The 102,783-nt window shown below is 42.4% G+C and overlaps 1 protein-coding gene across 1 annotated transcript; it reads right to left on the bottom strand.

The window, feature by feature from the left end:
- Positions 1-4,646: 4,646 nt before the first annotated feature.
- PRKG2 (protein kinase cGMP-dependent 2) lies at positions 4,647-81,771 on the bottom strand (the record flags this gene model as incomplete). Its single annotated transcript, XM_083367142.1, has 18 exons — positions 4,647-5,085; positions 6,057-6,123; positions 8,080-8,142; positions 10,160-10,282; positions 13,641-13,804; positions 14,698-14,839; positions 17,495-17,584; positions 19,106-19,242; positions 23,557-23,698; positions 28,597-28,695; positions 33,315-33,383; positions 35,949-36,043; positions 46,559-46,636; positions 54,729-54,792; positions 56,958-57,063; positions 58,775-58,888; positions 61,378-61,544; positions 81,254-81,771. 18 exons carry the CDS (start codon positions 81,769-81,771, stop codon positions 4,990-4,992), a joined length of 2,334 nt encoding a protein of 777 aa, XP_083223268.1. The 3' UTR covers positions 4,647-4,989.
- Between the last annotated feature and the right edge of the window lie 21,012 nt (positions 81,772-102,783).

Below are 102,783 nucleotides of genomic sequence, written 5' to 3'. Positions count from 1 at the left end.
TCTAATATACAGTATCTTGTCAATAGTTGTGGCTATTTTATTGCATTAAAAGATGAAGAATCGTTGTTAAACTGGAGCTAAAAAAAAGAAACATAGCTTCTCTTAGGTTAACATGGCGCATCTTTTGCACTTGTCTCAAAGGTGCTTTTTCAAAAGGCAACTGGACTTTGTTTTTTTCCTTGAAGATGTTTCGTTTCAAATCCAAGAAGCTTCATCGGTTCTGGCAGGAATGCGGGGAGGATGGAAGGATCATTGTTCTTTGCAGTCATCTGGTCGTTAGCACTGTCTCTGAGAGCCGTTGAAGCCCCTTGGGGCTTTGTCTTGTGCCCTCAGGGTCACCTGAATCAGTGAAAATGGGTGTGAAACTTTCTTGGAACTGCTGAAAGAAGGTCCCACACCCATTTGCACTATTCTGGTGACCCCGAGGGCATAGATCAGGGGTCTTCAAACTTGGCCCTTTTATGACTTGTGGACTTCAACTCCCAGAATTCCTCAGCCAGGCATGCTGGCTGAGGAATTCTGGGAGTTGAAGTCCACAAGTCATAAAAGGGCCAAGTTTGAAGACCCCTGGCATAGATGAACCTCCAGGTGGCCTCAACGACTTTCAGAGAGAGTACCAGATGACTGCAAGGAATATATATCCTTCCATTCTCCACTATTCAGCCAGAAGTGAAGAAGCTTCTCGGATGAGAAGAGAAACGTTTTCAAGGAAAGAAACCAAGACAGGCCAGTTGCCTTTCGAAAAAGCACCTTTGGGACAACCAGGACCTGGATGACCAAGAATCTCCCTAGACATCTTTAGCACTTCTAATCTAGAGAATGCAGAAATGTCTACGAGGAAGGTTCAAAATCTGCAAGAAGTCAGGTGAAAGTGCCCTGAACGTCTGCCCTTTTCATATATGCATGCAACATTGATACATACATACACATACATATATACATACATACATACATACATACATACATACATACATACAAGGAATGGACCTTGGATCACAATGCTGCACTTTTCATCTTGCAGATTTTGATACACACCTCCTCTGAACAGCACTGCTACAATGCGTTACAAAACTGTTACAAGGCACACGCACAGATAAGTCTTCAACGTACAACTGGTGGCTTAGTGATTGTTCGAAGTTACGACAGACCTCCCAAGGTCTACCTACAACCTGGAATCGAATTTCTCATGGCGGGCCACCCTTATCATCACGTGATTGCATTTTGGCTGCTCAGCAGCTGGCCAGCATTCATATCCTGTGGCCCTGTGATCGTGATTTGTGACATTTGCCTTAATAAGCAGGCATATATATAGAATGAAGGCTATTGCTAAGCACATTGATTTGTGCTTTAGATTGTAAGCCGCCCTGAGTCTTTGGAGAAGGGCGGGATATAAATGGGATTTTTAAAAAAAAAGAAACTAATGTCTGATTTCCAGTTTCCACAAAAAACCCGCCCATTACAGACAACGAACATATGCATGGGAAATTTGACTGGATTCCTGTCATTTGGTCACCACGATGTAAAAAAAGATGTTGAGACTCTAGAAAGAGTACAGAGAAAAGCAACAGAGATAATTAGGGGACTGGAGGCTAAAACTTATAAGGAACGGTTGCTGGAATTGGGTATGTCTAGTTTAAGGAAGAGAAGGACGAGGGGGGACATGACAGCAGCGTTCCAATCTCTCAGGGGTTGCCACAAAAAAGAAGGAGTCAAGCTGTTCTTCAAACCACCTGAAAGCAGGACAAGAAGCAATGGATGGAAGCTAATGAAAAAGATGTTGAGAGTTTGGAGAAAATTCAGAGAAGAGCAAGTAAGATGATCAAAGGCCTGGAGACTAAAACATATGAAGAACGGCTGTGGGGCTTGGGTTTGGCTAGTCTAAAGAAAAGAAATAGGGGAGACATGATAGCAGTATTCCAGTATCTGAGGGGCTGCCACAAAGAAGAGGGGGTCAATGTTATTCACCAGAGCACTGGAGGGAAGGACGAGAAACAATGGTTGGAAACTGATCAAAGAGAGAAGCAACCTGGAATTAAGGAGAAACTTCCTAACAGTGAGGACAATCAATCAGTGGAACGACTTGCCTCCAGAAGCGATGAATGCTCCAACACTGGAAGTTTTTAAGAAGAGACTGGACAGCCATTTGTCTGAAATGGTATAGGATTTCCTGCCTGAGCAGGGGGTTGGACTAGATGACCTCCAAGGTCCCTTCTATTATTATTATTATTATTATTATTATTATTATTATTATTATTATTATTATTATTATTATCTTTTATTCATTAAACATGAACCTCAGTCAACTGAACATTCAAATTGACTGGTTTTGATGGTTGACACGGGTTGCTGTCAGCAATAACAACAACTGTTATTGTTATTATTTTGTGAAAGGCTGTTTACCCATTTTCGGTCCTGGTTTTCACAACCCATCATTTGCGTTAATTTGCAGAAAAGTCCCTTCTGAACTCCCATTTCTGGAAAAGACAGCAGTGTGCCAGAAGCCAAAGTTGACTTACCCCTTATGACAACATGGAAAAATACAACCCAATGAAATGCAAGATGTTGTAGAACAGATTTATTTATGCACACAAAGAAATCAATGCATTTGACAGATATTAAAAAGGACAAGGGCTGTCTCTTGCTCTCTGCACTGTGCAATAAAATGTGCCTTCCTGTGCTCATTAAAAATATTCTCAAACGTATATGCATTTATATACAAATAAATAGAGGGAAAGCACTTTGTTGTTTTTTAAAAAAAAATATTTTACAGCCTTTACATTTTGAAAAGTTCCAAAACAGGGCAAAAATTACAGATGTCTTGGTGACAATGCGCAGTCTTTGGTATAACTAATGGGTACCAGTTGGCATCTAGGGAATTCCTTTAAATCAAAGTAAGACTTCTGTAGCTTTGCAAACTGCTAAGTTTGTAAAGCCGCCCTGAGTCTTCGGAGAAGGGCGGGATATAAATGGAATTAAAAAAAATAAATTTCCATCAGGCCAAGCCAGTACGACAAATGGTCATTTGGGAAAACCATCCCTGTTTGAGAGAATCTAAATAAAAATGAATTACATTGGATGGAAATACTGTTACATTCAACTAGCAGAGATGCTTTGCAGCCCAAACTCCTGAGATCATTTAACTATTTCTGTAAAAGTGCAGAATTCCCACCCACCCCTTATTTTGCAGAACCACTATTAGAATGGATCAAGAAGGATCCATTTCAGCACGCATAGAGCATTCACTAGGCATACAAAAGATCCAAGCTTCATTTCCTTAGCATATTCCACAAAAGTTCGGTCTAGATCCCGATGGATCCCTTGTCAACTACATTATGCTAATGGCCAGGATGCAGACTCAGGATTCGCCCAATGATCCTATACCCCTACATTCAAGCCACTGCTCTATCACAAAATAAAATCTTTGATTACTAATTTTGATTGGTTTATTTTTAAAACTGGAAGACAGAACTTTTTTTTTAAAAAAAAACCAAAACAGACAGGATCTCTGTCTTTATAAATAGCCTCTCATGTGGCTAGTGTGCTTGAATTCCAAATAATCCATTGTCTGAGTGAGTTACCTACTATAAATCATCCCCACAAAGAATACTTAAAGCTCTGAAAAGAGATCACCCCTCAGGCCAATAAGATAATGATTATCATTATCAAGAAAAGCAGCCTCAGGTTCAAAGATGTCTGCGGGGTATGGTCAAAATTGTCAAAATAATGCTCTGCCTGTTTGCAGTGTGTGTTGCTTTTGTGATTCACCTAAAAAAGCAGGTGGAGCTTGGATTGCACTGTCATATCCAATCCATCTTGATTTTTTTGACCATAGCCCTGTTTAGGTACATGCAGTTGGTAGATCAGACATGGGCAGATCTAGAAAAAAAGGGAGCAAGCATTAAGAAAAGATTTTAAAATACTACGGAGTTCAGAAAAGATTCCTGCACAAGGGGACTCGGCAAAGTCTAACCTTTTAAAAAACATATTTCTATTACAGTGCATACCTACGGCGCTCCATTTTTTTTAAACATTATGTCCAAAAACTAGCTATAAACATAAATCTCCGTTCATATCTTTACAGAATTAAGTGAAACATACAGAAATGACTACTTATGGAAATAATTTTTCAGTAACGATTGAATTGAGTCTAACTGGTCATCAAATGCTTCGTTACAACTGCATTGATCCATTTCCTCCCTGAAAGAATAGAAACTAGAATACAAATAACAGAAACAGAAATTTTCTGTGAAAATGTGAATGTGTTTGTGTGTGTCTATAGGAGATAAGACACACACTTCATCTATGGAAAATAAACCAAATACACGTGTGTGTCTATGCATGTACTGTACATCTAGTTTTTACTACTTCCCCCCCCCCTCTTGTGGCATTGGTTTATTTTTCTTTCCTGCATTTTTACATCTATGTGTTTTTGCTTTTGTAAGAGCAACATGCCTTAATTTTAAGATTTGTTTTTTAAGGGAAAAGATTTCAGAGGCACGTTTTTAGTTTTCAGGAATCATCCACTGTTAAGAATGGGTTTCATTTGACCAGGAAGGTCTGGCACTGAGACCTTCACAAAGCTATTTAAATGCTACTCTCTTTCCAGCATTCCCCACACGCTCCTTTGTTCCTCGTCTGATCCAGGATTGCTCACCGAGGCATTTTATGCAAAGCACATTACAGCATAGATGCTGATGTCATAAATGGGCCACGCACACTTCCGAAGGAGACGATTGTGGAATTTAAATTGTAATTTGGCAGGGCGTTAAACTGCTGGTCACGGCTCCTTTTCGTTCTGCTGCTCGGAAGGCACAGCTTCCCAATGCAATACTTTGGGTTGGGAATTTACAGAGAAAATCAGAGAGCGATCCGTGGTCCTTTGAATTTTAAATGCAATTTCAGTGCATCTCGGCTGTGCCCTGAACAAGTACGTGTACCATCGCTGCAGACAACCTGTGAATGAGAACAATTACATCGCTAGCCTTCTTCTTAGAAATCTTTATCCCAGCCTGAAAGTTCATCGGGTGGAACTCCCTGTTCAGGTGGATATCTGTCAAAGTGGCTGTAGTCCATCGGACCTGAAAGCTATAAAAGAGTTATGGTATAAGCACACATTTGAAGTAAAAGGTTGAAGGTTTCCCTGTCCAGGTGTGTCCAACTCTAAGGTGTTCATCTCCATTTCACTGTTACCTTTCCACCAAAGTGGTACCTATTTATCTACTCGCATTTGCATGCTTTCAAACTGTTAAGAATGGGTTTCATTTGACCAGGAAGGTCTGGCACTGAGACCTTCACAAAGCTTTCCAGCTGACACATTTAGCGTCTTTAAACTGCTGAGCCATCAGCCCCCTTTTAAGCATACTTGAACAAAACCTTACAAGAGATAATTTTGCTACCAGATCCCATCAGATCTAATCTACAACACAAACTGTATTATGCCTTATGTTGGGCTTCACACGCGACAATCACAATAAAGCCCATGCCCACCTATCCCTTTGGATCCAATTTCTGCCATTTCTGCCTGATATCCCATCAGGCCTTGCATGGGAAGGTCTTGGCAAGACTTCATTTCATTACAAGCCTCTTTCCCATTGGCTGACTAGGCAACCATGGGTATGGATTGGGGATTACAGCCAATCTGTGTTCGGAGATGTGTTGTATAATGCCAGGCTTTGCCAGTGAGGTCTGTAACAGAAAGGCTTCCTCTTCTGGACATTCCAGATTTTTCTTGGAGGATTAGATGGTCAAAAGAAATTAATTTGTATAGGTGCCCCTACAACATAACTGACTAGGTTGTGTTATTTCAACTATGTCATAATTAGGTATATTTGGAGTTATAAGGGATGAAATGAGCCAACCAACTCATTGTTGATATGTCCACAATATAATAACTCTGTCCCCATTGACCCACATTAGCGTGGAGGGAACAGTACCTCTGTGGCATCTTCATAACACATATCTTAAAGGGGAACTCCAGTAATACTGTTCCTTATAAAAATGAGACACTGGCTTGTGCATGTAGCTGATCATTAATTTAAAAGGGACTGGTTGAGTACCTCTCTTTTGAGGGGTGATGACAACTTCATTGCTTTGAGTCCTTCCCAATTAAAACCATTCAGCCACCTAGAATGGAAGGTTAAACAGCAAGACAGTTATTTAACTGGTGTCACACTTAGAGTCCCAAACAAACCTGCCACTGCATCTTACTGTTAAAGTAGGGATGGATATTGGAGAATATTTTTTTCTGTTCAAGGGCTGCAGTGTTCTGTCAACTGTCAAAGGTCCATAATAAATACGTCCATAATAAATCCTCCCTGTTACACACCCAAATCTGTCTGCCCTATGTTTTCTACCAGTGGACTGTTATAATGGTACATGGGGATGATTGTGAGAAACAGCAGAAGCGATCCTATCTAGGGATTGATTAGATAAGAGACGGTGAAACCTGCAGCTGCATACCGGGTGGAGAAAGAAGCTCTTATCAGGGCTAAAAGCAATGGTGGGAGATTTGTATCTTTAGTCTTGCAAGATGGATACCAGCTTTTCTAGCTAGTCCTGAGGGGAAACATGACTTGATGAGCTAATTCTACCTTATTCTAAGGCTACATTAACAGAGAATTTTGCAAAACCCCAAAATATAGGTTGACTTATGACCACAATTGAGCACAAAATTTCTGTTGCTAACTAAGACAGTTGATAAAAGTGAATTTTGCAACATTTTATGATCTTTCTTGCCACAGTTGTTAAGTGAATCATAACAATGAACTGTCAGTTAGTAACATGGCTGTTAAGTGAATCTGGCTTCCACATTGACTTTGCTTCTCAGGTCACAAAAAAAGATCACATGACCCCGGGACACCACAACCGTCATAAATACGAGCCGGTTGACAAGTGTCTGAATTGTGATAGGTGACCATGGGGATGCTACAAAGTCATAAATCACCTTTTCTCAGTGTCATTGTAACTTCGAATGGTGACTAAACTAATGGTTGAGGACTACCTGTATTTCTCCCTTCCTCCCCTTTTACTCTCTGAAAAATAGCAGAGGGGGGGACGGGGAGAAATTTCCTTCTGAAATGTTTCCTATGCTCTTCCTCCTTCTGTGGGCCAAGAAACCTTTTGCATGCCAGTTGTCCTGTTTGTATCTCTTCGTCATATCTTCCAAGGTCATTCCCACATGCCACTGTACTACCAGAGTTTAGGGTTACCTGCCTTTCTGTTAATGCCAGGATATGTTTAGCCTTTTTGCAGTTACTGAGTGCAGTTATGCAGCTTCTCTATTGGGGACCATCTGCCATAAAAGGTAAAGGTAAAGGTTCCCCCGCACAAGCGTGCTAGTCGTTTCCGACTCTAGGGGCCGGTGCTCATCTCCGTTTCAAAGCCGAAGAGCCAGCGCTTGTCCAAGGACGTCTCCATGGTCATGTGTCCGGCATGACTAGACGCCAAAGGCGCACGGAGCACTGTTACCTTCCCACCGTAGTGGTCCCTATTTTTCTACTTGCATTTTTACATGCTTTCGAACTGCTAGGTTGGCAGAAGCTGGGACGAGTAACAGGTGCTCACTCTGCTACGCGGCACTTGGGATTCGACCCGCCAAACTGCCGACCTTCTGATCGACAAGCTCAGCGTCCTAACCCACTGAGCCACCGCGTCCCTCCATCTGCCATACTCAGGTCAAACAAGCAATTGGGGTCTACAGCCAAAATGTGGGGGCAGCTTTCCATACTGTTATCTCTTCTTCCTGCTCCTGATAGTATCTTCTCTTTGTTGAAAGCTTCAGACACTAACTAGTGATCTTCACTGGTCTCCTGCATTTGGGATCTGAACTGAGGCCAAGATATACTGTACAATTGTACATGAAATCAGCCTGACTGTTAATTGGGCCTGAGGGCCACAGTTACAAACTCTTCTCTTAAGCATTAAAAGCAATGGCAGCAGTAAAATAAGAGAACTTATGTACAAACTCTTCATTGATTACCACCCAAATCTTTAAACCTTTACCCTGTGGTAGGATGGGCAGCCAATAAATTTAATAAACATATAAATTAACATATAAATTAACAAACAAATAAAATTTACCTGTGCCGCTTAATGTCATGGATTCCATTCTTCAGATTTCCTAATCGCTCTGTAGGACTTTGTCTAGCATACATTTGTGGGTAAGAGACAGAGAGAGAGGAAGAGGATGAGTACACACACTTTATAATTTAGAAAATATCTACACAACTTCATCATCAATTTCCTGGCGCACCTCAGAGACTTGAGTATCCCCCGTTTGATTTGCAGGATAAAGGTGGTTGGGAGTGAATCAGTTTATTATTACCATGGTTATTATTATTATTTATATTCTTTCTTTGGGAGCTGAAGGGGAGTGTACAGGGATGTCTTCTTATTTTTTCTTATCCAGTAACTTGAGGTGGGCTGAGCTCAAAACAAAGAGAAACCTGGTGACAGGGCTGACCTGGTAACACACCAAATTGTGTATCTTCCCAGGTTTAACACTTTACTATACATTGTACTATCCACGGATAACCTGTGGGGCAGCTGAAGGATCTCCAATCCTTCTGGCTGGTGTGCATATATGATTGTTTGAGCAGATATTTTAGATGCCATGTCTGCTATGGGAAAGGAGCATGGAACTTGAAGACAAAGAAATCTACAAGTTCACTGAGGTTGTTGGTATATATGGGTGACCAGAAAATTGGCATAGAGCTTTGCCCATTAATAGCCTTATTCTCCAGGAATTGATCCCAAAGATGTTGAAGAAGCTTCTTGGATGAAAAGCGAAACATCTTCAAAGAAAAACAAGAAAGTCCAGTTGCCTTCTGAAAAAGGCAATGTATGTATGTGTGCATATACATACACACACATAAACACACACAGACACACAGACACACACACACACATCCAAGCTTGGTGTCATTTGAAAAAAATGCAAATCTCTCATCAGAGGATTAAAACGAATGACTTATCTGTTAGGACAATTACAGTATATATCAATGGGTCTGAAGCAGTTCCCATATAGGCCCTCAAATAATCAGATATTAATTTGTAACAGCCAAAAGTGATCCACAAGATTGATTTACAGCTTCCTTGCACATTAGTGGTTTGACAGCCCAAGGCCCAAGTCTTCCCATGATATATATAAAGGTAAAGGTTCCCCTGCACATGCGTGCTAGCCGTTTCCAACTCTAGGGGCCGGTGCTCATCTCCGTTTCAAAGCCAAAGAGCCAGCGCTTGTCCGAGGACGTCTCCGTGGTCATGTGGCCGGCATGACTAGACGCCAAAGGCTCATGGAACGCTGTTACCTTCCCACTGTAGTGGTCCCTATTTTTCTACTTTCATTTTTACGTGCTTTTGAACTGCTAGGTTGGCAGAAGCTGGGATGAGTAACAGAGGCTCACTCTGCTACGCGGCACTCGGGATTCGACCCGCCAAACTGCCGACCTTCTGATCGACAAGCTCAGCGTCCTAACCCACTGAGGCACCGCATCCCTATATATATAATTGAAATTGCTGTGGGTTAATTAAAAGCAAGAGACTAAGAGTATGATTATGTGAAACATCATTCAGGGCACAGAAATGAAGATTTATGGTGTGCAATCTGTTTGAAAAATGGGAACAGAACAGCAATAAATTCTGCTGAAGCTATTATACAGGTAGTCCTTGAGTAATGACTGGGTCACTTAATGAGTGTTTACATTTATTATGGCCACCAAAGAGGTCCTTTACGGCCTGTAAAGCACCTCCGAGCGATTGTAAATAGTTATATCACTTATCCACCTCTGTGGTCACGTGACTACGATCTGCAACATTTTTTGCTAGTTGTTAACAAAAAACAGCTTTCGACTGAGTGGATTCCCTTAATGACTGCTACATTTGCTTAATGACTGCTGCGTTAGCTTAACGCCATGATGAAAAATGTCAGAAACACTTCACTTCATGTGGGAATACTGAGAATTGAAGTCCACCCATCCTCAAGTTGCCACCGTTGAGAAACACTGGTCTAAATAGATCTGTATGGAGTTACACTGTTGAATAACACCAATGAACATAAGATTTTAGATTAAAATCTGGCTGGATATTGGGTGTTAAAGAAAATACAACCCCGCTCAATTATTCTCCTCACACCTCTGCAACACAATTGCTCTTCCCTCACCTGCAAAGCCGTCGAATCAAATCCTCGGGGCGCTTGGATACTATTCTGGGGAAATCCAGTCTCTCAACGCCTTTTAAAATCAAATTGTAGGTCATCATTTGATCAACTCCAGTAAAGGGAGGACTTCAGTAGGTGTCATTTCAAAATTGAGGGAAGGGGAGGAAGAGAAAATACACGGTTATGGAAAAAAGAAATTGTGTGTTGAACCCAGGCATTTTTTCCTCACATGCTAGGCCAGGGGTAGGCAACCTTGGCTCTTTTATGACTCGAGGACTTCAACTCCCAGAATTCCTGAGCCAGCCATGCTGAGGGGAAAGGGAGAGTTTCCAAGCTGAGCCATGCTGGCTCAGGAATTCTGGGAGTTGAAGTCCACGAGTCATAAAAGAGCCAAGGTTGCCTACCCCTGGCTGTTCCTCTAAACAAAGACAGGATTCAGATTAATCGCAAACTGGTTTTCTCATAAGGTGTGTTTTGTGTTTCAGAGAATTTTTAGGGGGGATTCATAGGTAGTCCTCAACTTACAGCCAAAATTGAGCCCAAAATTTATGCCACTAAGCAAGACAGTTGTAAAGTTAGTTTTGCACCATTTTGCAACCTTTTTTGCCACGGTTGTTACACAGTGAATCACTGCAGATATTAAGTTAGTAGCATGACTGTAAAGTGAATCTGGCTTCCCCAGTGACTTTGCTTGTCAGAAGGTTGTAAAAGGTGATCACATGATCCCGGGACATCATAAATATGAATCAGTTGTCAGGCGTCTCAGTTTTGATCACCCTGACAATGGGGAATGCTGCCATGATCGTTAAGTGTGAAAAATGGTCATAAATCGCTTTTTTCAGTGCTGTTGTAACTTCAAACAGTAACTAAATGAATGGTTGTAAGTAAAGGACTACCTGTAGTTAGGTTGAACCAAAATTTGAGGATTGATATTTATACTCAGGAAGTGTCAAGGCTGAGTACAGCCTAATACCAGGATCTCTGAATCAAGACTGTTTTTTTTTGTTTTGTTGTTGTTAGTTGGGAAGTCGTGTCTGACCCGTCGCGACCCCATGGACAACATTCCTCCAGGCCTTCCTGTCCTCTACCATCTTCTGGAGTCCATTTAGGCTCACGCCTACTGCTTCAGTGACTCCATCCAGCCACCTCATTCTCTGTCGTCCCCTTCTTCTACTGCCCTCAATCTTTCCCAGCATTAGGCTCTTCTCCAGTGAGTCCTTCCTTCTCATCAGGTGGCCAAAGGATTTGAGTTTTAGCTTCAGGATCTGGCCTTCTAAAGAGCAGTCAGGGTTGATCTCCTCTAGGACTGACCGGTTTGATCGCCTTGCAGTCCAAGGGACTCGCAGGAGTCTTCTCCAGCACCATAGTTCAAAGGCCTCAATTCTTTGGCGCTCGGCCTTTTTTATGGTCCAACTTTCACTGCCATACATTGCAACTGGGAAGACCATAGCCTTGACTATTCACACTTTTGTTGACAGGGTGATGTCTCTGCTTTTTAGTGTGCTGTCTAGATTTGCCATGGCTTTCCTCCCCAGGAGCAAGCGTCTTTTAATTTCTTGGCTACAGTCCCCATCTGCAGTGATCTTGGAGCCCAGGAAAATAAAATCTGTCACAACCTCCATTTCTTCCCCATCTATTTGCCAGGAATTGAGAGGGCCAGACGCCATGATCTTGGTTTTCTTAATGTTTAGTTTCAATCAAGACTGTTAGTTGCCCCAAGGGTGCTTTTTCAAGAGGAAACTGTACTTTCTTGTTTTTCTTTGAAGATGTTTCGCTTTTCATCCAAGAAGTTTCTTCAGAGCTGAAGAAGCTTCTTGGATGAGAAGCAAAACGTCTTCAAAAACAAAAACAAAAAAACCCCGAAGTCCAGTTGCCTCTTGAAAAATTACCTTCTGGACAACCAAGATCTGGATGACTGAGAATCTCCATAGACATAAGACTATTAGTTCTTTCTGGCCCAGGATTATCTGCCTACAATAGCCTGTAACTTGGGAAGACACCTTCCCAGCTACACACTTTTAGTCTTGCAGTTATAAGGACAGCCTAATTGCAGATACTCCCATAGCATTTATTCCCCCTCCTTGTAAAACAGAGAAATGTCACTTCCATTAGCTAAAGGAAGTACAAAATAAATCCTGGATGAGAATTTATGAGCATATCAGGAGTACACTTCAAAACTGAGTGGAGACAAGCTATACTGTAGGACAAGGGGTTCCCAACTGGGGGTGCGAGACGATATTCCAGGGGGTGCGAAAACTTGGGTTTTCAAAATTATAGCGTATATGCATAATTTGTTGCTGTTATTTCGAACTTTTGTAAGGGGTGCGAGAATATATCAGAAGCGTTCTAGGGGTGCAGGGTATAGAAAAGTTTGGGAACCATTGTTGTAGGAGATGACCAGGCTGAGCCCACGGAAAGGGGTCAAGCACGTCATCAGTCTCCAGTTCCTTCACACCACAGGAGATCTAAGTCCATCCCACCTTGAATTCTGTTGACTCACATCTACTATCTATTTGCTTTGACCATTAGTAGTTCAGATTTTTGTAGAGCATTAGCATACAATAAAGCTATATTCTTTTTGAATTGCCTGGACTCTTCATTTCCTGCACATGACATATATTTTGGGAGTGGGTTTAGAGATTTTAAAGACTAATGTTTTATTTATTTATCTGTATCCCATCTTTATTATTTTTAAACTTGAGGCACCGAACGTAACAAACACACCTTGCTCCTTCTACGCCCACAACAATCCTGTGAGGGGCTGAGAAAGAGATGGCTCAAAGTCACCCAGCTGGCTTTCATAGCTAAGGCGGGACTAGAACTCACAGTCTCCTGCTTTTTAGCCTGGTGCCTTAGCCACTAGACCAGGCATGTCAAACTCTCGATGTCATGTGACATCGCACGACGTATTGCAACTTTTTCCCCATTGCCGGCAATGGGGTGGGCGCAGTTTTAGTATGATGCATCCAGCCCGCGGGCCGGCAGTTTGACATGCCTGCACTAGACCAAAGTGGCTTTCTATAGATTCTTTAAGTCTTCTGCAAGGCTTACAGTATACACTGGCTCCTTCAAATGTCCCAATGTAAAGAAAAAAAATCCATATTTTTAGCTCTATCCCTTCAAAGGAGGGCACAAATATAAGACTGATGAGCTACAATTTTGGCAGCCTTGCCATGAAACACAGCTGAATTAGTTGCCATACAAAGGGCACCTCACATCTTGAGAAAAACAATCAGCAATTGCAACTGATGGTGAGCAGAGTGTGGTTCATGTACCATCCCTTTTTGCTATCTGGGCTGTTCTACTCCAATCCTTCTCTGTTTCTTGCATACCCAAAGATGAAGTGGAAACAATTCTCAGATGTAGGACAAGAGTTGTGTACAACCCTTGAGTCATGGGCCCCTCTCTCATTTTATAAGCATACACCTTATGAACCCAATATGACCCTCAATCTAAGTCAGAAGAATCCACTCCTGGGACATACTTTCCTGTAAGCAGTTCATACACAAGGATTCCGAGGGACCAAAAATCCACACTGAAATCATGGCCTTTATTCAAAATGACTTCAGGTGCGACATATTCAGGAGTCCCACAGAAGGTCCAGGTCTTCTGCCCTGCCCTGATCTTCTTAGCAAACCCGAAGTCAACCTTGTGGGTCAAAGAAGAGGAGAAGAGTCTGTTACTGGACAGTTTTACCTCAGGTTGTCCTTGTTTCTATCTGTTATAAGAACCTCTACTGAGACGGATTCAATATTCTTCCTCATACAATGGCTACCAGATGCATCTTGGGAAGAGTATAACCAAAAGAGTAGCAAGCTATCTGTTTCTATTAGTCCTCAGTAATTGGAATTTGACTGCAAGAGTCAGTAAATGGAATTTGACTGCAAGCACTGTCTTATGCCTAAAGACATTTATCAATGTAGTAGGGCTGTATTGCTATTATCCTTCTCATCTTTCTCATTTTCTCATCTTTCCTACTACCTTCTCCTATTGGTGTCTCATGAATTGTCATTTGTCTGTATCTTATGATTTTACTATTGTATCTTATGATTCATAATCTATGACTTACCACTTTGTTGTTTGTATGTATACTGAGAGCTTATGCACAGGAGACCAATTCCTTGTGTGTCCAATCACTTGGCCAATAAAGAATATTCCTATTCCACATCTGAAATCCCCAATATATACCCTTCTCACTGTATAGTTTTGATCAAACGTGAACACTGCAGGAACTTGTTAGTGCATGGAAAATTGACAGGAAAATATATTACCAGTTTAACAAATAAAGAGTCAGGATTGTCTCTAATGAGAAATAATATATGCTGTAAATGCACTTGTGTTAGCATGTAAGTAGAAATCAATATATGTCTTTCCACAATGATATTTCCTCCTAACATTCAAGATAAAATAATCTTATTTCCAGTAGCATAAATGTGTCAAGATATAAGCACTCTTAAACTTTCCTTTGAATGGCTGCATACCAAATGCAAAACAAACTTTTCTTAACAATGCCCCTATATTTCTTTTTTTAAAAAACTTACCAACTTTATATAACCCTGGGCATCCAAAATTAAATTTTCTGGTTTCAAATCCCTGTAGATTATACTCATAGAATGCAAATATTCAATAGCTTCTGTCACACACCCAACACAGAACTTTGTAGTGGTTTCATCAAAACTACCCCTGGAAAAAGAAAGAAAGAAAGAAAGAAAGAAAGAAAGAAAGAAAGAAAGAAAGAAAGAAAGAAAGGAAGGAAGGAAGGAAGGAAGGAAGGAAGGAAGGAAGGAAGGAAGGAAGGAAGGAAGGAAGGAAGAAAGAAAGAAAGAAAGAAAGAAAGAAAGAAAGAAAGAAAGAAAGAAAGAAAGAAAGAAAGAAAAAAAGAATGAAAATGAATTAAGGGTGGAAGGAATGAAGGAAGGAGAGAGAGAAAGAAAGAAGGAAAGAGAGGAGAAAAAGAGAAAGAGAAAGAAGGAAGGAAGGAGGGATGGAGGATAGAAGGAATGAAAGAAGGAGAGAAAAAGAAAGAGAAAGGAAGATTGCTTTCATTGTCAAATTATTTTCAGTCTTTCCTCTTCCAGTCTTAGTAGACTCTGAAGAGATACAGTAAAAATCATGAACATTATAAAAATACAAGAAATCATCAATAAAGTAATTCAGCGTATACCCAAAATCATCAGTTCTGTTGAAGTAAAATTATCCTCACAGCATACAGAGGTACGGGGGTCAACATCCAGGAGAAGTATGTTGAAAGAGGGAAAATACGGTACTGCTTGGAAAGTTACTTATTTCCATCTTAGGCTGATGACACTAATCTAAGAGACATTTAACCTTTTCCTCTTCCCTGAGGCCCCTCAGCAGATGATATTCAACGGGCCTCCGTGATTCTTCAGTTGCTATTAAGCATTCAAGTCTAGTAGACAGCGATAATCCATTTCCCCATTAATTTCTTCAGGCCCTGTTTAAATTAGAGGCTATCACAACATCTGATGGAAGCAAATCCTGTCATTTAATTATGCCCTTCCTTTGATCATTCCCCTACATTTAGTTTTAATTTAGCTTTAATGAATGAACACGGTGAGGAAGAAAAACCGATCTACATTTTTATATATCATGGCTAATTTTTAATACCTGTATCATAACTTCCTTAACTCCCTATCAAAAGCCCAGACACTCTAGACTTTGTTAGTCCATAATAATTCTGCATGGCCTTTTTTCAGTGTTATATGATTGCTTTTCTGGTCTGCTAATCAATACCAATTGTGGTCTCACCATAGATTTATACAAGAATATTACTGGATTATTGTTGTTTTTTTTTAAATTTCTTTCCTAATAATTTCAAGCATGGAATTGGCCTTTTTTAACAGCAATCAGACTTGAATTGTTATTTTAACAGAATATCAGAGTTGAAGGGGACCTTGGAGTCTGACCCCTGCTCAGGCCGGAAGCCCTATACCAGGGGTCCTCAAACTTGGCCCTTTTATGACTTGTGGACTTCAACTTCCAGAATTCCTCAGCCAGCATGCCTGGCTGAGGAATTCTGGGAGTTGAAGTCCACAAGTCATAAAAGGGCCAGGTTTGAAGACCCCTGCCCTATACCATTTAATAATAATAATAATAATAATAATAATAATAATAATAATAATAATGATGATGATGATGATGATGATGATGATGATGATGATGATGTTGGAAGGGACCTTGGAGGTCATCTAGTCCAACCCCCTGCTCAGGCAGGAAACCCTATACCATTTCAGGCTGTCCAGTCTGGGACACTGCAACCATCGTAAGTACATGTCAGTTGCCAAGCCTCTGAATTTTGATCATGTGACCACGGGGATGCTGCAGTGGTCATAAGTGTGAAAAAGAGTCATCAGGCCTGCTCAGTGTTGTTATAACTTTGAACAGTCACTAAACAAATTGTTGCAAGTCGAGGACTACCTGCAATCAAACAAAGCCACACTTAAGAAAAATTTGTTATGTAAAGGACCACTGTTTGAAAAACCTCATTTGATCCATTTAGATCAGGGGTGTCAAACTGCCGGCCCACGGGCCGGATGCATCACATGGAAGCCACGCCCACCCCATTGCCAGCAACCGCAAAGCCATCCCAATACGTTGCGCAACGTCACGTGACATCACGAGTTTGACATGTCTGATTTAGATCATCCGATATTAACTCTTTCAACTTGTCGATTTTTTTTTCCAGTCACAACTTTGTACCACATCATCCAGCTGATGGAAGGTAGCCCAACTCTTTCAAAGTTGGTTTAATTATAATCTAAATTTCCAGCCTGCTAATTATATACAATTGTATGGCTTGCACATTTTTATATCCTTTACAGATAGTCCTCAACTTACAATGGTTTGTTTAGTGACCAAAGTTACAACAGCACTGAAAAAAGGGACTTATGACCGTTTTTCACACTTATAACTACTGCAGCATCCACGTGGTCATGTGATCAAAATTGGGATGCTTGACAACTAGCTCGTATTTATGACGGGTTGCAACGTCCCAGGATCATGTGATCATCTTTTGGGACCTTCTGACAAGCAAAGCCAATGGGGAAGCCAGACTCACTTAACAACTGTGTATTTAATTTAACAACTGCAGAGATTCATTTGAGAACTATGGCAAGAAAAGTCGTAAACATGGGACAATACTCACTAAATAAATGTCTTGCTTAGCAACAGAAATTTGGGGCTCAGTTGTGGTCGTAAGTTGAGGACTACTTGTATAATGCCATTAATAAAAATGTAAAAATGGGCAAATAATAATAATAATAATAATAATAATAATAATAATAATAATAATAATAATAATAATAATAATAATAATACCTGTCCCTGAGGATGCTCCATAGTTCACCTCCAAGACAGGCTTCTAAGAGCATATAAACGTATTTGTTGTCTTTGAAGGTACGATACAACCTGAAGCACGTTAAAAAAAAAAGCAGAGAAAGAAACAATAGGCAAACAATTCTAGTTGAAGATAAAATGCATCTAAAATAACAATAATCACATTTCTGTAGCACTGCGTGCCTGTAGGAACAATTCTTTTGCCCCACCAAAATCTGGACTCTCTGGGTAAAATGGGAATACAAAGAATATTGATCAACCCAACCAAGGGGGACATTCATGAACAATCACCTAGAATTAAAAACTTGGTGGAAGAAGGTTTTTTTGTAGAGGAGAAAATGTGTCCTTTTCATAAAGTTTGTTATAAAAATCAATTCAGATTCAAATCACCCATCGACAGTTGAGGATAGTAGTGGGCAACTGAGTGAAATACGACACTGTTCTAAAGGTTTGAGAACCTAGAAAAATCAGAAATATAAAGCAGAGGTCCCCAACCTATGGTCTGTGGCCCACTGCCAGGCTGTGGCTGTGGCCTACTGGCTGGCCAGTGCAAGCACACATGTAAGACTGGCTGGCCAGTGCATGCACACATGCGTGCACTTACCCCCACTCACGTGCATATGTGCCTGCAGACCTTTTGGCACATGTGCACGGGACTAGCTGTGGTGGGGCCAGAGCCTGTGCAAACAAGGCCACTAGCGTCATGTGGGCTGCATGGCCTGTTTGCGCATGCACACGGGGCTAGCAGCAGCAGGGCTAGTGCCTGTGCGCATATGGGGTGTGCATGGCCCTGTTCACTTGTGGCCCTGTTTGTTGTGCGTGCGGTGTGTGTAGCTGCTCCCTGTCCCTCTGGGCCGCCAGCTTGAAAAGGTTGGTGACCTCTGATCTAAAGTACAGGTAGTCCTCTACTTACAGCCACAATTGAGCCCAAAATTTATCTTGCTAAGTGAAACATTTGTTAAGTGACTTTTGCCCCATTTTATGACTTTTCTGTTGTTAAGTGAATCACTGCAATTGTTAAGTTAGTAACACGATTGTTAAGTGAATCCGGCTTCCCCATTGACTTTGCTTGTCAGCAGGTCGCAAATAACCCCAGGACACAGCAACTGTCATAGATATGAACCAGTTGCCAAGCAACTTGAATTCTGACCATGTGACCATGGGGAACGCTGCAACGGTCGTATGAAAAATGGTCATAAGTCACTTTGTAACTTTGTATGTTGTAACTTTGAATGCTCACTAAATGAACTGTTGTAAGTCGAGGACTACTTGTATACAAGAGTTCCATGGAAAGTTCTCCACTAAACGCAACTACTCACTACATACGATGAATGATGCAAGGACAATGAATCCAGTACCCTCAACTTTTCTTGTTAAGCAAAAACATATTGTCACAACTTCCCAACTACAGAAAAACAGCCAAAAAGGGAATTGCAGGGGATAACAACGTGTTGCAGAATGGAGAGTGAGAATGAGATTCATGGTTTCTGGAAGAGTGTGAAGAAACAGTGATGCCCTATCCAGACCGTGTCATTTTTTGAAAGAGATTTTTTTTTAAGAAATAGGTTTATATAAATAATTTTTAAAAATTACTTCACAATGAATGGCGAACAGGCCTCTTCTAGAATTTTCTTTTCGGAATGAATATGTTCCTGTTGCTTGGTATCCACTACGTGCTTCTTCTTAATGCACTTCATGGCAAATGCTATGTTCTCATTCTTAACTTTCACCTGAAGTCACCAGAAAAGAAAATATAATGTCAGAATCATTCTCTCCCTTTTTCAAATTCTTCAGAATAACAGCAGAATAGAATTATAAATCCAAGATGTGATGCATCCTCCCTCAGTTGGCACCTTCTAGATCAGGGCTGTTAAAACTCGCAACGTCACGTGACGTTTCATGACATTTCACAACTTTTTTCCCCATTGCTGGCAATGGGGTGGGTGCGGTTTCGGTGTGACGCACCTGGCCTGCGGCCGGCAGTTTGACACCTCTGTTCTAGATCAAGGGTCTCCAAACTTGGCAATTTTATGACTTGTGGACTTCAACTCCCAGAATTCTCCAGCAAGCATGAGGAATTCTGGGAATTGAGGTCCACAAGTCATAAAGTTGCCAAGTTTAGAGACCCCTGTTCTAAATATTTGGACTTCAATTCCCAGAATTCTCAGCAGTGACCCTGCTTTTTGGAGAATTAATTCTTGGAGATGAAGTCAATGCATTTCAAGGATTCCCAAGTTTAGAAACAAGTTCTTGGCATGTGTTTCAAACCCCAATAACCAAGAATGTAAGCAGAGGATCACTTCCAATAAGACAATTTTGTCAAGCGTATTAGATCTGCCATTCAGCAAAACACCAAAACATGCCCAAACTATTTTCACCAAGAACAGTGGACTTTAGCATATGTATAGATTTTTTTAGAGCATAGATAGATGATCTTTTGGTCATCCTTTTCTGGGATGGGGAAGCAAAGACTGATCTGAAAATTGATTTAAAAATGACAGGCTGCAAGAATAATATAGTAAGATGCTACACTGGATATATCAAAGAAACCAACACAGCCTTGAGTTTGTGAAAATAATAAAGATGGGAGATTGATGATGATGATGATAGATAGATAGATAGATAGATAGATAGATAGATAGATAGATAGATAGCGGGCTTTTTTTCTCATAGAACGCTCAGCGCTCAGAATGGAGTTCCGGCACCTTTTTTGGATGGAACCTTGTAGGGTAGGCAAGGCAGGTTGTATGACATGTGTGAGTTCCGGCACCTTTTTCTTTTACAAAAAATGCACTGGATAGATAGATAGATAGATAGATAGATAGATAGATAGATAGATAGATAGATAGATAGATGGCGGGCTTTTTTTCTCATAGAACGCTCAGTGCTCAGAATGGAGTTCCGGCACCTTTTTTGGATGGAACCTTGTAGGGTAGGCAAGGCAGGTTGTATGACATGTGTGAGTTCCGGCACCTTTTTCTTTTACAAAAAATGCACTGGATAGATAGATAGATAGATAGATAGATAGATAGATAGATAGATAGATAGATAGATAGATAGATATTTTATTTATTTATTTTATTACATTTATATACCGTCCTTTCCCTGAGGACTCAGGGCGGTTTACAGGGAATTAAAAGTCAAAACATACAAAAGTTAAAAACCCGTTAAAAAATATTAAATTCACCCTGTACACTTAAAAACCCCAGTTAAAATTTTCTCCTCAGCCTGGGCCCGGGAGCTCAAAGAGCCAGGTCTTCAGGCCCCGGCGGAATGATCAGAGGTCAGGGGCAGTCCTCAGCTCCACCGGCAGCTGGTTCCAGAGGGCAGGCGCCCCCACTGAGAAGGCCCTATCCCTGGGTGTCACCCGCCGGCAATCTCTCACCGGTGGAACCCTGAGCAGACCCTCCCTGTGGGAGCGCACTGGGCGAAGAGCGTTTGATGCCGGCAGCAGGTGTTCCCTCAAATATCCCGGACCCAGGCCATGTAGGGCTTTATAGGTGATAACCAGCACCTTGAATTTTACCCGGAGGGCAACCGGAAGCCAATGCAGCTCGCGGAGTAGAGGTGTTACATGGGAGTATCGGGAAACCCCCATTACAACTCGCGCGGCCGCATTCTGCACCAGTTGAAGCCTCCGAGTGGTCTTCAAGGGCAGCCCCATGTAGAGAGCGTTACAGTAGTCCAAACGGGAGGTCACAAGCGCATGAGTGACTGTGCGTAGGGCGTCTCGGTCCAGATAGGGACGCAACTGGCGCACCAGGCGAACCTGTGCAAAAGCCCCCCTGGTCACGGCTCCTATGTGATCTTCAAAATTGAGCCGTGAATCCAGGAGGACGCCCAAGTTGCGAGCCCTATCGACGGGGGGTAACACCTCACCCCCCATCATTAGAGGTGGAATAACATGGTTAACCCGAGACGCCGATATGCACAGCCACTCAGTCTTGGCGGGATTGAGACGAAGCCTGTTTCTCCCCATCCAGACCTGAACCGCCTCCAGGCACCGGGACATCACGGAGAGGGCATCACTGGGTTGGTTCGGGGTGGAAAGAAAGAGTTGGGTATCATCAGCGTACTGGTGATACCCCACCCCAAAACCACGAATGATCTCGCCCAGCGGCTTCATGTAGATGTTGAACAGGAGAGGTGAGAGAACCGACCCCTGAGGAACTCCACAAATGAGAGACCTCGGGGCGGATCTCTGCCCTCCTGTCAACACCGACTGCGAGCGGCCCCGGAGGTAGGAGGAGAACCACCGTAGAACGGTGCCTCCCACTCCCAACCCCCTGAGACACCGCAGCAGGATACCATGGTCGATGGTATCGAAAGCCGCTGAGAGATCTAATAGGACCAGGACAGAGGAGCAACCCCTGTCCCTAGCCCTCCAGAGATCATTCATCAGTGCGACCAATGCCGTCTCTGTGCTGTGTCCGGGCCTGAAGCCCAATTGGTACGGGTCCAGATAATCAGTTTCCTCCAGGAACAGAGGGAGCTGATGCGCCACCACACTCTCAACAACCTTTGCCAGAAAGCGAAGGTTGGAGACTGGACGATAGTTGTTTAAAACAGCCGGGTCCAAAGCAGGCTTCTTGAGGAGGGGTCTCACCACCGCCTCCTTCAAGACGGCAGGGAAGACACCCTCCTTCAAAGAAGCAGTTATTACTGCATGGAACCAGCCTCGTGTTCCCTCCCGAGCCGCATAAGCTAGCCAGGAGGGGCACGGATCCAACAAACAGGTGGTGGAGCTCAGTCTCCCCATGATCCTGTCCACATCATCAGGGGAAACAGGGTCGAACTCAGTCCAGATAACATGCTCAAGACCGCCTGATTCCTCCACATCAGACTCTGCCCAGTCAGAGTCCAAGCCGGTCCGGATCCGAGCGATTTTGTCCGCCAGATGATGACTAAACTCCTCGGCTCGTCCCTGCAAGGGATCCTCTCTCACCTCCTGGTTAAGGAGGGAGCGAGTCACCCTAAACAGGGCGGCCGGGCGATTATCTGTGGATGCGATAAGGGCGGCAAAGTAGTTAGACTTCGCCGTCCTTATCGCCGCAAGATAAGACCTTATAAAGGTTCTTAACTGCGATCGGTCGGATTCGGATCGGCTGGATCTCCAACCGCTCTCTAGACCTCGTCTCCGACGCTTCATCTCCCGGAGCTCCAAAGAGAACCATGGGGCCCAACGGGATCTGCGCCGAGTCAGAGGTCGCATGGGTACAACGCAGTCGAGTGCCCTGGTGGCAGCCGTTTCCCAGGCCTCCACCAGAGCATCGACTGGGCTGTGGGTAAGGGTGATAGGTATCGGCCCAAGCGCCCTCTGGAACCGGTCCGGGTCCATTAGGCGCCTGGGGCGGAACCACCTGGTCGGTTCCGCCGCCCAGCGGCGGGGGATGGCATGACGGAAAACCAGCCTCAGGAGGTGATGATCTGACCATGACAGAGGGGTGATGGACGGAGAACCCCCTCCCAGATCATCCAACCACTGTCCAGACAGGAACACCAGGTCGAGAGTATGATCCCCCTCGTGAGTAGGGCCCTCAATAACCTGGGTCATGCCCATGGATAGATAGATAGATAGATAGATAGATAGATAGATAGATAGATAGATAGATAGATAGATAGATAGATGACAGCTAGCTAGCTGGCTGGCTAGCTGAATTGGATTGGATTGGATTGGATTGGAGTGGAGTGGAGTGGAGTGGGTGGGTGTATGGATGGATAGATAGATAGACAGACAGACAGACAGAAGATATAGATGGATTGGATGGATGGATGGATGGATGGATGAATACATAGATGACAGACAGACAGACAAGATAGATAATTTTAACAACTAAAAGAGATACAAATAACAAACCAAAAGAGAGAGCTGGGTACTTTTCTTATATTAAATGTACAAAAGATGCTCGTTAAAGCTTTGAAGAATTTTGTGAGAAGGGACAAAGAAAAAAATGAAACATCATAAGAAATTAAGTCTTAGACACCCGAAGCAAAAATTGGTATCAATCACTCTCCCAATCCCAACTCAGACGCTAAATTCTTACAAGCTCAACTCTTCCAAATCCACCAACACCCAAAGTTGCAACAATTTCCAGGTGCTGAAAAGGGCAGGAGGCAGGAAACTGGGTAACTTTTTCTTTCAACTGAATTATCTCCAGAGAGATGTCACGAGGGAGTCGCTCCACTCTGCATTAAAAAAAAAGACCTATCAGGATGTTCAGTCTGATTCAGCCTGCACTCTTTCTAGAACCTCAACATCTTTTTTACATCGTGGTGACCAAAACTGAATGCAGTATTCCAAGTGTGCTCTTACTAAGGCATTGTAAAGTGGTATTAACACGTTCACGTGATCTGTTTGTTTTAGCCTCCAGTCCCCTAATCCAGGGCTTTTCAACCAGTGGTACGGGTACCACCTGTGGTACATTGGCACCTGGCAGGTGGTACACAACCATCCTACAGAAGTGGTAGCAGGGGAGGGGAATGAGCTGAACCGGAGGCAGCACCGCACAAGCCCGAGCGAGAGACAGCTGGAGCTGCAGGGCTGTCGGGGCTCAGCGGAAGCGCCAGGATCAGCGCCAGGATCAAGCTGGAAATCAGCGCTGATCCCAGCACTTCTGCTGAGCCCAGAAGAAGCGCCATGATCAGCTGGAATGTTGCAGCATCTCCAGGGTCTTGTGATTTACATTCAGATGGTTGGCAACTGATTCATATTTATGACAATCACAGTGTCCCAAACCTGCTGCAACCACCCAGCAGAGGTGGGGGGGGATAAAAACCAAACACCCCCACCCCACCTCCGCTGCGAATCCTCAACAGAAATCTTCACAACAATGAGAACCTCGGGCAGGAGGAAGAGCACCACCAGGAGGGCAGGCAGTTGTCTTGCTCGGTTGTGCCTCGGGGGGCACTTTTTCCAGTGCCATTGTGTTACTCTGAACAGTCACTAAGAGAACTGTTGTAAGTCAAGGACTACCTGCACTTCATCACTTTTTTCCTTTTTTTTGGTCATCAAGTTTTTGACACCTTGCTTGCTAGGCGACTGGTGGTACTCGGATGTTGCCATATCCTAAAAGTGGTACATTGGGTGAAAAGGTTGAAAAGCCCTGCCCTAATCTTCTTTGTTGCTCTTCTCTGCAGTTGCAGCCTGGTCTAGTGGACAGCAGGGTTAATTAGAACTTAAAAGTGGAGGCCTTCTTCAGAAATACTATAGAATCACTACTGGGCTTTAGCGCCAATATCTTTGTTTTTTGAGTTCTAGTGTCAACGCTGCGACAAACCGAACTGAAGCCATTTTCATTTTGTCTCCGTTGCCACATATGAGTTTAGAGACTTTAGATGAAGGAGGGCATGTGTGTGTAGTTCTGTTAGCCAAAACAATTCATATGTGTGAGAACCCAGGTCATTGCTGACAACATTTTGGCGGGTTGGTGAGCTGGGAGGAGAGCCCGCTTTTTGCAACAATCGGTGTATGTGATTTATGACAGCAAATTGGGGTGGGAATTGCAACTTGTAACTTTTGTAACCAGAGGGAGGGAACTTTAGTCTTGGGTTCACCTTTGTACGTGCCCATATCTTGTTTCCAAAATTAAATGTCCTTTAAGGAAGACACCCTTGCCTTGAAGTTCTTTTAAACGGTTCCATCTATCGGAATCGTGACATTTAGCAGCAACGGTGGTAAATCTTAGATCTCCTGACGTTCGTGATGAATTTATTATTTTGACTTACAGCCTGTCTTTCTGTGCATATATATAGCTGGGAGGAAGGAGAGGGTTCAGTCAGAGTCTGGAAAGCCACTGGAACCAGATTGTTGGGGGCAATTAAGCTGACTTTGTAATAATGCTGCTTGGGGTGTGTGTGAAAGCCCTAATAAGCAGACATATACATAGAATGAAGGCTACTGCTAAGCTTGTAAGCCGCCCTGAGTCTTCGGAGAAGGGCGGGATATAAATGGAATTTTTAAAAAAAATCAGTTCAGGTAGTCCTCGACTTAAGACCATCTGAGCCCAAAATTTATGCTGCTAAGCGAAGCATTGGTTAAGTGAGTTTCCCCCCATTTTACAGCCTTTCTTGCCACAGTTGCTAAGTGAATCACTGCAGCTGTTAAGTTAGTAACCCAATTGCTAAGTGGCTTCCCTCCTTGACTTTGCTTGTCAGAAAGCCGCAAAAGGTGACCACGCGACACTGCAACCGTCATAAATATGAGCCAGTTGTCATAAGTCCTTTTTTTTCTCCCCCAATGCTGTTGTAACTTTGAACAGTCACTAAATCAACTGTTGTAAGTCGAGGACTACCTGTACTGGCCCGGGGGAAAATAATGAGAAAACTTTAGGAGAACTAACTGGGAAAAGGGAGTTTTAAATCTTCCACTGAAGGAAAATCTGATGGAAGCAAAAGTGGAGCAGTCCAAAGAAATTTGCAAGATCTCCTTCCCCCTTCAGATGTCAAAAAAAACATGCAAATGAACCCCAGGCATCGCCCACAGTGCTATTTAAAGTCCTGATAAAATAGCAACATTTCATGAGACGTTAAATATCAATTGCATTCTCTCTGTGTGTGTATATATCCGTAGCCTGAAATAGTAATTTGTTCAATAAACAGTCATCCGACTTGATTATAGCTCTCAGGGCCTTTTGTGAGTTTACAGTAATAAAGCAAGGAATAAAAGCATTGGAAAAATCAATTTTTATTTCTTTTTTCCCGAGCGCTCGTTCCTGTTTTTATTTCAGACCAGTAGAACACAAGTAGCCCTTGACCTACAACCACAATTGAGCCCAAAATTTATGTTGCTAAGCAAAACATTTGTTTAAATGAGTTCTGTCCCATTTTGAGGCCTTTCTTGCCACAGTTGTTAAGTGAATCACTGCATTTGTTAAGGTAGTGGGTGACATGATAGCAGTATTCCAGTATTTGAGGGGCTGCCGCCAAAAAGATGGCATCAAACTATTCTCCAAAGCACCAGAGGGCAGGACGAGAAACAATGGTTTGGAACTCACCAAAGAGAGAAGCAACCTGGAATTAAGAAGAAACTTCCTGACAGTGAAGGCAATTAACCAGTGGAACAGCTTGCCTCCAGAAGTTGTAGGTCAGGGGTCTTCAAACCTGACCCTTTTATGACTTGTGGACTTCAACTCCCAAAATTCCTCAGCCAGGCACGCTGGCTGAGGAATTCTGGGAGTTGGAGTCCACAAGTCATAAAAGGGCCAAGTTTGAAGACCCCTGTTGTAGGTACTTCATCACTGGAGATTTTTAAAAAGAGACTAGACATTCACCTGCCTGAGACGGTATAGGTTCTCCCACTTGAGCAGGGGGCTGGACTAGAAGACCTCCAAGGTCCCTTCCAGCTCTATTCTATTCTATTCTATTCTATTCTATTCTATTCTATTCTATTCTATTCTATTCTATTCTATTCTATTCTATTCTATTCTAGTCTAGTCTAGTCTAGTCTAGTCTAGTCTAATCTAGTTTCATGGTTGTTAAGTGAATAAGGCTTCTCCATTGAATTTGCTCATTAGAAGGTCACTAAAGGTGATCACATAAGCCCGGGACACTGCAACCGTCATAGATATGAGCCAGTTGGCAAGCATCCAAAGTTTAAGATCACGTGACCATGGGGATGCTAGAATGGTCGTAAGTCTGAAAAATGGTCACAAGTCACATTTTCCAGTGCCATTGTGACTTCAAACAGTCATTAAATGAATGGTTGTAAGTTGAGGACTACCTGTAATCTCTTAAAATCAGAAGGACTGAAACAAGAACAAGACTGATGGGGCACTTGGCTATTTCAAGCTTTTGCCCTCCAAATCTGTGACAAGTACAGTGTGGGAAGTAGAGTAGCAAACCCCACTCCTTACTGATGATGTTGCCTAGTTTGGGTAATGAAACGTCTGCAAGAAAACAAGCAAACTCAGAGAGCATCAAGAACCCCACATTTCCACCCTCCTTTATTGGGAAGTATAATTCCCAGAATTGCCACCCAGCGAGGTCAAAGGTGAGCATCACGTTGAGAACTCAAACTGAGGACCCGCCCACCATCTCTAATTGCTGTGAAGAATGGCCGCATCTGCACGGCTTCAAGCAGCATCTCCAATAGTGATGGTGCTGGCAGACAGCAGTAAATGATCTTGATTAGCTTTTTTTTCTGGGAATATACATGTTCTGTCCTTGCTAAGAATAAAAGTACTGTATTTATAAAATAACCCATAATGTGGGAGTCTTAAAAAGAAACTGTGGATCCCTTACTAGAATTAAAACCAAATTGTAGAAGCCTCTGTAGGAGATAAGCAGGCTGAGCCAGAGGGAGGGGTTAAGCACGTCATTAGTCTCAAGTCCCTTCGTGCCCACAGGAGATCTAAGTCCAACTCACCTCGAATTCCGCTGACTCTTACCTACTGCCAATTTGCTTTGACTGTTAGTAGTTCACATTCTTGTAGAGAGCTTAAGCTTACAGCAAGTCCTTTACATTGATTTAAACTGGCTTAGCACTGGGAGATGGCGCAAATTACTGGTCTTGGGTGAGTTTGGTTTTAGGGGACACGACTGGCAGGATGCTGAACTTAAGACTGCAAGCAAGACCTCAGAGAACATTTCAGACCTGCATGCTTAAGAGTTTCCTATCATCTTGTACGGGGAATCCAAATTGAACATTTGTATGTAAAGAGCAGAAGGTGAAACGAGGACGCTGAATTATGGAAAAGATGTCGGAAGCTTGAAAAATTGCCAAGTAATTGTCACTTACACGCACTATGGAAACACGGGCCCAGATATGAAATAGCAGCTGGTTTAGAATGTGTCATTGCTGAACAGTTCTAGCAGAAAACATTTGGAAGCAAAGGGCAGCATCTCATATTCATTAAAGCAAAGTCTTGTATTTTTATTATTCTTAACTGTTTGCTAAAATAAAAAAGTCCATGGCTGTTGATTTTCTTAAGCTTCAAAGTGTTGACCAAAATGTTTACCAAACTAGCAACACCAGAGGCGGTAGAATTTTTTGTGAATATTTTAGAAGCCCGCTGTTCCAATTTTATCTAATTTGACACAACATTGGTGAGATTACCTTCCTTACAGAAACCAATTGCAAGACTTACTGAGCGTGCCTTTTTTCATCATCTCGAGCCAAAGTTGCTACATAACCCACAAGGTATGCTTGCAGTTCTTCGAATGTTCCAACTGTTTGATTAAAAGTTCTGCAAATACAACAGAAGTCAGAGTCAAAACATATCCTTTTGCTAGAAAAATAAAATATTGCAGCAGCCTTCTGTGGAGATAAGAGCTATTTTAAATCTCATAAACTATAGCCAGCCCAAAGGTGCTTTTCAAAAGGCAACTAGACTTTCTTGGTTTTTTTCCCCTTGAAAAAAAACGTTTCACTTCTCATCCAAGAAGCTTCTTCAGTTCTGGGGAAAAAAAAATAAGAAAGTCCAGTTGCCTTTTAAAAACCACCTTTGGGACAATCATAACCTGGATGACTGAGAATCTCCATAGACATATAGCCAGCCCAGCCATTTGATAGTCAGGATGTGAGTGATAGGGGTTGATGATCTACATTCTACCTGCTAGTACAGGGCTTTTCAACCAGTGGTACGGGTACCACCTGTGGTACATTGGCACCTGACAGCTGGTACATGACCATCCTAGAAAAGGGGTAGTGGGGGAGGGGAATGAGCTGAACCGGTGGCAGCACTGCACAAGCCTGAGGAAGAGATGGCTGGAGCTGCAGGGCTGTCGGGGCTCAGCGGAAGCATCAGGATCAGCGCTTTCGGGGCCACCAGGGCTCAGTGGAAGCACTGGGATCAGCACAAGGATCCAGCTGGAGCTTGGCGCTGATTCAGGTGCTTCTGCTGAGCCCAGAAGAAGTGCCGATCAGCTGGAATGTTGCAGCATCTCCAGGGTCTTGTGATTTACATTCAGATGCTTGGCAACTGATTCATATTTATGACGGTCACAGTGACCCAGGGTCATGTGAAGTGATCAAAACCTGCTGCAATGACCCAGCGGGGGGGAATAAAAACCAAACACCCCCCACCCCATCCCCACTGCCAATCCTCAACAGAAATGCTCACAATGAAAACCTCAGACAGGAGGAAGAGCGCGGCCGGGCGGGCAGGCAGGTGTCTTGCTCGGCTGTGGCTTGGGGGGCACTTTTTCAGTGCCATGGTAACTTCGAACAGTCACTAAGCGAACTGTTGTAAGTCAAGGACTACCTGTACTTCATCACTTTTTTCCTTTTATTTTTTTTTGGTCATCAAATTTTTGACACCTTGCTAGGCGACTGGTGGTACTCGGATGTTGCCATATCCTAAAAGTGGTACAATGGCTGAAAAGGTTGAAAAGCCCTGTGCTTTTACATTTTTTTCCAGTTCAGTACAGAGATAGGAGTGATATAACCTGTGGCCTTCCAGATGTTAAATGTCCTAACTATCCTGGAAATTAGTGAAGGGGGCTGAACAACAGTCTAACAACATCTGGAAAGACCTTCTCATCTGCTTTTACATGTGTGAACCTCTATTTTCATATTAGTTAGCCATGTTTTGAGAGCCTTGATGTTGCAGTGATTAAAGTACAGCATTGCAGGCAAATTCTCCGACAGCCTGGAGTTTGATCCTGACGAGGGTCAAGGTTGACTCAGCCTTCTATCCTTCTGAGGTCAGTGCAATGAGGACCCAGATTCTTGGGGGCAATATGCAAATAATGCTTCAATGTTGTAAACTGCCCGGAGAGTGCTATAAAGCTTTATGGGGCGATATATAAGTCTAAATGCTATTGTTATTTTCTTTTTGTATCCAACCTTTTTATAACATACGACCTAAGGACTTCCGCGATATGATATCCAGAATTCCCAATCAATAAGGCAAAGCGTAGTCCAACACATCTCACTGAGGTTAAAGCTGGGTTAATGCATCACCAAGACATGGTTTGCTTAACTATACTTACTTGACTAAGGCCCAACAGCTGTTCAGCAACACAATCAGTCAAAGCCAAACACACTTAGCATGATTTGTGAACCCAGCCACAATTATAACAACAATCGTAGTGTGACAGAAGCATCAGCAGCTGCTACTGTATAGTGCAATGGATAAATAGAAAAATATCCAGAGGTCTGACCTTTCTGATGACATGATTAAAAAGAAAATCACCCACAGCAGTCACTGCACATTGCTGCCGCAAACTAATTCTCTAAAGTAACAATCCAACTGCACTTTTCAAAGGTGAGAAAGATGGCAGGCAATTATCACACTATTACAGACCCAACAAACTTGGGATCTAAAAAATTAAACCCAGATCATCAGCTGTATAATGCAGGGTACCAGGAACCTGATAAAAGTCATCATTTTCTCTTTGCCTAGACTAAAAAAATCAAAGGCGCCTCAGAAAGACTAAATGGCCAACATTAAAGTTATTTTAGATTATTTTTTTTCGCAGTTGCACTTGAAATACAAGATTCCCTGGAAGATATACAATCAACAGAAACATTAAATTTAAAACCATATACATGCTAACAAAGATCAAAGAACAGAAACCGCAAACATGGTAAAATCCACACTGTCCAATTAAATACCAAAATACCATTCAGCTCATAACAGAGGTAACATCTGCTGAAATGCTTAAGTACTGTTTTAAAATACTGTTTGAAACAATGCTAGGGTTACAATTCAATTCAAAATTCACACTGTTTTTCATTTTCATCCTGTGGCTGGAGGCTCACTGGAGTATAACTTAGATATTTATACATTTCCTGTTATGTCAGTCTAGTCAATATATCTGTATACCCTATGCAGGAGTCACTATATGCAGGAGTCACTATATTAAAAAACCAATTAAAATATAAAAGTTAGAGATGATAAAGACAATCATCTAGCTCAGACATGTCAAACACAAGGCCCGGGGGCCAGATCCGGCCCGCGAAGTGGTTTCATGCGGCCCGCGAAGCCATCCTGGAAACAGTGAGGGAACGGCCCCCACTGCCTTGGCCCTGGCCCAGAGACCCTCCTCCTGCCAGAGACCCTCAGATCTGTCCCACTCCTGCCCAGGCCCCCATAGGCACCCTTGATGCGAACGATGTAGAGCTGGCCATGCCCACCCAGTAGGCCTTACGCACTTTAGCCATGCCCACCCAGTAGGCCACGCCCACCCAGGCCACACCCACCCGGCCCCCTGAGGGCAACCATAATGCTGATGCAGCCCTCAATGAAATTGAGTTTGACACCCCTGATCTAGCTGAACAGCGATTCAGCGAACACGAACCATTCCAGTCCTGTTGTAGCCACAGTCGTGCAAAATAACTAAGCCTGTTTTTCCTCCTCACCCCCCACCCTCTTTTTGTACCTTCAAGTCAGTTTGACTCCTGGTGACTGCATGGAAAAGCACCAGCAGTTTTCTTAGCCAGGTTTCCAAAAGTGATTTGCCTTTGCATTCTTTCTAGTCCTAAAAAAAAGTTGACTGACCTGAAACCACACAGCTGGTTTTATGCTTAAGGCAGGACTAGAACTCACAGTCTCCTGATTTTATCTTGCTACCTTAACCACTACACCTGTTCTGTACCAGCCTACTACCGGCCCTGCAGAAAAGGCAGGGACAACCCCTTTACAAAACGGCAAGAGGCTAGAACTAAGCCTGCCAAATTTATTAACATAAAACAGAGCAAACAGAGCAAACACGAACCATGAAACAGGAGCTATTCAAACGGTTGCCTTCAGCAAACCAGCCCTCCCACACATTCCCCTTTTAAACAGTTTCAAGGCGTGGCTTCTCTCTGCCTCCTTCCAAGGTGCCCCATTGCCTTCCTCTGTTTACTCCTGATTGACTGCCTCCTGCGTCAGGCGTCCTTGAACAGGGCCAGCTGTGGGTCATCTTCATCCACACTGTCAGGCTCACACAGCTGGGTCTGCGTAGTAACCAGATGGGAGGGGCCTGGCTGAGAGCTCCGCGAAGCCTCAGAACTGTCCTCTGCAGGCTCTCCGAACCCCTCCTCCTCCTCCTCCTCCTCTGAATCGTCCGACCCAACTGCCGAACCCACAGGCTGACCCTGAATCACAACAACACCAAACTGCCTTTCTTTTCCCTTTTATGCTTTACTAGAAATATTTCAATGTTTGCTACTGTGGAGATTTTCCACATTTTCTTTATTTACTAATTAAGCAGCCAGAGCATACCACTCTGCAGTAATTAAAATCTTTGATGATCCAAATGGGAACTGCATGTTCTTAAGTTTTTTTTTAAAAAAAAACAAACAAAAACAAATCTATGAAGTATCCCCGCGGTACATCTCTGAGGTTAGAAGAGATAGCACTATCAATCATGAGCTTAATTATATCATTTTCCCACTTCCTGCATATCTTGATAACATAATTGCACAATGCCCACCGCATGCTTTTTGCAGACAAAACCAAGTATCGTAAACACAAATAACTTCAGGATCTTGCAATGTTACAGTGCAGAGCAGAGTGGTGATTCCTGATCTGTTGAGAGGATCTTGAGAGGAGCTTCATTGTTGTTGTTGTTTTTTTACAGATGTTTCATTACCCAAACAAGGTAATCTAGGACTAGCAGTGATGATGTTACCCAGTTTGGTAATGAAATGTCTGCAAGAAATCAACCAAGCTCAGAGAGCAGCAAAAACCCTGAGCTACGAATATTCTCCTCTTAAGGGTCAGTCTGCCTGTTTTGCTACCTTCCCCTTAATGTCCACCTCTTCCAAATTTGGGCAAGGAAAAAGAAGTGAAGAGAACAAATTTTTGATGTAACATATCGGTGAATAGGAAAAGCTGCTTGAAAGAGGTCAGCAGTGCAGGAAGGGAATACTTACTCTCTGTCAATAACAAGGCACTCCACATCGTTTTCATCTGCAATTATATTAGCAGACCTAACATCATCACTGTGAACAGAAACATACCAGTTGATTTTAGGTAAATAATAAGAATAAGTAACAGGTCAGATTTATGCTATAATCCCGTACAGATAGTCCTGGACTTACGGCCACAACTGAGTCCAAAATTTCCATTGCTGAGCAAGGCAGTTGTTAAGTGAATTTTGCTCCATTTTACAACCTTTTCTTGCCACAGTTGTTAAGTGAATCACTGCAGTTGTTGAGTTAGCAACATGGTTGTTAAGTGAATTAGCAACATGGTTGTTAAGTGAATCTGGCTTCCCCATTGACTGTGCTTATCAGAAGGTCGCAAAAGGGGATCGCGTGACCCCGGGACACAGCAACCATCATGTTGCACAGTTGCCAAGTGTCCAAATTTTGAACACATGATCATGGGGGTGCTGCAATGGTGTGAAAAACGGTCAGAAATTACATTTTTCAGCGCTGTTGTACCTTTGTAACAGTCACAAAACTGTTGTAAGTCAAGGATTATCTGTATACACTTATTAACAGTCTGTTTCCCTCGAGCATAAAAGTTACTTCTAAAACTATACCTAGAGAGGATCACATTGATTTATGACAAGCAACTAGATACTAAATAGAATAGAATAGAATAGAATAGAATAGAATAGGAATAGAATAGAATAGAATAGAATAGAACAGAACAGAACAGAACAGAACAGAACGGAATAGGAATAGAATAGAATAGAATAGAATAGAATAGAATAGAATAGAATAGAATAGAATAGAATAGAATAGAATAGAATAGAATAGAATAGAATAGAACAGAACAGAACAGAACAGAACAGAATAGGAATAGAATAGAATAGAATAGAATAGAATAGAATAGAATAGAATAGAATAGAATAGAACAGAACAGAACAGAACAGAACAGAATAGAATAGAATAGAATAGAGCTGGAAGGGACCTTGGAGGTCTTCTAGTCCAGCCCCCTGCTCAAGCAGAACAACCTTTACTATCTCAGACAGGTGATTGTCCAAATGCCTGTGCGTAACCTCGGTTTTCTATTATATCTTTGCAAATCTCTTTAACAATGATTTTACAGAACAAAAATGGATGAAACATGCAAGCTAATTTGTTACCTAAGTAGGCATTATCTATTTGTCCAAATGCCACTTCAAAGTTTAAATCCTCCCATTATTACTATCCCTGCTGTTTCCTCTGTTCAAAGGACTGTTGATACCTAACAACCAATTCATCATCTCTGCAGGTTCTCTACATCTGTGCTGCTAAATGTTCCTGAGATGGATAATTTTAACACAAGCTCGTGATGCTTTTTTTATTTCACTTCAGCGGTGTTGCTCAAACAAAATAATAATATCGACCCAGCATTGTCCTGTATGCATTTGTGCAGCAGTGAAATGGATTTAGTGAGAGTTTTTGTTGGTTTTAGAGCAATGCTTCTCAATTTTTAATTATTTTTTTTTAAAGCCAGTGGTTAGGTGGCTGACCTGGAAACTAGAAGAAAGTAAATTCTAGTTCTGCTTTAGATATGCAAGGCAGTTGAGTAATTTTAGGCCAATCACCATGAAACTATGAATTCTAGTTCTGTCTTAGAAATGAAAGCCAGTTGAATGGCCCTGTGCCAATCACCAGGAGATGGTGACTTCTAGTCTTGCCTTAGGTATGAAAGTCAGCTGGGTGAATTTGAGGAAATCACCATGAGACTCTGAATTCTAGTCCCATCTTAGATATGAAAGCCAGCTGAGTGACTTTGGGCCAATCACCAGGAGAGGGTGAGTTCTAGTCCTGCTTTAGGCATGAAAGTCAGCTGGGTGACTTTGAGGCAATCACCGTGAATTCTAGTCCCATCTCAGATATGAAAGCCAGCTGAATGACTCTGTGCCAATCACCAGGAGACAGTGAATTCTAGTCCCATCTTAGGCATGGAAGCCACCTGGAGGAATATGGGGCAGTCACTACTTCTTATCTCAACTCATCTCACAGGGTTGTTGTGGGGAAAATAGAAGGCAGGAATATTATGTATGTTCACCATCGCGAGTTACTTATATACTAAATGAATAAAGGCAGGATAAAAATCAAGTGACTAACAAATAAATCAACAAAAATCTCATAAATTCATTTCATTGCTGCACAAATGCACACTCTGGACTATGGTTTCATTAATAGTTCCAGAATTGGCTTGTGCCCAGGCATCAGAGCGTCTGCTTCAAAAAATCCATCAATTGCAACTACAAGATGCACAAAAAAATCAGCATACAGTAACCAAGATAGACAATTTGGATGGAAGAGAGTGTGGGGAAAAAATGGTAGAACGAATGCATGCCCACTCTTTCAATCATCTATGAATTATAGTACTAGTTTATTCAGGGATATTACACCTTGGCAACTTTAAGGCCTGTGGACTTCAACTCCCAGGGAGCTGAAGTCCACAGGCCTTAAAGTTGCCAAGGTTGGACCCCCCTGAGTTAATTTCTTGAAAATAAAATTATGTCCTTACCTTGTCTGCTCAGTCCCTGTTCCATTTTGAACTCCTCAAATTTTTAAGTAACAATGGAAGTGTTTCCAAATGGGAAATAATTTTAAACAAACCTGATCAAGGCCTTTTCTCCAAAATAATCTCCTTTCTGCAAAGTTTTAATCAACTGAGGCTGGGTTTGCCCTTCTGGGGTCTGGGTAACCTTAACCTAGGAAATGAAGACCCACTAAATTACTTGTCAAAAATAAATACAATATGCTTAATAGACATACTTCATCCTTAATGTTCACCGTAACGATTCATTAAGATAAATGACCTTCATCGAAACGATCCATTAATGATCCATCCGGAGAGCCAGTTTAGTCTAGTAGTGAAGGCACCGGCTTAGAAAGCAAGAGACCATGAGTTCAAGTCCTACCTTAGCCATTTGGGCCTCTCATTCTCTTTCGGCCCAACCCACCTCACAAGGTTGTTGTTGTGAGGAAAATAGAGGACCCAAAAGGTGGGATACGTATGCCACCTTGAGTTGTTTGTAAAAATAATAAATATGAGATATAAATAAATAAATAACACTTTTTAAAAAATTAAGGGATATAACCAGAAAATTGAGTATTTTTGTCATGGCAGGTTCCAATGGGATTTTATAGCTCAAGGCTGGACTTTGAAAAGCAGAGACAAGGATCTGAATCACAGATTGTAAATATTGGCTACAGCTGAATGTAATCCCTTGTGATCGTCTCTTTTTAGTGATCGACAGCGAACAATTCTCTTAAAGTCTCTTTGTTGAGACTTTCTGGAACACTTTTGGCACTAGAGTCAGAGCGTGCCAGAGCTAATATCAAACAAAGAACGAGGGATAATAATTGGATGTGGCATGGGTTCCAAGCTAGTATAATTAGAATTGAATCAATTGTTCTCTGAAGCTCACAGATTATTGAGTTAATATCAGTTCCAATTATAGAAAACCTTCATGATGGCCGGGTTTTTGCAAAGAGATTTTGTCCTTGTGGCTCTCTAGATTGAACCAGCAAAACAGGACGTCCTAAGCTGTTTTGTTTCATAATGATATTTGGCACTTTCACATTGCTCTCCTTCTAAAGTCATCCCAATGTTATCAAGAGGTGTCACAAAGACTTTTTTGTTTACAGTCCAAACCGAGACACATATATAGAGCCAGCCAAATACTGTATTTACCTGCCCAGTTGATCAGATAAAGAAAAATATAAAGACATATCTTCCCTAATTTCTTTTAAATGTAAAAAATGAGGTGGATTTTACTATTTCAGGCAGAGACTTCAATACACACTTATGTCAGTGAAAGTATAAAAAAACAACACAACTATTTTTTTATGTTTTGGGATGGTTTTTTTTCCCTTTACCCATTGTAACGATATCGTTCCTTTCCTACCTTGTCGTCTTCTCACCACCACCACCACCCCTCCACTCCACCATTAAGAGATTTTAAATTTTGGCTTTATTTCCAAAGCTGCCAGTTGCTACTTGGAATGGTATGCGGTTTCCTGCTTGAGCAGGGGGTTGGACTAGAAGACCTCGAAGGGCCCTTCCAACTCTATGATTTCTATGTTCTAATTCCTATGTGTTGGCTGGGACTTTACAACTTAAGGCTGGACATTATCCATTTCCCAAAAAGAGAGACAGTTTGATCTAGTGGTTAAGACACCAGGCTACAAAGTGGGAGATTGTGAGTTCAAGTCCTGCCTTAGCCATGAAAGCCAGCTGGGTGACTTTGGCCCAATCACCAGGAGACTGTGAATTCAAGTCCCGCCTTAGGCATGATGGGCTGGGTGACTTTGAGCCAGTCACTCTCTCTCAACCCAACTCATCTCACAGGGTTGCTGTTGTGTGAAAAATAGGAGGTGGAACCTTAAGTTGTTTGTAAAAATAATAATGGTGAGACACAAACAAATAAAATAAAAACAGAAAAAGTCTGCAGAGACTCCAGCATACTGAGACTGCAATGTGGTGAAATCATATTCTTATACATGTGAATCTTTGCCAAAGAGCATGGATAAAGAGCAGGGCAGCAGGAATCAAGTGATGAAAGACTGCATATCCCAGGTAGCTATTGTGATGGTTAAGAGTGTAAATCTTGCTTGATCTTCCGAGTTTGCAAAAATGATGCGAAGTAATACAAAGAAACGCCCCGCATCAATTTGAAGGTAAGGGAACAGCTCATTTAAAATAATCCCTTGCAAGTAAAAAGCTTATACTTCAAGGGAAAATGTTCCCATTATTTTTTTGTGAAGTGAGGTTTTTTTACATGGAGATTCCCCCCCCTTTTTTAAAAAATGTAGGACCGAGTGAAACTTAATATACAAACTCACTCCAGTAGATTTTTCCGAAAGAAAGATAGCACAAAAGAGGGCAGTTTGTAGTTTATATGCCCAGGTGAGAGCATGCTTAAATGTGCCCATCTCTGCAGTTACTCATTCTGAAATAGTGATGTCTCTATGTTTAATACACTTTACATGTAGTCCTTGAGTTATGACCACAATTGAGCCCAACATTTCCGTTGGCTAAGTGAGAGATTTGTTAAGTGTGCTTTGCTCCATTTTACGACCTTTCTTGGCACTGTTGTTAAGTGAACCGCTGCAGCTGTTAGTGACAAGTTTGTTAAGTGAATCTGGTTTTCCCACTGACTTTGCTCGTCAGAAGGTCGCAAAAGGGGATCACATGACCCTGAAACACTGCAACCGTCATAAGTACATGCCAGTTTCCAAGCATCTGCATTTTGATCACGTGACCGTGGGGAGGCGGCAACAGTCATGAAGTGTGACAAACGGTCATAGGTCATTTTTTTCAGTAACGTCAAATGGTCACTAAATGAATGGTTGTAAGCCGAGGACTACCTGTACAGATTCTCCTAATATTATCACCGAACAGAAGAAATGCAAGAAAATTTTAAACAATTGGGTTCTATTGTAGATTTCCTTAAAAAAAAAAGACGACAGTGTTTCAGACCTTAAAGTGATTGACAGGCTGATTGTGAAGGAGAATAACACATCTCAAACTTAATGTATTTATTATTGTTCCCTATATCCTATCATTAAAAAAGAATCCTCTTTGTAGTATAAATGGTAAGAAAAAATTGGAAAGGGAGTAATTTTTTCCCTTTGAACTTGGATTCATCCAGGGGAAGGAAAACCAAGTCTTCTATCAAGCTATGAGATGTGGATAAAGGTCACTTTTCTGCATAGTTTTAAATAAAATGAAGACTTCAATTAATGATGGACAAGGCTATTGACGCTAGCGCTATAATCCTGGATACCTTGGCTCTAGGATTAGAGGTGAGGTGCCTTTGAGTGCAATAGATGGGAAGGTCTATGAAAATTCTCAGTCATCCAGATCATGGTTGTCCCAGAGTTGCTTTTTCAAGAGGCAACTGCACTTTCCTGTTTTTCTTTGAAGATGTTTAACTTCTCATCCAAGTCAAGAGTTGAAGAACTTCTTGGATGAGAAACGAAACGTCTTCAAAGAAAAACAAGAAAGTCCAGTTGCCTCCTGAAAAAGCATCTTTGGGACAATTGATGGGAAGTTATCCATTCTTTCTGGCAATATTTCTACCCATGCTTCTCAAAAAATAAGACTGGGTCTTATATTAATTTTTGCTCCAGAAGACTCATTAGGGCTTATTTTCCTGTTACGGCTTAGTTTCAGGAAAATACGGTAATAAATGCATCTGTCTGGCTGATTATCTTAACTGGGGCTTATTTTTGGGGTAGGGCTTATATTACAAGCATCCTGAAAAATCATGGTAGGGTTTATTTTCCGGTTAGGTCTTATTTTCAGGGAAACAGGGTATATGTTTGGTCATTCTGGAAAACCAGATATTGAATCAGATGGGCTTTTGATTTTTTTTTTCCAGCTGGACTCTTCTTATATTCTTAGCTAGGATAACTACATGGGCCCACCATGATGAGAGATTGCCGGCGGGTGACACCCAGGGATAGGGCCTTCTCAGTGGGGGCGCCTGCCCTCTGGAACCAGCTGCCGGTGGAGCTGAGGACTGCCCCCGACCTCCGATCATTCCGCCGGGGCCTGAAGACCTGGCTCTTTGAGCTCTCAGGCCCAGGCTGAGGAGAAATTTTTAACTGGGGTTTTAAGTATACAGGGTCAATTTAATATTTTTTAATTTGGTTTTTTAACTTTTGTATGGTGGATTTTTTAATTCCCTGTAAACCGCCCTGAGTCCTCAGGGAATAGGGCGGTATATAAATGTAACTAAATAAATAAAAATAAATAAAATGATCAGGGACAATGTATGTTGGTTATAGAATAAATAGACAAAAGCAGTTGCCTTCCTTTCCCTCTCTTAAGAGATTCCTGGAGGCACCTCGATGGAGATTAAAACTTGATAGAGTGTCAGACTCCATTTATATCACATTCATAAATGTATGTTTAAAACATTATCCCGCCCCCTGGATTCTGCCATCTCCCGAGGAAGGAGGATGTGGATTCAGCCTGCCTTAGGTTATTTCAAAGACCAAGGGAAACCTTTTGAACTGGGGGAACAAAAGGGAGGGTTAGGGAAGAAGGCATCTGGCCTGTGTCTCCATTTGAATCTGTAAAGGAAGAAGGCAATAACCGTAAAGAACTGAAGTTCCCACGAAAGGGATGACATGAAGTAAATGATGGGGGGCTGACCAAATGGGGTTGAGGGAAGGGGGGGTGTTGAACCGGGAACTCTTTATAAAGTTTCAATCTGTAAAACAATACCAGGTCCTGTCTTGTATTTCCACAACCAAACATGTCCTAGTAAAAATTCCTTTTGGACTAGAACTGACTCCAAGAGTTTTTGTTTTCCTAAGACGTGGATTGGGGTGGATCCTGACATAGAGCTTTGATTAGATTCAGCAGAGGTTACTGTTGGGGATGGAAGTAGAGACATGAGGGCAGGTTGAAGGAAGTTGAGATGTTCAGTCTGGAAAAAGAAGACTGAAGAGAGCCCTAAAAGAGGAGCTATAGAGAAGACCATAGAAAATAGACCACAGAGACTAGGATATCAATTGCAGCTACTTAGCTTTCATTGAAATAGAGTGAAAAACCTCCTGAGGGTAAAGTTTGTACAACAGTGAAATGAAATGGTCTGTTATATATGTTATGGGTTCTCTATCCATGGAGCTGTTTAAGAAGGAAAACAGCCACTTCTCATAGATTGTTAATTGGCTTTCCTGAACATCACAGGTGGTTAAACCGGATCCTTAAGGTTTCTTTTAATTCTAAAGTTCTATGATTCTATAACAAATGAACTTCAAAATCCCATGTGTCTCCAAATGGTACTTCTAAATTATCATCGTAGGAAAAATATATTAAATATGTTAAGGAGTTATATTATTTTTCACTAAAATAGCATGTCAATGATATTCTGGTTTACAGACTTATTTATTTTGCTTTATGGAGTGAGTCCTACCACAGCAATAATGTTTATGTTAATACTTATAATAATAGGCGCAACTGTTGCATGTTTCTAGCTTTAAACAAATCTGATTCCAATTCTCACTCCCGGGTTTAAATGTCTTACAAATATTAGCGCAGATCCAGCTTGCAGCAACCCAGATAATCACTAGATGGCAGCAAAGAGACTTTTCAATGCCAATTTTTTCTTGTTAGCTACTCTGGGTTTTGGCAGCCCAAATATATATAGTAACAAATATCCATCTTATCTTCTTGGTTTCCAGATTCTGCAAATATTGTTTAGCAGAAACCAAGAAGAACTGATCCTTGCAAGTGGCCAACATCAGTGTTTATATCTAGAGCTTGCCAACTTGGTTACACACCATCTGTCTCTTTTCATGCATGATGTGTTTGTTCTCCAATAGTTAATGTATAAATGTTTTTTCATTAATTCTCTCTCCCCTTCCCCACCCCACCCCCTTGCATAAGAAAGAGGAATGATTTCTTTCTGGGGGGTTTTCAACTGCAGCTTTTGAAGGCTTTGGCTGAGATCCAAAGACTATTTTAGTCATATTTAAAGTCAGGGAATATCCAATTGAATTTTGACCATTATTTTGAAGAGCAAACTTACCCTCCTCCATCATATTTCTACCGCAGACGTCTTTTTAAAAAGTCTTAGATGCTTCATGATTTGTATTAAATCACATTTGCTTTCAGCTATCTAGCACAAGTTTGTCTAAACAAATATCTTAAATAATTACATCTTTCATACTGTATATGCACCAATGACTTTGCTTCCAGATTTTGCAGAACACCTGTCATTTGCTGTGGAGCTACCCTACATTTCTGTGGCTTTATCCTAGGCATGCTTTGGACCTAATATCCATTTAGGCAGGGTGATTTTAGAAACACTGCTCTTTAACAGAATAACAGAGTTGGAAAGGGACCTTGGAGATATTCTATCTAGTCCAACCCTCTGCTCAAGCAGGAAACCCTGTATCATTTCAGACAAGCGATTGTACAATCTCTTCGTAAACACCTGAAGTGATGGAGCACCCACAACTTCTGGATGCAAGCCGCTCCACTGATTAATTGTTCTCGCTGTCAGGGAATTTCCCCTTATTTCTAGGCTGGTTCTCTCCTTGATTAGCTTCCATCCATTGCTTCTTGTCCTGCCTTCAGGTGCTTTGGAGAATAGGTTGACCCCTCTTCTATGTGGAAGCCTCTTAGATATTGGGACATTGCTATCATATCATCCACAGTCCTTCTTTTCATTAAACTAGACATCCCCAATTCCAGCAGCCGTTCCTTATATGTTTTAGCCTCCAGTCCCCTAATCATCTTTGTTGCTCTTCTCTGCACTCTTTCTAGAGTCTCAACTTCTTTTTATCTTTTTTGCGGTGAGCAAAACTGGATGCAGTACTCCAATATTCTATAAAGAACCATGTGTCCTTTCCTTGAAGCTTCTGTTTTGGGGTGCAGTGGGGAAAGGGTGACCAAAAGAGGAAAAAGAAGATATTAGGGAAAAACAGAGAAGAGAGATCCTACGTTCTTTGGTTATAATCTCAGACTATGTGACTCTCAACAGACTCTTGAGAAAATACAGCCCTCAGCCAAAAGAAAGAAAGAAAGAAAGAAAGAAAGAAAGAAAGAAAGAAAGAAAGAAAGAAAGAAAGAAAGAAAGAAAGAAAGAAAGAAAGAAAAGTATCATCTACCCTTACTTTTACTGGGACATCACTTAAAATTCAATCTAGCGGAAGGGGTTCCAACTTGATAACCGTCCAATTTTCTTCTGCGTTTATATTTTGGGGATATTCGAAAGATCCATGAGTTAAGATCCCCATGAAAAGCTCTTGTACAAGCCTTCTCATCTTCAAACAAGGCTGATGAAAAGGAAAAAGGTCTTTCCCACGGTTGGTTCTCCATCACTGACTCTCCCTTCTTTATCATTCTACTTGATGCTTAATGTTAGTAGGGCTGTGCAAACCTTGAAGAGTACTTCACTTTGATGATACTTTGAGTGAAGCATCCCTTTGAACAGAGGTCTTCAGACTTGGTCCTTTTATGACTCATGGACTTCAACTCCCAGAATTCCTCACCCAGGCACATTGGCTGAGGAATTCTGGAAGTTGAAGTCCATGAGTCATAAAAGGGCCGAGTTGGAAGACCCCTCCTGCCTTTGAAGATGCTCCATGAAGCAACACAGACCTGGTGCATTGCTATTTTTCTAAGCCAGGAAAGTAACTTGCAGCCCATTGTTTAACTATAACTCTTAGCCAGCACTGCCAAGTGAGAATAGATTGCTGAGAATTACACCTCAGTGAGAATCAGAAGTTATATGCTCCTTCCCTCATATTATGACCCAATCTATGTGCATACTACTGCAATACACAGTTATTATTTTCTCTACTGTAATGCTTTTGTGAGATATAAATGATCCTATTAAGGTCCAGCAGGTCAGAATTGAAAAGTGTTGTATAATCACTGTTAGTTACCATGTTAGTAGTAACCAGATTGACAATAGCCCAGTGCTAGAAATCAAATACTCCCCCTTCACTTGACATATGGTGTGCTTTTGAATATGCAGTGCTTTTTTTTGTAAGAAAAAAGGCGCCAGAACTCACATCTTGTTAATCTTTTATTTAAAAATATATATATTCAATTCTTAGCAGGACCGGTGGCTGAGAAGTAATTAGTAATTTTCTTTCAGTTTTGAATTCAGGTTCACACTTTTAAAGTAAAAATTTAAAAAATATTTTCAGTTCACCAACAATTTTTTAAAATAAAGAAATTATTTACCTTTCGCACATAGTCAATCACTGTACACACACCCACACGTCAGTTGTGTAATGAAACGTAACGGTCGCCGCCTGTAGTAAGCACTCAGCACGCAACCACACGACCAATCACAAGCCGAGCAGTGCCACAAGCCGAGCAGTGCCATCGCAACCAGCGTGGACGAAGTACGCATGCATCGGAATCGACACACAAGCAGCCCACATGCACAGTTTTAATGATTTTGCCGCCAACCTGCTACGGTCGACAGGGCGATTCAAGTCCACGTGGATCAAACATCAAATTTTCAAAAGTTACTTTTAAAACTTGGAAAATCTGTCAAAAAAAGGTGCCAGAACTCTGTTCCAGTGCGTTCTATGACAAAAAAAGCACTGTTTCTATGGAAAAATCCAACACATGCAATAAGATGCGTTAAAGGATATGCATAACCCAAAGACTTTTATGATATGCATCAGTTTAGAAAAGAATGTTGATCTTTATTAGTAAATATGATCCCCAAAGGGATCCTCAGGTGTATAAAATATCCTAGTCAAATATAATCTAATAATGTTATATATTATTATGTTTATTAATTATCTCTTATTACTTGCTTTATTGCTTTTTTAACAGGAAAAAAATCTTCATATATTTTGATGTCTCTACTGTGTTTGTTGGTTATCTTTCGTTGCCTGACTAGTTTAATTGCCTAGTTTTCTTACAATATTTTATCAGGTTGACTTGGATCAAACATTCATCATTAGCTTTTTACCTCCTTCTGCATTATATTATAGTGCTTTTGGTGCTTGTTTTTTAACACTGTTTTACACTATTATGTAAGGTAAAGGTAAAGGTTCCCCCGCACATGCGTGCTAGTCGTTTCCGACTCTAGGGGCCGGTGCTCATCTCCGTTTCAAAGCCGAAGAGCCAGCGCTTGTCCGAGAACGTCTCCGTGGTCATGTGGCCGGCATGACTAGACGCCAAAGGCGCACGGAACGCTGTTACCTTCCCACCGTGGTGGTCTCTATTTTTCTACTTGCATTTTTATGTGCTTTCGAACTGCTAGGTTGGCAGAAGCTGGGACGAGTAACAGGCGCTCACTCTGTTACGCGGCACTCGGGATTCGACCCACCAAACTGCCAACCATCTGATCGACAAGCTCAGCGTCCTAACCCACTGAGCCACCGCTATTACACTAAAGTTACACTATTATGTAACTTTATATAATACCTCAAGAATCTGAGAACGAACAGAGAGAGAGAGAGAGACAGAGGGAGACGGAGGGAGGAAGGAAGGAGGGGAGGGGAGGGGAGGGAAGGGGAGAAAATTTTGTTTTAGCTTGAATTCAAAAGGTATAGTTGGTGGATTTAAAATGGCTAATGCCACATTCCAGAAAAGGGACATCAGGAAAAAAAATCAGTTTAAGTCTTTTTGCCCACATTAGTTGCTCCATACTGAAAAGCTAAGGCCAACTCTAGGTCACTAGAGTTCCTAGAGTTTCCTTCCTTGTTCCAGGCCAGGTAGTGCATTTCCTAAATGTTCTTGAGTGCTACTGAGATATTCCTTTATTCAGGATTGATGCTGCTTAATTTAATATCATCATTATCACTCTCCTGAAACATGTGCAGATTTTAGCAAAGGATAAAAAGGTGGAGGACAAACAGCTAAAACAAGAATAACTGTGGAAAGGCATGCATATGACCGGGCAACTAATTCAAATGTTGACCGCCAGCTTAGAGACCCAGATATTCACTAGCCAGTTAATTCCTAATGATCTCACATCTCATTATGCTCTGTCACTTTTGGATAGCACTTTGCCTTGAAGAGGTGGATCAGCACCCTATTTGGGTGGCTTTCCTAGGCTTAATGGAATGTCCTTTATCTTTCAGGAAACAAATGGGTGAAAATGCAGCTTCCCATAAGGTTCATTGGCCAAGTAAGAGTTGCACATCTATGGTATGTTAAGATATCTAAATTTAGTAGCTGGAGCAGTGGGGGTTTTGTGCAGTGAGGGAGAATACGGAATTAGTTTTGATTGGTTGACTGCTGGCTCCTGCATGAGGCATTCTGCCCTAGGATTGGTTGCTGTGGGTGTGGAGGGGGAGTTTTCTTTTTCCCCGCCTTTTTCTTCTGTGTGCTCTGTGATTTACCTCACGATGCTCCTGTTTGCCTGACTATCTTGTTTGCTGTTTATGTAGATATAAAATATATTTATTTATACAATACTTGTGCAGTGAGGGAAAACAAGCAATTATGTTTGATTGGTTGCCTGCTGGCTCCTGTGTTAGGCAATCTACACTCTGATTGGTTGCTGTGGGTGTGGAGGAGGAGTTTTCTTCTCCCCCCGCCTTTTTCTTCTGTGTGCTCTGTGATTTACCTCACGATGCTCCTGTTTGCCTGACTATCTTGTTTGCTGTATATATAGATGTAAAATATATTTATTTATATAATACTACAAGTTTGTGTCAGCATCTCTGACTTCATTTGGACACCTGCTGGGCAATTCCCCGACAATATATTTGCAAGGGTACCTTACCTTTCCCTTGGATATAACGAAGAAAGTACTTCCTTCCTCTCCTTCCCGGATAACGTAATCACCTTTGTCATAGTATTCCTGAGGAACAAAGAAAAGGCACACAATGATAAGCTATAAGTCCTTGACTTACAACAGTTTATTTAGTGACCATTTGAACTTACAACAGCACTGAAAAAAGTGACTGATGGCCATTTTTCACACTTTTGACCATTGCAGCGTCCCTACAGTCAAGGGATCAAAATTCAGACGCTTGTCAATTGACTCATATTTATGACGGTTGCAGTGTCACGGGGTCATGTAATCATCCTGACAAGCAAAGTCATGAGGATGCCAGATTCACTTAACAACTAGGTTACTGACTTAACACCTGCAGGGATTAGCAACTGTGGAAGAAAGGTCGTAAAATGGGGCACTTAATAAATGTCTCACTTAGCAACAGAAATTTGGGGCTCAATTGTAGTTGTAAGTCAAGGACTACCGGTATTTAGATCTTCCCAAGACACTAGCTAAAGACCACTGGCATCTTCTAGAGAAAATTATTTAACTTCCTACCAAACGTACAGTCAAGACTTAAATATGAATATTATATTAATCAATTTGCTTAAAGTGCGCTGAAGTTTTGGCCTTCAAGCAAGGGTGATATTAATATTACATAACAATCATTGTATTTGCAGGCTTTCTATATGGGGAGAACAGAATCTTTCTATGCCAGAAAAATAATGCAAATTCTATAAAATTCTAAAAAGCCACATTCAAAAAAGCTACAGCAGCTTTTGGGAAGAAGAAACAAAAGCCAATTTTTTTTGGCTCAACTGCCTGCATTTTCCCTGTGGAAGTTTGTCTTCTTCTGCATAAGTTATAAACGCATTGAACAATTAAATATGAATGTCTTTTTAAATGACTGAAAGGGATTTAGAGCTAATTGATAATCCAAATAAATCTATTAAAGAATGTGGCATGACTAATTGCACAAAGTAATTCCATAGTCTTTTGCTTCCTTTGATCAACTGTTCAGATTTAGTCAGTGTAAACTCTGAAATCAATGGATCATTAATATGGGCCAATAAACCTAAAGGTATTGATTATTCAGGCTTCAAACATACATACATAATATATACGTACATATATACATACATTATTTTTAAATGACACAAAACCCAGAAGCCATGAAGGTGAACTGGAAGTGATTCCTTAACTCTATGAGATGCAGGAAACACTTGAGAGAACAATCAAACGTGATTGGTTTCTATGAATTGGGCCTTATAAATATGATCTAAGTCTCTGGCCCTTAAATATGAGGCTTTCTAAGTGGGAATTGTAGATGTATAAGACTATCACATAGACAGCACCAAGTTTGGAAAGATTTCTATAGATACAATGCTAATAATTCTGATATAATACAATTAAGAATGCCAGGGGTTGCAAACATGCTCAGGTTCTAGGACAGTACAGCTGCTTATCATAAAATTGAAGAATTATAAATGCATGACATGACCTCTTCAGGAAGAAAACCTAGGTAACGGTAGTAAAGACATACAAATTAGTTCATGGGGACAAGTATGCTGGATTTTCAAAGAGGAATTTAACAGAATAACAGAGTAATAGAATAACAGAGTTGGAAGGGTCCTTGGAGGTCTTCTAGTTCAACCCTCTGCTCAAGCAGGAAATCCTATACCATTTTAGATAAATGATTGTCCAATCTCTTCTTAAAAACCTCCAGTAGTTGGAGCACCTACAACTTCTGGAGGCAAATCGTTCCACTGATTAATTGCTCTTTGTTCTAACTGTTAGGAAATGTCTCCTTAATTCTAGATTAGTTCCTTCCTTGATTAGTTTCCATTGTCTCACAATGCAATTTTTATGCTGGCAAACTATTCATCCCCATTCCTCCTACACAGAGACAATAAACATGCTGGATTATTTGAGGACATGGAACATCTCAGTTGATGTGCAACCCAAATAACTGGGTCAAAAAAGTCAGTATGGAGGTACCAGCAGTTCCATAGAATACCCACCATTTTTTTGGATCTGCATTGATAATGCACATATATACAAGGGGGCAGAGTTCCACCTGCCTTGCCATGACCGTCATCTTGATTTTCTTTGACACTTTGATACTATTAATCCAAATTACTTAAGAATCCAAACAATATTTTCTTTTCTTTAAAGAGATGGAATCAGCAGGAAGGACCACATGCTAATGTTTTGTTTTGTTTCACTGACTTTTAGTTGCCTTAAAGTATTTCCAAGGGAGAAAAATGGGACTACCGTATTTTCCGGCGTATAAGACGACTGGGCGTATAAGACGACCCCCTACATTTCCTGTTAAATTATAGGGTTTGGGCTATACTCGCCATATAAGACTACCCCTCTTCCAACGCACACCAAATAAAAATTAAAAAACATCAGATTTGATTTTAATATGGTAATTTTAATTCAAATGCTTATGACATGCAGGTACTTAGTAGGAAAACTCACTTATAAACATAAGGCTGTTTGTCATCAAACATGTAAACATAAAACAGTGCAAGTGGATTAAACTTTTCCTAATTCACTCTAAAGCTTTCCCTGTGCAGACCAAATGGGGGATCCGCTCCAGGTTTTCCAGCCAGCCCGCCCAGTTCCTGAGTCAAATGTGTCCTTAGAGCTAAGCAGCTGCTCTGGCTGCTGCATTCCCCACCTGCCTTTCAAGTTGGGATAGACTGCAGCTGCTTTTCAACTTTAGAAGGAAAGCCGCCCAGACCCCAGCCTGTAAAAAATCACAGACTGCAGCTTCTTCTCCAATTGGTCCTGCTTTCCCTGTGCAGACCAAATGGGAGATCCGCTCCAGGTTTTCCAGCCAGCTCTGTCCCTAAAGTTTCAGCACCTGGCGTATAAAACGACCCCTGACTTTTGAGAAGATTTTCATGGGTTAAAAAGTCATCTTAATACGCCAGAAAATACGGTATCAATTTGGACATGTGCTTGTCTGGGTGGGATTTATTTATGATTTTATATAGGGCATTTAAAGACACCCCACCAGTCCTGCCTTAATGCACCTAAAATCACACCTGGAAATTCTACTGCCTCAAATGCATCCCTAGCCTCAATTTTGCAGCCTCCCTTAGCTCCACAGTTGTGCAACATTATCATTTTTAACATACAGCTGGGATTCACGTCTGAAAAACTTAGCAAATGGCTATGGCTCAGAGTGGACAACACAGGTAGTACTTGACTTACCACCACCATTGAGTCCAAAATTTCTGTTTGCTAAGCAAAAAAGTTGCTAAGCGAGTTTTGCCCCATTTTACGACCTTACAGTTGTTAAAGTCAATCACTGCAGTTGTTCAGTTAGTAAGATGGTTGATAAGTGAATCTGGCTTCCCCATTGACTTTGTTTGTCAGAAGGTCGCAAAAGGGGATCACATGACCGTCACAAACATGAGTCAGTTGCGAAGCATCTGAATTTTGATCACGTGACCAATGGGGATGCTGCAATTGTCATAAGTGTGGAAAACGGTCATAAGTCACTTTTTCCAGTGCTCCAATAACTTCAAACAGCACTAAAGAAATGGTTGTAGGTCGAGGACTATCTGTATTGAGGTAAAGACAGCCAGTGGTGTAAATCTGCTTTCAGGTAAATAAAATAAGATGCTTGAAACAAATGACTCGGGCTGTGGCTTAAGCAGTCAGGCTGGCTCTGCAAACAATTTGTGCTAGACGATGATTTCAGGGAAGGTATTCTATGGTTGCAGTTGCATAATATCGGAAACAGGCAGTAGGTCTCTTTAGATTTCCCTGCCAAATGGAAGAAGTGTGTTGCCAAAGACTTGCTCTGAAAAAATTCAGGTCACGCAGGCAACATACCAGCTTTGGGAAGGAAGGGAGGGAGGGAGGGAGGGAAGAATCTACAGACAAAAGCTGAGCCCAAATGGCATCCAAAATTAATATATCTTGGACTGTAATTCTTTATTATCATCGGATGACTCTGCAGCATTCCTGTCTACAATTATATTCCTTTTTTTTTAACCTTTGTTCTACTGGAGCATGCAAAGCGATTACGTAAGAATGGGTGCACAATAAATCAATTTGCGCAGAGTAATTTCAATTAGCCCTTCAAATATAAAACTGTTCATTTACGCTGAATAAAGCATAAACAAAAGAAAAGAGGAAAAAAAGCAGATATATTAATGATGGATTTTTTTTCCCAATTACAAATCATTATATTCCAAAAGTGTAACGAAAGAGGGCAGACAGAATATCCTGCTATATTTTTTTTTTTGAAAGCTGGCCATGACTGCTTCTATGGGTCATTAACACAGATATTTGGTGATATATGAGATAAGTATCACAGCATGTCACATTTTTACAGTTCAGTGTTATAATTCCATCAGCTATTTTAAGTGCTCTTAAATATAGATCTCCAGATTCCAAACTTAGCCAATGTTTCTTCCCTTCCCCTATGAAAGGATTACCGTATATACTTGAGTATAAGCCGAATTTTTCAGCCCACTTTTTGGGCTGAAAAATTCCACTTCGGCTTATACTCCAGTCAACAAAAAACTTACCGAGGACTTGTGCGCGGCCGAGGCTTTGGTGCTTCCGGGATCGCGCGCACCTCTCCCAAGCCACCGCCGTCCGAGACCTGCCGAAGTTTGGGGAGGTTTGGGGAGGTGCGCGCGCACCTCCCCAAACCTCCCCAAACGTCGGCAGGTCTCCGTTCCTCCGCGCCCTGCCTGCCTGCTTCTTTCCGCAGCGGAAAGAAGCAGGCAGGCAGGGCGCGGAGGAACGGAGACCTGCCGACGTTTGGGGAGGTTTGGGTGCCTCCCCAAACCTCCCCAAATATCGGCAGGTCTCTGTTCCTCCTGCCGATATTTGGGGAGGTTTGGGCGCCTCCCCAAACCTCCCCAGGTCTCCGTTCCTCCGCGCAGACCTGCCGACGTTTGGGGAGGTTTGGGCGCCTCCCCAAACCTCCCCAAACGTCGGCAGGTCTCCGTTCCTCCTGCCGACGTTTGGGGAGGTTTGGGCGCCTCCCCAAACCTCCCCAGGTCTCCGTTCCTCCGCGCAGACCTGCCGACGTTTGGGGAGGTTTGGGCGCCTCCCCAAACCTCCCCAAACGTCGGCAGGTCTCCGTTCCTCCTGCCGACGTTTGGGGAGGTTTGGGCGCCTCCCCAAACCTCCCCAGGTCTCCGTTCCTCCGCGCAGACCTGCCGACGTTTGGGGAGGTTTGGGCGCCTCCCCAAACCTCCCCAAACGTCGGCAGGTCTCCGTTCCTCCTGCCGACGTTTGGGGAGGTTTGGGCACCTCCCCAAACCTCCCCAGGTCTCCGTTCCTCCGCGCAGACCTGCCGACGTTTGGGGAGGTTTGGGCGCCTCCCCAAACCTCCCCAAACGTCGGCAGGTCTCCGTTCCTCCTGCCGACGTTTGGGGAGGTTTGGGCGCCTCCCCAAACCTCCCCAGGTCTCCGTTCCTCCGCGCAGACCTGCCGACGTTTGGGGAGGTTTGGGCGCCTCCCCAAACCTCCCCAAACGTCGGCAGGTCTCCGTTCCTCCTGCCGACGTTTGGGGAGGTTTGGGCGCCTCCCCAAACCTCCCCAGGTCTCCGTTCCTCCGCGCAGACCTGCCGACGTTTGGGGAGGTTTGGGCGCCTTCCCAAACGTCGCCGGGTCTCCGTTCCTCTGTGCCCTGCCTGCCTGCTTCTTTCCTCAAGAAGTAGGCAGGCAGGGCGCAGAGGAACGGAGACCCGGCGACGTTTGGGGAGGCACCCAAACCTCCCCAAACGTCGCCGGGTCTCCGTTCCTCTGCGCCCTGCCTGCCTGCTTCTTTCCACAGCGGAAAGAAGCAGGCAGGCAGGGCGCAGAGGAACGGAGACCCCGCGACGTTTGGGGAGGTTTGGGGAGGCGCCCAAACCTCCCCAAACGTCGGCAGGTGTCCGTTCCTCCGCACCCTGCCTGCCTGCTTCTTTCCGCTGTGGAAAGAAGCAGGCAGGCAGGGCGCAGAGGAACGGAGACCCGGCGACATTTGGGGAGGTTTGGGGAGGCGCCCAAACCTCCCCAAACGTCGGCAGGTGTCCGTTCCTCCGCGCCCTGCCTGCCTGCTTCTTTCCGCTGTGGAAAGAAGCAGGCAGGCAGGGCGCGGAGGAACGGAGACCCGGCGACGTTTGGGGAGGTTTGGGGAGGCGCCCAAACCTCCCCAAACGTCGGCAGGTGTCCGTTCCTCTGCGCCCTGCCTGCCTGCTTCTTTCCGCTGTGGAAAGAAGCAGGCAGGCGGGGCGCGGAGGAAGGAGACCCGGCGACGTTTGGGGAGGCGCCCAAACCTCCCCAAACGTCGCCGGGTCTCCGTTCCTCCGCGCCCTGCCTGCCTGCTTCTTTCCACAGCGGAAAGAAGCAGGCAGGCAGGGCGCAGAGGAACGGAGACCCCGCGACGTTTGGGGAGGTTTGGGGAGGCGCCCAAACCTCCCCAAACGTCGGCAGGTGTCCGTTCCTCCGCGCCCTGCCTGCCTGCTTATTTCCGCTGTGGAAAGAAGCAGGCAGGCAGGGCGCGGAGGAACGGAGACCCGGCGACGTTTGGGGAGGTTTGGGGAGGCGCCCAAACCTCCCCAAACGTCGGCAGGTGTCCGTTCCTCCGCGCCCTGCCTGCCTGCTTCTTTCCGCTGTGGAAAGAAGCAGGCAGGCAGGGCGCGGAGGAACGGAGACCCGGCGACGTTTGGGGAGGTTTGGGGAGGCGCCCAAACCTCCCCAAACGTCGGCAGGTGTCCGTTCCTTCGCGCCCTGCCTGCCTGCTTCTTTCCGCTGTGGAAAGAAGCAGGCAGGCAGGGCGCGGAGGAACGGAGACCCAGCGACGTTTGGGGAGGTTTGGGGAGGCGCCCAAACCTCCCCAAACGTCGGCAGGTGTCCGTTCCTCCGCGCCCTGCCTGCCTGCTTCTTTCCGCTGTGGAAAGAAGCAGGCAGGCAGGGCGCGGAGGAACGGACACCTGCCGACGTTTGGGGAGGTTTGGGGAGGCACCCAAACCTCCCCAAACGTCGGCAGGTGTCCGTTCCTCCGCGCCCTGCCTGCCTGCTTCTTTCCGCTGTGGAAAGAAGCAGGCAGGCAGGGCGCGGAGGAACGGAGACCCGGCGACGTTTGGGGAGGTTTGGGGAGGTGCGCGCGCACCTCCCCAAACCTCCCCAAACTTCGGCAGGTCTCCGGACGGCGGCGGCTTGGGAGAGGTGCGCGCGATCCTGGAAGCACCGAAGCAAGTCCTCGGTAAGCTCCGGGCGGTCACTTGCTTCGCGTCTCCTGAGGGAAGGGGGGGCGACTGGAGCGGGCGTGTTTCCTCGCCTGCTGGGCGCCGCGATTTGCCCGGGGAACGCGTGGGCCCCGAATGGCAGCGTGGAGCGAGGAAGCTGACAGCCAGGGCTTCCCCGAGAGCCGCGGCCACACAGGGTATTCCTGTGTATTCAGGCTTGCAAAATGGCGGATCGAGCCTCTGCTGGCGGCAGAGGCTTGCAGAACGGCGGATCGGCTTATACTCAAGTCAACAACTTTTTCCAGTTTTTGGGGGTGAAATTGGGGGTCTCGGCTTATACTCGAGTCGGCTTATACTCAAGTATATACGGTAAATTTACAGATTTCTGATAGAATCTAAATCTTTCTCTTCCATATCCATTTACTTCCTTCACTCCTTTGCTTTCGTTTCTTTTTCTCTCCTCTCCTTTCTTCTCCCCCCCTCCCCCCTCCCCCCCTCCCCTCTCTTCTCCTCAATTTGACTGTTTTGACATATTTGGGGACTTTTGCACAGACAGAATTTCATCTCAAGCTTTTGCAATGGGACATTATTTCCCATAAATTTCAGCCTTTTAGGCATATGATCTGGCTGTTTTATGTAAAGTACTATGATAAAACATGCTATCCACCAAAAACCACATGTTGCTAAATCAAATTTATGGGAAGCCATGCAGTTTAGAAAGTATTCTAAAGTACTCCAAAGTATTTAGAATTTCTGTATGGGTTTCAGAAAGGAAAGGTCAGTACCTTCCCCTGCACATTAAAAATGCTACTGAATAATCTTATTTACCGCGGATCAAATAACAAAGAATTTGGAGCTTAATCAGAGCAGACTGTAATATATAACTCTGTTTGACTTTACCCTAGAGTGATTTTGCTAAAGAGATAAATAAGATCAAATAATCTCATTAGGGGTCCAAGACTTACCACTTCCAAGCAGTCTATAATCTTGGTTAGTTTATCATCGGGTAAATTCTTCAGTAAAGAAACACTTTGGGGGGGAAAAAACCAAAGAAATCCATTGAATTCAATTTGTATACAACGTTTTAGCTTTCATTTTTCAATTTTAACTTTGACTTCAGCTCTTTCTTGGGGAGATATTAGGTAAAGGTAACGGTTCCCCCGCACATGTGTGCTAGTCGTTTCCGACTCTAGGGGCCGGTGCTCATCTCCGTTTCAAAGCCGAAGAGCCAGCACTTGTCCGAGGACGTCTCCATGGTCATGTGGCCGGCATGACTAGACACCAAAGGCGCACGGAACACTGTTACTTTCCCACCGGAGTGGTCCCTATTTTTCTACTTGCATTTTTACGTGCTTTCGAACTGCTAGGTTGGCAGAAGCTGGGACGAGTAACAGGCGCTCACTCTGTTACGCGGCACTCAGGATTCGACCCGCCAAACTGCCAACCTTCTGATCGACAAGCTCAGCGTCCTAACCCACTGAGCCACCGCGTCCCTCGGGGAGATATTAGATACCCCTAAAAATATTACTTATAAACAACAGTTAACGTGAATGTGGTTAATGGTAAGGTTTGGCATATAAATGGAAGTTCAGCAGTGGTACAGAATAATCACTATAATCTACAGCCCTTGCAGAAGTTTTTGCCCAAAATACATTCTTTCAGTTTGGTTTGAGTATTACTACTAGGATAATTACATAGGATTTTATATCTGAGGTCCATTTTTCTTCAAAGAACTGTGATTTGAGAACTGGCTTCTAAATGGGTGTCATTAAAAAGGACAAAGTTATCTGTGAGATTCTTGTCAACAGTATCAGTAATCAGTACTTGCTCAGTCGATACAACTGCCTTCAAACCACGATGAAAACCACCATTTTCTATCCACTTATGAAATAAATACTGATAGAATAGATACTCCCTACTGATCCTTTTTCAATCAAAATTCACAGGGTTGAATAAATCTCCAGAACAAACTGGTGGACATGGAAAATGAAAATAAAAGAGGTGATGACTCTTTGTGTAAACACTTGTATTTTGGTTTGACACTGGGTGTAAACAGTATTATTCTTCTGTTTATAATACAATAGCTATTTTCACATTGAAATGAATGAATGATCAAAGTGGAACTGCATAGCAGGGGATAGTTGTAACTCCGAGATGAACTGTGGAGTTCTTGCTGCTCTCTAAGCTTGGTTGTTTTCTTGCAGATGTTTTGTTACCAAACTAGGTAACATCTTCAGTGCTAGAAAGGAGTGCGTTTTTCAGCCATCAACAGGCACATAGGGATAAATGACATTTACGTACCATTCAAAAGAGACAATCAAAACCTAAAAAGGAAGCCGAAAGACCAAAACACCTCCTTGCCAGCGATCAACACTCAGATAAGCAGGGATTAACATCAGAATTAATACCAGGCCAACAATCAAGCAGTAAACAATAACCCAATCAAGGAACTATCAACTCAAACAAACAATGAAAGGAGTAAACAACAACCTAATCAAGAAACTACCACAAAGAAAATGTCACTCCCACCAACACTGGTAGGACAAGCCAGTATATATAAACAGAGAACAAATTCCACTTCCTTCTTGCACTGAAGATGTTATCTAGTTGGGTAATGAAACATCTGCAAGAACAGCAACCAAACTCAGAGAGCACTAAGGACTTCATAGAATTATAGAAACCTCTGTATGGAGCCCCTAATTATATGGATATTTGCAGCACAGAGCCCAAATGGAGAAATTCAGAATTCAACTCCTAGAGAATATTCAGATTTATCTGCAATGTGTTCATTCCAATATAATAACTAAAGGATAATTCTGGATCTCAGAATTGGATAATAAGATTCAATTCATCTATCTTCTAAAACAGGCACGTCAAACTGCCGGCCTGCGGGCCGGGTGAGTCACTCCAAAACCGTGCCCACCCCATTGCCGGCAATGGGGAAAAAGTTGTGATACGTCGCCTGTTTGACATGCCTGTTCTAAAAGCAGAAAGAGTGTGTGCAGGTAGCAGCAGCAACTACCAACCCAAATACTTCATTTTTCTTTCTCTTTATTTATAAAGAGAGAGAGAGAGAGAGATAATAAGGTTTTACACATAGGACCAAAATATTGCCCAGCAAATTCTTGTCTCAGAACATCCTATTTTTATCTGCTGATATTAAAAAAAAAGGAAGATGCACATGCCACGTTTACCTTCTCAGAAAGTTTCTATATTGGTCATGCCTTGCTTGAGCTGTTCTTCTCATGATATTTTGGAAAACCTCTCTGTCTAATGCCCATGTTTTCACACTGGTGACAGCTAGGGGAAAAAAATGAAAGCAAAACAGAAGAGTAGACAATTCTAGCGTACTGTCTAATACCCATATACATTCAAAACATATTTTCTCCAATAATGATGTTTACTAAAGTTCTCAGAGCATCTTCACACATTCTCTCCAAGGAGTTAACACCGAAGAGTTGCAATGAGCTTCATACCTTATTAGTCACACACACACATATATATTTTGTTTACCTTGTTCACCACTTCTATCAATTGGAAGATGACCTACAAACGTTTTAGACAAATAAATGTAGTTGCCCAAAGCATTTCAGAATAATGATTCAACTGTTTTATAATATCTCCCAAAGTTATCTATAAATCAAATAGTGTAAGAAGCTAATTTTGAATGAAGACATCCTCTATACTTCCATATTCGCTAGGGGGAAAAAAAAATTCTGAATACATTGCGTATTCTGCCACATTATGTTGGAATGCATGAGGATGTCCAGATTAAAGGTCCTACTTTGCATAGGAAACATGAGCATGGTTGGAGTAAAATTGGGCTACGCTTATGGCACATTGACCAAGTAAGTAAACAGGCTTGAGTTATGACATAACAGAATAACAAAGATGGAAGCGATCTTGGAGGTCTCCTAGTCCAGTCCCCTGCTCAGGCAGGAGACCCTACACCATTTCAGAAAAATGGCTCTGAAATTTCTTCTTAAAAGCCTCCAGTGTTGAAGCACCCACAACTTGTGGATGCAAGTCGTTCCACTGATTAATTCTTCTCATTGTCAGGAAATTTCTCCTTAGTTCTAGGTTGCTTCTCTCCTCAATTAGTTTCCGTCTGTTGCTTCTTGTCCTGCCTTCAGGGGCTTTGGAGAACAGCTTGACTCCCTCTTCTTTGGGGCAGCCCCTGAGACATTGGAACACTGCTATCATGTCACCCCTCGCCCTTCTCTTCATTAAACTAGACATACCCGATTCCAGCAATCGTTCTCTATATGTTTTAACCTCCAGTCCCCTAATCATCTTTCTTGCCTTCTACAAAACAAAAATGTTTTGCTGAAATATGGGATTGAAGTTTGGTTGCTGAATGAAAGAAGAGGAATATAGTAAAGGCTTACAAGTGGATCAACAATTAGCAAAAAAAAAAAAAAGAGGATGGGGCAACATCTCTTCAGTTGTTAGATGTCTTTATGCATAAATGTGTAAGGAAAGTTTGTGATAATATTAGAAATGCACTGATTGGAACATGAAAGTTTGTGTACTTTGGTACAATGGAGATGCAATGTTGTTGTGTTATTAGGAACATCCTGAGAATACAACTATTAAACCCTAATAAGCAGGCATATACATAGAATGAAGGCTATTGCTAAGCACATTGATTTGTGCTTCTTAGATTGTAAGCCGCCCTGAGTCTTCGGAGAAGGGCAGGATATAAATGGGATTAAAAAAACAAACTTTACATGTATCTACAAAGTTTTCTGTACAGATGTGACTGCCCTGCACCATTTTCAGAGAACTGGATTTCATAAAGAAACTGATCAGTTCTATTCTGTATCTCTGTTCATTCCCATCTCTAATAAGAAAGTATTCGGGATTTCCCTACTATTGTTAATGAGGAAACATGACAGGAACAGTGATAATATCATACATAGATTTTATTCACGTTTTTTTGAATTTCATCTCCTCACAAAATCACAGTATTCTTGTTTTTGCCACATTTTCGGGAACAAGCCTAATTTACCTTTTACTGAGGCTGTCCTTGTACAATTATATAAAATAGCCAGTTCTCCAAAGGCTGTCCATACAGGGATTGATGACAGAAATTTGTTATGCTGATAAACCTCCAATCTGCCTTCTGTTGGAAAAGGGAAAAAAAAACAAAGTAAAAATCAAACTGATATAATTATGTATTAAACTCTGCTTCCCTTTTATGGTTTTTGTGCCGCTTTCAAAACATTAATCTGTTTTCCATTTTTAACTTGATTTTTTGTTAACAAGCTTGACTGAATAAATTTAGTATGTGCTTATTTAATTATAAACTAATTGCAGTTTCAAATCGTCAGTAATTTAATTACACAAATGCATGCTCAAATAAGATTATTCCATTGTTTCAGCGAGTGTGTGTTTTTTTTAAAAAAAACACACAACTTTTTTATTGGTGTTAAAGAAGCAGACTTGTGTTACACTTGGTGTGTGTTTTTTCCCCCTGACTCTTAAACATTTGTCACCATAATAAGAATAGCTCAGGGATAGAACATAACTACAAAATGTGAAATTCTATTCTATATGGCACAGAGCCAGGTTATCTGTGAAACTGCCTTTCCGTCAGGTCATATAGGGTGGGCATGCTCTTGGTCCCCTTCTCTAAATACAGGTAGTCCTCGATTTATGACGCCAATTGAGCCCAAAATTCCTGTTGTGAGACATTTGTTTAATGAATTTTGCCCCATTTTACAACTTTCTTGCCACAGTTGTTAAGTGAATCACTGCACTTGTTACATTAGTAACCCAGTTGTTAAATGGATCTGGCTTCCCCATTGACTTTGTTTGTCAGAAGGTCACGTCCGTCATAAATATGAACCAGTTGCCGAGCATCCAAATGTAAATTGTGTGACCACGGGGATGCCACAACAGTCGTTAAGTGTGAAAAATGGTCATAAGTCACTTTTTCAATGTCGTTGTAACTTTGAATGGTCACTAAATGAATTGTCGAGCACTACCTGTACTTGAAAATTGCACAGATTACTATTACCAGTTTATAGAGCCGTATGTTATAAAAAATGGCAAATATGTGTGTGTTTGTTTGTGTGTGTGTGTGTATCAAAAAGCTGACAGAGTTTCATTCCGTACAACATTAACCTTGTGAACTCTCAGGCTTCTTCCTTCAGATATATACTCAAGATGGACAGTATTTAATATTGCTATGTATATGTAGGGGTGTGGGTCTATACATATGTTGTATATAGTATGTTTTAGGTGTGTGTCATGTATGTATTTCACTTTGAGAGGGGGCAACTAAATTTCATTTTTGATGTGTGCCATTGTACCCACAGTAAAAAATGACAACAAAGATTATCTTATGTTATCTTATGTTATCTTATGTTATCTTATGTTATCTTATCTATTCCTCCATGAGTTTCCAGCATGATCTGTGGGAAAGAGAGCCAAAATCGGCTATAATCTCTTTCTCCAGATTCTGCTCAGGGTTTTTTCATTTCCCCATTTTTATTGCGGTTGAAGAACGGATCGCATGAGTGTTAACAATCCTTCTTTTTGTAGACTAAACTTAATTTCTTGCTTCAACCAAAGGCGGGTTGTCATGTGCATGAGACCTCTAAACCTGGGAGCGCGTTTTCTTCATTGTGAGTAATTGCTTCCTTCAGGATGACAAAAATAAAAAAAAGTCTGTCTCACAGCATGCTGTTCACAAAATACCCGATTTTGCTAAAGGAAAAAACCCCCAAAAACTATTGTTCTGGCACCAAAAGAAGTCAATGGAAATTGGAGATGAATTATTTGGGCAGGAGGAAAGGACAGATTTGCCCTTATTCCCATTTCTTTCCTAGTATCGATTTTAACGCTTAATTAGGACTAATTCAATTCTGTATATTGATGTCTTCCGAACTATGCAGTTTGTCAAATCAAACTGAGAGACAGAATTAGTCATGGTTATTTAAGGACGCCTTGTGACTCACATCCAGTATATGCAAAGCATCTGGGTATGCTTTGAGGGTGATGCTTAGAAAGAGACGGTAACATCTCCCCAAATTCTAGGCATTTTTCTTCCAGCCCAACTAACTTCTTGAGTTAATGGTAGAAAGCAAAAGAAGAAGAGCAAAATCTCAATTCTGCTCCAACACTCATCCCTTTTGAGGCCCTACTTTGAATCCCAAACTGAGAATTCTGAGAAAATGATCGTATCATTTATAAAAAACACAGTGGCTTAAAAAAAATAAATCAATGAGCTCTCTCTCTCTCTCTGTATGTATATTCTTTGCATTAGATAATTATCTTGAGAATTGTACGTTTTACTGTTGCAAAGTTGTACACTTTATATTTTCCTTTTTATTTTTAAAGCTCTTGCTTTTTAAATAATATGTGTATCTTTGCGTTTTGTACATTTTTTCTTTTTCTTTTATTGTTTTAAAACAAATAAATAAGCAAGCAAGCAATTACAAGTAAGTAAGTATGTACGTAGATAACTAGGTGGAACAAGCGTAATCCCAACAAAGCTTTCCTTGTATTAGCAAGCTAAGACTTAGCATCAGAAGCATAATTTCAGAGTTTATTTATTTAAATAATACTTAAGCAGTGTTTAAATAGACAGATAAAACGGTTACCAACCTGCCAGTACAAATAAATGGTTGCCAGGTTCTCCTTGTTTGATGATGTAGTTTCCTTGCTGGTATGTCCTTCCATACATACATTCCACCATGTCTCTGATCTGCTGAGGGTCCAGCCTTTTGAGAAATTGGTTTCTACTCAGGGCATCTGTGATCAGCTTCTTCTCGCTTGCGTTCAGCAAAACAGAGAACAGGGAAAGAGAGAAAAGTCAGTTTAATTTGCGCACACAAATGAATAGCATTATACCCAATCTATTCCTCTGTCACAAAGGTAACTTCTTTTTCCAAAGGTAACACAGAACGTTCATTAGAAGGTAAGTTTCTTTATCTGCTAGCCAGCTTTTCTCCAACCTGTCCAGTAATTGTTTTTTCATATCACCTTGTAGTTGAACTTTTAAATGGTGCAGAAGGAACATTCACACAGTCCTTGATTCACAACTACAATTGTGTCTGAAAAGTTCTGTTGTTAAATGAGGCATTTCTTAAGTGAGCTTAACGTATTATTAAAATACTAAAAAATATTAAAATATTTCCAAGGGAGAAAAATGGGACTATCAGTTTGGACATGTGCTTGTCTGGGTGGGATTTATTTATGATTTTATATAGGGCATTTAAAGACACACACCCCCAGTCCTGCCTTAATGCACCTAAAATCACACCTGGAAATTCTACTGCCTGCAAATGGATCCCTAGCCTCAATTTTGCGGGCCACCCTTAGCTCCATGGTTTTGCAACATTATCACAACGTTGGGCAACACTTTGTCTTTTAATTTTAAGAGAAAAAACCTTTTTCTAACAAACAGCTGGGATTCATGTCCAAAAACTTAGCAAATGGCTATGGCTCAGAGTGGACAATACAGGTAGTACTTGACGTACCACCACAATTGAGTCCAAAATTTCTGTTGCTAAGCAAAAACATTGCTAAGTGAGTTTTCACCATTGTACGACCTTTCTTGCCACAGTTGTTAAGTGAATCACTGCAGTTGTTCAGTTAGTAACACGGTTTTTAAGTGAATCTGGCTTCCCCATTGACTTTGTTTGTCAGAAGGTTGCAAAAGGGCAATCACATGACTCCGGGAGACTGCAACCGTCATAAATACGACTCGCTGAATGGTATTTTTCAGCCAATTTCTGACCACTCTGAATTTCTATGGAAATTCAATTAGAGTTTAATGATTTAAGCCACAAGAAAAGTTTTTTGGGAGGGAAAGGATGCTGCATGCAGACAATAAATAATGTTTTAACTTTTCAAGAAATATAGAATAGGTTGCTGTTTCTCAAATATTCCTACTTCAAGAAACTTTCTCTGTTTAATTTGCCTAGGTAGGAAAAATCTTGCCACAAATCCAGTCTCTATATGTTCTCCCAGATCTTTGGGCTAAAACTCCAGACCTCACCTGAAAGTTATTATTTTTACTGGACAGAAAAGAGAAAATACAGAGAGGATAATCATATCAACTCTATTTGCCTAATTAAATCAATTTTCTTTCCAGCCTTGCTTCCAACGTAGGAAAGAGAGGAGAGGATTCTGCATAGAAAACAGTCAAGAGAGCCTCAGTCACTTGAAGAGCAGAGAAGGAAACTTAATATTTATTGCAAGACTGATGTCAGCCCTCCCAGATAAACCTGACAGGAAACAAGACCAGATTACGGATAGTCCTCAGCTTACGACCACAACTGAGCCCAACATTTCCGTTGCTGAGTTTTTGCCCCATTTTACGACCTTCCTTGTCACAGTGGTTAGGTGAATCACTGCGACTGTTAAATCGGTAACACGGTTGTGAAGTGAATCTGGCTGTCAACGCTGCTCATGTCGGACGTTCTTGCTTTGACAATAAGGTGAAGAAGCAGCTATTTTATATTTCTACTTGTGTATCACTTTTAGAGTTAAAAGTTAGATGAGGAAGGGAGGGGGAAGGAAGAATGTGCATGGAGGATTAAGTTAGACATAATAACATAGTAGCGGGAACATTTTCAAGGTTGAATGTAATAAGAGGTGATAAGAAAGAACTGGGGCTTAAGCTAAGGAGGGAGAACTGACCCTTCAAACTAATTGGAGAATGTGATTTATGACAGCAACAAAAGGAGGGAACTATGTTTTAATATTATTGTGTTTAGGGGAGGGGAATCCAGAGGGATAAGAACTGGGGGTTAAGCTAAGGAGGGAAAACTGACCCTTCAAACTAAATGGAGAATGTGATTTATGACAGCAACAAAAGGAAGGAACTATGTTTTAATATTATTGTGCTTAGGGGAGGGGAATCCAGATTACAGCTTTACCCAAGCATTGCCGATGTTATATTGCTCTAATAAAAGACTTTTAAGGTAAACAATGCCTCAGAGTTCTTTGAAGAGCTCATCCATCGGAAACTTGACACTGGCTTTTCCATTGACTTGACTGGTCAGAAGGCTGCAAAAGGGGATCACGTAACACACACACCCAGAACACTGTAACCGTCATAAATGAGTGTTGGTTGCCAAATGTCTGATCATGTGCCCATGGAGATGGAGCAATAGTTGCTCAGTATGAAAAATGGTCATAAGCCGCTTTTTTCAGTGCCGTTGTAACTTTGAATGGTCACTAAATGAACTGTTGTAAGTCAAGGAAGTTCTACTTTGCTGTAAGGCTACATTAACAGAATCATGCAAAGCTGAAGGCATAAACTTCCCGCCTCAACTTTTAACTACTCAGTCCATTTAGGGCGGGGTTTTTTCCTAACATTTCTTTTTCTGACTGTCAAGCGATTGTAGGATCCTGCCTCTCTTCTCTGATGGTTTGCTAAACAGCATCGTCTCCTGTCTTTCCCCAAGCTTATTCATACATTCCAATTTCACCCATCCCCTTTCAGAGTGGAGCCCCATATCTCACTGAAAGGGGGAATGGGACAACTCATCACAGCCAATTCATCACAGCCAACCTGCCGCGGGACAGCTCGCCATGGACAACCCCTCCCCCCGCGGGACACCTCGCTGCGGGACAATTCAACAATTCAATTATTTTTAAAAAATTAAACATTTCCTTTAATGTTTGTCATTCGCCTTTCATTTCGTCCCTCCTTTGTCACCTTTTCTTTAATGATTCTATGCCGCTGTTTCTTCGATATGAGTGTAACTCTTGTCCTGCGGCGAGTGGCCCATAGCGAGCTAGCTCTGGTGAGTTGGCTTTGATGAGCTGGCCATGACATGTTGCCGAAGGCCCCCCGAAAAATCAAGTGAAGCAATTGTACCACAGAGAATTCTAAGAAATATTTCAACATGTGTGCTTAGTTTGCACAAGGTGATAGATCTCATCATTCCTTGTGGATCAAAACTGCATCTCCAAGAATGTACAGTATTTCCATATAGCTGTATCCTGCAGAGGAAGATCAATATTGGTGCTCAAGTTGTCTTTCAGGAGAGGTAACGTTGACCTTCTTCTTACAAAACCCTGATATATTTCTATGTCTACCCTATGCTACTCTGAGAGAGTTTTAAATTCACATTACATCTCTGGAGCAGCGTTTCTCAACTTCAGCAACTTTGAGATGTGTGAATTTTAACTCCCAGAACTGCCACAGCCACCATGCCAACAGTGTGCCGACTGAAGAATTCTGGGAGCTGAGGTTCACACTTCCTGAAGTTGTCAAGGTTGACAAACACTGCTCTAGGGGAAACAAAGCTATGATGACAACGTAATGGTAAAGGTAATCATTTCCAGAATCTAGCTGTGTCCGACTCTAGAGGGCAATTCTCATCTCCGTTTCTTAACCAAGGGAGCCAGCGCAGTGGTGGGATTTAAATATGTGAACAACCGGTTCTCTGTGTGGATGCCACTTCCGGAAGTCCATTCTGGGCCTGGGCAACACAAAATTAGCTACCGGTTCTGCCGAAGTGGTGCGAACTGGCTGAATCCCACCACTGAGCCAGCGTTGTCCTAAGACCCGTTCCGTGGTCAAGTGGCCAACATGACTATACCCTGAGACACACAGAAAACTGTTACCTTCCCACTGAAGTGGTGCCTATTTATCTACTCACATTTGCATGCTTTTGAACTGCTAGGTGGGCAGGAGCTGAAGCAAGAAATGAGAGTTCACTTTTTTCAGTGCCATTGCAACCTTGAGCAGTCATTAAATGAACTGCGAGGATTACTTGTCCTGCAAATCTCCTAGAGCAGAGGCCCCCAACCTTTTGGGCATCAGGGACCGGTTACATGGAGAGAGCTTTTTCCGTGGACTGAAGAGGAAAAATGGTTTTGTGTGCTGCCTGCATCCCACGGATGGGGCTTTGCTTGCTTGTGCAGCCCGGTTGCTGGCATGCCATGGCCTGGTACCAGTCCAGAGACCAGGGGTTGGGGACCCCTGTGCTAGAGATATCCCACAGATCATAGGATTATACTTTTCTGGTTATTCTGATCTTTTTCCTGCCATCCCTGCCCTAAAGCTGCTAATAATTTGACAAGAAAAATCAGACAGCTTAAGTCATTCAGCTACAGAACAATTATTTCAGCGCCCAGAAAACAATGCAGCAATTTTCAGCAGCATCCAATACATCCAAAGTCAATGCTGCTGTTCTAATTATGACAAAGGACCAAGGCTCTAAAGCAAAAGCCATTCATAACTGTGTCAGCTTCAAAATATGAAATGCTGGAGGGAGTTGATAGCAAAGACAAAGTGCTTAACAGAAGTTCCGGGAGTAGCAGGTAGCAAATAATAAAAGAAAATACAAATAACCTAGAGTGATTTTCTTTCTTTCTTTCTTTTTTCATTGTGATGACTCCATGATTAAATTCACAGAAAAGAATCTGGCAAAAGAAGATACCATATTGCTCCCATAATTTATGATTTATAGAATTATGGAAAGTTGAGTGGCTTCGTTACTTTGCACAATTAAAAAAACAACAAATCAATTCAAATGCTGGCAATCTATACAACTGTCTACTGCTACAGTTCCACTTCAGAGTTCTTTTATGTTGCAGAATAACTGTTATCGTTTAGCCCCGATGCCTAAAAAAGTATACTGTTCTTGATGTGATCTGCACTCCCCAAACATAGAGGATCTTGCTAAGAAAAGCACAGGAGACTTAAGTGTACAATGGTTAGTTAATAATCTGGTTGTTTACACATCCATACTAACATTATGGTTGACTGCAAACCCAAATACATCAGTAATAGGTCACGTCAAAAAAAATATCTAAGTCAATGTACCTACTCATGAATTGCATTTCCATCAACAAGGAGACTGCCTCTCAAACAACCAGCTTTTATTAAATTTTATTGTATGTGGAGAGTTTTCTGCTGACTTCTTGTTCACAGACTTCATTTTAAAATCAAAGGGAGGTAATTCATGGTCTGTGGGGGTCACTGGTGCTCTCTGAACTGGGTTGTTTTCTTGCAGATCTTTCATTACCCAGCTAGGTAACATTATCAGTGCTAGAAGGGACCAAAGTTTGCTCTGTGTGTGTGTGTGTGTGTGTGTGTGTGTGTGTGTGTGTGTGTATTGTGTGTGTGTTAAATGCTTGTTAACTATTTAGATTACCTTGCTAGGCCCCAAACATGGGACAAATCTTTATTTCCTGTTTCGGCCAAACCGAAGGCCATCCACAGGCAGTAGTCACAACAGTGACAGCTCATATTTGTATAAATTTTAGATTGCTAACAAAGAATTAGACTGATATGCATTTGTTTTCATCAGTCAGACTGATGAAAACAAATGCATATCAGTCTCCCTTTAATTCTTTGTTAGCAATCTAAAATTTACATATGTGTGTGTGTGTGTGTGTGTGTGTGTGTGTAAATTACTAACAAAGAATTAAGGGAGACTAAGATGCATTTCTGACTCTTTAGTCTTCATCAGTCAGTCATACCCTTCTGAGATTCGAACCTGGGCTGATTGCATATTAGGCAGTATTTTTACCTCTTGAGCCACAGGATCTCTCTCGCTCTCTGTTAGCTTTCTGCAAGGGGAGATATGAGTCAAATGTTAACTATTTAGATTACCTTGCTAGGCCCCAAACATGGGGCAAATATATATATATATATATATATATATATATATATATATATATATATATATATATATATATATATATATATATATATATATATATATATATTCCATTTATATCCCGCCCGTCTCCGAAGACTCAGGGCGGCTTACAAGCTTAGCAGTAGCCTTCATTCTATGTATATGCCTGCTTATTAGGGCTTTCACACACCCCCAAGCGGCATTATTACAAAGTCAGCTTAATTGCCCCCAACAATCTGGGTCCTCATTTTACCTACCTGGGAAGGATGGAAGGCTGAGTCAACCTTGAGCCTGGTGGGACTCGAACCTGCACTAATTGCAGGCAGCTGGTGTTACTTAAGGAGGCATTAGCCCACTGCTCCACCAAGGCAGTATATATATAAAGTGGCAAGGCCCTTGTATATAAACAGATAGCAAACCCCACTCCCTTCTAGAACTGATGAGGTTACTTAGTTGGGTAACGAAACGTCTTCAAGAAAACAACCCAGTTCAGAGAGCATCAAGGACCTCACAGTGCAACCTTGAGCTACCAATATTCTCTCTGGAGTAAGAATCAGAATCAGAATAGAGCTGGAAGGAACCTTAGAGGTCTTCTAGTCCAGCCCCCTGCTCATGCAGAAGACTATACCATTTCAGACAATTGGCTATCCAGTCTCTTCTTAAAACCTCCAGTGATGAAGCACCCTCAACTTCTGCAGGCAAGCAGTTCCACTGGTTAATTGTCCTCGCTGGTAGGAAGTTTCTCCTTAATTCCAAGTTGCTTCTCTCTCTTCCATCTGTTGTTTCTTGTCCTGCCTTTTGCTCTTCTAGTTCGATCTTTAACTCAACTCCTCACTGCTTTACCAAGGCAGGTTTTTTATGTCTATTCTTTCAAAGGTTTTGTAAATATCAATCTCAATTTCAGCAATTTCATAGGGAATTTATAGCAAGAAGTACGAGTTCTCTGACTGCCCCTGTTCTTTCTCTAAACAATTAAAACACCCAAGAGCTGATATAATCTATTAACAGTGACAGCATGAGGCTGTCATCACAAGTAGCCACTGACGGATATATCCTGAATCATTGTAATTGCCACTAAAACCCATCTAAGGCAGTGGTCCGTTCCAAATCCTGGAGTAGAAAGTTGTATTACGCTGTTAAGAGGAGAAACATTTTCTCCTGTCCTTATATTTTGGACTTTACCTCCAATCAGTAACGGCAAGGCTTTTGGGTGTTGTAGTTCAAAGCCTCTGAAAGATCTATGTCAGGGGTCTTCAAACGTAGCCCTTTTATGACTTGTGGACCTCAACTCCCAGAATTCCTCAGCCAGCCCCTGACCTATGTTATCTATCTCTGAACTAAATATTTTTTTCGCCACAAGACAAAGGGACACGAATCCTTGTATCATTTTTGCTACTCTGCTCACTGCTTGCTTCAAATTCCTGCCAATGGGTCTGTCCATGGTTACCTAACATAAAGGTAAAAGTAAAGGTTCCCCCGCACATGCGTGCTAGTCGTTTCCGACTCTAGGGGCCGGTGCTCATCTCCGTTTCATAGCCGAAGAGCCAGCACTTGTCCGAGGACGTCTCCGTGGTCATGTGGCCGGCATGACTAGCACGGAATGCTGTTACCTTCCCACCGGAGTGGTCCCTATTTTTCTACTTGCATTTTTACGTGCTTTCGAACTGCTAGGTGGGCAGAAGCTGGGACGAGTAACAGGCGCTCACTCTGGTACGCGGCACTCGGGATTCGACCCGCCAAACTGTCGACCTTCCGATCGACAAGTTCAGCGTCCTAACCCACTGAGCCACCGCGTAACATAAGCCCATTAAAATTGAGAAATCACATCAGTGTTTCTCAACCTCAGCAACTTTTAAGGTGTATGGACTTCAACTCCCAGAATTCGTAGCCAAGCATGGTGGCTGGGGAATTCTGGGAGTCGAAGTCCATATATCTTAAAGTTGCTGAGGTAGAGAAACAGTGCATTAGACTTCTTTATCATTCATTTGCAAATAAGCAAAACTGAACCCAGAACTAATTTAATAATAATTATGGTGGTGGTGGTGGCGGCGGAAGGGACCTTGGAGGTCATCTAGTCCAGGCAGTCATTGCTCTTTAGCAATTATGTATATCTACTATGACTGCTTCCGGAACAGTTTAGCGAACCAAATCTCTACATCCCATTGAGGAAAAGTTACCCAGGGATTAATAGAACAACATGCTGTAAAATGGTCTCAGAAAATCACACAATGCATTAACATCTCTAGGGAATGCCCTGACAGTGAACAATCACTTCTCATTTTGTAATTTGATTTATTTCCTTCATTATTTTTACAGCAGAGCTGACAATGAAGAATGGCAACGATAAAAGGTTAGGAAAATACCACGGCAGCACAGGAATCTAGATGGAAACTTTGATCGTTCGGGTGCTCCCGATTAAAAGCTGTAAATAGGCCACAATGTTCCGTCAAAAAACAAAACTCATCAGCATGCATTAACCCATAAGCAGTTTTTACTAAGGAACAGCGGAAACAGAATAGAAAAAAAAAAGAAAAGGAAAGAATTTGTATTGAGTTTGGCCAGCTCACTCAATCTGATCTCTAGGGGACCCAATTCCAGGAATTCAAATGGAGAAAAAAACTATGTGAAAATGAATAAAAACTTTAAGAGCAGTCTTGTTTTTCTTAGTTATGTGTCCCAAAGGTGCTTTTCCAAAAGGCAACTGGACTTTCTTGGGCTTTTTCTTTGAAAACGGTTAGCAACCACCACGACCTGGATGATTGAGGATCTCCATAGACTCTTAGTTGTGTGATTTATAAAGGTTTTTTTTTCCTGACACACATAAAATGCACGCACACAAACCACCATAAGGAAGGAAGGAAGAAAAAAAAAGTCAGCTTTCAAGGGAAGGCTAGATATTTTAATAGGAAAATAGCCAATTTTAATTAGCCCCATCCTCCCCCCACAATGAAACGGAGGACTCCTTCCAAGCGTATCAGGTGAGTTCTCGTCTCCTACTTAGCCACAAAAGTAACACAGGTAGTCCTCGACATACAGCCACAACTGGGATCAGAATTTCTACTGTTAACCAAGGTGGTTTTAAAATGACTTGCACCTGATTTTATGACCATTTCTTTTGCCATGGCTGTTAAGCAAATCACATTGGTTGTTAAATGTATCAGGCTTCCCCTGTTGACTTTGCTTGTCAGAAGCTGGCCGCAGATGGTGATCACATGACCGCAGGACATTGCAAATAATACAGATGCTGGTTGCCAAATACCCAAGTTTTGACCACATAACCCTGAAGACGCTGCAATGGTCATTAATTGCAAGGATCCATCATGTGTGTGAATATAATATAATATAATATAATATAATATAATATAATATAATATAATATAATATAATAATATAATATAATATAATATAATATAATATAATATAATATAATATAATATAATATAATATAATATAATATAATATAATATATATATATGTGCAAATTATTCAAATTGCTAATAAAGAATTTGGGAGGCTAAGATGATCATTTCGAACTATTTATGTTCTCATCAGTTAGTCATACCCTTTATCTGAGATTCGAACCCGGGCTGATTATATATCAGGCAGTGTTTTAACCTCCTGAGCCACGGGTTCCTTCTCTCTTATATTAGCTGGAAGGCAAGGCAAAAAACCTTGACAAATACTTAAACATATATATATATATATATATATATATATATATATATATATATATATATATATATATATATATATATATATATATATATACGCGGTGGCTCAGTGGGTTCAACTTGTCGATCAGAAGGTCGGCAGTTTGGCAGGTCGAATCCCGAGTGCCGCATAACAGAGTGAGTGCCTGTTACTCATCCCAGCTTCTGCCAACCTAGCAGTTCGAAAGCACGTAAAAATGCAAGTAAAAAAATAGGGACCACTATGGTGGGAAGGTAACAGTGTTCCATGCGCCTTTGGCGTCTAGTCATGCCGGCCACATGACCACGGAGACATCCTTGGACAAGCGCTGGCTCTTCGGCTATGAAACGGAGATGAGCACCGTCCCCTAGAGTCGGAAACGAGGACTTCCTGCATTTATTTGATGCCTTCATAAAACAGACCTTCAGACTTCTAGTCTCTCCTCCCTGCTTCATCCTATTTTTTATGTTTTCCTATAGGAGAAAGCTTATAATAATAGTAAGGATTTACTGCAGGCATTTCATTCTTCTTTGTTGGCTGAAGCTTTTACGATTCTTTGGCGAGTTCCAGATCAGATGCTGGATGTCTCAGAGAGACACAATCCACGTCCCATAATTCTGAGCCATCTCCCTATCTAGGAGCGGCACTAAATTCTACTTAGCCATATGAGACAGTGCTAGGCTGCATTAACAGAGGGATAGAATCAAGAACACATGAAGTACTAATACCACTTTACAATGCCTTGGTAAGGCCACACTTGGAATACTGCATCTAGATTTGGTCACCACAACGTAAAAAAGATGTTGAGACTCCAGAAAGCGTGGAGAGAAGAGCAACAAAGAGGGGATTGGAGGCTAAAACATATAAGGAACAGCTGCTGGAATTGGGTATGTCTAGTTTAATGAAGAGAAGGACAAGGGGGCCATGACAGCAGCATTCCATTATCTCAGGGGCTGCCCCAAAGAAGAGGGAGTCAACCTATTCTCCAAAGCACCTGAAGGCAGGACAAGAAGCAACGGATGGAAACTAATCGAGGAGAGAAGCAACCTAGAACTAAGGAGAAATTTCCTGACAGTTAGAACAATTAATCAGTGGAACAACCTGCCTCCAGAAGTTGTGGGTGCTCCAACACTGGAAGTTTTTAAGAAGAGATAGGACAACCCTTTGTCTGAAATGGTATTGGGTTTCCTGCCTGAACAGGGGGTTAGACTGAAACCCCTCAAAGGTCCCTTTCAACTCTATTATTGTTATTGTTATTTCATTTATTCAGAATTAGTCTCCAACAAAACACAACTTACTCTAATGGACTAAAGTTTGACAACACCGTCAATGGAAGAATGGATGGTGAAGATGGTGGAACGTGTAGAGATGGCTAAATTCACTTCCTTGACTGGAGGAAAATAAATACAGGTAGTCCTCAACTTACAACCATTCATTTAGTGACTGTTCAAAGTTACAATGGCACAGAAAAAGTGACTTATGTCAGTTCTCACACTTATGACCATTGTAGCATCCTTATATCAAGGGATAAAAATTCATACTTTTGGCAACTTCCATGTAGTTATGACGGTTGCCATGTTCCAGGGGTCATGTGATCACCTTCTGACAAGCAAAGCCAGTGGGCAAAGCCAGATTCCCTTAACAACTGTGTTACTAACTTAACAATGGCAGTGATTCACTTAACTGTGGCAAGAAAGGCCATAAAATGGGGCAAAATTCACTTAACAACTGTCTCACTTAGGAACAGAAATTTGGGGCTCAGTTGTGGCCTTAAGCTGAGGACTACCTGTCTACATTTATAACTGACCCCTTATTATAGACCTTTTGCACACAATGGAAAAAATGTATTTATGAGTTGTGGTTTTGATGATTAGGAAAAAAACCTAGATAATAGAAAGAATGGGCTTCCTTTTGCACTCACAGAGTAAGACATAACTTTGAAATTGTACTTATATTTGCTGCAAAGGTGAGAATCGAACTGCTGAGAGTCGGCAGAGTTAGCCTGCAATACTGCATTCTAACCACTGTATTACTCATCTGATGATATTTTACAGGAAAGCACAATGATGCGTGCGTTTTGCTTCATGAGTAAACATTTATAGAAAGGAACTAACTGCACCAGGAGAGTTTTTAATGGCGTTAATTTTTCTGTACATACATTCTCTATAGTAAATAGGTCTGCCAGTAGAAATAAACATTAAAAAGAGAATTGTTGGCTTGAGGTCGGGGAGATAATAAGGAAGTCATAATTTGGAAAAACAAAATAAGCGCTCAGTTCATTAGAATAAGTTTTTCAAAATATTCTTTTATGGAAAGTTTTACAAAGGGCATAAAAACTAACACCAACTTCTAAAAAGTAAAAGTAAAAAGATAGAATAGAAGAGGTTGGTGGGAATAGGCTGACTCTGTAAACCCGCTTAGAGAGGCTGTAAAGCACCGTGAAGTGGTATATAAATCTAAACGCTATTACTATTGCTAAAGAGGAAATGACACAAGCGAAACTAAAGAAGACAAATACACAATTCTCTTGGAGAATTTTCCAAGTGAAGTCACTTCAAGCGCGATCTCAATGCACCCAGAGAATCACATAGAAAAAGAATGTACACCTCAAGATCTTCTTATCCCTCACTTTTCTTGAAAAGTAAAGAGAAAGTTAGGGGCAAGTGAACGTCCATTCAAACTCCAGCTACAGGGAGTCCTCGACTTATGACCACAAGTGCACCCAAAATTTCTGTGGCTAAGCGAGACATTTGATAAGTGAGTTTTGCCCCATGTTGCTTCCACAGCTGTGAAGCGAATCACTGCCCTTATTAAGTTAGTAACATGGTTGTTAAGTGAATTTGGCTTCCCCGCTGACTTTGGTTGTCAGAAGTTCGCAAAAAGGGATCACGTGACCCCAGGACACTGGAACCATCATAAATATGAATCAGTTGCCAAGCGTCTGAATTTTGGTCACATGACCGCAGGGAGGCTGCAATGGTCGTAAATGTGAAAAACAGTCACGTCACTTTTTTCAATGTCGTTGTAACCTCGAAAAGTCACCAAATGAACTGTTGTAAATTGAGGACTATCTGTAATAGGCATAGCACCAAGACCAAATAGGATCTCTGCCTATCCTGTTAATTAGCCCATTATCATATATTCCGATAATCAGAAATGGTGATCCAAGACTGGAGATATCCATTAATTTGGACCTTCTGCACAGATATCAGAGATCTTTGGATCAAACTGTAACTCCACTCCTCCTTTCTCATCAAAGGCAAGATTGCTTTATGAACTCAACCCAGCCTGGACAAATGATGCCTGTCATGAAATTCTAGACCATAATATTGGTCCTTCCGAATAAATGTGATCATGGAGCAGGCATGTATATGAAACTAGCAGCCTTAGTCCAGTGCAAAAAAACAGAATGTTCTAAATCAAGTTTTATAGCTTCGCTTTGGACTGCAGCACTGATGGCTCACAGCTGTCATTATTCCAGGTCCTGCTTATAAAATATAGTTATACATTCTCAGATGAATAAAACACCTCAGATTTAAGATCATGTTGTGTAGACATCTGAGGTTATCTAATGATACTTCCCAATTGCATGTCTTATATGCAGTGGTGAAATTCAAATACATGAACAACCTGTTCTCTTATTCGATGCAGACCTGGGCCTCCGAGGCCTACAATGGACTTTCGGAAGTGGCATCCACGTACTTCCAGTGGGCTGTTCTAGGCCTGGGAGGTCTCCTCCAGGCCTCCGAGGCCTAGAAGGGACTTCTGGAAGTGGCATCCATGCCCTTCCGGTGGGCTGTTGTAGGCCTGGAAGGCCTCCTCCAGGCCTCCGAGGCCTAGACTGGACTTCTGGTAGCCAGCCCATTCTCCGAATAAAGAAAGATTTAGCTACCGGTTCTGCCAAACTGGTGCGAACCAGCTGAATCCCACCACTGCTTATATGGCCTAGAACAGGGGTCAGCAACCTGAAAGAGTGAAAGAGCCACTCGGAACTGGTTCCCTCACAAAAGGAAAAACTGGGAGCCGCAAAAAAATGTGTGCACATGCGCATACATGCGCACATGCGCAAAACGGGGTTTGACTGAAGAGCCAAGGCAAGATATGCACTTACCCTGCATATTTGAATTGATTGGTTGAACTTTTTTAGTCCCACTTTTTTTTTTGAACTGCACATGGTAGAGGACTGGGAGCCACGGGTTGCAGACCTGTGGCCTAGAAAATCAGGAAATAATAGCATATACAAAAAAACAAAATAGTTATTTCTGTATATGACTTTGTAACAGACTAGGATGTGTGCTGATATAATATTTACGATGATGTTATTCACCTGGGTAATAAAATATCTGGAAGCAAACAACCAAGCTCAGAGACTACTAAAAACACCACAGTTCAGTGCTGAGCTACAGAAACTCTCATCTTCTATTGGTCCCTCCATATATTTATGTACATTAAGACCTTTCTCTTATTGCCTCATCCATCCCATGTGGAAGTAAAGAAGGGTTATTTCTGTGATGACACACACAAAGTATACATTTTATTTGTCATTATTACAAAGTCAGCTTATTGCCCCCAACAATCTTCTTTCCTACCTCCTTATTGATATTATTAGGATTATTATTACTCTGTTGCTTTGCATATATACTGAGAACTTCTGCATTTGAGACAAATTCCTTGTGGGTCTAATTACATTTGGCCAAATAAAGTATTCCATTCCATTCCATTCCATTCCATTCTATTCTATTCTATCCTATCCTACCCTACCCTACTCTACTCTACTCTATTCTTCTATTACATTCCATTCCATTCTATTCCATATAGGAGACAGTGTAACATTAGTGTTCTGTACCAGCCTACTACCGGCCCTGCAGATAAGGCAGGGACAACCCCTTTACAATAAGGCAAAAGGCTGGAACTAAGCCTGCCAAATTTATGGACACAAAAGCAAACAGAGCAAAACAAGACACGAACCATGAAACAGGAGCTATTCAAACAGTTGCCTTCAGCAAACCAGCCCTCCCACACATTCCCCTTTTAAACAGTTCAGGGCGTGGCTTCTCTCTGCCTCCTTCCGAGGTGCCCCATTGCCTTCCTCTGTTTACTCCTGCTTGACTGCCTCCTGCGTCAGGCGTCCTTGAACAGGGCCAGCTGTGGGTCATCTTCATCCATGCTGTCAGGCTCACACAGCTGGGTCTGCGTCGTAACCAGATGGGAGGGGCCTGGCTGAGGGCTGTGTGGAGCCTCAATACTATCCTCAGCAAGCTCTCCAACACCCCCCTACTCCTCCTCTGAATCGTCTGACCCAACTGTCGAACCCACAGGCTGACCCTGAATCACAACAATTAGGACAGCTAAGAACAACTAATCTCCTCCCATCGGTTAGGGATGAGTGTAATGAGACAAGACAAGACAAGATGAAGGCAGTGCCATTGGGACGTGACGGGAAAAAAGAGGCTGCCAAGAGATATTGGTTCTGTGATTGGGAGGTTGTGAGAAAAGGCCCTCATGGTCGCAATAGCCAGTAGTGGACCATCCCGACCTACTAAAAGTCTCAAACACAATATTTAGGAGTGAATGAAGCTGTTTGTTATCTATTATAATCACTGGTTCTACAGGCATAATGTTTGTAGAGATTCCTCCTCCTAAATCTCCGATGTCGGAGAAACCAGAAATAGTCGGGTTAAGAGACAGGTACGATGAAGCATGTTTTTATACTGAACAGACTCTCCAACGCCTAAAGAGTTGGTTGCTTTTTTAATTGAATTGTCAGAGGGGCCCATAATTAGAAGACTGAAGAAACACCACCATAAATATCTCACCCCGATGGTGGTATTTTTCGCATTTAATGCTGTCGCATTCAAACAAAGGGTAACTCCCTTTTAAAAAAATATTGTTATGCTTTGCACTCTTGATAGACCTCCCTCCCCCCCGCCCCAGGAGGTAAGACGAGGAGATCCCTGGCCTTTCTGAAGCCTGCTTCCCTTTTCTCTGTGGTCTATATTTCCTTCTCATGGAGTCCAAATTCCTTACAGGTTTTTATTTATATAATCTCTCAAAAGTTCCTTTCTCTTTGGGAGCTGAATACACCACACACTGACCCATAAGAGTTATCACCTGTTTCCATAACAACACAGAAAAATTATCATTATGTGTCACAGAAGGCAACTAATATTTCGGTTTCTTACCCACGTAGCTCCTAAAAAACTGGAAATGGATTATCACCTAACTCTGACTTGCTCCTGACCAACTAATTTCCCCTAAACCAGAGGTGGGAAAGTAAACAAGGGCCAAATCTAATGGGGCGGGGGATGACACAACCAACACCCTCATTAACAATTAAAAGCTACACACAGCCAGAAACTATATAAATACAACATACAGATCAATAAAGCAGAGGAGTTCCTCTGGATTTTACTCCGCTAGTTGTGGCAGATTACAGGGGGCGCTGCTCACCTCTGTTTCAAGGCCAATGAGCCAGCAGTTTGGAAACATGCCCACAGTCATGTGACCAGCATGATGTCACAGAACGCCGTTACATTCCTACCAAAGTGGTACCTATTTATCTACTCACATTTGCATGCTTTTGAACTGCTAGGCTGCCAAGAGTCAGGGCGAGGACGGGAGCTCACCCCATCCCACGGAGCTCGGGTCTGCTGGCTTCTCAGCCGGCAAGCTCAGTGTCTTAACCACCGAGCTACCGTGCCGTTCACCTAGAACAGTCCAGTGGATATATTTTGGAAGAGAGAAATTTCCTGACGATGGGTTCCCGCACAAGCCTGAAAACTTTGAAAAAAAAAGCTTTGATCCCAGTGACCGACTCAGACTGGATCCTGCAACACTGTGGATGACACAGTGTTCACATATACTACAGAGGACTTCTTGTCTGAACTGTGTTCAAAGCTTAAAATTCAACATTCATATACTTCTTGCCTTAAAATGACAGGAAATATCTCCAATGTTCAGTCACCAGGGAGGATTGGCGTAGGGGCATGAAACTGGCCAGGATTTGCTGGTTGCCCAACCTGACTTAAAAGTCTAATAAAGTGATTGCCAGTTCCAGTGTGAAATTCTGGCAGGGTATCATCTCTCAGAACTAAAACTTCCAGGAGCAGATTAAATATTTATTCACTCCAGAAGTATGATTTAAAAAACAAAACAAAAAAAGTGTGTCCGCCTGCCCGTTTGATAGGTGATTTCTTATAGATTTGCTGTCCTGAAGATATTCTGACCTAAGCAATCCTAGGGCAGATGAGGCCCCTTGAAGCAACAAAGCTTCTAGAATACAGATAGTTCTTGACTTACAAACATTTGTTTAGTTACATACAAAGTTACAACAGCACTTTTAAAAAGGTAACTTACAACTGGTTTTTTTACACTCATGACCGTTGCAGCATCCTCATGGTCACGTGATCAAAATTCAGAGGCTTGGCAACTGACTCATATTTATGACGCTGGCCGTGTCCCAGGGTCATGTGATCACCTTTTGCGACCTTCTGACAAAGAAAGTTGATGGGGAAGCCAGATTCACTTCACAAACGTGTTACTAACTTAACAACTGTGCCGACTCCCTTAACATCGGTGGCAAGAAAGGTCGTAAAATGGGGGCAAAACTCACTTAACAACTGTCTCACTTAACAACAGAAATTTTGGCCTCAATTGTAAGTTGAGGATTAGCCGCAATGTTTTTCAACCTCAGGAACTTTTAAAGTGCATCATGGATTTCAACTCCCAGATTTCTGGTAGGAGAATTCTGGAAATTGAAGTCCACATATCTGAAAGTTGCCAAGGCTGAACACACTGTGCTGGAAGAGCAGGAGATGTGATGAAAAAAGAAGAGCAATAAGAACACAACCAACCGGGTGCTGTGGTACGTGACAGGGCAACATCTTAAACTAGTTCATGTGATTTTAATTATGGTACATTAACCTCTATTTATATTTGTGCATAAATGAAAAATGTAAAGAAGAGGAAGAAGAAGAAAAAAAATCACTTTGTAGAAGCTGCATAGCTTTGCTGTTTGAAATCGGTTTTTTACTTGGAAATGGCTTTGGTTGAACAACATTTCTAAGCCTGGAATAATATTTGTTTTTTTTTTCCTTCTGCTCTCTTGCAAGCATCAGCTATAAAAACAAGCCTATTGTGTACATGCACCATAATTATCCTAAGTTGCAAAGATACAGATCCATTCCATTGGCAAAGAGAGAGAGGGGGAGGGAGGGAGGGAGGGAGAGGGAAAGGGAGGGAGGGAGAGAGAGAAAGATAAAAGAGGGAGAGGGAGGGAGGGATGGAGGGAGACAGAGAAAGAGAGAGAGGGAGAGGGAGAGGGAGGGAGAAAAAGAGAGAGGGAGAGAGGGAGGGGGAGAGCGAGGAAGGGACACAGGGAGGGAGGGACACAGGGAGGGAGGGAGGCAGGGAGGGGGAGGAAGACGGAGGGAGGGAGGGAGGGAGAGAAAGAGAGAGGGAGAGAGGGATGGAGGGAGAGAGAGAAAGAGATAGGGTAGAGGAAGGAAGGGAGGCAGGGAGGGAGAGAGAAAGAGAGAGAAGGAGGGAGGGAGGGAGGAAGAGGGAGAGGGAGGAAGGGAGAGAAAGTGAGCGGGAGGGAGAAGAAGAGGGAGAGAGAGGGGGAGAGAAAGAGAGAGAGGGGGAGAGGGAAGAAGGGACAGGGAGGGAGGGAGGCAGGGAGGGAGAGGGAGAGGGAGGGAGGGAGAGAGAAAGAAGGAGGGAAGAAGAGAGGCAGAGAGAGGGAGAAAGAGAAAGGGGGAGGGAGGGAGGGAGAGGAAGAGAGAGAGAGGGAGAGAGAAAGAAAGAGAGAGGGGAGAGGGAGGAAGGGAGGGAGAGGGAGGGAGAGAGAGAAAGAGAGAGAAGAAGAGAGGCAGGAAGAGGGAGAGGGAGAGGGAGAGAGAGAGAGGGAGGGAGAGAGAGATCTTTACAGGGACCGTAATGAAAACACAAAGTATAAGGCACACATTTAGAATCACTCCAGTGGACTTTAAGCCAAAGCAGCCCACGGTTTCTTCATCTGGAAGAGCCTTTTATAAGTAGTGAGTTTTACATTTAAGCGCTGGTATTAGCTTTTGTGCACCAGTCTGAACAATCAGCTCTTCTCCCTGCTTTCCTCTTTTCATCCATGCTGGCTCAGGAATTCTGGGAGTTGAAGTCCACGAGTCATAAAAGAGCCAAGGTTGCCTACCCCTGCTCTATGAGGTTAGTTGTTTTCTTGCATACATTTCATTACCCTAACTAGGTAACATCATCAGCAAGAAAACCACCAATCTCAGAGAGCACCAAGGACTCCTCAGAACTTTAGAACTTTAAATATGCAACCTACATTTCAACGCTGGGCTCAGTACTTAAATTTTAGCCGTCATGTAGAAACTACTTGAGAAATAGAAAAATAAACACCATTCCACCTAATACATAGCTGATATTCTATACTGGGTTTTTCAACCAGTTTTTGCCCATCATCCTTAGCCCTATTGGACAGATGACTTTCCCAAAACACATTACACCGTGGCTTGATACGTGCAAACCAGGTTTCAGCGACCACGGCACACATTAAAAATGAAATTTAGTTGCTTCCTCTCAAAGTGTACACATACATAACAAACATTTAAAACATACTATATACAACATATGTAGAGGCCTACACCAGGGGTAGCAACCTTGGCTCTTTTATGACTCATGGACTTCAACTCCCAGAATTCCTCAGCCGGCATGGCTCAGCTTGGAAACCTCTCCCTTTCCCCTCAGCGTGGCTGGCTGAGGAATTCTGGGAGTTGAAGTCCACGAGTCATAAAGCAGCCTAGGCCTAGGCCAGGGGTAGGCAACCTTGGCTCTTTTATGACTCGTAGACTTCAACTCCCAGAATTCCTCAGCCAGCCATGCTGAAGGGAGAGTTTCCAAGCTGAGCCATGCTGGCTCAGGAATTCTGGGAGTTAAAGTCCACGAGTCATAAAGAGCCAAGGTTGCCTACCCCCTGCCCTAGGACAAGAGTAGAAAAGCTGGCCTTGAAAGGCAGCGTCAAGATAGACTTTAAAAAAAAATAAAGAGCATGTTTGATTTTTCACATTATGACAGCAGCTGGCTAGAGTCATCCCGAGTAATCATTCTGGTCAATGCACAGCGTGATGTGCTAAGCGCACCGGTTCTCCCATACTATGTGACTGGGGCAAGAAACACGCGCTCACCTTGAGGCTTTTCGGACTCTGGCTTTTTCGAAAGAAAACCGAGGCTGCTCACTTAGGTCATATGTTCGGGTGGTCGGCTCTGCGGATACCCCTTCCTTGGCTCCCCTCCTCCTATTGCTGCCTGCCACTTGGCTGGCCCTGGGTATCTCTGCAAGGCTGGGGAAGAGGAAAGGATTGGTCCCTTGCGTGACCACGACATCTTGTAGCTTGTTCAGCTGGATGCATTTGCACTTGAGCTCCTCGGTCAGGTCTCCGATGGTCTTCGTCTGCTTGGCGAGTTGCTCCTGAAGCTCTAAGATGTGATAGTTCCTTTCATGTAATTCTTCCTCCTGCCTCTTCAGTTCCTTCTCAAGCTCCCAGATCTTGCTTCTCAGAATATCTGCAGCTCCTGTTATTGTACTGATGCTCAAGCCCGGGTCTTTCAGGATCTTGCCGCAGCTGGAACAACCAAAAGGACAGGTTCCGACATGGCTATCTGACCTCTTCAGGTACCTGGGTTTCACCGAACCATTTCCCATTGGGGCTGGTGACCTAGCCAAAGAAAACAGATTAAACCTTGTGGCAAAATTGTAGGAAAGGGTGGGGAGTGTCATGGGAACAATCAGAGGCTAGACTGGATAGCTGTTGATCCGGGATAATATAAGGTCTTCTCAAGGTCCCGTCCAGCTCTTGCGATTCTGTGAAAGAATTTTTCTAAACCATCTATTTCTTTTTCTTTCTCTTTCTTTCTTTCTTTCTTTCTTTCTTTCTTTCTCTTTCTTTTTCTTTTTTCTTTCTCTTTCTTTCTACCTCTCTCTCTCTCTCTATTATCTTTCTGTCTGTCTGTCTATCTATCTATCTATCTATCTATCTATCTATCTATCTATCTATCTATCTATCTATCTATCATCTATCTATCTATCATCTATCTATCTATCATCTATCTATCTATCTATCTATCTATCTATCTATCTATCTATCTATCTTATCATCTATTTATCTAACTATATTTCCTTTTAAGAACTCAGTATTATAGAAAGTAATAATTATAAGTAACTTTTCCTCAGTATGACTTGTTAGTAAAATAAATAAATGTAATGCAAAGAAGCTTGTTTGGCAGACAGAAAAAATACCCAATAAATATTACCAAGTGAATAGCAAGGAAATAAAAAAATTCCCTATAATGAGAAAAGCTCCTGTTCCTGTGAATCAGCCAGTATATACTATATCTATGTGTACGCTAATTCATTTTATTTGTATCCCACCTTTATTATTTTTACAGATAACTCAAGGTGGCAAACTTATCCAACACGCCTTATTCCTCCACTTTTCCCCAGAACAACAACCCTGTGAGGTGGGTTGGGTTGAGAGAGAGCGGCTGGCCCAAAGTCACCCAGCCAACTTTCATGCCTAAGGCGGGACTAGAACTCGCAATCTCCTGGTGATTGGCCCCAAATCACCCAGCAGGCTTTCATGACTAAGGCAGGTCTTGAACTCCTGGTTTCTTGTTTTCTAGCCTGGTGCCTTAACTAAACAGCAGAACGCTTTTTTGCCAACCACATCAAACCAAAAGCCTATGTCTTTTGCTGAACATTTTAATTACAGCTTTTTCATACTCAGACTTAGATTCTGAACTCAGATGATTGGCAGAAAAATCAAATCAAACTTTAGAAATCTAGGACTGGAGAGGTGAGCTGAAGAGAGAAACCATTTCCTTAATCCTTGTAAAGGAACTGACAAATTTTAAGGAGAAAATGTACAAAAATTTCCACATCATACAGGTTCGTTTTTAAAAAAAACAACAACAAAAAACCTGGGAAATCTCTGCAATCAACAGAGCGCTTTGCAAACCTAAATTGCGGAGTTAGAGAGACAGAGACTGTCAAATCTGCAAATGCCAAAGTAATCAAACAGCCAGGTGTGTGTTCCCATCCAAACCACCCCCCTTCCTATAATTCCTACTGATTTTGCCACCAAAGGATTTTCTTCATGCTGCTTCCATCTCATTTATTGTTCAGTGCTTTCACAGGCTCAACACATCTTGGCATAATGCAAGTTTAAAAGACTTTTTTGGACAGGGTATTTTTAGTGAGTGTGTGGAAAAAAATGGAACAATTCATAGATCCTGACCACAGCATGGAGAAATCCTCAGATGTTGTGTGAATTGTTGTTTTTTTTTCCACAAGGCCAACATTTAGAGTGACCTGCTAACTTCAGAGAAGCCAAACCACCTGGATTCGGAAAAATGGATATTCTCTTGGACAAAATGTCACAGCTATAAATGCATATAACCAAATAAACGAATTATTTTTTCTCTGTGGGTTGTCTTGGCTGTGTTTCCCAAGTCAAAAGATCTCCCACATGGATACAGATAAATGATCATTTCCTGCCAGAAGGAAGCCCAAATCTAAGACCAAATTGAATCTTGAAATTTACATCTGGCTGAATTAATTGATATCTTTTATAAGGGACTTAGCCCTGATGACTATTTTTGTACCTTTCCATTATAACATCGAGCAAATAAAAATCTCTCTTTTAATTCAAACTGAATGGAATTCTCTCGTTTGTAAGTAGTCCTCGGCTTACAACGGTTCATTCAGTGACTGCTCAAAGTTACAATGGCACTGAAAAAAGTGACTTATGACCATTTTTCACACATACGACTGTTGCAGCATTCCGATGGTCACATGATCAGACACTTGGCAACTGACTCATCTTTATGATGGTTGCAGTGTCCCGGGATCATATGATTGTCTTTGTGACCTTTTGACAAGCAAAGACAATGGGGAAGCCGGATTCATTTAACAGCCGTGTTACTAATTTAACAATTGCAGCCATTCACTTAACGAATGTGACAAGGAAGGTTGTAAAATGGGGCAAAACTCACTTGACAATTGTCTCACTTAGCAACAGAATGTTTGGCTCAATTGTGGTCGTGAATCGAGGACCACCTGTAATGCAGTTCTCTCCCTGACTTTGGACCTTGATTGATCAAAATTAACTGAGTGAACCTCTAGAGCAGAGAGAGGGAATTTGGATCAGTATCTCCCATCTCTTGGTCCAACAGATCCACATGTCCCACGTAAAGCTATAAATTAGTATTTCTAAACCTCAACACCTTCAAGATGTATGGACTTCAATTCCCAGAATTCTCCAGCCAGTCTGAAAGTTGACATCTACACATCTTAAGGATGCCAAAGTAGATTAACACAGATCTACAATATCTAAAGTTTTTTCTGTTTTTGGTAGAAATGCAGCTTTTAGTGAAGCAAAAAGGAAACAGTTCCTCATCCCCAGCTCACGTGCTCTAAAATGTTGGGGGGGAAAAACCAGAACCCCTTATGACTTGAACTTTTCCAGAAGGATCCATTGCATCTGACATGAACATTCATACATAAACTGTTGCTAATGTTTCCTCAACCTACTACATTTCAGTTTTACTGGATGGTAGTGATACATGGAGGGACGCGGTGGCTCAGTGGGTTAGGACGCTGAGCTTGTCGATCAGAAGGTCGGCAGTTTGGCGGGTCGAATCCCGAGTGCTGCGTAGCAGAGTGAGCGCCTGTTACACGTCCCAGCTTCTGCCAACCTAGCAGTTCGAAAGCACGTAAAAAATGCAAGTAGAAAAATAGGGACCACTACGGTGGGAAGGTAACAGCGCTCCGTACGCCTTTGGTGTCTAGTCATGCCGGCCACATGACCACGGAGACGTCCTCGGACAAGCGCTGGCTCTTCGGCTTTGAAACGGAGATGAGCACCGGCCCCTAGAGTCGGAAACGACTAGCACACATGTGCGGAGGAACCTTTACCTTTACCTAGTGATACATGATGACTGGGCGAGCTGAATCACCCCATACTGGAGAAATTGGACATACCAAGTAAACTTGTAGTGATCACCAAAACTTTGGCTTGCACAGAGAAATAAAAACCTTCCGTCTATCTCTTTTGCTACGGTGCTAGTTAATTAACCAACAGAGGAACCCAAATATGAGATGAAGTCACATCAGAATTTCATCTTGTTTCTTCTTCTACCCACAAGAATCAATAAAGACACTGGTGACCCAACTCAAATCAACCCCCCCCCCCTTCTCCACTGTTACATCTTGAGAGTGGTTTGGCTTATCATCCTTGCACCCACCGATAGAGTGAGACAGTCAAACAGAATGAATACTCCTATTACATAAACTTGATTTATCTCCGTACTCTAAGCCTAAGGCATGGAGAAAAGGGAGAAAAACTATCCGGCATAGATTTACATCTCTTTGATGGGAATTATTCTGATCATAGTCTCTTCCTTGACATTCTTGTCCAATCATCTCCTCCAAAAAAGGTATAAGGAATCTATTGCAGTTTTGAAGGGGGAAAGCCTGAGATGCAATCCGTTATGGAAAGAAGAGACCGCAATTCAGTGTACACAAAAACCTCCTCTTACACCGACAAAATGAAGCATTTTTGCTCATGGTCTCCTGCCGGAGTCAAGTGCCGAGAGACACGGGACTTCTGTGGTTCTCTGAACCTGGCTGTATTTCGAGCGGCAACATGGGCTACCCAAAGCCCACCAACCTTGAAGTGAAGCCTACTTCTAGCCACGGGGGGTCCTGAAGCGAGGCGTAGGTGCCCTTCCAACATAGGGCTGCCGGCACTTGGCAAGCAAGCATCTCTCACCCAGAACCTCTTCCTTAACCCAAACTGGAGCTATAACATGGGGAAGGCGGGTGCACTAAAACATTAGCCTGGTGGATTGTTCTTACAATCGTTAACAGTCAGGTCAACTACTAACGAATTGTTCTCCAGGGGTCAATCCTTCCGGACCCCCCCCTCCCTTCCCCCTCCAGTCCTCGCTATCTATCCGGTTGCATTCCCACGACATCCCGCTGCACGTTAACCACGGCGCGCTCCTCCGGGCTGGATGGAGGCAGCGATCCCCAAGTGAGCGTGAACCGGAGAGTGCCGTCCCCGAAAACGGAGACAAGCTGTCCCGTGTAAAGGAAGGGGGCCGCAGCTCGTGCCCCCCCTCGCCCCCGCCGACCGGCTCGCCTGCACTCCCCCCCTCTCCAGCCCAAGCAGGGGATGCACACAGCACCGCGGCGCCTCCGTCCTACACGTGAACTGCCGACCGGGTTGGCGGGCGCCCCCCCGACAGTCCCCTTCTTCCAGCGCAGGCGCCCGCGTCGCCCTCGCCTCTCCTTCCCGCAGCTTCGCCGCCTTCGCCGCACTCACCTGCCCCGCTCGGGCGGTCGGGCAGCCCTACCCGCGCCCCGGCCGCTTCCTTCGCCGGTCCCTGGCGCGGAGCAGCAGCGGCAGCAGCAGCAGCGCCGGGCGAGCGAGCGAGCGAGCGAGGGAGCGAAAAGCAGCCAGGCGGGCAGGCAGTGCGCAGAAGGCGGGCAGCGCGTCTCGTGGGCACCGCCGCCGCCGCCGCCGCCCCGACTGCTCAGAAGAGCCGAGGAGGACCGTCAGGCACGCAGGCGGCGGGGGGGAGGGGGGGCCGGAGGAGGAGGGGCGAGGCGAGCGAGGGACCGGCCCGCCCGGGCTAGGAGGGGAAGCAGCGGCGCCGGCTCGGGCCCGCGCGCCTCGGACCGGCTTGTTTACGGCTGGAATGCGCGCGGCACCCACGGCGCCAGGAATCGGGAGGGCCGGCTCCCTGGGATTCACACGTGCTTTGCTGAGTGGGATGGCTTGCTTGGTGTGAATGCGGTAGTCTAAATAGGAGGGGCGTTCTTTCTTTCTTTCTTTCTTTCTTTCTTTCTTTCTTTTTCTTTCTTTCTTTCTTTCTTTCTTTCTTTCTTTCTTTCTTTCTTTCCTTCCTTCCCTTTCTTTTCCTTCCTTTCTTCTTTCTTTTCCTTCCTTCCCTTTCTTTTCCTTCTCTTCCTTCCTTCCTTCTCCTTTCTTTCTTTCTTTCTTTCTTTCTTTCTTTCTTTCTTTCCTTCCTTCCCTTTCTTTTCCTTCCTTTCTTCTTTCTTTTACTTCCTTCCCTTTCTTTTCCTTCTCTTCCTTCCTTCCTTCTCTTTTCTTTCTTTCTTTCTTTCTTTCTTTCTTTCTTTCTTTCTTTCCTTCCTTCCCTTTCTTTTCCTTCCTTCCTTCCCTTTCTTTTCCTTCCTTTCTTCTCTTTCTTTTCCTTCCTTCCTTCCTTTTCTTTTCCTTCCTTCCTTCCTTCCCTTTCTTTTCTTTCTTTATTTCCTTCCTCCCCTTTCTTTTCCTTCCTTCCTTTTCTTTTCCTTCCTTCCTTCCTTCCCTTTCTTTTCCTTCCTTCCTTCCTTCCTTCCTTTTTCTCTTCCTTCCTTCCTTCTCTTTTCTTTCTTTATTTCCTCCCTTCCCTTTCTTTTCCTTCCTTTCTTCTCTTTCCCTTCCTTCCTTCCTTCCTTCCTTCCTTCCTTCCTTCCTTCCTTCCTTCCTTCCTTCCTTCCTTCCAAGTTATAACTAGAAGCCAGCACAGGTTTGTTAAAAACAGATGCCAAACCAATCTTATTTCATTCTTTGACAAAGTGACTAAATTAGTAGACCGGCGAAATGCTGTGGACACAATATATTTAAACTCCAGCAAAGCATTTGACAACATGAGCCAGCAGTGTGCAGCAGCAGCAGCAGCAGAAGCCGCCAAAAAAGCTAATACAATCCTGGGTTGTATGAACAGAGGCATAGAATCAAAATCCTGTGAAGTATTAGTACTGCTTGACAAATCCTTAGTAAGACCGCACATGGAATACTGCATCCAGTTTTTTTATTTAATTATTTATTTATTTATTTATTTATTTATTTATTTATTTATTTATTTATTTTTATTACATTTATATCCTGCCCTTCTCCGAAGACTCAGGGCGGCTTACAAGCTTAGCAGTAGCCTTCACTCTATGTATATGCCTGCTTATTAGGGCTTTCACACACACCCCAAGCGGCATTATTACAAAGTCAGCTTATTGCCCCCAATAATCTGGGTCCTCATTTTACCTACCTGGGAAGGATGGAAGGCTGAGTCAACCTTGAGCCTGGTGGGATGCGAACCTGCACTAATTGCAGGCAGCTGGTCTTACTTAAGGAGGCATTAGCCCACTGCTCCACCAAGGCTCACAACATTATATTAAAAAAATGTCGAGACTTTAGCAAAAGTTCAGAGAAGAGCAACTAAGATGATTAAGGAGACAGAAACACATGAAGAACGGTTGCAGGAACTGGGAATGGCCAGTCTAGAGAAAAGAGGACTAGGGGGTGACATGATAGCAGTATTCCAGTACTTGAGGGGCTGGCACACAAAAAAAGAGTGTGTCAACTTATTTTCCAAAGCACCAGAAGGCAAGACAAGAAACAAGAAACTAAGCAAGGAGAGAAGCAACCTGGAATTAAGGAGAAACTTCCTAACAGTGAGGACAACTAACCAGTGGAACAGCTTCCCTCCAGAAGTTGTGGGAGCTCCGTCACTGGAGGTTTTTAAGAAGAGACTGGACAGCCATCTGTGTGAAATGGTATAGGTTCTCCTGCTTGAACAGGGGGTGGGACTAGAAGCCTTCCAAGCTCTATTCTGATTGATTCTCTTTCTTTTCCTTCCTTCCTCCTTCCCTCTCCTCCTTTTCTCATTCTCTTTCTTCTTTTTCCTCTCCTTCCTTCCTTCTTTCCTTCCATTCCTTCTTTCTCTTCCTTCCCCTTTTCCTTCTTTCTTTTCCTTCCTTCCTTTCCTCCCTCCCTCCCTCCCTCCCTTCTTTCTTTCTTTCTTTCTTTCTTTCTTTCTTTCTTTCTTTCTTTCTTTCTTTCTTCCTTCCTTCCTTCCTTCCTTCCTTCCTTCCTTCCTTTCTTTCTTTCTTTCTTTTCCCTTCCTTCCTTTCCACCTCAACTTCTTCTTTTCAGCTTGTTCCCACGGGAAATGGCAGAGTGAATGCTGCCTATTTATATTACTAGCATTTGTTTTTTTAGAAATGTATGTGGCCCATTCCTCTTTAGGACACTAACTGACTTACAAGTAATGGTATTCATAATCCTGTTTTCAACCAGGCTGGGAAGCTCTTTAAAAATTCTGTTAGAAACCCTAAGAAAGGCTGATCTTCACTCAGGATAACGTAAGCTTAAATTGAATCTGTAAAAGCCTCTTTTGCAAGGCCTTGTTTTTACTTTTATCCTAGTTTCACACGTGCAAGCTCCTACTCAGCTCTGCAACACAACTGCAAACCTAATCTTCCAGAAACAAGGTTGACATATAGAAGCTTTAATGATTAACCAAATAAGTGTGTTTATTAGCAAAGGATTTTTTTTTAAAAAAAATCTGGCTTTGAGACAGTTATGTGTCCCAAAATACACACAGTTTACATAGTGGTTGAAACTTGTTAATAATCTATTATGCCTTAGATATTTTCTAAGCAGGGAGGAATCTGAGAAACACTTCTCCATCACAGCTGAGAAAGAACCCAAAGCAAGCACATTGGAGAAAAACCAAAGCCATTGTAGGAAAGGAAGAGTTACAAAATTAAGGCATCGTAGAATTTTTTACTTATTTATTTATATCCCACTTTTATTATTTTTATAAATAACTCAAGGCAATGAACATAACTGATATTCCTCTCTTCTCCTATTTTCCCAACAACATGAAAACTATGAGGATTGAGAGAGTGTGACCAGCCCAAAGTCTCCCAGTTGGCTCTCATGGCTAAGGCAGGATTAGAACTCACCGTCTCCTGGTGATTGGCCCAAAGTCCCCCAGCCGGCTTTCATGCCTAAGGCGGGACTAGAACTCACTTTCTCCTGGTGATTGGCCCAAAGTCCCCCAGCCGGCTTTCATGCCTAAGGCGGGACTAGAACTCACTTTCTCCTGGTGATTGGCCCAAAGTCACCCAGCCGGCTTTCATGCCTAAGGCGGGACTAGAACTCACTTTCTCCTGGTGATTGGCCCAAAGTCACCCAGCCGGCTTTCATGCCTAAGGCGGGACTAGAACTCACTTTCTCCTGGTGATTGGCCCAAAGTCACCCAGCCGGCTTTCATGCCTAAGGCGGGACTAGAACTCACTTTCTCCTGGTGATTGGCCCAAAGTCATCCAGCCGGCTTTCATGCCTAAGGTGGGACTAGAACTCACTTTCTCCTGGTGATTGGCCCAAAGTCACCCAGCCGGCTTTCATGCCTAAGGCGGGACTAGAACTCACTTTCTCCTGGTGATTGGCCCAAAGTCACCCAGCCGGCTTTCATGCCTAAGGTGGGACTAGAACTCACTTTCTCCTGGTGATTGGCCCAAAGTCACCCAGCCGGCTTTCATGCCTAAGGCGGGACTAGAACTCACTTTCTCCTGGTGATTGGCCCAAAGTCACCCAGCCGGCTTTCATGCCTAAGGCGGGACTAGAACTCACTTTCTCCTGGTGATTGGCCCAAAGTCACCCAGTCGGCTTTCATGCCTAAGGCCGGACTAGAACTCACAGTCTTCCAGTTCCTGGTCTGGTTGGTGCCTTAACCATTAGACCAAACTGGAATAATACAATATTTCAAAAAATATGGTGCTGAAGCTGAAGTCCTATGAATCTCGATTTCATTCATTGAATCAGTTGAAACCGTTACTATTTCCCGCATGGTGGGCCTGGGACAAGAAAAAAATAAGCAACCACCAATAAAGGGACTACAATTTTTTTCCTTGTCAGAATTATGAGCCAGCAGTGTGCAGCCACCGCCAAAAAAGCTAACACAATCCTGGGTTGTATAAACAGAGGCATAGAATCAATAGCATGCAAAATATTATCACTGCTTTACAAAGCCCTAGTAAGACCACACATGGAAGACTGCAGCCAATTTTGGTCACCATATCACAAAAAAGATGTTGAGAGTTTGGAGAAAATTCAGAGAAGAGCAATTAAGATGATCAAAGGCCTGGAGACTAAAACCTATGAAGAACAGCTGCAGGATTTGGGTTTGGCTAGTCTAAAGAAAAGAAGAAATAGAGGTGACATGATAGCAGTATTCCAGTATTTGCGGGGCTGCCACAAAGAAGAGGGGGTCAAATTATTCACCAGAGCACCAGAGGGAAGGACAAGAAACAATGGTTGGAAATTAATCAAAGAGAGAAGCAACCTGGAATTAAGGAGAAACTTCCTAACAGTGAGGACAATTAACCAGTGGAACCGCTTGCCTGCATAAATCATGGTCGCTCCATCACTGGAGGTTTTTAAGAAGAAGCTAGATCAGGGGTAGGCAACCTTGGCTCTTTTATGACTTGTGGACTTCAATTCCCAGAATTCCTGAGCCAATTTTGGGACTTGAAGTCCACGAGTCATAAAAGAGTCAAGGTTGCCTACTCCTGGGCTAGATGGTCACTTATCTGAAATAGTGTAGGTTCTTCTGCTTGGGAATGGGGCTGGACTAGAAGACCTCTGAGGTCCCTTCTGGCTCTATTCTCTAAGATTTGCAAAGGAAAAATGGCAACAGATTATTATGGCATATTCCCCTGTTAATTTTCTGCCCTTTATGCAACTAATAATAGAGCTAGAAACATGGATGCAATTCTGTCTCACAGTCCTGAAACATCCATGAGTTCTCCAGTTGTTCACTAAAATTATTCTAATTGCTACCTCTGATCAACGGGCTCTACATTCAACCAATCCCCGCCCCCAGCAATATTCCGTGGTGCCTTGCCCTGCCTTACTCCTCTCGATCATTTTACTTTGTTCTAATTAAAAATGACAAAGTTATTACATAAAATTCGCTAATTGTGTGCCTTTACAGCTTTCTCGGTACTTCAAGATGCAAATCCCAGGGATGCTGCTGTGAGAATTTATGCAAAAGGGGAGGAAAAAAATATAGGCCACACAAAGGAAGTGGCATAATTAAACCACGGTGTGCCGAAGAATACTGGCCGGGAAGCAGCTAACAACCACCGCCTCTTAGGATTACACTGTACGTAAATGTTGTTACTTGTTTCCATGAGTTGTTTTGGTTTGTAGAAAAAAAAACCCTACCAGATCCCAGATGTCAAGTTTATGTTAATAGCCACTTGCAGAATTGGTTTTTATGCATTACTGCAAATTGTGCCTCTTAGGGGAGATGAGAAATCCTGCCGAAAAAAATGTTTCCACCCAAACTGCAGCTGTCCTCTCCCCAAAATACCTTCAAACAGCTGACCAATGTCATGTACAGGCAGTCCTCGTTTAGTGACCTCGTTTAGTGGAAACAATCTCTAGGTGAAACTGCAACTGTGCTTATGAGCTCACTTCAGATTTCCTTTGCTTTACAGACCTGCAAAGGTGGTGAATGTGAGGATTGGTTGCAAAGTTATTTTCTCATCACTGCCAGAACTGAGAACCGTTGCTAAAGAAGTCAGTCTCTGCATCAGGCAGGCAGTGTACAAGTGCAGAAATTTAAAAAATGTCCCTCCCCCAAATATTGCTGGGTCCTCTGATATGCGGGAGTTACCTGAATCCGTGACCCTCAAAATTGGTTTGGCTTTCCTGCTCTTGAAAAGAAAAATTACTTTGTTTTTGAACAAGTGTGAACAGTCCAATTATTTTCCTGGGCTCCAAGATCACTGCAGATGGGGACTGCAGCCAAGAAATTAAAAGACGCTTGCTCCTTGGGAGGAAAGCCATGGCAAATCTAGACAGCACACTAAAAAGCAGAGACATCACCCTGCCAACAAAAGTGCGTATAGTCAAGGCTATGGTCTTCCCAGTTGCAATGTATGGCAGTGAAAGTTGGACCATAAGAAAGGCTGAGCGCCAAAGAATTGAGGCCTTTGAACTATGGTGCTGGAGAAGACTCCTGCGAGTCCCTTGGACTGCAAGGCGATCAAACCGGTCAGTCCTAGAGGAGATCAACCCTGACTGCTCTTTAGAAGGCCAGATCCTGAAGCTAAAACTCAAATACTTTGGCCACATAATGAGAAGGAAGGACTCACTGGAGAAGAGCCTCATGCTGGGAAAGATTGAGGGCAGTAGAAGAAGGGGACGACAGAGAATGAGGTGGCTGGATGGAGTCACTGAAGCAGTAGGCCTGAGCTTAAATGGACTCCAGAAGATGGTGGAGGACAGGAAGGCCTGGAGGAACTTTGTCCATAGGGTCGCGATGGGTCGGACACGACTTCGCAGTTAACAACAACACGAACAGTCCAAAGACATGTTTATGGAGTGCAAAGCTTCTGCATGGAAAGTTTTGAATTGGCCCCAACCAGAGTTATATCTGCACAGTTTTCTTTTGAATAAGACACTTAGCAGAAGAGTACACATTGTAATAAATAGCAAAAAAAAAATGAAGCAGAAGGTCACATCCAGTTTAAAGGGGCAATTTAGCAGGTGATCGGAGGCTTCTGGGCCTTTTACAGTTATAATGATAATGATAATAGTAATGATAATAATAAAGTTGGAAGGGACCTCGGAGGTCATCTAGTACAACCCCCTGCTCAGGCAGGAAACCCTATACCATTTCAGACAAATGGCTGTCCAGTCTCTTCCAGTAGCTGGCGGAGGAATTCTGGGAGCTGAAGTCCACAAGTCTTTAAAGTTGTCAAGGTTGCATACTCCTGGCCTAGAAGATGATTTAAAAACAAAGGAAATTGTCCAGTAAACTGACAGGGTTGGAGACCGCTTAGAGAGAATCTGCTTTAAGAATCAGGAAAAAGGGTAACGAAAAGAAATGGTTATCTCCCAGAGTTGGGAAGGGTCCACAGTGATGAAAAGATTCTCTTTTTGTTGTCGTTGTTGTTGCTATTGTGTGCAAATACCTCTGAGAGATGGATAGAGCTACCTAGGAGAATTAAAACCGCCCAGAACCACGAAAATAAAAACCATCAAAGACTGCCAAAGCTAAAAGCCACAAAATAGAACCAGGTCAGCAAGGAGCACCAGCCAAAACCTGAAGAGAATTTGTCAGGCTTAAAACTGAAATGTAACGTTAACTGTGGTTAATAACAGGGTTTGTATATCTGGCAGTCTGCACTTTCATGCATCCTTCCATGACAAAAGGCAGCATTTACATTCTTGTCTGCTAACGTGAGGTGAGGCAACCACACCGCTTTTACTGTAATACGGGCTTCAAACTGTTGTTCCATTTCCTGCTGCAGAAATGTCATTTCTGGATCTCAAAAGGATCTCTCCGGGAGGCTTTTCCGAAAACCATCGGTTGGCAAAGAATTCTAGAGCCCTTTCTGAGTATCCTATTTTAGGCCAAGGCTCTTTAGAACAACAGCAGGAGCTCTGAAGCCCTGAAGTTTATTTACAGAAAATGAACTCCATTGCTGAATTTGTCACAGAGCTCTGTAGCCTAATAATAGCACTTAGAAAGAAATGACTGAGATTTAAGTTTTGAGGTTGGCTGCAGGAGCAAACCATGTCTCTTGATTTCCCTGGAGGGGCCTTGATCTTGTACCTGGAGGAAGAAGAAATGGACGCGTAATTAGGTCCAGGAGAAATAGGAAATAAAGACGCTGAAAAGAACAGAATAACAGAGTTGGAAGGGTCCTTGGAGGTCTTCTAGTCCAACCCCCTGCTCAGGCAGGAAACCGTATACCACTTGAGACAAATGGCTGTCCAGTCTCTTCTTACAAACCGCCAGGGTTGGAGCACCCACAACTTCAAGGTAGCAACTGTGATGTTCAGATCAAAGCTCCGCCTGTTTTGTAGGTCTACCAAAACCAATGGGAACTTCCACTGCAACGTTGCAATTATCAATTTGACTTTTTATGACCAGACATTCCTGCAGTGTAGTTCCTCTTCCCTCTTGCAGTAAAACCATCACTCTTGGGTGTTTCATTACACGTACTCAGAAGCCCATGTTATGAGAGATAGGCCATCGGTGTCAGGGCCAATGCAAGCCGTGCTGCTAATAATACCTCCAAATCTGAGCATCTGAGGGTTGGGATTTGCACTCCTGCTGTCCAGAAGGTGAAAATCTATGCTCGTTGAATACATTGGGGTCTTGTGTGCCAACATGAGTGATAGTTTAGTAATTGTGCTGAATATAAAAGCGTGTGTCATCAATCTAAAAATAATTGCAACCTTCTTCTCATGAAGACAGTATTACAGAGATTGCTGCCGCAATTCGGGGAGCTGGAAAGACCCCCCAGGAACTATTTGCTACACACATGAACTAGAAACCTGCCTGTTTTTAATGTAACTGAAGACAAGGTCGGGTTTATCCAACATGTTATCTCCTTCCACATCAAGCCTATGCAGGGAACATCATCATAGCATATTTGATAACAGACCCGTTTCCTCATTAGTTCAATTCAACCACATGCTGAATTAACCAGTGCCAACTTTTAAAAAGCGTTTTTCCTGTCTATTCAATTTTAATAGATAAAACTGAAGTGTCATTTTTCTTTTTTTCTTTTTCTTTTTCTTTTTTTTTTTGCTTCCTGTCCTTGGCTGTAAGCAAAAATTCTGTTCCTGGGAAATCAAAAAAATAGGTCTGTGAATGAAGTGTCAAACTCCAAATGTAGTACAGTATATCACTCCATGCCAAAAGATGCATTTTGCGTTGTACCAAAGGGTACATAAAATAAAAAATATTTCCTCTATTAAATTCTGGGATAAAAATAAAGATTCTCTTGAGGGATGATGTCATGGACGTCTTCCATTAGCAAGAGGGTTACTCATTTTCACTATTCAGAATGGGTTGGTTGGTTTTGATTTCCCTGACCGAACTAGCAGAATGACACAGTTGGAAGGGACCTTGGAGGTCTTCTAGTCCAACCCTCTGCTCAAGCAGGAGACCTTATAATCATTTCAGACAAATGGTTGTCCAATCTCTTCTTGAAAACTTCCAGTGTTGGAGCATTCACAGCTTCTGGAGGCAGGTTGTTCCACTGGTTAATTGTTCTCACTGTCAGGAAGTTTCTCCTCAGTCCTAGATTGGTTCTCCTTGATTTGTTTCCATCTGTTGCTTCTTGCCCTGCCTTCAGGTGCTTTGGAGAATAGGATGATACCCCCCCTTCTTTGTGGTGGCGACCCCTTGTAGCAATCCAGGATCTGGTGCTGTTCTAGCTATGAATTAACCAGTCCCTTAGGCATGGAAAGCTAGATCAAGATTTTCTAAATACTTAACAATCTTCTCTTTTTATTTGGAAGGATGGAAGAAAAATTAGAAAGGCTACATAATCAAGGAGAGCAGCATTTGGGGGGAAAGAAGATTCAAAGCTATTAGAACCAGATTTCGTAGGAATTACCATAAGAGATAAACCGATCATCTGTAACAATCCAATTAGAGAACTAGCAAGTATGACTCGCCCTAAGGAGGCTACTGATACGTGTGGGTTACTGAGAAGAACAATTATTTCTTTTGCTCAGAAACTAAGAAGATGGGAGTTTTCATTTTAAGAACAGAAACTCACTAAACTCAGAATTCTGGTACATGGGAGAAAATAAAATTCCAAACAACCCTGCCTAATAAGTGAGTTTTTGACATGCAAGGATATTCTGATAAAAGGGTGCTACTGAAAGTGAAATCCTGCACAAACAGGACATATAGGTAGTCCTCAACCTATGATCACAATTGGGATCAGAATAAGCAAGGCCGTTAAGTAAGTTGTGCCCAATTTTCTGATTTATTTTTTTTTGCCTTGGTTGGTAAACAAATCGCTGCAGTTTTAAGGGAATTGTGCCATTGTTATGCCAATATGGCTCTCATTGACTTTGCTTGTTGGAAGCTGACTAGGTTACAGGGGTAGGCAACCTTGGCACTTTTATGACTCGTGGACTTCAACTCCCAGAATTCCTGAGCCAGAATGGCTCAGCTTGGAAACTCCCTTTCCCCTCACCATGGCTGGCTCAGGAATTCTGGGAGTTGAAGTCCACGAGTCATAAAACAGCCAAGGTTGCCTACTCCTGGACGAGGAAGATTGCAGATGGCGGTCATATGATTTCAGCCTGCTGCAGCTGTCATAAATACATGCCAGTTGCCAAGTGCCCAAATTTTGATTACATGACGTGATGGGGATGCTGTGACGGTCGTAAGAGTGAGGCCTGGTTGTAAGTCACTTTTTTTCCAGTGGTATTGTAATTCAGATGGTCATTAAATGAATGAAAGACGTCGAGGACTGCCTGTCATGCAGTATACTTAGACATTTATTATAATATACTGACTGTATTCTGACACCATGTTTTTAGAAGAAACTATACACCCTAAGGGACACGGTGACTCAGTGGGTTAGGACGCTGATCTTGTCGATCAGAAGGTCGGCAGTTTGGCAGGTCGAATCCCGAGTGCCGCATAACAGAGTGAGCGCCTGTTACTCGTCCCAGCTTCTGCCAATCTAGCAGTTCGAAAGCATGTAAAAATGCAAGTAGAAAAATAGGGACCACTACGGTGGGAAGGTAACAGCGTTCCATGCGCCTTTGGTGTCTAGTCATGCTGGCCCCATGACCACGGAGACGTCCTCGGACAAGCGCTGGCTCTTCAGCTTTGAAACGGAGATGAGCACCGGCCCCTAGAGTCGGAAACAACTAGCACACATGTGCGGGGGAACCTTTACCTTTACCTTATACACCCTAAACCCACACCTTTGTTTTCTTGTTACAGTTTTTGCTGTCTTGCTAGAGAATGAAAACAAGGCAGATCTTTAGTATGTCTTAGCCCAGAGTTCCCCAACTTTTCTGGGTTAGTGGTCCGGAGAGGGGGGAAGGGGGAAAAACAGGTGATGAATTTGTGGGAGAGGCAGGTGCACACTTTGCTCGCGTGAGTGAGGCTGAGAGCACCAGCCAGCCACTCATGTGGCCCAGTTGCGAATAGGCAATAGAGTGGTAGTTGCCGTGGCCCACAGGTGGGGGACCCCTGGTCTAGCCTATCAAAGAGGGGGGGACATGATAATTGTCTTCCAGTACTTGAGGGGCTGTCGCAAAGAATGGGGGGGGATGGCTTATTTCCCAAAGCCCCAGAGGTTAGGACAAGAAGTAAGACATGGAATCTTATCAAGGACACACCCAGTCTAGAAGCAAGGGGAAATTTTCTGAAAGTGAGAACAATCAATGGAACAGCTTGCATCTCAAAATTGTGGGTGGTCCATTGCTGGAAGTTTTCAAAAAAATAGATTGGACCACCATTTCACTGGGAGTACATAAAGTCTCCTGTATGGAACAAGGAATTGGACTAGAAGAACTCTGAGGTCCCTAAATTTTCTATGTTCTATGAACCCAGAAAAAAGTCTGTTTAAATATTAGCCAGCACTATATTTAAAAATAGGCTATATTTTCTACTTTTGATAGTGGCTTCCCAATTCCCATATGGCAATGATTAACAGTCTAACTCTAACAGCTAATTATTAACTAATGCCAAATAATGTTTATCTTGATATTCCCAAAAGATTTATATCTCATTTTAAAAATAAAATAAAGCCAGTCATTTCATTCAGGGCAAATACATCTTGTCCTGTTTTCCTTGCTTATCATTTTCTTAATCTTTTTTTTTTCCCCAGAAAAAAAATCAGCCTGGGAATGAGAGACAAAAAGATTTATATCTCATTTTAAAAATAAAATAAAGCCAGTCATTTCATTCAGGGCAAATACATCTTGTCCTGTTTTCCTTCCTTATCATTTTCTTACTCTTTTTCCCCCCAGAAAAAGTCAGCCCTGGGAATGAGAGACAAAAAAATTGTTTTAGTTGTAGGGCCTGTCATCAATAACATAACAAAACATAACATAACACAACATCCAAGAATAAAGTTTTAAAGTCCCATCGTAGTTGTAGTCTATTTATATCCTGTACAAATTGACTAAAATTTATACCATGAGCACAAGGTCTAAAATCACAATACCAATACCACTAAAATTATGAGTTTAAGGTTTTAAAGATGACAGTGAATATAGTGGGGATTTATAGAATTCACAGTAGTGGCCAAAATTGTGGAAACCTTTTGGGAAAAGTGAATTTTTGAGGTTTGATGGCTAATAACACCACTTTTTCTGGACTAGTACCATAAAATTATATATCAATGGAAAGATAATTTAATCAAGAATGTAATGAAACAAAGTTTGTTCAATTACCTGTACTGTATGCTATGAAAAATTATAGCCAAACAACCAGACAAAGGAAGCACAACTTGCTTAGGTAGCTTTCCTTCATCTGATTGTAGCCAATGAGCACGAGTGTTTAGAGAGCCAATCAGGTGTCATCTTGTTATGGCAATGAGCCAATCAGATCACGGTAAGATTCGGTTATTGGCGTCACGTATTGAAGCTGAGAGGAGGACATTTGTCAGTGTGTGATGTGATCGCTGTCGAGTTGGTTGGGGCTTTTTTGTGTTCTTTCATTTAATGAGCTTGTAAAACGTAATAAAATTAAAGTAATGGTGCAAAGAGTTGACTGGTCGCCCAGAAAGCGATGTAAAATAGTATCATTAAGTGAACAAGGCTACAGTTATAAAGAAATTAGAAGAAAAATTGGTGGAAACTTAACCAAAGGGGGCCATTTCTACTGTACACTTTTTCCCAAAAGGTTTCCACAATTTTGGCCACTGCTGTAGGTAAAAACTGTAGAATAATAGCTGATGATAAAAATAGGCTGAAGTGAATTATAAAATAACTGTGTCCCTAAAAGCCAAAGGTAGGGTTTGTTTGCAAAACATGATGGCAAGTTCCCAAATCTTGCCATGACACTATACTGTCAGAGTTATTTAGTTGTCAAGTTGATTTGGTGGAGCTGCTAGGCATTCAGGTATTCTTGGTAAAAAAAAAATTAGGCCACAACAGCCCTGATTCATTTGCAGAAGTTTTACAAGAAGTCCTGGCAAATTAATCTCCCACTTGTAAATCGCCTTTGTTTTCCCACACATCCTTCCCCAGGGTTTTTCTCTCGAGATAAAATCCATTAAGTAGAAAAAAGCTAGAATAATTGTAAAACACTTTTTTAATGGCTGTCATCTGCCTGAAAGCCCCTGAGACTTTTTTCCCCCTGCCATGTTTATATTCTCAGTTTATTTTTATTTTATGTTATTTAAACTCTTACGGCTGTAGTGGGAAATATGTGAACAACCGGTTCTCTGTGTGGATGCCGCTTCCGGAAGTCCATACTGGGCCTGGGCAACAAAAAAATTAGCTACCGGTTCTGCCAAAGTGGTGCAAACCGGCTGAATCCCACCGCTGTCTTACGGCATCCATTTCATTCTGCAGCTCTCGGGGGAGTGCAGTCATCAATGTGAAATAGATTCTAGCTTTTGCGTGGATGCGTGCCTGTGGCTGGTCTTGCAAATCTCTCAGATATACAATAATTCAGTATGATTTCCCCATCCCTCCATATAGGCATGCAGATCCAATAATTCTATGGCAATAAGGTAAAAAGTAAAGGAATCCCTGCGGATTTTACATCGCTAGTCGTTGCCGATTATAAGGGGCAGTGGGCATCCCTGTTTCAAGGGCCTTTCAGCCAGCGTTGTCTGAAGCCATTTTTGCATTCATGGCCAGCATGATGTCACAGAATATTGTTACCTTCCCACGAAGTGGTACCTATTTATCTGCTTGCATTTGCATGCTTTTGAAATGCTAGCTTGGCAGGAGCTGGGATGAGGACGGGAGCTGAACCCGTCGTGCAACACTTGGGCTTTGAACCTGGGCTATCCAGCTGACATGCCCAGTGTCCTAACCACTGAGCCACTGTGCCGCCCCTACTATATGGCAATGCATATATGAAAGTTGGGTTTTCATATGAACACTCCTGTAAAGCCAATTCCACATTACTGAACAGCACTATATTCTCTTATCAATCATTCATAGAAGTAGAATTATTATGGGAAGCTGAGAAACTTCATACCTGAAAATACTTGCAGATTAATTCATGAGGGTTTGTGTTTTGTTTTGTTTTGTTTTTAAAAAACAACCATGCCTGATTCTCAATGCTTTAATTGTCCTTCTTCCAGGATCTTTTTCAATGTTTGCAATCTGGCTGCCATCCAGGTACCAATGTGGTTTGACTGAGCTTACTTTTTAGATGACTACAAACCAAATGATACTGTACTTAATCTGACAATTCCTTCTAACTCCATTTTGCTGCTTGACACAAAGACACTCCGGTTTCATTCACAGCAACTAATTGGGCTCCCAGTTGACCTTATTTTAAGACTGGTGGCAAGTTTCCTTCCTTTGCAGGATACGTTTAGGATTAATATTATATTTTTATTTAATAAAGGTTATACTGCAGCAAATACTTTGGCCACCTAATGAGAAGGAAGGACTCACTGGAGAAGAGCCTAATGCTGGGAAAGGTTGAGGGCAAGAGAAGAAGGGGACGACAGAGAAGGAGGTGGCTGGATGGAGTCACTGAAGCAGTAGGCGTGAGCCTAGATGGACTCCAGAAGATGGTAGAGGACAGGAAGGCCTGGAGGAACATTGTCCATGGGGTTGCAATGGGTCGGACATGACTTCGCAACTAACAACAACAACATACTGCAGCAAGATATCTGTAAGATAAATGTAAAACCAATATGCTTAAGTGGAGACTTAGCAGATAACAACACGCTGGGTGAATGTGGAGTGACACAGAGCTCAGCTCATCTGCCAGTATGTTGGCTACTACCAGTAATATGTACCAATAATGACTTATTTTTGGCCAACAACAAAGCCAAGAAGGTGGCTTAATTCTGGCAGAAGAAGAAGGAGGGGGAGGGAAGGAGAAGAGGGAGAGGGAGGGAAGGAGAGGGAGGGGGAAGAAAGGAGAAGGAGAAGGAGGAGGTGAAGAAGAAGAAGAAGAAGAAGAAGAAGAAGAAGAAGAAGAAGAAGAAGAAGAAGAAGAAGAAGAAGAAGAAGAAGAAGAAGAATCTTTGCCTATTTATTATCCCTGCAACTGGCTTTGAATTCTGTCCATGTTGCGAATTCTTGGCATCTCCAGAAACCAGATGAATTATTTAGGTTACCTGGTTCTATGCTGACAATCCTCCCTCAATAACACTATTCCTCTGGTTTTGCATACGTCCTACTTTGTAACTGGAAGTCAATGGTTTCCTGAACCAAGAAGCAAGATTTTAAAAGTCTTCAGGAATGTGTCAGATCAGCTCAACACTCACTAAAGAACTATGCTCACTTTTGAAAAATCATAACTATTTGGGCTTTTGAAGTACAGGTAGTCCTTTGTCTCACAACTATGCATTCAGTGACCATTCAAAGTTACAATGGCACTGAAAAATGTAACTTGAGGTCATTTTTTTCAAACCTATGACCGTTGCACCATCCCCAAGGTTACATAATCAAAATTCAGATTCTTGGCAACTGGCTTATTCTCCACCTAAGAAACAGCCTACAATTGTCTTTTCCTGTGAAGTAATTTATAAAGCAACTTCTCATCCACCAAAAAGCAGCAGAACAAGCAGAAAAAAGGAGAATTTCTCTGGTTAATGATGACATTAAGCCAGCTCAATAAAGCAGTCCTACAAAGAAAGAAGCTTAATTGTGCTCCATTGTGTTTATTCCCAATGGGATTGAATTTTATGACTGAAATTTTATGTACACTTATCTGAAAGTGAGCTCTCAAACAGAGTGAACTTTCCCCAACTAAACTGCATGGAATATAGGTAATTCTTGACTTACAACCATTTGTTTAGCAGCTGTTCAAAGTTATGAAGGTGCTGAAAAAAAACTGACATCCTAGCATCCTGTAGTCATGTGATCAAGATTTGGGA

This window comes from Vipera ursinii, assembly GCF_947247035.1.
Source record: "Vipera ursinii genome assembly, chromosome: 7".
Lineage (NCBI taxonomy): Eukaryota > Metazoa > Chordata > Lepidosauria > Squamata > Viperidae > Vipera > Vipera ursinii.
Note: the sequence above shows the minus strand (reverse complement) of the source record. Positions and strands in the feature narration are given on the sequence as shown.